Below are 144179 nucleotides of genomic sequence, written 5' to 3' on the forward strand. Positions count from 1 at the left end.
GAAGTGGTTTCATGCTTGCACCCCTTTTTTAGGCAAGAGAAACTGACTTCTGTTTACTGGGAAACATACTTGTCTGTGTTCTGGTTTGCTTGTGCTGTTGGAAGGGTCAACAGAGCTGGAAGCAGGGGAATTTTCAGCTGGCACTGCTCCTGTGAAGGCAGCTCCCCCTTAGCCCTACTGTGGAGAGGGCCTGGCTCGACTAAGCTGCACACAGAGTTCCTCAAGATCAGGGGCTTGCTTCTGCAAATGAAAATGTACTCCAGTCTCCACCTAGACACAGCACAGTACAGATCTGCCTGCAGAACAAAGCGGTTTTGGCCTCACTCAGCATCCACAGGAGTGTGGGGAAGCGAAGGCCCACAACCCTGGTCTGCACGAAAATGGGAAAAGGCCCCGTGACACCAAATTTGAACTGAAAAAAGCAAGAGAGCAGGTAGGCAGCAAGGATCAGCAGATGTCAAAAACGGAAAAAAGCAAACCATTTTCCAAATTCTGGCCCAAGTGTACCTATGCCCTGGTACTTTACATTCAAAACCATGTCGCTAAAAGCAGCTCAGATTTGGCCTTCCTGACAGATCTTGTTCTTTGTGTGATGGATATGTGAAAAAACATAGTACAGAACAGCTGGCTTTCACCTAGCTAGCTTTCACCTTCTAGGTCTCGTTCAGTGACACATAGAGCCTAAGAAATTTAGGGCTGGAAAGGGCTGGAAAGGGCTGAGAAGTGAGGAAACACAGCCTGGATCACTTTGAGGGGAACAAGATTCTAAGCGCAGGAGGGCAGCGCGGTTGGCGCTGTCAGAGCGATGACAAGGACAAGGGGGATGGTACAAGCACTGCTGAATGCAGGAGACAAAGGAAAGAAAACACTACAAGAATAAATACGGGAAACGTGAGTTAGCAATTGATCTAAAGAGACGCCCGGTTCCCCTTAACTTCGGTTATTAACGTGCCAGCCGTAGGAAGGGGGAGCAGGGGGATGCTTCAGAGAGGAGCTAAATCGCACTGCAAACCCAAGCGGAAACACTGCCAAGGAACGGGTAAAAATGAAGCGAGCAAACGCCCCTTTTCTACCCTGCCCTACACGAAACGGCTCGGGGAGACCCCTCGGACGGCCAGCAGGGCCCCGGGGCGGCTTTCCGGGAGCCTCTGCCGATGAGACCCACTTCCTCCCGCAGGAGGAGGCGGCCGCGCAGGGCCGCTGGAGGATCGGCGAACGGCAGCAGCGCCCCACTCGGCTCGGCGCGGCCGGGCTCCCCGGCAGCGGGGAGGGCGGCCCAGAAAAGCGCTGCGGCAGCCCCCGCTCCCCGCGCCGCCGCTCGGGGCATTCCCCGCGCTCCGCCCTGACCCCCCCGCTCCCCGCGCAGCCGCCGGCTCAGCCGGGGCCGCCTCGGCCGCCAGGTGTCGCCGGCGCACGGGCGTCCCCGCGGCCCCTCCTGCGCCCGGAGCCGGCGGGGCTGGCTCAGTGCGAGCGGGCGGAGGCGTCAGCCCGCAGCGGGGACGCGCAGCCCAGCCCGGCTCGCCTCGGCTTGCCCCTTCCTCGCACACCCCCGCGGCCCGGCTCGGCTGACGCTCTCGGCACCGCCAGCGGCCGGCCGGGCGGCTCGCGAGCACGGCCTGCGGCCGCTCTCCGGTGGCGGCGGCGGGGAGCCGCGGCGAGGAGAAAGCTGCTGCTGCGGCGGCGGCGGCGGCGGGGGGAGCAGCCATGTTGGAGCGGGGAATAAAGTGACTTTCCTCGGGGAGGGAGCGCGGCCGGCGGTCCGGCGAAGGCTCTCGGGCGGCGAGGGGAGGGGGGTTCGGCTCCCGGCGGCCGGATACCGCTCCTAGGCGGAGGAGAAGGGGAAGGAGAAGGGGCAAAGGAACCGCCCCCGGACTCGCGAAGCTCCGGCGCTGCTGGTGAGTTGTGGCTGCTCATTGTCTCCTGGCCCAGGGGTGCGGGTCCGGCTCTCGGCGGGGTGTTGGCTCTCGGCCTGCGGTGCGTGGGACGTCGCGGGAGGTGATGTGACAGCGCGGCCCCGGAGCAGGGGGGAAGTGATGGTGGTCGTGGGAGAGCGCCCCGCGAGAGGGCCGGGGGCTGCCCGGAGAGCCCCGGGCGCGGGGAGCGCCGCTCGGCGCCCCCGGGCAGGGTCGGGCCGGGCTGCGGGGGATTTCCGCTGCCCGGTGGCGGCTGGGAGCGGCTCCGCGGGGCCAGGGGGCAGCTCCGAGAGGCTGAGCCCTCTGCGAGGGGAGCCGAGCGAAGCCGGGCCGGAGGGTGAGCCGGGGATGGCAGCCCCTGAGCACTGCCGGATTTTTTGGTGATCCTGCGTTCGTCACCGTCCTTTCCCCACCGCCTCCTCCTCTTCAAGCGAGGCAGCGTTCTCCTGACAGCTCTTCTGCTCGCAGCCTCCGCACGTATGACACATCGCTCCTATTGCAGGTCTCCCCCCACACGCACACCCAAAATATGTAGGTTTCAATGCGTGCCATAAGAGTTCTTCTGCTCTGAGCTTTGAGTTAGAAGGTGACAGGATACGTGAACATTGTCTGACCCTGAACTTCTGTGAACTCCTCCTTCCCCTTCCTCGCTCAGATATGTAATGGCTTGAGACCAGTGAGAGCAAAATGGTTCTCTCGAAAAGACGGGGAAAATCAGGTGGGATCGTGTATATTTTATATTTCTTGCAAATTTATTACGCCCACCCGTGCCAATTCCATGTTCATATGAGTGGATTAGCTGTTGCGCTAGAAGAATGTTGACCTTGATCCCCTTTGTCTCTCCTGCAACAATTTCGGTAGCTGGCTCTAGTTGTTTTAAACTCATTGCTTGTCTTTGGCACTTTGCTAGTGGTTGCTAATAGTGTTACAGTGTTATGAGCAAAATTGACTTATAATACAAACCCAGTAATTAAAAAAGCATCCCTTTATTTTTTTTTTTTTAATTTTGGTGAATAATTTCTGTTCTTTTGTAATTTAACAGAAGATCAATAGCAACATTCTTGTAGGTATCACGGTATAGCTACAAGAGCAAGCCTGGTTTGACGTTCTTCCATTACTTCTCTCTCCCCCGCTTTTTTATTGTATTAATTGAACTGGAAACTATATCTCCAAAGGTTAAATACTGAGAAGAAAACATTTATGAATTTAGACTTACTACCAAATTCGGATTTGTTTTTCATATTAGAATTGGGAAAAAAAGGAAGTAGGTGATCTGGTATTTTATGTGCTTAAGATGTTAAAGAAATTGCCATATTGCTTTGTTATAAGAATTCTGTATATTCACACACAGCTCTTGTTATTTACATCTGCACTTCTGTAAGTGACATGAGAGAGGCTTGTTTTGAATAATTAATGTAGAAGTAACAGATATGAAAACATAAAATCACATGTTTGAATACATGGTGAAAATTTTCCTTTAAAATTGTTTGTGTTTGAAAGAACAAACTGAATTTAATTTTCCAATATAGATAAACCATTATAATGTTGACTTGGCATTAAAAGGGCCACTTAATTTGGAAAGATGAAAGCTTTTTTTTTTTTCCTGGCATAATTTAAATACTGCTTTGACAATAATGAGTCTGACTTAAAAAAAAATCTTTAGGAAGGATAACGCAATGAGGTTCATACCTTTTATTTGCATACTGTGCTGTGTAGCTGTGTGTTTACCCAGGCTGGAGCTCTACACAAATCATGAGGTGGGTTCTGCCTACATCTGTACTGAAGAGTTTGCAAATTAAAGCCCATGTCTGAAGCAAATTATAGTTTGAATGTGGGGAGTCATTTATTTTAGGCTTGGCTAAGAATGTAGTGCATTAATTGATCTTTTTAATATGTAAAATGCCACCAGCGTTTAGTGAAATATCTAATTTATAATTGCAAATATAATTTAAATTGAGAAACAGATCATGGCTATATATTTCCCCTGAATGGCTCTGGCTTCAATTTCTGCCTAACACTGCAATGTGTAAATATGGTATAGCTTATGACAGGGATGTTAAGATGCTCAGTCTGCATGTGTTACTGTTACGATGTGGAGTTCTTACAGTAAAAGGATGCAGAATTTTTTGAATGGCCTAGTAACATACAAATCTTGTAATTTCTTAAATGACTACCTGCTGCTAGGGAAAAAAAAAAGAATGTTATGCTCATCTTATTAAGTTTCTGTCCAGCAGTATATTCGAGTAATTGCATCTAAAAAGTGCATTTGGGAAAGGCTTTGTTGAAATCTGGTTCATTGAACAGTCTACATTAAAATCTTTCCATGAGTTTGCTCTTGACCCTCTTTTCATGTTAAGTGGAAGCTGCTAGTTTTATACTAGTTGTGTATTTATTGAATATATTTTATGTTATAATGTGAAAATGGACAAGATCATGTTTAAAAATCAAGCTCAATTATTATAAAGTGTTTCTAGCATGGGCTAGAAATTCACTAAATGTGGCTTACAGTTCTTAAATTACAAATAACTTTTTAGCTGCATGCTTTCTAATGCTTACTCTATTTCTGCAGCAAGCCTTGTATAACTGTGGAAGACACCACTGTAATCGTAGCAGTTCAGAATTCTATATAATGCACTACAACTTCAGCATGTAAAAATGCTTTTAAAATGCCAAGTGTTTACATGACAGTTATGGTTCACATCCAAAGAACAAACTAAACCAGCGTATTGTTAGCCATCACTGCCTGATTTTGCAATGCCCATAATTATGGCAGTGGCTTTTGTCTTCTGAGTGTAAGAATTGGAATTTGGGGGGTTTTTTTTGGTGCCTGTTCACATACTGATGTAGCAACATGGATGATAGAGGTAAAAGCATTTTATATTTACTTATTTTAATTACTAGACAGCAATTTGCTTTTTAAAAGTAAGTCTAGGCCTAGGGGTCTTTTAAAGCTTCCAGAATATTTTATATCCTGTTATTTATTCCTTTCGGACCCTGGTAGTTTTTTCCCATGAAACAGGGCTTTCTCCAGTAACACCCTCTAGTGATATGGGATGCTTTTTTTTCCTGTATATTTTGTGAAGAGTCATGATGCACTTTTGACAGCTTTTATTTGAAAAAGAATGAAAGTTAATGCTTGTTTGGAAAAATGACTTTTTATAGTTCCGTATTGAATACTAATTCATAGATACTCATTCTTTACTAACTCGATGGATTGGCAATTCTTCCAGACTTGTTGGTTTCCTGAACTTCTTTGAGCAGTGATGTCAACTGTCAAGAGTTTAGTAGAACTGGCTAATTAGAACATGTACAAACAGCAGTTTAAACCACTGATAGTCACAAGGCATAAACAAGACCTGTACTTGAGCTGATTTGCCAACTTGGAACACGAGAACATTGGGAAAGGAAACCAAAAGAGTTCTTTAGTTTTGTGATCACATTATGTGGAAAACAATGAGCATAATAAGTGCATAAATCACGTAATTTGCATTCGACCAGCTTTTGATACATCAGTCTTTGGATAGTAAGACTTCAACCACATCCTTGGAGATCATTATACCCTGTACCTGGCTGTGTTATAAAATACCATGGACACACTGATACTGGAAATGGTTGTAACCGTGCTTTACGGGGTATTTGGGCTTTTGTGGTGTAGTGCTTGCTTTTAAAGGATTAGAAATGTCATTCACTAGGAAACATCAGTTTATCAGGGGTGCTATGCCTAAGCACGAGTGTTGGGAAAAAAAGAAATGTGATAAAGCAGCATTTGTCAATGCAGCAGCAGAAGAAACATCTGTCGAGTCACATTTTAATTTTTCATGTAGTAAGACAGAATTAGGCAAAATGATGTTAAGAAGACTGAAAAATACCAACTTTATAACATTTTTAACTCAATACTGAAAAGCTTCTCTGAATTTCAGGACAATTTTCTCCTTGCTTATTTCAGTAGTACATAGCAAATGCAGTAAGCTGAAGGGCAGTTGTATCTTATGTTTTGATTATGACCTTTTTTTTTTTTTAATTTATAATCTCTGGAACAACTAGTTTTGCATATATTAAGATGATCAGGGCTGTGTTATTATACCAGAACAAAGAAATGACATGCCTTTCAGTTGCACTCCTAGCTACAGTTCTTGCCTATCTTTGATTTTAGGTTGAACTTCCTAGGTATTTTGCCTAAGTGAATGTTACTCTGTGCCCTCTAATCATATTTCATTTCATTATCTGTACCTCGTAATTGTACTCCCTTCTCTGACTGCTGCTGTTTTTAAATGTTTGGTAGAGTTTCACGACATTCTCTGATTTTGAACTCTACGTTTTGTCAGCTTCAGTAAGGATACTTGGATGCTTTCAGTTTGTGTTAAAATTGTCAGAATCTTGAAATTCTCTTCTTTGCTTGGTCGATTAGAGCATTTTGCAGGCATGTAGCTGTACTGAGACAGTAATATCATAGTCAACTGTCATAACCTTTACAGTCTTTCAGAAATGTCTTTTCTCAAGTATTTCTGACTTCCTGTTCTTACAATATGGAGGTGTCTTTGTTTGGATGTTGTTCATGTATGTGCAAGGTGTCTTTATACAGCAGTCATTAAAGTTAACATTTCGTAAGGTTTGCAGTTACTTGGTGTTCTCTGAAATAAGTATCTTTGCAAAATATGGATTACAAAGAGTGATCAAAGGATATTAGTCATCAGCAAAACCATTGTCCTGTAATTGAGAGAAAACTGTTTGGATTAAAAACATATAGTCTGTAGGTTAGTTTACAAAAAATGTAAAGAAGCCAGTTTACAAAAATGTAAAGAAATTGACACTGAGGTCAAGTAATATGATTGATAAGAAAGGCCATTGTCTGTGATGAGGAAAGCCCATGCTGTCACCAAGTATTACAATTAGCTGTATTTTAGGATGAAATTGTATTCTAAGAAAGCCATTAGCCAGTTAGAAAAGCTAAAGAAAATGTAAGCATTTAATATTCTTAGAATAAGTTGATGTTAATGAAATACTGCTATATTCATAAGTAAACCAGCTGGTAGTCATATGTGGTTCTCTGAGACGTTTCCTAAGAGAACCTGAAGGTGTTAAACAGCTGTCACTGAAGTTGTGAGTACAGGTTGGTAGGGCACTTTCTGGAGTGGAAATGCTCACCATATCTCTCAGTATGTCTCAGAACACTGAGAAATTACGTGATTTTAGCACAACTGAGGTTTCTTTCAGTGGTTTTAGGAGCTGGTTATATGCACAGTAATGGATATTGGTAGAGCAGGAGGTTAAGCAAAGAAAACAACTGTTGCTCAGCATATATTTATAGAGGACCAATCTTGTGAGGCCAACGTCTGGTTCTCTTGATAAGATTAAATACTTCACGTGGTATGTTTTGATATTGCATACAGGCGTCACTGAAACTTTTTACTTGGCTCTTACGTGGCATTTTGATTATGGAACTAAAATGATAGATCAAGTGACAATATATGAAATGGTTTAAAACCCAGTGGATAATGTGAATCAAGTGGCTACCTATAAATAGTTGCTGTTATGTAACCATGTGTGATGAGGGCTCCTCATCATCAAAGTGTCAAAGTACGTTGGTGAAGAAGCCCTGGGAAACCTGCTCGGTGTCAGCTGTTGGGCATTGCCACGAATAAAGTGAAAGTCAGTGAAACTTGCCCATTATTTCTGTAACTCCAGAAAAATAGGAAAACAATAGATACTGAAGAAAGGGTCATTACCGCAGGATGGATGCTTGGAAAAGTGGCAGCTTCCTGTTTGTTTGCTTTATGTGGAGTTTTATATCAGGCTTTAAAAGATTGAATACAGTATAATAAATTTTAAAATAAAATAGCTGTATTTGATAACTAAATTAAATATATGCAGCTATTAATATTCGCTTTTAGTTTGGGTATTTTTTCTGTAAAGGTTTGGAATAGTTCCTCATGTATAATACAGAACAGATATTAAGTCTTGATCTGTATTCAGTATGTGGGGTTTAGGGAGAGCTTTTATTTTGAAAATATAGTAATCAATAATATAATTAGTAGTACACAGGAGGAGGAAAAACAGTTATGAAATAATAGATTACGTTATATTTGCATCAGTTTTCTGTGTCTTGAAATGAAGTTGAGTTTCTCAGTGTAGCATTCATAAATCTTCTCTGTAGGCCAGAAAAGATGTGGCTTTATATAATATAACTGGGGAAAATTAAAAGGCATTTTTTTGGTCTGTCATTGGTTTATTGCCAGTGCATCTTCCTCTGTCCTTTCTCTTTGTCAAGATCTGGTTGTCATAAACAGCAGCAGAGTACCTTCATGTGCAGGGGGCTTGTTGCCTGCTTAGCTGCTATTTAGTCTTAAAGCTGTCTCATAAATATCGTACTAAATGGTTCAAGCATCTGCTTGTAAAGCATGTGTCTATTTCATAATTCACCTTATTTATGTTTGCTCTGAAACCCAAATATAAAACTAAAGACTTCCAGTATGACTGTGAGAGACAAAGCTTGGGCTGCTGCTGCCCGTGAATAACTTACTTGCTCCGTAGAAGAGTTCAACCTGGCATAACTCTGGCGCTATCACTCAAAGCTGCAGTGATTTTCCTCTTTGCTGGCTGCAGCTCTCATCCCCACATTCCTGCCTTTGTACCAGTGTGTGTCTTGTGACTCTGTCAGGGAGCTGGTGCAGGTTAGGTTGTGTTTGGCTTCAACTTTACTCTCATGTTTACAGGTAAATAATAGTCACTTTCTGCAGTATCGATGGAAAAACAGCAGTTTGTAATTATTTATTTTTTTAAATATCCTGAGCACATGGGAGGGGAAACTTCCTGTGTACAGAGAGGAAAGGAGGTGCTCAGCTGCTAAATATATCAATCATATATGCTGCATTAAAGTCTTTTAAAAATCATGTTTAAAACAGCAGTTCAGAAACTTAATTTGCTAGTGGGTAATAAGGCAGAGTGTGGAAACAATTACTGATCTATCTTATAAAATATATTCTTAATTTTTAGTATGGGTACATGTTAGAGGTGAGAGTTATGAAATGAAATAGGATTTTTGGTGTGGAAATCATTACTGTTGGACAAAAGACATCTAAGGAAACTAAAAATTACACTTTTTTCTTACAAATAATATTTTAAAACTAAACTTAATAAGCTGACAATGAACTACAGTAGGAGTTTGAAAATATTTGGAAGATGCGACAATAAAAAAATTACTTAACTATAGTATTCATATTTTAAGATGGGCCCAGTAGTGAAGTTATGCAGGGTTCTTGTTTTGTTTCTGAAGATTTGAACCTCGGAAGAGGCGAGATCATTGGCATTGCTGAAGCCACAGTTTGGATTTAAATCACTGAAATTTATAGTGAAATTTACAGACAGAGTGGTCTTGAGGATAATGACCTGTATAATACTCAGTAAAGCAATTTCAGAGGCAATTCTAAAAACGTGAGATGTTCCATAATGTTTCATTACCTCTGTAAATGTGATTCAATAGGTTATGGCAAAGAAGAAAAATATTTTGAAGCTTATGCTATTTACCTTCAGGATTAAACAAGATAAACAGCTTAACAGTGTTCCCATTTGCACAAGTCACAGTATTTTTAAACCTACTGCTTGTAATTCTGGGTTGTTTATCAGAGAATACAGTTAACCTAAATGTCTTTTGGAGGCTTGTTTCTGATACATCTCAGTATAATTCTGCGAAGCAAAATGTTTGATCCATAAGCCAAAAAAGAGCTTTAAAACGAATGTAGTCAGAAGGTGGCCTTTGGTTATTAACCATAGTCTTTTTTTTTTTTTTCTCTTGTGGGCTGCATGGGGGAACAACATAATGGTGTATAGCAATTAGTTTCTTCAGAAGTTATATGCCTTTCTTCTTGAATTGTGCAATTTTAGTATTTTAGAAATGATACAAAGCAGATTATGAGTTCTGAAGATACAGATTTGATATGCTTTGGTAGTCAGCTTAGTTACTAATACTTAGTATTTTAAAATGTGCTTGAGTATGGTTTTTGTATAAAATATAAAGTGTTCAGTGCAGTTAATTAAGTGCTCTAAACCTGCTTTCTTTAAAAGGAACTTTATTTTTAATGGTTCCTGGTGGTCTTACATAATAAGTTTTGACTTCCTGGTATTTGTGAATATTTCTGGTAGTGGAAGAGGTAGACATTAGTTGAAGGATTTAAGTCATTAGATGTTTGTCACTGTTTAAAGTTTAATTTGGGCATGAATGGATAGCTAGTGATCATTTTCACCTGTAGCTGCATCTTAATAAAATACCTATATTCTTCTTAATCATCTGTTTCTAGCAGTGACTAGATAAAACATGACTTTTTTTTCAGTAAATAAATTATTCACATCTAAAATATGAATTATGCCAGATTGACTGATTTGCATTGTGCCTTTTTAAAAAAATGTGTATCTCTGTAACCAATAGAGAGAAATAGGTTCAGAGGGTAATCCAAAGATCTTAATACAGAGCCACCTCTCTTCACATTTACCTTGGAGGCAGCCCATCAGAACCATTGTTTTTGTATTACAGCATTACAGTTTGAGTTGAATTAAGCACTTATTTCCAAATCATTCTCTTGCATCAGTGAACTGAAGAGGTTTTCATACCTGTCTGCATTACAAAGTTGATGGTGAAGAAAGAAGAGAGAGACTGGTTGTGGGATGGAGCCAAGCATTTTCTTACTGGTGCTGGGAATGGGTAAGATGTCTCCAGCACTGGTGTGATTTCTTAAGTGCTCCAGGTGCCTAAAGATGATCAGTGTCAGTTCCCACCCCCTTCCACCTCCCCCACTTATGCATTTAGGTCTTTCACTATGTAAGCACTAAAACATGCAGATTTTTCTTTATTCATCACTCCTGCTTGCAAGTGTTTAGCATTTTAAAATTCTAGTCATGTGAGTAGTAGTGATAGTATATTTTAATATTGAAATAGGTTCCTGAATGAACTGTGTTCATGTTATGTCTTCTGGCAATTTCAGAAACTAGGATTGCAAGGAGAAATAAAAATGATCTGTTTTTTTTGTAGTTGGAGAACCTTCTTCTTTAAATATATGTGCTCTGTGATAAAGTAAGACAAGTGAAGATTTGAGCATATCTTACACCTGCAGTTGATGTTCATTCTTTTTAATGATACTCTACTTCATGAAGTTAACGGTAAATTTACATCTTTACGTGATTGGATTGTCATATCTGCTTTTGGTAATTGGAATTGTATCTTAGTTCAGAGTTTGTTGTGTTTTGTGTTTTTACTTGAAAGATAGGATGTGAAGTTTTCTTCTACTTAAATTTTGAGAATTATTTCCTTCGATTGGTTGACATTATTTGCCAAGTTCTATGCTAGTTTAGATAACTTGCTGAAGATATTTTAAAATGTAACTGCAACAGGTTTTGTGTAGTGACATTAGTCAATTCTCATGAAAAGTGGTGCATCACTAGCTAAAAAAATACATAGGATGGGTTATGTCAATTTTTGGTTGTTTAATTTGAGGCTTCTTTTAAGATACTGATCTTAAGGGTATAGGTGCTGAGAATGCTTTGAAAATCAGACTTTGTGGAGTTGTCTGCAGAGACCTGTCAATAGAAATAATACCCTGGGAGTGTCTGAAAACCTAGTGGCATAGATTTTAGTAAATATTTCTAAGAAAAAACTGCAGGAGAAGCAAAGACAGTGTACGTATAAAATACTGCTAAGCCACCTTTATACTGACAGAATGGCCTAGTTTTTCCTGTTTCTATGGCTAGATGTTATCTTGCTCTCAGTCTGTTTATACCAATGTAAATGAATCTAACCTGGATTATTTCATCTACATCAATGCTTTATGTCTCAGTGTAGTTAATTGCATGGGGCCTCTTCAGTCATATCTCATGCAGAATTAACATAATATGTAACCTCACTCCTTCCAGCCTGATCTGAAACACAGACTTGGAAAACAGTCCCGTTAACTGTCTTATATAGGGAATGTTTCCTCTTAGCTACATTTGATATGCAAGGCTTCCAATAGTAGGCTGTTAAAAAACCCCCCACAAAGGTCTTTGTCACTGAAGGAGGAAAAAAGCCTGAAACGTCTGATAAAGCACAGGAAGCAAAATTGTTGACAGAGAAAATTCCTTTTCAGTATAGTCACTTTTATGAGAAGCACCACTCCCCAAAGGTAATATATTTAACTGTTAGTGGATCCTCATGACATAATAGATTTTTTTTTTCTCTTATAATCAAAGGTTTGAAAGGGATTAAGAAAACTGCGTGGGTTAATTTTCTTCCAAATTTTTTGTGGTGTTTGGCTGTGTTACTTGTGATATGTTCTAGTTTATAAATGTTTGCCTTTCTGTGATCATAAGAGGCTTTGGAAAAATGACATGTTCTGTTTTGTGCAGAAGTGTGAGACATTTATGATGGTCTTTTCATTTGATTCCTATCCAAGCTCCTTCTACAGTGTGCACAAGCCTTGCTTTTTCTGCTAGGTAGTAATATTCCAGTTGGATTGACTTATTGTGGCTCTTTATCAGAAAGTCTAGGAAGCTTTTTGATTAGGCAGTCTGAAATACAGAAAAGCTGCACTATTTTACAGCATAGAGATACATCTTTTTTTTTTTTAAATAATGTCCCTTTGCCCTCTTTGGATGAGTAGCTCTGTTGCATTTTTGAACCAAACCTTAGGGTTAGCAGTGGTTTTGTTGGGTAGCAGAGAGGACAGAAGGTGTCAGAAGTGGGGGAAGGAGCACATAATCAGGACCAAAAGAGAGCTTTTCAGGTAGGGCATGGTGTTCTGTGCACTGATCCAAAATTGGATATTACTGCAGTGTGTTCACCCAGGTTTTCCTTACTCTTTTCTGGGTTTTGGTGCATATGTTGCACCGGAATTTATTTACTGAAATAAATCCATGAGATTAGCCATACAAATTTGTACTGTTACAATAAAGATGGGAACTTGTGTCTTCTGATCAGGGAAAGCTATGTGTGAAATCGGTACATGATTGTCCTGTAGATTTACTTAATTCTGTGTCATTTTGAAGTGCTACTTAGGTACAGTTTATCTGTTACATTGAAGGGGGTTTTATCTTGAATTTTGTTTTTTAAAATGGTGTTCTATCTGTTAATTTCAAAAAGGAGGCAATATTATGTATATGAAGTGTTAATTAAATTAATAGAAAAGAGAAAGGCAAATGGCTAGAAAGGCATTATGACCTTGTAGAAAACAGAAAATATTTAACATTATAGTAAGCATTAGTAGGCCTTTATATGTTTCATGTAAGGAATCTGAAAGTAACTCCAATAAATGTGACCTATTTTTGAATTTTCGACTATTGAAAATCCTATTTATGATGTATTTGGAAGTGTTCTTACTTGAAAGGTGCAATGAAAGTTTCAGGTATTTCCTTAGTTAAACTTTCATGTATATTGAGAGGAGGAGCAATTTTATGCCTGGGTGAAATTTTTATATGGCAAATGAGATGTAAAGAAAGGCAACCACATATTCTTCACACATGCAAGAGCATGTTCTGTCAGCAGTTTCTGCAGTTACTTTTGTTGCACACTTCATGATTAGTTAATGTGTGTTGGGCATGTTATAAATGCATGTCTGGCATATCAGAGTATGATTTATGCTGTGTAAATCATAAATACTTCATTCAGTATTTTCGCTGCTCATTACCCAGAATTGTCTAGCAGCACTTGAGAGAGTAAATTAATTCTCCTAAGACCTAAATGCTGTCATCAGCAATATCTCCATGTTTACATTCTCAGCTGCATGGACCACTCTTTGAAATTACCTGCTCTGTGTATAAAGAATATTAAAGAGTTTGTCATGCTAAAGTAGAAGTTTAATACAATCACTAAATAAATTCAAGATTTTCTGAAAGAGATTGATGTCTTAAATGTAGATATACAGTCTCAAAACAGCAGTATTAACCTTCTCCTTGGGTTAAAAAGAAAGTACTTTTAAACAGCTTTTGGTCATTATTCAAAATTAATTGTTTATTTTAAAGGGGGAAGTGAACTTTCTTTATATGAAATGGTGAACAATGCTAAAATTAACCTCATCTGTAGCATGTCATGTACTGTTTAACAAAATGATGCACCTTAATTCAGTATCGTTTAAGAGAATAACAATGTCTGCTAGGTGTTTTTATTTATACAATCAGATCAACATAAATAATCTGAATTAAAACCCAAGTTTGAGTCTTTGTCTCCAGAGGCTGTGCCTCTCTAGGAGTACAGGTATCTGGGAGTGATATTGCTGTCCTGGAGGATATGAGACTGACTGGGTCAGGGCATGGTGGGCACCAGGCTCTTTATAGCCAGGCTGTGTCACAGAGAGTGATGTGGCCACCATGGCTTCCCTTCTGTCATCTCATTTTATTACAAGTTACTTGCTGCAAAGCTCTTTCCTGTATATGCTCATTGACCTAAGCACTAATGTGCTGTTCATCAGACCTGTACATTCCAAAACAGGGCACATTTTCAATTTGTCCTCCAAGATGCTCTGCAAAGTGCATGTAGTATACTGCAAAACAAAGGGAGATCCTTAGGTCTTTTAGTTGACATGGTGATTAAATTAGGTAGTTCTCACAGAGGATACTTTGGTCATAAATGAAGTGAAAACTTGTTCATTACAAGCCTTATTAATAAGAAACATTTATTCTACCTTTACACCTCATGCATAACCTCATCTTGTTTTAATAAAAGTCAGCTCGTGTAATATATAATTAAACAGTTTTTAACCATTTCTCAATTATCATAATAAATTGTGAAATAAACGATGTCAATCCTTTAAGTCATATCCAAAAAAGCTGGGTTTTGGGCTTATTTTGCTGTCTTAGGGAAATACATTCAATGAGAATTTTTACTGGTGGTTTGTAAAACATGGATTGCACCACAAATTCAGTTTCAGAAGTATATTGAGCTGTAAATAGATTAATACTGGTTTGATAGTAGCAGACTCTGATCCCTATTCTTGCTTTTATTTTATTGTGAAGTACAAGGGGTTCAGCACAGTATTTACAACTGGATTTGTTTGTTACACCTGAGAATGGAAAGTTTTGCTTCAGGTGTCTAGCTAGTGTGTATGACAGGCAGTGTCTGTTTCAATTCTCTGCCACCCCTTGTCTGTGGAGAAAATGTTTATTTCAAAGGGTTGATGCAAGATATTTCAAGTGTTTATAAATCCTCAGGTTTGGCTTACCAAATTTTCTTGCTCTCTGCATATGCCAGCTGCAGCAGCATGCCACACACATAGCTTAGTTTATTAAGCTTTGGATTCGGCGTTTTTATCTCAAAAGTCTTTCACCAAATGAAAGTTTACTACTGCATTTTGATATTTTACATCATCTTGCTGGGATACTCATGATCCTTTATAAGGTTAATTTTCTTTATATTGGGATTTCTAATCAAGTAAAAGTATTTTCTATTTGACTTCTGTACTTGTTTATAACTCTGTCCTATTTCAATAGTAAGCAAGAGCTAATCTAGTGTGGAAATAAGCAGTATACCTGGTTTGTGCTACTCTGTTGTAATAGATTTCCACAGCATGTAGACAGTATGTGTAGCAAGAATAGGCTTAAAGAGAGTTGGTCCCAACTTTACTTTGTAAATCAGATCTGAATATTTAAAATTGAAATTTAATGATAAATACATATTTCAAAAGCAAATCAGTGATACTTGTGTTAACCTTGTAGAATGGAGATTCTTTGATAGAATTATAGGGTTTTTCATTTTAAAGTCTGGTTAGAGTAATAAAGAAGTGTGGAAGGTGGATGTGGGGGAAAGGGCAGCTCGTAGACATCAGTCAGTCTTATTCCTAGGCATCATGGCTCTTTGTCTGTCACTGACATTCAGCAGGTCAACTCTGCCTTTTTCTTCCACTGATGTCTAATTTGAGACAAGTAGCTAATTTCAATTTTTTTTTTTTTTAATTCAAAGCCTAAAGCTTTTTTCTAGCAGATTATCAAGTTGTTGTATGTTTAGGTGCTTTACTTGGGAGGTTAACTATGTGACTTTGTTAATTGTATCTTTTTGAAGGGGGAAGTTGCTGTTCAGGCATAGCTTTATCAGCTGCAGTCTATATAAATGTATATAAATTATATAAATATAAATGCATGAGTGCTGTCCTCTACATGCATCTGAGATGTGAAAGCTGCATGTAGTTAGGTTTGGAGGTTCAGTAATTTTTTTCCTGGTCTCTCATACTTAATGAAGTTCTTCAAGCTTGTTACAGGTACAGATTAATTCTCAGGAAGGTAATTGATCTATACCTACAGAATTTGTTGTATGTGGGAGTCGTACTGTCTTTGTTATAAGAACCTGATTAAAGTTCATGGAAGCATGTAATGGGGAATTAGGTGGTGGGAAAAGAGGTCCCTCTATGCTTGCTTTGTTTCAGATTTACTTTGGTAATGCTTGGCTGTCTTTGCCTTTATGCTGTCAAAAATGTCATTATTTGGATCTTCCCCAATGTTTTTATTCAAGTGATAGGAAACAGAAGGGAAGGAATTAATTGGGATGAGTCTAGGAAACATGCTCTGAATACACGTACAGCATTTGTGCTTTCTTATCCAGACTTCCAGCATGTCAGATGTGTGATGGAAGAGACATCATGGGGAGTCCAAAATGGATTTTCATCCCTACTGCCACTAAAGCAAAGTGTGTGTATTTCTGCTTGGTGAAGTTCTCTCAAATTCTTGCTTTATGAAGAGGAGCTTGTCTTGTTAGTTCATGAGTAATGGCTACATCCTACTATCTCTTTTGTCAGCAGAGGGTAGGATTTCCTCCTACACACAGGGAAAAAAGAGAAAATTAGAAAGTGATAGAAGCTCAAATGAAAATAAATGTGAGAACAAACAGGCCAGATTAATCACTGGTTCTGTAAGACAGCAGTTCTTTTTTTGGGTGAGAAAATCACTGTCTTCTTGAAGTGCTATCTTCAGGGGGCCAGGCAACACCTATGTTGTTGGGCAGAGGGAATGTGCATGTGTTGATGTTACACCTTTGATTAAAGCAGAATGGAAAACTACCTGCAGTCCTGAAGCACCCGATACCTTGGTTGCTTCATTGCAAGAGGCTAAAGCACTTAAAAACTCAGTAAAATCCTAAACTGGGAAAGCTTATAATTCTATTTGTGCCTCAGCATAATTGTGAGGGCAGTGTAGGTGGCAACAATTTAAACAAAAGCACAAGGGGAAATAGTTTGTGGTGGATTGTGGTGATCTTTTCCATTGTTTTCTGTACTGCAGTCACTGCAGCAGTGATACCTGAGCTGGCTATGAGTAATTGGTATGCACATTGCTACTGGCAGAAGCCTTTCATTGGAAATGGTTGCAGAAAATGTTATAAAACTTTCTATGAAGTCTTACAGTTACATGAAGTTTTTTATTCCCTGCAGGTTAAAAACCTTTCACTTTTCACTGTTCCATTTAACTTCAACACTTGGAGACTGGAGTCAGTGGTTTTTTTTTCAACAATTAATCTGTTTCATGGTCTGTGACAGCAAGTAGTCAGTGAATGTTTATTTCCCCCTTACCCCAACAATTTGTTATACCATTTGAAATACAGTCTAAACACACACAATAAAAATAGTGCATGTCATGTTGAAGTTGAGATGTTTGCTGAGGCTGTGCAAAGCAAGGGCTTGTTTGAAAACTGTGTGTTTGTTAGATTGTCAGCACCTGCTATCATATTACAAGTGTTCAAATTTGAAATGAAAGTATTCCATTGTCAGTCCTGAAATATGAGGTATCAAAATGTTACATGGGAAGGAATACTGGACAGTCCTTTTGATATACCTTTCCACTATTGTTACACTAGTAGGGGTTTTTTTCTTGTGGGGGCAGACAGCTTAAAGCATCCTTAATAGGGAAGTGTATGAGCTTAAGTGGTCATGATCTCCATTTGAATCATTGCTAAGAGTTATGTTAGAAAACAGGTAGTGTTGCATGGCTGACACTTTATTCTACTGAATGAGAAAATAGCTGGTGAGCCAAGCCTTTTTAAAATTGTCTTTTCCCCCCCACCCCCAATCTGGAAAGCCAAGTAATTTGTTTTCAGGAAGCTACTTTTGCCTTTTTCTTATTTATTTGTTTGTTAGCTTGGTTATTTTGTTTTTCTCTAGACAACAGTGTCCACAAGCATATTGAGTTTTAGCTTTAGTTGACTTTCATATTGGCAGTCTAATGGCAAGATTTAGATGTAAGTTTATACAGAAAAGACAAATAATACCAAAATAGAGAGGGAAGAAAAAGTACTCCTTTTTGTGTTGTTTTTTTTTTTTTTTTTTTTTTTTGTATTTATTTAGATTCAGAAAACTCATATTTTTAAGGTTAAGGTGAAATATTAACACATTTCTGTTGATTTTTCCAGTCTATATGATAATTATTGATTTGTAGGAATGAGGACTTGGGCTGAACATTTTGTTGGTTGATAAATTGATTCAATATTTCAGATTTGCTAAGTTACAATTTGTTAGATTTGCAAGTTACATAATTTCAACAGAAAAAACAAATGTGATCTTTATCTTTCAAAATATTTTGATTGTGTATATTTTTGCTAGGATCTCTGTTAATTTCTTCAGCTCTTCTTTACAATAACTTACCTGACTCAAGTTTGGGAACTAGAGAAAAATTACATGATTTCTCATGTGTTTCCTACGTATCCTGAAAAGGGTAAGATTTCCTACGTAATTCGCTTAACATCTATCAACGCCAAAAATAGATCTGTGAAATTCTTTCCATTTTTTTGGCAATTTTTCATTTTTAATTGTGCTATTTTTGTTACTTTTATTTCTAATAAAAATGTATAGTTGATGTTTAAACAAACTAGGCTAGCGTGAAAGTGGGATTTTTTAAAATCAAAGCTAAAAGGGGGAAAAAAAGGCTAAAAATATTTGTCAAGATTTAAGCACTAGAGAGAGAGTAGTCAATTTCTGATGCCTTCAGTAAGAGCCTCTCACAAATTAGTACTTTGTTCTTTTTATTTCAAATCTTCATTGTAGCTTTGCTTATTTGACTACATCTATTTCTTTATATTCAGAAAGGTTACCTTCAGCAGTTCAGGAGAACTTAATTCCTTGCCTATCTAGTGCAATCAGAAATAAGCTTTGACACACAAGGAAGAGTAAGCTAAACAGCAGAAATGCATATGAAGGTACTGTTACATAAGGAGGGTATTTTTAAATGATGCTGGCTTAGTTGTGTGGATTTTGTAAAGGCACTCATGGTACTGTAAACACATGCAGTTAAAAAAACAAGACTGTCTTAAGCATGAGAATTTTTCTGTAGAGATCATGGAGGGCTGAGAGACTAAATCCATTTTCAGTGTTCTTCCCCATTTTACTTGAAAGGTTGGAGGGTTATTCACTGGGTTTTTTTGCTGTGGTTTTTACTTCACAGCCAGATTCAACTTGCACGCAAGTTTCAAGAGCGTTCATAAATTTTTTTTTATGCTTTTATTAAAATTAAAAAAAAAAGGAGAGAAAAGGATGAACACAGAAAAACTTCACTACCCCTAAGGCATACTGAAGATTCTGAAAATGCTTTTCTGAGCAGTGTCCATCATAATGGAATCCAGATCAGACTAGGAGCACCTGTAAAATGCATTTGCTTTCTTCCCTTGTTATAATAGCAAGATGTGAGCTTCAGCTGTGTCCTTAGGCTGCATCCAAAGGAGTGTGGCCAGCAGGACAAGGAAGGGGATTCTGCCTCTGCTGTGCTCTGGTGAGACTTCCCCTGCAGGGCTGCATCCAGCTCTGGGCTCCCAGCACAGGAAGGACATGGAGCTGTTGCAGCAAGTCCAGAGGAGGGACACCAGGGTGATCAAAGGGATGGGGCACCTCTCCTATGAGGAAAGGCTGAAAGAATTGGGATTGTTCAGCCTGGAAAAGAGGTTCTGAGGTGATCTTATTGCAGCCTTTCTAGTACCTGAAGGGAGACATCAAGAAAGATGGAGAGATATTTCCAAGGGCATATAGTGACAGGTCAAGGGGGAATGGATTAAAATGGATAATAGTTTTAGGTGAGATATTGGGATGACATTCTTTAATGTGAGGATGGTGAGGTAATGGAACAGGTTGCCCAGAGCAGCTGTGAATGCCCCATTCCTAGAAGCCTTCAAATTCAGGCTGGATGGGCTTTGGGGCTTTGAGCAACCTCGTCTAGTGAAAGGTATCCCTTCCTATGGCAGAGGAGTTGGAACTAGATAGTTTTTAAGGTCTCTTCCAATGCAGACAATCCTAAAATGGCCTGTTCTGTAATTCTAAATATGGCTTTAATATTTGTTGATCCTATCAAAAAGATAAAATGATCATAGATTAGATAATGGGGAAAAGATGGAAAAATTAATTCTAAAAGAACATTCATATTTTATGCTTTGATGTTGGACAAGTAGCTGAATTTATAGCTAGATAAGCAATCCTGAAAATTGTCAGTAAAAATGAGTATGTTTTTGTAGAGTTGACTTACTGACCACTTTATACTGTTCTTTGTTTGATTTTGATGTGTAACTATTTTGAACATGTTTTTGAACGTGTTGCAGTTCCTTGAAAGCTTTGATCCTAGCATTGAATCCCAATACTGGATGACTTAAATGATCCCTACAGGGAGCTGAGAATTGATGCATACATTTATCCAGAGCAAATCCTTCTTTGAAAATTAGCTTATGGATACATTGTTTACATTATTTTCTTTACAGAAGTACTGATTTTGATGGCATATTTTTCAACCATGGGCATCTAAGAACAGAAATTTTTTTCATACTAATGTTTTTCTTGTTAAATTTATCCATTTGTGGCAAAATGGTGATCCACTTCCAGGGATCAAGTACTTGGTTAATTGTCTATACTGCTACATATTTTTCCCATCTATTGTTTAGCCATACCTACTCTTATATATTAGGATCAAATACTGCAAATGTTTTGAGTAACTGTACCTTTAGTAATAATCCATTTATTTCCAAGTAGTCTTGTTCCTTTGCTGAAGTTAAAATAGTTTTATAAAATGTGAAGCATTGCAAAAATAAACAGAAAAATCATTCGTGGTGGCCATACTTTGCTGTAGTGTATTACTTTTTATAGACAAAAATAATCAATCTTGTTTGCAAGAAATGAATTCCAGTATGTATGCTTAAGCAATGTGCTGTTGTACAACTGTTAGTGTATTTATGTGTATATAATACTTTATGGAGTCAAGCAAACAACACTTGCAGATTAGTATCTTATTGTATCAGAAATTTTAGTTGTAGTTGCTTCAAAATCAGTCATAAATACGCATTGAGACAATGATGAAATTAGGTAAAATATCAAATGTTCCTGTCAAATTGGCTGAGTCATATTTCTCTCAACTCTTCTCTTTTTGTTATTTTAAATTAAAGGAACTGTTTTGCAGATACAAGACAATTAGAAATAATAACACATTTCAGTATTTTTACTTTGAGTAGTTTCTACTCCATGAAATTTAAGTTGGCCATCTACGGTAAAGGACTGGACAACAGATGGCAGAGTAATGTCTGGCTAGTGGTCTACTTCATAGTTTAAAGGAGTACAGGCAAGGACATCTAGTTTTAAAAACAGACTAGAAGAATTAAAATTTCAGAGCAAACTATTTAAGAGCAAAAGAATACATGGTATTAAAACTGAATAACTTTCAAGTGCTATGCCTTTGCTTTAAAATATATCTGATTTACCAAAAGCAGTAAATTCATTTGCAGTGCACATGGAAGATTTTACCTAGACAATGTAAGTAAGAGGTTTGCATACTTCTGTGTTTCTTACTCTGTGAAAGAGTTTGCTTTTGGTTTTGTGCTGGCATCCTCATAAATCACAGCTCTGTCTCTGTCTTTTGCTCTTTCTGAAGAAGAAAGAAATTGTTGTTGGTTTACCTGCAGGGGATGAGTTACAATTCTGTTAAAAAACCATTTTGAATATTACCTTATTTCTGAATAAAACAAGATTCCTCTTTGGGTTTTGAAGACTTTTGAGAAATCTTTATAGACCTTATTCTTTACTTCAGTTTCCCAAGGCCTAACTTCCTGTTTCATCACACTTTTGGGTTTCTACCATTTTTGAGGATGGAATAAATTAAGAGCGTACCAAACTGGGGCTTGCTGTATATATTTGTGTCTCTGAGGAATGAGATCAATTTCTGTGGTATCAGTAGTCATCATTCCTTTGAGTAAACGTTTAAATTATTTTTAGAAGATAGTAACACTGCACTGACTTAAGGCTTCCTGTGCACAGTAAAGAAAACCAGAGATCTTTGAAGTACTGGAGATCTTGTGTGGCATTTCCTTTTAAAGATTAAAACCTGATATATGTTTTAATGAACCCTTAAAGGGTTCACTAATTAGATGGGGCAAATCATTAACATATTTTTCAATAGCATGAAGATATAGTATCACCGTTATTCTCTCTTGCATTATTTTTATAAGAAGACTTCACAACTATGAACTAGCCTAGACTTTGTCCTTAAGCCTTTTGTGCCCTTCTCACGATTGGTTTCTGAAGGAACAACCTCTTGAGGCTGGGCACTTCATAGAGCTCTGACTAATTTTGTAAAGTTAAATAAAAAGCAAAAACTATGACCGTGTCAGAGTAAGAAGAAAAATGGTATCTTGACTGAACAATTCTTGTTCCTATGCAAGACACAGACTTAGTTTCAAGATGGTCTTGGTTCTTAAACTTAGAAGGGATTCTTGAACTTTTTTTTTTCTTAAAAACACTTAAGAAATGGGAAGGTAAAGATTTGGAAAACAGTATTTCACAGATGTCCTGGGTTGACAAATTTGCTCTGAACCAGGACAAAATTTTACAATAAAATTTCATGACCTGATAGAAACTTTTAAAAAGTTCCATTTGCAAATTAAATTTAAAGCTTTTAGTCTGAGATGGTTTAGGTTGGTCTAATGGTTCTTAGGGAAGTTGATGGGCATTTTAATGACTTCAGTGGGAGAGTAATTAAGTCAACAATAGAATAAAAAAGAGGAAAAAAATTTACTCAGTGGTGGAGAAGATTCTTAAAAACAAAATACAGAATAAGAACGTTAACCCCTAAGTGGACTTCTTGCAAATCCTTGTTTCTTTGATGTGTGAAATAAGGCTGCTCAGGGAGCCATAGGGTTTTGTGGTTGCTGTTTTACTCTGGAAAGCTGTCAGTACAGCTCTGTCTTTGTGGGCTCCTGTGCCTCAGCTGCCAGCTGCACCTCCAGCAATAGTGGATTTGTTCATTGCTCTCCCTGCAGGATCACCCATCGGTGCAAACTTGATCCAGATCAAGTGTAAACAAATAATAACACTTCTGTTGACTTGATCAGAGCATGCAACAATGCTGCTTTTCAGCTTTGTGGTGGCTGTGGTAGCACAGTTGATCCTCTGTTCAGTGTAGGTTTGAAACAGAGTTATGCTTAGAGTGTTTTGAACAAATACATACAGAAAAGCTGGAAAACTCTAGTGCATTGTGTGAATGTGTGGGCTTTTGATCTAGTAATTAAGCAGCCTAATACCCCGTTTACTGTCTTGAAATGTAGATCAAATCTCTGTAGTTTTCAGTCTTTATTGATGAGAGGACTTTTTGCATAGGAAAGAACTTGCTCTAGTTCTTTCTCACACTGCTTTTCAATACCTTATGAGCCTTCTCTCTACCTCACTTTCTCCTTGCTTATCATTTCAGTTTGCATTTCTCATTCTTTGCCCATTGCAGTTCCTTGCTCAAACTTCATTCTCCAGTGCTGTAGTGGCTTTATCATGGAAGCATCAGTATATGTTTAGCTTTAGAACTTGATTTATTGCAGTTTTTTAAATTGTAGATTCCAGAGTAACTTTCCTAGCAAGAAAAAATTTGTATGTACTGCTTCACAGTCTTTTTTAGTAAATGTTAAATATTGATATGATACCAACAATGAAAATAGGTGAGTCTTTTTTTCTTTTCCCTAAGACTGCAGAGTGATAGGACATAATTTCTCTTCAGTCGCTTATATGGTAGAATGAAATTGGAGATTGATGAGCTGAAGAGACAATTGAAGTAGCTTTTATATAAATTTATAATGTGGACTGCCAAGTACAGGTTGAGCTGTTAAAGTGGACATCACAATGAGGTTAGGATTGTGTTTAGAACATTATAATCTGTGCATTCTTTTATGTTTACTTGGTTGCTTGCCACTTTCAAAGATTTTTGTTTATGATTTTGCTCAATTTCTTTTGTTTGGTTGCTTTCAGTAACAGTATACCAAGATTATACATATATATATTTACTTATTATTTCTCTGGAAATTAAGTGGGTTTTTTTAGCAAGCCCTGTTTAATTTAGCAAATCTGGTCTTGTTTCTTGGGAACTATCTTCTTGGGAACCATCTTTACCATCAAGTTAACTGTCATTAACTTGAGTATGTTCTGTATTTTTTGTATAAAGCAAAGGTGATTATGCTTCTACTGCAATTCGTCAGACAGAAGGAACTTCATGCCTGCCACATGTGCTGCCACCATCAAGTTTCTCCTACTGCTCTTTTCTTAATAAAGCTAATGAATTCAGAAGGGAAATACTTCATAACCACTTAACAATTTGTGTCTATTTTATCATTTGGAACCCTACTTCCAACAGTAGATATAGCTAAGTTGTGAAGATCCAAAGCTCTCTTGATTCTGTAGGATCATATGATGGTTTGGGTTGGGAGGGGACCTTAAGGATCATCTAGTTCCAGCCCATCTGCCATGGGAAGGAACACCTTGTACTGGTCCAGATCGCTCAAGGCCCCATCCCACCTGGCCTTGAACACTTCCAGAGGTGGTCCACAAGTTCTCTAGACAACCAGTTCCACTGCCTCACCACCCTTAAAGAATTTCTTTGGACTGTTTAATCTAAATCTACCCTCCTTCAGCTATAAGGCCATTCACCCTTGTCCTATCAATACATGCCACTGTTAAAAGTCACTCTCAAGCTCTCTTGTAGGTCACTTATATGTACTGGAAGGCACTAAAAGGCCTTTCCAGAGCCTTCTCTTCTCTCAGCCCTTCCTTGTAGGAGAGGTGTTCCAGCCCTCTGGTCATTGGTAAAAATCCCTTCAAGAAGTGTTCCTTGTAACCTGTGCTAGGGACATACTGTGTTCAGAGATGGGCCTTGGAGAAACATTGTTGTAAGTTTCAGCACTGGTGTGGAATAAAAGATAGATAGCCCAATAAATTTAGAATGAGAATTGTAATTTCAAACAATTGTCCCAGTTGTTTGAAATTACAATGATAAGAATGTTTTTTTAAAAGAGTCCAAGAGATTAATCCGGACAACTGATATCTGACTGTAATATTTTTAAGTGAAATTTCTAAATTCAATGAATTTAAAGTAACAAGGTCTGGAAATAGATTAGGTCCCCATCTTCCCTGTGGCAGGGGCCTCAGAACTGGATGCAGCACTCCAGGTGAGGTCTCACCAGAGCAGAGCAGAGAGGGAAAATCCCTTGCTTTGCCTTGCTGGCCACATTGCTTTGGATACATCTCAGAGTACAGTTGGCTTTGTGGGCTGCAAGTGCACATTGACAAGACTCATTGAGTCTCTCATTCACTCACACCCCCAAGTCCTTCCCCTCGTGGCTGCTCTAAAAACAACTTTTCAGAATTTCTGAAAGGATTTTTGTAAACATTCATTATCTTACTGTATTGCAATGTTTTTGTTCTGTGGTGAATTTTATTTCCAACTGAATTAAAAATCTTAAAAGTAGATGTCTTATAATCTGTAGTCACCATAGCATCATAGTGAAAGAAGAATCTGAGCTGTAGAGACAACAACAATCTTTTTGAAGAGCTGGGAACCCCCTAGATTATATCTAAAGGTCATTTAAATACCCTGGTAAAAATCCCTTCAAGAAGTGTTCCTTGTAACCTGTGCTAGGGACATACTGTGTTCAGAGATGGGCCTTGGAGAAACATTGTTGTAAGTTTCAGCACTGGTGTGGAATAAAAGATAGCCCAATAAATTTAGAATGAGAATTGTAATTTCAAACAATTGTCCCAGTTGTTTGAAATTACAATGATAAGAATGTTTTTTTAAAAGAGTCCAAGAGATTAATCCGGACAACTGATACTGACTGTAGTATTTTTAAGTGAAATTTCTAAATTCAATGAATTTAAAGTAACAAGGTCTGGAAATAGAACCTCAGATTTGTGCTCAATTCCAGTAAATTTGGTCAAAGGGTATGGCTTGTTCCTGTGAGTCATTCTGATGCAAGAAATGGTAATGCTTAGAGGATTGTTCTTAGAGATAGTACCTATGTAACATGAACCATGTTGGGAAGAAAAAGTTGAGTTCATTTGCTGTATGAATATACAATATACCTTTAGGTGGCATATTGGTTGGAAATCCAACAGTTTATTTCATGTGATTGAAATCAGAAATGGCAGAAAGGAGAGTGCATGTCAACAGTTCAACAAAAGGAAGCATGCACAGTTCAGTAGACAGAAAATTCAGTTTTTTATTTGCCTGTTGCGTGTTTGCTATGACCCAGCCTTCCTTAAAACCACTCTTTCTTTGTAACTAGCAAGGTTTGCTTACTGTTACTAAATACAAGCATGAAATTTCCTAATTGTGCTTGTGTATCTTGTTTCTCTGTGAAGCAGACCTACAGTTTACCTCAGTAAACAGCTGTAGTGCCTCTACTAATGGAAGCTTCTGCCATTCTGGTTTACCATTCAGCTGGTGAGAAGTTTCATTCTCAAGTCTTGTTACAAAAGTGTATTAAAAAAATTAAGACTCACTTCATGGCAACAACCTGGCAGATTTTTATTCTTAAGTTTTCATCAGAATGTAAGAGTGAAATAATTGCGTAGCTAGAATCTTAAAGGTTTGGGGGTTTTTATTTAAGAAACCTTCTTTAAAAGCAAGTGTAATTAGTATTTCTTAATAAAAACACATCGCTTGCTTTATTTACTTTAAAGGTAGCTGTGGTTATCAGGTATTGTGCTGAAGCTGTATTTAAGATGAACAACTTAAATTTCAGTATGGTAGCACCTGATTATTTTATGCTTTACTAACAAGACAGATGGCTGGTTCTTTTGAAGGTCTTTTCTTGGGTTCCTTTTTATTAAATAGTAATGTAGACTAAGTTTAAAGAGAGTAAAGCTATAAATCTGAATTACAAGTGCTACAAGTGAAAACTAGAAGCTTGGATTGTTGAATTTCGAGCTTATGGATCCTAGTTACCAAAAGGAAATAAACTGCAATGGGAAGATTTCTGGTTACTCTTCAGCATACTTTGGTATGTTGAAAGGCAGCATACCTGGGTGGTAATGCAAATACAAGCTTCCCTTAGAACACATGTAATATTATTTTAAAGAATATTTTGGCAAAAGAATACTGTTTTCCAAAGCTGTTGAATTGTGTAAGTCAAGATCAGCTCAAGTACTGGACATAGAAATAGTTTGGTGAAAGAGTAACGTGTTCCAAACTTTTAAAGCAACAGGCCTTCTGTTATATCAGTCAAAACATGATCTTTTGCTCTATGAGATGACAGATGACGTCAGTTGGACTTTGTATTATATATTTAAGGGTTGAATACAGGGGGAAAACCCAACCAGGGTGTTCCAAAGGAGGCTAAGGAGCAAAGAACCAAGTAGTTTTAAAAAAAATTACTAAGGTAACATCTATTGCTCTTACACTTGGCTTACTTGTGTTGAATGTTAGTGCTGCTGTAGCGTGGATTGTCTTTGTGTCTCTTCTTCCCAGCACATAGATTCCAGAAAGAAAAAAGCATTATGGGAACCAAATTTCTAAAGGAATTTAGTAGGAGAGGGAGGAAGGAATTAGTTATCTCTGTCATTGTAGATTGGTAGTGGTCCAAATTGTCCTTGAGCTTGTTGTGACAGGACAATGGATACCAGTTTTAAATTAAAAGAAAGTAGATTCAGAGTAGATAAAATGAAGATTTTTTTTTTTTATGCTAGGAGTGGTTAAACACTGGAGCAGTTTGCCCTGGAGATGGTAGATGCTCCGTGCCTGGAAATGCACCGTCAGGTTGGTCAGGGTTCTGACAGCTTGGTCCAGTTGAAAATGTCTGTTTTTTGCAGGGATGTTAGACTGGGTGACCTTTGAGTGTCTCTTCCAAGCCAAGCCATTCTGTGGTTCTCGCTCAACTGGACTAGTTTGAGAGTTATGTCATCTACTGACATCATTATAGTAACAGGGTTCTTTTTTCTTGCCATGGAGTTTTACAGCAAAACTCCTTCAGTACTTCTGCAGGTGAAGAATTTATTTTCAGTACTGATCTTTATTAGAGTATAATATTATATGATGCTGAAGTAAGATTCTGTGGGGAATTTGAGTCTGTGTAGAAGCAAAAATTTAAATTTACCTTTTTATAAAACATTTTCTGTTGGTGAGACAAATCTTAGAGTTTGGAAGCTTTATCCAGATCATTGACAATAATAGCAGTATCAGCCTCTGCAACACAGTTAACACCCAGAATGGAAAGTGGTTTGCTGTGCAGTGGTTTGGCTCATTGCTTGTCCTTGCCAGGATGAGACTGGGCTCTGACAGCAGAAGAATGATAATGTTTATAGTTTGGAAGAAATTATTTTGAAGATAAATATGAAATTTCACTTCTTTTTTCTGCCTGAGAAACAAAAGAGGGCAAATGTGTCTGCCCAGGAAAAATATATATTTGGAAACAGTATTCTGTACATCCTGTTTGATTATTTGACTGTTTCTTAACATAAATTTTGTCGTAAAATATACATCTGTCCTTACTCTACCTTTAAAACGTAGCTTGCAGGAAGATCCTAGAGAATTTCTGCTTTTGTTGATGGTATCAGTATTGCTTGCCTGGCATTAGGCACAGCTGTTTTACCGTTTAATAATTCTATTAAAAATAAATTTGCAGACTACTTGTCCTTCAGCTTGTGTTTCCTAATTATTCCTGTTGGGTTTAAGGTTATTGACTGACATTAATACTTGTTGCTTTCCAAGGTTTCCTATATACTAATGCTATCTTACTGGTCTGACATTTACTTGCAGATACACAATTTTCTATTTTAGTGGTTGCTATTTGTCTCCTCTGCTGAGTCAAGATGGAAGTATTGTCACTGACTCACTTCTGTATAACCTTTTGTTGTTGTTTCTTAATCTTCCTCTGGGCTCTGTTCAAGGTCCACAAAACTTGTTTGGATCCCTTCAGGTAGAGAATTGTTTATACTAAAAGGAGGTGATGTGAAGTTTGAGCGAGCATCCTTTGAAGTGCTAGACTGTTTGCTCAGTCTGGGAGGGGAGTGGCCTCTCAAACTGATTAACTGGAGTCACCCAGATTACATAGTGGTAATTTCGTTCTTCTGCTTAGTTTCAGAATCTGGGAACCTTCTTCTGGACTGCCTCAGTTACTTGGAGGAAGAGTAATATGTAAGATTGTGTGTAAAAGACATGCAGAGAAGAATGATCTGCTCAGGCAAAGAAAAGCAATATCAAGTGATACCGAGAGATCTTGAATCTTAGTATCTGTTAGGCTGCATGTAGAGCTCTTGTTCTTGAGCCAACCGTGACAGTTCTGACGGCTTGAGATATGGCAGTTGCCTTTTTTTGTATGTTTAAATAAATTCATACCTTTTTTTTTCTTTTTCCTGGCTTCTTGAACCCTGAAAAATACCTGTTGTGAGGCTGTCATCTATTGAGACTTAATTTGGGAGCAGGATGTTGGTGCAGGAGTAAGACAGAAGAAGAGTCTGCATGTAGTTATTGTGTGGGAATCAGAGTGGCCAGAACTTGTTGCAGTGGAACAAGGCACTTCTGCTTTACTGTATTTTCTATCCATTTGTTATTTTCCCCTGTCATCTTCCCTTAACAGCATTTGCTGCTGTCCTTTATTTTGTTCATAAATTGCTTTTATTTCAGATCCCAGGTTTTATTTAGCTAAGCTAAATAGGCTTTTGGCAGAACTGCAGTTTTTCAGGCTATTTTTCTGGTACACAACAGTTCTATCATAGTGCTCCCTGTAGGGACAATCTTACCTTGGATTTAATGTGCACTAATGGTCAGTACTGTACTTCTGTGGAGGTACTAAATTGGCTTAAGCAGCCTCATGCTTGCCTCTCTTGCTTTGTAGGGCATACTGCCACCACCTTGTTGCCAACACAGCTATTTGCAAAGCTGCTTAGCAAAACATATGTTAAAACTCTTCTTTCTTTCCCAGGTTGTCAGCTAAATAATCAATTACATTAGGAATAGTGTCTTACATGTTTGGTATCCTTGGCAGTGAATACTGAAATGATCCATGTGTGCACATTCGGTTGACCATTAAATGGCAGCATGAACACTTCAGACAGGCATTTGTCTGAATGTTATAACAGAACAAATTGGTGCCACGCTGGGACAATCTTGACTGCCACGTAAAAATTAATAGAGCAGGGAAATGCTGTAATTGACTTACTGTTCAGAGATTTTCTGTTGCTGAGCAATCTCTGAAGCTGTATCGATGACAGGATTGGAGAAAGGAAGAAAAGACAATTCGTAAGGTTTTTTTTAAATACTGAATCAGAGAAGTTTATAGCTTTGGGTAAAAGATGTTCATATACTCAAACAATTTTTGAACCATAGTTCAAAGATTATTTATTGCCAGAATGAGTTTATTTACTGCTCCTTTGAAATTACCTCTGAAATATCTCAGTGCAGCTGTTAGACTTAGTCAGCCGACTATAAGAAACTGTTTAGGCTGTTGTTTCTGTCAGTACTTGCTTTCTTAGTTGTGGTGAAGTTATTCTGTCTCTCTGTTATTTCAGGACTAGTAGTTATATCATTGACAGTATTATTTTCATCAGAAATCTCTAGAAGAACACAGAGTACAGAAGAGACTGAAAAATCTTAGGCATTAAATGTCTCAGAATTGTCCATTTTATCATATTGGTTTTTTTCTTAATGTCTTGTTTTGTGTTTCTATGTAATGCCTTCAGTGTATCAGATCTTCTATGTGGCCTGTTATCTGTTAGAAAAATATGCATATATGTCATCAATACTGTAGAATGTGTTCTGCACCATTATGCTTATTGGTCTCTTAATTCACTAAGTGAAAACTCTTCCTCTGTTGCTATATCATTCTTCCTTATTTTTAAGAAAAAATAATTCAAAACCAAGCAGTGTATTACTGTGAAAGAGGTTGTTTTTCCTAGCTTGTTTTCTTTTTTTTTCTTCTGCATGTACATAGAAATGTAAGAGAAATGCACCCAAAGTCCCAAAGTTGTATGATTTTAAACTGTTAATGGCTCTTTGATATTCTTAGGCACAGAGCTGTACATGCAGTAAATGGAACAGTTTGATTTTACATTTGCCTGATTGGCTTTACTGTCAGGACTTTCTGGGTGGCTTGATGAGGCTTTTTTTGTGTTCATGCTATACAGAACCTGTATAGAAGTTCAGGATGTAATAAACCAAAAATTTGACATTTGGAAGAAAAATTGTGAGCTAGAAAACTAGTTTTTTTATATCGGTCTTCATTTTGTGTGCAGTCTTAACAATTACAAATGTTTTTTCTTACTTGGTGGTTAATTTCTCCTCAGTGCAGTTAATTTCTGTTTTAAGAGTAAAAGGCCAAACTTTTTTTGTCTTGCTTAGAAACTTGTAGCCTTGTCCTTTGTTCATCCAAACAGGTGTGTCTTTAGTATTTATCTCAATTTATATTACTCTGATGTCTTTGTCTCTTAGTGCTTGATTCAAGAACCTCAAAATTAGTTAAAAGCTTTTCATTACCTTAGGTCTTGGGCTGTAAGTAAAACTTTTTTGTTAGCACAATAAGAAGCAAAGGTTGAAGGCTCTGGTGTGGGGGTTCAGATGCTTAGAGGATTGGAGGTTCTGGGCTGAGAGCAACGGGAGTTTGGGAGAAGGTTCTTTGGTGTGAGATTGTTTGATTTCGTGCCTGAACTGTGATGGAAAAAAAAACAAAGCAGCCTTGAAAACTGTGCTTTTTACTGACACAATTGCTCAGGCTCACAAAAGATTGCTGATGCTTTTCAGTCTTAGAACCAGCATTGTCTTCTTGAACCTAGAAGGAATTTTCTGTGCAATGTTCTTCCAAAGACTTGCTTGTTTGTAAGAGTGAGGAGGATTGTCTCAGAAGTGATAGTGCAACGTTGTCAATCTATTGCTAAAATAATCTGAGTATTAGAGAGCAGCAAGCATTGTGTGCACAACTCTTTTTTAAAAATATTTTTTCCTATGCTCTATTAAGGCTTTATGATTATTAATCAAAGCTTAAAAAATTACAGACATTGCTTTTGGTTTCCAGTGCTCATTACATCTTTTGAGATCTGAAGTTCTGTGACTGTCTGGTAGTATTTATGTTACATCCATGTAACCTTTTAGTTTTTACCTTCCCCTTCAATAGAAAAGAGCCTTTCAGTTTATGGGTCTGACAGCAAGTGTGGAAGCTTTGCCAGTCAGCTCATTTGTTTTCTTGGCTTAAATGTCAGCCAATTTAACCAGACTCATACTGTGTTTTTTCACTTGGCAGTTGAGAGAACAGAGCCTTTGATAATTAACAAGGAGTTATTAATCAGTACGACATATCTAATCCAGGGAGATCTATCAAATAGTACATCTCTGTAGATTTTGCTGTTTGATACTGTTTGAATCTAGGTGGGAGTGAATATATCTCTATATTTTAAAGAATGTAAACTTGCTGTGGTTACCTAAGTAAAGCTTTTTGAGTCCAGAGAAAGAAGATAAGCATAGGACTGCAAAATTTGATCTTTTGGGCAAATTTGGTGGTTTTCAGTGTTTTAAATTCACTACCAGTAGCATAGTTAAATTTGTCTGTAGTAACGTTCAATATATATTTTTTACTTAAAAGATTAATTTTCAAAAAACTACAAACCCCTTGTACTAATTTGTGTCCTTCATTATTCTTTAAAGGCAAAGGGATTGGGGGGGAGGGGCTTGAAGATAAGGAAAAGTATTCATATTCAAAATAAAATTAGGACAGGGTAATTTCCCTATATTTCCTCTCTTTGGAGTGGTTCTTCCAGTTGATGATCTAGATCAGGAGCTGAATATAGATGCTCTCATTCACTTAAGGAGGAGCCTGTTTGCCTGTATTAACTAGTATGACTATCCTCAGATAAGAAGTTAACCTTTGTAAATACCTTTGTACCTTCAATTTTGAGTATTTGTTTGGCTGTGATTCTGTAAGTACATAACAAAGGGCTTCACTGGGAAAGTTCAGTTCCATATTGAGTATTGCTCATAAAGGAAAAAGCTGTGAGGGTCCTTTTGCCCTTTTTGCACTGGGGAGGTCAGACTAAGCTGAGGTATTTGACTTCAGTTTTCTTTCATCAGTAATAAAGGCCTTGTTTGTCAGGTGTTACTTATATCCGTACAATGTCAGTTCTTTGACCCAATGCAGCATAAAGCTAGTAATTTTTTTAGTAGCTATGCTCCTGACAAGAGAGTCTAGTTGACCATTCTTGTGTTTTTTCCAAAGGCCAACTGTGGAAAAATGCAGTAGAAAATATTTTTCACTGATGTGAACAAATGCCAGTTGAGACAAATACAAAAAATAGATGCAATGACTAAAATTCCATGTTTGTAATCCATTCTTATAGAGTAGAATTGCGATTGTAAGGAGGTACATCTGTACTATATGTGAATTTTATGAGTGCTCAAACTGGTTTTTCATTATGTTGGATAAATTATCCATATATTTCTCATTAGTGTAACTAATAGTTTTCTCTGTGTTTGATATGCATCATACTGATATCAGTGATTGTGTTTATTTTTTAAATTCGGGGAGATTGAGAACAGTTTAATATAGTGGAAAGCTGGTTTTCTTTTTAGAATAAGGGGACAATATCTTTGGCATGTTTCCTATATTTGTTTGTAATTAATACTGTTTGTAGCACTCTTGAGTTTTTCAGGCCTCTCTTTCTGACACAAGGAGTTCATATATAGTGCTGTTACCTGTTTTCTTTGATGTCTTGTGCCTGGGCTATAGTTTGCTAACCCATCTTTAAGAGCCATGCTGCATCCATGCTGTTGCTCATGCTGTTAAGAGTTTCTGATTTCCTCCCCCTTCTTACAGGTGAGTTTTCCAGAACAAGAACTGCCTTTAGATGTTTTGAAAATACCATCTGCCTTGTAAAACAGCCTGTAAAAACAGTCTGGCTGCAACTTCAGTGTTTATCTAAGTGGAAAAGTAATTTTAAAGTGCTTAATGTCTATGTAGATGGAACTCGATGCAATATAACTTAGGGAAATAGAGGAGTCAGCACTTAGACTGATCCTAAGCTAATTGAAGTTGAAGGACAGGTTCCCTTTGACTTCAAAGGACTTTGAATCCAGCAAAATCATAGTGAGCTTTTGTTATTTGTGACCGTTGTGAAATAAACTGACTAAAATTTAAGGTGTTAAATAGCTTTATCAGTTTTGAAAATTTTAACTGAATTTGTTTAAACTTACAAGGATTGAGGACACATAGTAATTGTGTATGAAGACCTTAATGCCTTACTTTTTTAACTTCCAAGAAACTAAGAGTCTGGGAAATTGAAGAAAGTGGAAGGGCTTTTGAGAATGTTAGCCATTGGCAGTGTAAGACCTCTGAATTTTGGTGACTGTGAGTGCAGTCTAGCTGAGTTACTGTTTTGGAATCAAAGTGCTTTCATGTGTGTCTGCAGTACAGCCTGGGTGTTGTGAACATATGTATGTGTTAAATGAGAAGTGCTGTCCTTCAGGCATCGTGGGAGGGATTGGTGTGAATTAGAGAAAGAGAACCAAAACACACATATTTAAATTTAGTCTTACCTGGATCAGTTTAAAAAATTGATTTTGTTTTCAGAACTGTATTATAAAGATCACTTTTAAAAGATGTTGGGTTCAAGACAGGGGTTTAATACTAGTGAAGTGAACTGAGTTAATGACAGTGAATGTTGGAAAGTAGAAAAGGTAGATTTTTAGCATTGTTTTCAAGGATTAACTTATATTACTTTTAAAGACAAAAAGAACAGTTTTTCAGGGTTAGACTGCAGATTGATTGTAAGAAGCAGCAGTTCCTTTAATACAGTTTTGCTTCTTTTATTTCATATCAGTATAAGGATTGAACAAATATGTCTCTGCCAGCTTTTGTAGGTTGTATCAGATAGTGTCATATCAGATTGCTTGTCCTCATTCTGTCTGCAGGAGACTAGAATTTGCATTAGTTGCATTCAAGTGTATGCCTCTATCTACTGTGACATCTGAAATACTTGATTTGGGTATGACTTACTCAGAGTAGAGAAATTTGCAGAATAGAATAGTCAAGCCTGTGGCCTCTGTTCTAAAGCTAAATGTAGAAATAACTGTATTCTTTTCACAGTCATTAAGAATTTGAGAAAACATTGCTTCTACATGTATATTGCTAATCAAGTAACTCCATTTTGGATTTAAACTAGATTTACTGTTAAAGGGAGATAAGAAGTATGCATCTGCTATTAAGTGGTGAAAATGAGTATCAGACAATTTGGACTTTTCTGTGAAAGCGCTGTCATTTTAGAGAACCAGTGTTAGTTTTGGATTGTATGCATCATATTTTCAAAGCTTTGTTCACTGATGTCTTGTCTTAAACTTCCAAGAATGAGCAGCTTCTGCAGCTGGCCATGAGAATAAAGAAGTTGAAAAGAGGACATTCTAAGTGCTAGATACTAGTCAATGCTTCCTTTTTTTTTTTTTTTTCTTTACAATTCTGAACTAGCAAGAATACTGGTGCCTTAAGGGAGAAAAATTTGTTTTCATATCAGTGAGCATCTTTTCCTTTAAAAATCTGACATACATTTCAGTAGAAGAGAACATTCTGTCACATGTGGATTCCCACTCCTCATTCCGTTTCACTGTTAAATTATTTGAAAATCAAGCCATGAATTAATTCCAAATGTTAGCAAAAATGGTACTTCATTACTCCATGAAACCCTGCCATAACAGGGGAAATGTTGTAATTATAGTAAACAAAGTACTTTGGGATTTTTTTAATTAGCTTGAGATTTAAAATGTTTCCTGGATTTTCTAATCCATATATCTGTTAATTTATATGTAATATTCTTCAGCAGTAGACCTTTTTGATTCAAAAATTGTGTAGGTTTAAGTACTTGCAGGATCAAAAGCCAGGAATAGCGTGTTTCCCTTTAAAGGCACCTGTTTTTTCACTTGCTGCCCAAGTGGAAAATTGGAAAGAAATTGTTGTGCTGTCAAATAGCTTTAGGGCATTACACAGCTAAAAATTGCATGTATCCTTTTTTGAGAATAATACAGATAGGAAGATGCAAGTTTCAAAAAACATCATGGGACAATTGAGTAAAACTACACATAAATGATGTGTCCTTCCAATTTTTTTTACAATATTGGCCTTATTAGAGAAACATGGGCATTTATTTTGAAAAAGTTTGAATGCAGAAATAAAACACTGTCAAGTAAGATCTTTGTAGCCTGGTCCTGAACAGGAAAAATAAATGTTCCCTCTGGATTGCTATCTGAATGCAGTTTCTTAACAATAAGAATATCCTGCTTTTGACTTGAGAGAGTAAAATTATTCATACTTAGGTGTGGCTTTATTGCACATACAGCAGTGCATTAAAGGGGCAGTTAAGAAACTTCTGGCTTAACTGTATCTACAGCAGTATATTTTATTTCCTATGTATCTCTACCTAGTGCCTGAATGATTCTGCTTTATAGTAGCTGTGATTGTCTGAGATGTTAGTTACCCTGTTTTGTAATCCACCTCTTTCCCCTTGGATGCAGCTGTTGCTTTGGCAGTGATTTTACTGTTCGTCTCAGACTTTGGAGCTCATATCCCAATGGTCTTTTATTCACCCCTACTGTGTTCCTTGCTTTCCTAAACAATCTAATATTGTGAAATTCTGCTACCACCAGCAGCCACTTTCAGATTTGTTGTACCAATTTGTTCTTCTTTTTATTATGAAGCAGCTTAAAAAAGAGTAAGTTCGTTGAAATGTGTACACTTAATGGGACGTTGTCAATATAAAATTGTATTCACAATTTGTTATTAAATGTGGATCTTTGGCATACTACTTGTTGCATTTCTCTGTTTAAATGAGAATATTGAGCAAAATTTGATTTTATATGTGAATTATGAATTTTGGAAGGCAAAGAACCTCATGGGAGGGGGGAAAAATATATGAGCATTTCAGACTTCACTATGCTGTGCTTGTGTTGAACACTGCACATGTGATTCTTGGAGTCTATGAGCAGATGAACAAGTTAGAGAGAAATAACATCAAGGGTGAACTGTCCATATGGAGTAAGGAGAGGCAGAACTGTGCCTCTTGTTATGCAAGGGCACACGTATGGCCCACCACAAAGTTCACTTGCCAGCTCAGACTTGTGGCAGCATGTTTATTGACCTGGACCTTTATTATTATGGTTTGTTTGCTTACAGCTTTCTAGGGACAAAGTGCCTTCTGCTTTGTTCCTAGTTCCATCCTACTGCTTGACTCTTAAGGGAAACATCCATCCTAGCCAGAGTTTTGTTACCAGACCCTGGCCATCCTATTTCTCTAGGTGGGATGGTGTTTGAGAACTGCTTTTGTGTTTAAGACTTTCAGCATTGTCCCCTTCTTCTGTTTGTAAAAAGGGTAAAATAGAGAGGAGTTTGGTAAGTTTTCATCATAAAAAATTGGGCTGAAAAAGAGAAAGGGTTACAGTCTCCTTCTCCTTAGTGGGATTAGTGAAAGACACTGTGGAGGAGGCCACAGAGCACACACTGATCTAGTTCTCAGATGACTGTTTCCTTTATTATTGGACTGTAAAATTGGTTATGAAGTTAGCTGTTTTTCCAAAACAAAAATCCAAACAAGTCCAAAGGTTCTTTTTTTTTTCCAAATAGAAATAAAAATTGCAAAAATGTATGGGCATCAACCTCTCAACACATTCATCTTCAGTCCAGTAGAGTAATCTTGCTTAGGGATATTATTTTAAGTATAACTTGCATATTGCCCAAGTTTTCTGTAAGCCTTCCTGCATTTTTATGTCAGTCAATTAAACTTCATTTTCTGATTACCTAATTATTTCTCACTTTTTGTTATTTATTTTTGTTTTCAGGCTTCCTTAAGCCAGACTCAATATCGATAGAATGAAAAAATTTAAGAGAAGACTTTCCTTAACCTTGCGAGGAAGCCAGACCATCGATGAATCGCTGTCTGAGCTAGCAGAACAAATGACAATTGAAGAAAACAGCAGCAAAGATAACGGTAAGCATGTCTTTTACTTTGTAGAAAATGTAAGAATTTTGTCAGGCCCTATTCAAGTGAGCATTGCTGGGGTTTATTTAAATTTTCACAGTTGCAGGGATTTTCTCTCTAACCTTTTTTTTTTTTTCTTATATTCCACTACCCTAGTTCTTTCAACAGGTTGATATGGTATTACATACTGGTTTGGTTTGCTTTGGTATTGAACTGTCATACAGCTATTTATCAAAAGCTACCTAAATTTATCTTTTTATGTTGTGTGCACCAAGGCTTATAGATGCTCTTGCAGTATATTGAAATCCATTGTATGGGTTTAGTGAGTCTCACATCAGCTTCATATGGCTTCAAATTCAGTCTGTTCTCAAAATCATTATTTAGTAATATGATTGACTAATTGCTTAAGCATTCCGTATAAAACTGTTTACCTTACATTGATGATGCAGTGCGGTAGTCTAAATTTTGTCATCTCTTCATGTCTCTCAGAAGTACTTCTCTTCACCACTATGAAGGTGACTAGAAACATTCAGGATAACCAGCTTGTCTCTGTATTCTTACATAAGTCTTTGGCTGATCCCATAGATGTGTTGGCTGCTGTGAAGTCCCCATTAGTGATGATGCCGCTTTTGGATGCAATCTGCAGTAATAATGACTGGAAGAGGTTTTGTTGCTTGTTCTGCTTCCCGGGCTGCAGCATTTAAGTCGTATTTCATCTTCAGTGCTGATTAGTATTATTTTTTGCTTTGCTGATATCTAAGATTTTTTTGTTTATCAAGAGATCTGAATTTTATTTTTGCCCCACTTCACAACAATAAAGGATTCTGAGTTTTCCCATTGAAAACTGACAGGGCCAGGAAATTTGAGTAGAGGTAGAGATGATGGAATTTGCCCTGCAGATTTTTAAAGCTCTGTTCAAGATACATTGCATAACAAGATTTTGAGAGCAGAATTTACCTTTGGCAAAACAAAGCTAATAACGTTTTTCATTTTTACCTTCAATCCCTGGTATACTCATTGCTGTTGTCCTGTTTTTAATATGGGCCATGCCCAGTATTTTGAGAGACAAGGTTTATTACAACTTCTTATATGTTGATATAGCAGGTCTACTCTGCAGCAACAATTGCAGTACTTTTGCACTATCTGTTAAGTCGGTTTTGAGACACTGAGTTTGTCCCACGTGATTTTGCTTGTATTCGCCTTTGTTACTGATGCATATTTTTTCAGACCTGTATATACTTCTGCAAGATTGATTTCGTTATGTAAATAAGTGCAAAGAATGTTACTTTCATGCTGAGAAATGAACATTAAAAAATTGTTACCAGCATCATTGAGTGTACTGAACTGGGTTGCTGAATTGATTCATTGAAACTGAATCCAGGAAGAATAAAAAGATTTTACCTTAAACTGGACCATGTGCTGGGTATCAGCTCGAGGGACAGAGAACACAATTACCTGTTTACAGAAGCATGAGCTTATGCCATCTTAAGCCATCTGTAAAACCATTTGCAGCTTGTAATATTTATCTGAGAATAATCCCAAACAGTAAAACTTGGATGTCTGCATGCTTGTCACCAAACTGTGACAAGCTTATCTTGTCAGTAGATATTTAAAGGGTTAAAATAAGTAAAAAATACAATTCAAGAAAATGTTCCTAATTGCAAATTACTTATCTAGCTTTTAGTGCTCTTTTTATTTTACTTTCCATGGTAATTCATTGGCCAAAGGGAATCTTGCGTATTAAAATTGTAATAATGACATATGCAATGTTTATACCTGGAGAACATTGTTGGTGCCTTAGTACAGTGTTCTTGGATACACTCAAGGTGTTGTAGAACCTCTTAAAAGAAGACATAGAGTATAAACTGTACTTTGCTGTGCCTAATCTTTAACTCATCACTTCATGTCATTAAAAAAAGTTTTACTGACCCTTGCTACCTTTTTTCAGATTCTTCCAGAAAGCAGTTATTAGTACTTGTGCTATCTTTCATCTTGCAGATGTGAACAGGATACTACATTGTGGATTTTTGTTTTCCTTTGTTTTTCCTTTCTGACCCTACTTTTCTTAGAAAGTAGGGTTGGAAAATGCTTGCTGCTCTAGCTAGTCTTGCTTTTCTAAAGGATGCTCTAACTTTCCCACAGATGAAGATATTTTGGAAAGAGTATTTTTCAGACAGACCACAGGGATTGGGCTTTGGGTAACGATTGTTGAAAAAACAGCCAAGAAATTATTTTTCTCTTTTGGTGAAAGACTAATTTAGTAAAGAACATTGCCTGGAAAAAATCCTTCAGTGGGCATTTAAAAAAATTTGCTGACAAAGGAGTGCTTCGATGAGAAAGGTTTTCCTTGGCGTCTTACAAAATCACAGTACTAAAAAGCCTGCACTAATTGTAAATATCCAACTGAGACGCATGAGAGGATGTAGTCTCTTGAAGAATATTTTAAAGTGATAGCTGCACTATGATCTTGAAAGTACGTCCTTTACTGTGGTGGTGCTGATCTCAGGAGGCAGGAGTAACCATCTCCTTAGTTCTGCATTTAAGAACAAACAGCTCCTTTACCCTGTGGAACAGAGAAACAAATGTGCCCAGTTAAAAGGCTTTGAATCTGTTCCTGAAGAAACTTAATGTCTAGTAAATCAAAGGCATGCCAGTATATTAGTCTACAGAGATTTAGAGTCAGGGATACAAATAATCTTCAGAAAGTGATTCTTCATATGTGCTTTATTTTCAAGCATTACATCATGAACTTGGGAAATAAGAGTTGAAGGGGATTGAAACTGTACATTTCAGGTCAGAAGGCAAGACTAGATCCTGAATGCTGAAGGCCTTTACAGCAAAATTTAATTCCATTGTTATTGTCCAATTCTTTTGTTTTAAGTTTTTCTTTCTGGTAAATCGCTCATCTTGTCTCCTGTCCATGCTGATGGCTGTGTTCACTGAGGCTTATAATTTTATACATGCTATTTTTTTTTCCTTCCTGGGAAACAGCTGTGTTACTGGGTTATGGAGATTGTAGAGACTGTGTCCATACAAAACCACATCTGTGCTGACCTAGAATCCAGACTTATCTCCATCTGATTTATATCCTGCAAAATACTTATATATATACATTTTTATACAAATATGTATATAGACATGTAGAGATATATTCTGTAAAAATCCTTGTTATAAGTTGCAGTTCAGCACTGCCATTCCAGATGTAGATCACTTGTACATAGTATTAGGGACCTTTCCTTATGGTCACCTGTTTGCAATAACCTGTGTTATTGCCCCCCTGCCAAATGCTTTTTTCTCCCAAAACAATTGCCTGTGATTTCAAGTTAAATGCAGCTCCCATCCAGAGGCCCACCTTGTCATTTGCTGCAGCTTTGAGTGGGTTGTTTCAAGATTCAAAGAACAGTACTCCTAATGTAGAACAAATTGTCCCATTTGTAGTTCACGGCCACAAAAATAGATCCATAACTTTTGATTTCTTTGCAGTGCATTGGTACCACTGAATCAGCTCCCCTTTTGTATGCAGTCTCATTTAATACACAGCCTCCTTCATCGTGTGGTGTCAGTACAATCTCAGTATGCATCACTCATCCATGAGCAGCAAAATGGGATTAGCAGGGATCAACCCATATTGTTCAATGCAGTAGCGCAGAGCTGTTGCACTGAATATAGAACAACCATTGGGCTTGGGTTTTTTGGAACACCATCAAATTATTTAGTGACCAGAAACCTATATATAATTTAATCTTTCATACAAATTATGTTCATCATAATTGGCTTCTGGGTGAGGAAGCACTGCCAAATCAGGTCATAAACCGTAAAAATAGAGGGACCAGTGAAATACCTAATAATATATCTGAAGCCTTATGAACTGTGGACTGTATGAAGTATACTTCGGGCTAGTCTTTCATCTGAGGACAAAAGCTTTTCTTGGTCTCTGGTGTTTCAACATATAAAACCAATTAGGTGGATTTGTTGTTTATTTTTAATTTTTCATACTAACAATGCTTGCTTTTTTAATTCTAGATTTTACCTTAATATATGTGTTTTGATTAATATTGACAATATAAAATGATAATTTGTAGGAGTTGATAACTAAATTTACCCATTAAATTTTTCTTTGGCAATGACACACTAATGAAATCTGGCTAGAAGTGACATCCAAATCATGCATATTTAATGCCTAATTAAGTGTAAAATTTATGCAAATACTTCAAACACATATGATCTCTAGTGAAAGCAAAAAATGTGGCTGTATTGTCTAACATTATGAAATGCACTGTCACAAACTCCAAGCATGCTTTTAAGAATAATTGCAAGACACATTCCAAAATACAGCCACAGCTCTTGCATTAATTTATAAGTAACTTGGAAAGCCGTCTGTTTTGTTGGGGTTTTTGGTACAGATAAATACACATGTGCATAGTAAACAAAAAAAGGTGTCATTCTGATAGAAATGGCTACATGAATTTGTAAAATAATACTTATCTTCATTTGGTCTCTTTTAGCTCAGTGATGTGATCATAGGATCCAGTCTCATGAACACTTGCATAATTTTTTTGTAATTTTACAGGTGTGAGTAATAATGGAAGGATCAGCTACGGTAAAGTGCGTAAGTGTTTTTTAGGTTTAAGGCATTAATGGCTAGTTAATACTCTTGATAAGAGGGATGAATGTTTTTACAATTTAACACATTGCAATACTGTCTCAGAACATCCAAACGCCTTTGTAGTTTTAATCATTTCATGTCATCTTCAACAGAGCTGAGAAATTTCCATTCCATCTGCTATGTGTAATTCCTTGAGTATGGAAGGAAAACAGTTTGTTGCAACATATTTTCAAGACAGTGTTCTTGAATTGAAAATATGAGCACAGAAATGCTTACTGGTAATAAATTGGTAAAATTTCTCTGTTGATGTTGGAGGAAAGTATCAGTATGAAGATGTGGGTGGGTAGAGGGAGAAGAAATCCCCAGAACTGCTAGAACTCATTCTAGAACTACAGATTACTGTGAGTAATTGGTAGCTGTCACAGCTAAACACTGATCCTTGTACTGTCCCTTACACTGTACTGGCAATGTTTTTATTATAGTCTGTATGTACTCTTCTGTGCTGTGGTTTGCATCCTTTTTTGTTATTACTGTTCAGTACGGTTTCTCCATCCCACGTATGCTGCACAACATAGTGTTCTTTCTTCCCTTCTGTTTTAATTTGCTTCTTCCCACAATACCTAGAGGCTCTGTTCATATGTGGAAGTGCTTATAAAGTGAAATGAGCATGAAAATTCAGTGCCTGAAAGCATGCTGCAGAGACCCATAGTCTTGGAGGGCTGTGTGGGGGCTTTGTCCACTCATTAATGTTTCCTTAGAGGTAGAGTACAAGTTTGGCAGGGAACGTAATGTTTAGATGCAGATGTGGACTGTCTTAATACTCCAGATTTTTGTTAGTGTAGGCTCACTGATGAATATGCAGAGATGCTTTTCAAATGGTATTCAGGTGGAGTCGTTAAGTATAGAAAAGTAAAATGCACATAAGTAGCCAACACTGTTTCTGAAATTAGGACAAAGAGGAGCCAGATCCTCTCTTCTCTGGTTTGGTTGGCAGCCTGGTCTCACAGATGTTTGCACTGGGAGTTGTCTGTGTGAATGCAAGGATAGATGCCAGGGATACTTGTATCTTGGCTGTGGTATTGACATGCATTGAATTAAATTGTAGCTGAAATATTTTTTCTGAAGGTTTTGGTGTAGTGTGATGCCCTTTGCAGTTACAGTTTTAAACTGATGGTGTGTTATGCTTGATATGATTTAAGGTACAGAATTACCATGCTTATGTTCCAGTATAGGTTCTGATGACCAAAAATACTATCTGAGAATTACCTTCTGAGCAATATGAAATAAATAAATCTTAAAGGCAGGGTTTTGGTTTTCAATATATTTCACTTGATTGTGATCTTTATTTTTTTCATACCTCGAAGACAAAACCTCACTCTGCATGAAATAACTTTGAAAGGTTTTCTGTAGTGTTTTTTAGATGTCTTGATCTCATTCTTTGCCTTGTGTATTTGTAGTTTGTTATTGTCGTTAAGACAGAAAAAAATCTGTCCTTTCTGTCCTAAATTTAAAAAAAGGTATATTGGACTTTACACTGCATTTTAATAATTGAGGTACTTCATTTCTTAGAGGAGGGTGACAACTGTGTTTCTTCAGGGTTATATTAGCATATTTTTTTTCAAATGTTCTACTAGTACTTTTTGCCTTGTGTTGTGCAGGTGAGGAACATTTGCTCTGGAACGACTGCTGTACTCAAATGGATTAATTTGAGCAATAGGAGTAATCCCTTGAAGTTTTGCCAAATTTTTAAAATCGGAATATTCAGTAGTTTGAGGATTTCATCTTATTGTTTAATGACAAACATTGGTTTAAATGGTATTGAGTGGTTGTTCTGTTTTTAGAGTGACTCAGTGTTTTCCTGGGTATCACATAACAAAATCCAAGGAAATAAACCCATAAAATAATCTATAAATACCCAGTATTTTGTAGTGTTCCTCATCCAGCTCCTGGAGAGTACATCTATAGCAAGCGTATTGCTGCTTTGGGTTATTTAAATGTATCTTATATGGAGGCTGTCACCTGCAATCAACTAATTTTACTGAGTGGGTCTGACTGCCTTACAGCAGTGTAATTAAAATTTATACAGTGCAGCATGCCAATTCTATAATATCAGAAATTCACTTGCTTACATTCTAGAATTTTTGAAGAAAAATAGGGCTTCTTGACAACAGCTTCTTTAGCAGTTTGTTCAAAATATTTTATATTTCAATTCCAAAAAAATATCAGGTTTTGTTATGTAAAAACTGAATAATCATTAGCAGAGCCTAACATTCAGATCAGGTAAATGAATGTGTAGTAGATGGTGCTGAAATATGAGTAAGTTACATGACAGTAGCATTTGAGAAGCCTACATAAATAGTTCTAAAATGTTGTGATGATGCAGTATAAGCTTCATGAATGCAAAGCTGTTCAGAGAATGAATATTTAATTTCACAAATGTAGATTTTTGACACTTTTCCATTCCCCATAAATTGGAAGTGATAAAAAAACCTTCTAAGTTTTCTGGAGCAAGGGTGAGGTCAAGGTGGTGGAAAAGATACTGCATTGAATCCTGTCCTATAAAATCCAGTAGTGGATTCTTGAGACACTTAGTGAGATTTTCTTACACTTGAGCCAGTCCAAAGTCAAGTTGCAGCTTAAAGTGTCAAGTGAGGTTCTGCCTCCATCCTTCTGTCAGCAGCTGTGCTCTGTATACCCCATAGTCATCTAGTTCAAAAACCTGAATCAAAATTACATTACTTTCTTGTTGGGAGGCAGGGGGAAGAACCTTGAGGCACATTTTTGGTAGAAGCAATGAATTGTGGCAGTCGCAAAGATTCATCCTTACTTAGAGTATGGGCATGCCTGGATTCAATTTCCATTCCATACCCAAATCAGTAATCATATATGCTAAGTCTTCAGTATTTCTTACTTTGATTAGAAAATCTCCACATGTGTATTTTAACTTTATTTTTATGAATTTAAAGTATGTATTTATATGGTTTACATGTCCAGAATGGATAGTGCTTGTGGAATCAAACATTTTTTTGCAGACATACTCGTCTCTGTCAGTGATGTTTGATTTAAGGGAAAATGTCACCTTGTATGGCTGGTGATTTAATTCTTGTTAAAGCTAGTTGAAGAAAATACCATTGCAAAATTTAGGCAGTGAAATCTGAAAAACAGCGTGGTCTCTTTGTCACGTAATAGTGATACTCATGGGACATAAAAAAAGAAAGACTTAGTTGAGTATGTGATAATATATATTCATAAAAAGTGTTTTAAAATGCATTTACATTCCTAATGAAAACACTTTCTCTCTTTAATCCACCAGCTGACTGACATGTGACAGTATGTCAGTTGCTGAGGCTGTGCAAAAAAATGCCAGCAGCTCTGCAGGCTCTCTGGAGCTCAGCTTAAGTAAATCCAGTTAAGTAAATCCAGCACAGGAAAGAAAGTGGTAGTGTGGGTTTTTGTTATCATAGATGGATGAGGAAAAGAAACATTGTGGATTCATTGAAAAATTGCTTAACTCAGGAATAATTTCAGGTCAAGGTTTTTGGTTAATTTAAATTGCAGTTAAAGGAAGAAGACGAAGCCTCTTTATAAAATTGTTGGGTTTATTTAATTCCTTGGACAGGTTTCTTGGTTATATACACTGCTGTTCTACTTGACTCTGCCAGTTTTCATAATTATGAAGTAAAAAAAAAAATCTTGTCCACTTACACAATTGATTTGTCTCAGTGGTTCATTTGAGTTGTTTTATGGTTTTGTATGTTGGTTAGCATTGGTGTTGGCTTTATTTCAAAAGGAAAGCAGTGGTACCTCATTGGGTACAATGTTTTCTTAAAATAGGTGTGTGTATTCCAAAGCATTTCATGATCTAGCAACTCTTCAACCATTATTAAGCCAGACTGATTGTATATTGAGCAGCATTTTCTTTGAACAGTGCTGTTGGATTTATTTTGGGTTATGGCAACAGCGACGGAGGTTTGAACGACAGAATGTGAAAAGTACAAGAAAATGATCCAAATTATATAAAGGGTTACTCAGCACTCACCAAACTTGAACATCAAGTAATACAACAGTGCACAGTCACCATGCATTGCTCAGTTTTAACCCTTGCTGAAGGTGCACACTTAAACAAGATAACATGGACATGGTGTTTAAAATAAGGAGGGTGTGTTTTTATAGATATAAAACTAATGTGCATATGTGGATGTTCTTTTTTAAAGGGTGTCTATTGCAAGAATTGTTCAGGGACAATGAAAACTATGTGGTCATCCTGTACATTAGTATAGTTATAAATATTCTCATTGAGAATGTTTTTTAACTTCTTTCACATTGAAAGACTAGATTTGCATGATAGTTTAGTATGCTGCCTAAGAAATGAAAATGTTGAAATGGCATTGCTTGGAAGATGAGTCTAAGATTACATGATGTTGTAGCCAAAATAAGAAGATAACAATAATAACAACTGATGTTGTTATTATTGTAATAACAACTGATGAAATACAATATAAGAAGAACCACTGAAAAGTCTGTGTTTCAGCTTGTTTTCTATATCAGTTTGTTTTATTGGTTTGGAGCTACAGATTGTAGGGTGAGGAAAGAGAGCTGGAGATAAATGGCTAATAAGACCCTTGCTGGAATGGTTGTGCCAGCAACAGCCAACACAAGTAAATGGCCAGGTGCTGCAGAAGTCTTGTGCTGTAAGGACAGCTGGAGTTCTGCCTGTCTGTTCTCCAGTCTCTGAGGATGACATTTGAGGACAAGTACAAAGTACAGCATCATTTCCCCAGTGTACTGTATCAGTTTCTAGCTCAGAGACTTACTGAACTAGGCAAGTCTCTGTGTGGTTAGTAACCCTGAGCAGATTGCTTGTTCAGTCTCCTTTTGACTCTTGCAAGATTGGGTAGTTTTATCATCCTGTGCAAGGAGTTTCCACAGAAAAATCATTTTGTGTGCAGTATGCAACCTACCATGGCTGGCTTTTTCACTCTTGTGCTGAAGGAGGTGGTGGAACCAGCAGATTCCCAGGTGCCCTCTTCAGCCCTTCAGTGAGTCTGTGGGTTGTGTCGTGCTTGCTGTTGTAATCTACATGAGAGAGGAGTACCAGATGTGGGCATGATCTCAAAATGCAGTAGATCCACACAGTGAATTTTTAGTGGTTTTTTACTGACCTTTTAATTTCCACTATTCATTTAGCCTGTAGCTGAGTATTAAACCAACAGCAGCACATAGCTACTGAGTTATATTTACCAAGTAGAGTGACGCTAAAGTAAGGTATGTTTATGAGTTTTATATAGGGGAAATATTTTTCAAAGACTAATCAAACCAATAATCACAGAAATAAAATTATAAGCAGTTTCTATAGATATATGTAGTAAAGACATATAACTTTTACAGTTTAGACACATTTTATTCAAGGCCAGACACTTGACTAAACTTGCATCTTAGAACTGCTGTGTTGTACTTTAAATATAGTGATTCAACATATTAATAATTATGAAAAAATGGATGTGAATTAAATGAAAATGTAACTTCAAAAGAAGTACTTGTGAGACTTTGGAGAGAGAGGGAGTTGAATAGTTTTTTTTAAAGCACTTTTTAAAATTCTTGTATCTCCTAAATGCATGAAAACTGTAATAAGCGGTCTTGTAAAATAATTTGCGGCAAAGGTTTTCTTGATCATTTTCAATATTTGCTCCAACTCTTGGCTGTTACTGTCACATTTGCAGGGATGAGGTAACATAATGCAGAATTCATGCAACTGTTTTTTCAGAGGCTCCTAGCATAGGGCGGTGCGCACTGAATTGTTTATAACAAATATACTTTCCAAAATTCAAGCCCACGTTATACCATCATATGCTGTACAATCCCTCCTTTTTTGTAAATTAACATGTATCAGGATTTTAAACCCCCACTTATAAACTAGCAGTATTAGTACTTGTCTTAGTCAGAAATACAGTGTCACGTGAGTGTTTCTGTAACCTTCACTTCATTGTCTGCCAGTAGTTGTGCCTGTCCTACTATTTGACCTAAATTATTGTTGCAAAGTTTTATAATGGGCTCCACAATTTAGTACAGTACTTAAGACAGTAAAGTAGTAGTTTCCTATGATGACAAAAGTTATTTCTGTATAATTGGATCTTATCATATCAACCATTTATCATTCATTGTAATATAAATTTATTTGTTAATATGATATGTATTTGTCCCTATATTTGAGCTGATGAACTTTGCATATGTTAGGATATTTTAGGAATTTTGTTTTTAACTGTAAAATACATACAAATTTACCAGTGCCATGAGGAAAACAGATTTTTTCAATTATCTCTGTGCATCACACTGTCATGTTAGTAATGAACATAAAACTCCATCTCTACACAGACATTCAATGTATTCATAAATTCTGGCCTCTTTTGCCTACTGCACAGTTCATGAAGGTAGATTGCTTTTAGCATGAGTAGACAAAAGCCATAGCATACAAGGAACTATTCATTTGTTCACCACTGCATCTAAACTCAGTGTGAGGTGTTTAGACTAGAAACTTAATCAAATTCAAATCAAATTAGCAAGAAAGTTGGAAAGCAAAAAGCTTTTGTTAACTTACCAAAAGCAGTAGTTGTGCTGAATGTGAGCCTGTGTCCTGTCATGGTAGTAATAGATTCTGTTAAAAATTGATGGGGAATTTGCTGCCTGCTGTCCTAGGATAAATCTGCTGTTAAAGGCATGCAACAATGAAGCTGGTATCACACTTAACTCAAAAGGGTGATGCAAGTGATTAGAACAGAAATGAGCATTTGGGACAGAGAAATGCAGGGGTTTGAAGACCCTGATCATGCTTTACAGACGTATACACAGATGTGTGGTGTATTTTTCCTCATCTTCAGCCACTCCAGCACTGTGTTTATGAAGGATGCTAATGAAAGGATGCAGGCAGGTTTGTAACAGTGCTGACATGTCCTTTCTGTTTTTGGTCTGCAGCATATTTTTTCCCCCAGGGGTTTTATTTTTTTCCCTGCAGCAGATGAGTTAGTGTTTTACGATTTTTTTTTGTCTCACTGTGTTGTTCTTGTTTATATGCAAAAATTCCTTGTATAATTATTTCTTAGGGTCGTTGACCTGTCCTTGGGTAATTGTGTTTGTGTACTCCTGTCTCTGCTTTAGACTAATCATAATAATGTATCTAGAAGGTTTTTGTGTATGTGGGGAGAGAGGGTGTTCCCTTCAGGATCCTGTTTTCCATAGGTTATTAGGCATTTGTTGCTCTTCCTTTCCTTTACCATTGAAATTCTGCTTTCCATAAAATACTTCTCCTAGCTATATTATTCTTACTCCCCTTTTTTAGAAGGTAAAGGAAGATTTTGGGATCCCTGCATGTGGGTATATAAGGTGGAGTGATGAAATAGCATCCCAGACTGCTCCCTGTCCCAAGAGGCATGAGTGAAGCTCTGAGCACACCCAGGAGCAGTGGCTCCAGTGGGTGCTGCTCCATTCATTAACTCTCACACTGTGATTGCTCAGTGTGTGGCTGCTGCCTTTTCTGTCTTCTGAGTAGTACCAAACATGAATCTGTAATGTTAAAAACAATCAAATTATGGAAAAACAAAATTACTTGAATCTCAACTGTTCTTTGGGCATAGCTTCTGTTCTTTTTCCTAGTATAGGGAGAGTGCTTGCATGTAGCTGCCAGATGACTCTGATCTCGTTTCTGAAGTGAGAGTATTTCATCTTTATTTTCTTGTATGAATGACTTCATTGGTGGCTCTGCTAAGTCCACTGTCGTGACAGTCAATGCAAGTGGGCATCTGTTCTGCTTCTTTTGGGGGTAAAAAAAACCCTCATGTTTTCAGAGTTAGCCTGTTTCTAGGACCATGTCTATCCTTGAGGGCTACTCCATGTGTGAGGAGTCAGGTTGCTGAGGGAACATGAATACCCAGATACTGCTCACACTCGTAAATGAGCTTTTAAAATTTCTAAGACTTCATTCTTTTAGAAAGTGCTTATCAATGATAATAACTTTTTTTTAAAAAAATCTCTGTGAACCATCTGAAACACAAACCAGTAGAAAGCCAAAATAAATAAAAAATTGAATGCTTAATTTTTTTGATACCCTGGAAGGTAATAACTTTAATTATGGCATGACAACTCTGGGAGGTGTAGACAGGTATGGTTTCTTCTAAAGATCTGCAGTGGCAAGGCTTTGGTATTAGTCACCCACAAGAATTTTGAAGGGGAGAATATTTTTGAAGGCTTATAATTGAATTTGCTCATCATAGTTGTCTCATAACAGCTGTCCTGTTTAAAAGTAAAGATGAAGCATTGTGCAGTAAGACAGAAGAAAATAATTACAGTGGTCTGGTTTTATTGACATTCTAAGACTGTATATTCAGGGCATTTACTTGTCCAGCAGCAGAGTGACAGGATTTAGTAAAATGAAGTTTGGGTAACACTTAATGCCATGTTTTGTACTTGTGTGTCAATAGAGAAATGGCCATAGTATGGTGGTCTGCTGTTAGCATGAAAGATCATTTTACCAGGCTGGTGATTTCCTGTTTACTAACTCTTTTCTTCTTTCTTTTTTTTTTCTTCTGGCATGTTCCTGACAATCCTCCTTACTTGTGGCAATGAATATTTTGATCCTTGTGAACTGTAGAGCCTATTGTGAAGAATGGCAGGCCTCCAACGTCTCACAGCATGCACTCATTTCTCCACCAGTACACGGGGTCTTTCAAGAAGCCCCCTTTGCGGAGACCACACAGCGTCATCGGGGGCAGCCTCGGCTCTTTCATGGCAATGCCCAGAAATGGGAGCAGATTAGGTAATTTCCTGCATTGTTTGTTTCAAATACTTTTTCTGTGAAAAATAGTGTTGGTATTGATTCATAGCAAGAGGTACAGATACTCTTATGGCTTTAATAAATATCAGAGTATGCAGTAATAGTTTCTGGAGTTCGAGAAATTTGTTCTTAAGGCACTGAATGTCTGTTAAGATTTTCAGGAAGAAAGCAATTAGAAGAGCACACAGAAAACACCCATTAATTTTTTACAACTTTAAAAGTTGCAAAAGTAACAAAATATTCTTTCTTAATACTTTGAAAAGAACCCATGTATCCACCTCAGTTAAGCATTGGCAAGAAGTACAATAAATGTACTATGAAAAAAAACAGAGGATAATCATCCTATATGTGGAATTTTAAAAGAACTGCTGTATTACATCTCATTGTTCTGGAGAAAAAAATGGGGTTTTTTTCAGTGACAAATTCAGGCAACTTAGTTATAATTACCTTTTTATTGTTGTCCTGAGCTATTTGTGCTTCTGTGAAGCAAATAAGTTATGATTTTTTTTTCTTCAAGTAATTTGTCAAATTGGTGTCTCCAGACACCATTAATGTTTTATCCTGTTTTTATGTTATTTTAAATTATGCTTAATTAATTGATACTAGAAAATGAGAGCAAGTCACAGCTTCATTAGAGTTTTTATTAATTTGCAATCTCCTGCCCTCCTTTAGAAGTGTGATAAACTGATGTTTGAGATTAAGCTATGAATTTTCAAGATAGTAGTCAAACCCTTTATACCCTCCTTTGGTGTAATACCACTCATCATGTTCAAAAAAATCCCTTTTTACTGCTTGAGTTACCATTCCAACTGAAAAAATATGTATATCCTGTTGACTTTACTCTAGTAGTTGCTGCTATCACACAAGAAAATGGATTTTAGTGTGCATGGTTTGACTACTCTATCAGTTTCTGATTTCAGTCCTGTAAACAGTATTTGCTTTTTCCTTTTTGCCCAACCAGTAATTAAGTTGCCAAGAATTTAACACAGAGAGAGAGTTTTTTAAAAAAATTGTGTAGTTAGAGGAATCTGTTTTTATCTGAATATGAAGTCTTTATGGATTATTTGTCAAACTAGATACATGTAAACTAAGTACAGGAGCAGCAAAGATGTGTTTTAGTACAGAGGCACCTGTACTCTTTCACTTGTGTTGCCCTTAACAAGAATTTCTAATTTTTTTAAAGTAGTATGGAATAGATGTATGTACAGAGTGTATCATGGAATCCCAGAAAGGTTTGGCTTGGAAGGAACCTCAAAGGATCACCTAGTTCCAACCTCTCTGCAATGGACAGGGACACTTTCCACTGGGCCTGGGTGCTCAGTATGTCTATGTTAAAAACATCTTTTTGCTTTGGATATGATAATGCCTTTTTATAAACTCCTTATTAGGTGGAAATACAAGTTAGTTGTGCTTGTTATCTACTGGTAAAAAACAGAGGTACAGGTGTATGCAATCATAATTCCTCTTTCTGCTCCTTTTCACATCTTTCTTTATTTTGTTCCTGCCATATGAGAATGGGTATTACTCATCAGGAATCAGGAAGCTGAGGTTTTCCCTGTTGGGATAATGACATCAGAAACAAAATAGTCAAATATGCTACACTGCATGGGACTTTCCTTTGCTTTCATCAACCCTCTTTTCTTTACAGTTTTTCCTCTATTTTGTAGGTAGAAAAGTGGTATCAGAAAGGTATCCTTGAAATACAAAATCATGTGAGGTAAAGGATGGTTATTTCGTTAAAGAAAACCAGATTAAATTGAGACCTGCCACAAGTGCATCTTCATGTTGCCCATGTTTGAATGAGATTATCACTATAAAAATTGACTGAGAAGCCCAGGAGGATTTTGGAGTTTCATTTGCTTTTTGAGCGTTGAACTTGAGTTTCTGCAGTTGTGATAATGTGTAAAATGCCAAAATACTTTAAAAATAATTTCTACTTGGAAATTCTCTGTTAGCTTTATGTTTTGTAAAATGCTGTGTAAAGGAAAAATTTTTGAGCTATGCCTTTTTAAGAAAATTTTTTTGCAATTTTAAATTTCAGTATTCAGTTACCAGAATGATTTTAAATAATAGAAGTGATTTTCAGACCAGATTGTGAAACTATTCAATGAGGGTTTAGCTGATAGATTTTTTTTTAGTTCAGTTACATCTGTACAGCTTCTACAGTCTTGTACCTCTGGAAACATTTAGCTGCTGCAGTCCATGATGAAGCCAGAGGTAATAAACTTTTTTTGGACCTGACCTGGCTGAATGCAGAAGGAATCCAGCTGTCTTTGTTCCATATTTATATTAACATCACCTCTGGAGAGGCTCCTGGAATGTGCAGAGTTAACTGAAGTTGGCCGTGCTGATGAACTGCAGTAACACCCAGGAGAGAGTTAATCCTTGCTTTTGCCAGTTGTGTTGATACAGTTATGGAGAAGTTTTATTTAATTTTGTCATAAATATTATTTGAAAGGAATGATGTTTCCATACAGCATTCCATAGTTCAGTAATGGTAATGGCAAAGGCAGTTGCTCACTATGGTCTTCCTCAATTTGAATTATCGCTGAAATTAATCGTACAGTGTAGCCACTTCATAGAAAAATAAGCTTTGGAAAAGTGCACCATGGAAGAAATCCGTTATGCAAGTCACACGATTATTTTTGTAATAATTTGAAGTAAGGTGGAAAGATCATGCAGTCTGACTCAGTACTAATTAGTGACTTTGATTATGGCTCACTTGGAGGAGTTCTCATTTGCTGCACCGCAGGTTCCCTGTATTAATTCCTTCTGTAGTGTATTCCTCACAGCAGAAACGAGGACAGCCTTTTCCTTTAAATGTACTTCTGTAGTTTCCCTGTTATACTGTAGTCATCTGCACCTAGCTTTTCATTACATGGCCATTCTAGATATTTAATGAGATATGTGGAGTACATTAAAATAAATAATCTATGTAAGAGAATGGCTTGGTATTTGCAATTAAATAAATTCAATACATTATTGAATGATTAAAACCTCTGAAGACTATGCAAGCAAGCTTTCATGCAGGTAAACTTGTCTATAGAAAGGCTTAGAGAAATTAGAGAAATATTTAAATGGTTTTCATCATTGCTTATTTAAGCATCATTGTGCACCTGTGTAAAAATGATTAAAATGTTTGGGTTAATGCCTTAGTCTGGGGTTTATGCCATTAAAATAATGAACATAAGGCTATACTAATGCCTTTTTAATTGAATCAAATAAAAGGATGCATTTATATCAGCTGACAGCACAGTCAAGTTATTTTTAAAAAGCTTAAAATTATATCTGTTTAGAAAATAATTAAAACATCTGCAAACCCTTATAGATAGGAGTAGTTAGGTATTTAGCCTATTGGAAATGCGTGTGCTTAATGATACGTTTTTGCTTGCTCCAGCCAGTATCCTGCATAAACCTTCTTGGTTCTGGGTATGTAGCTTATCCAGACTTACCAGAATTAATCATATCACAGTGGTATTCAAAGCATCGTCTTAAATAAGTCTGAAATACTGCATTTTTAGACTTGATGGTACAGACCCTCTTTGTCTTCACATTCCTGATTTACAAAGAACAGAATTTCCTTGCAGCTACATTATATGTCCCAAGTATATGGGTTTGTAGTACTAGTTCTTGAAATAGTGCTTAGTTGTGTGTTATTACACAGGTGATCTTCTTAGTAGAAGAAGAATTATCTTTGTCAACTAGGGTGCTCTATGTAGTTCTGAGCATTGCATCTCCAATTCTCTTTTTTTAATTGTAAATTCATAATAAAAATGCTTTTATGAATGAAATGTGACAAATATGATAGTATCCGTCCCATAATTACTTTATTTAAAGTAATTATGTCTCTTTAAAATATAAGTCAGTCTCTTTAAAAAAGAAATTATGTAATTGCACCATGGCTTAAAACACAGTACTACTTTAATTTTGTCAGTTTTTATTTTGTGAGATTGCCAAGATAACTGTGCCTTGCCTAGCTTCCATGAAGACAGTAGACTTTGGGTCCCAACCAGTGGGCTTGTTTTAACATGGGGATAAACAGATTGGGGAACAATTGTCAGTAGCTGTTACACTTCATTTTGCTAACAGAATCTAAAGAGCTGTAATTGCTAAATTGGATTACATGACCTCTCAGAAAAGTATTTTAAAAGAGGGTTTTTATTAAAGAAACAGTATGCTGAGTGTGCTATTATACCAGATATAACAGTGCTGGCATAACAGCTTTGCTGCAAGTATGTTTTAAGTAATGCTTTTATATTAATAAAATTAATTTTCCACAGTTTGTTAGAGATTTTTAAAAAGACAGCTGTCAAGTCACTACAGAGAAAACATTTCTTAGAGGCTTAGCAGAAGAGAGTCACGTTTTTTCTGCTTAGCTTGAAAACTATGGCTGATCTTTAGGAACCACTTTCTGAAACTGTTTTTCTGTGGCTCGAATTGCCATGCTTTTAGAAGCACTGATAAGTATTTAGCTTGTTTGAAATCAGAAGATTGCTCATTGTATAAGGAGTGCAGGTTTGGGGTTTTTTTTTCATTTAGTCCAAATCTGAGCATGACTTGCAGGGAAAATTCTGATTCAGTGTGGATTTTTGATAGAAAAGCAATATAAATGTGCATCACTGCTGGAAAATTTGCTTTGTGCATGAGATGCATGCTTTGTTTGTGTTTAATTACAATATTCTGAGTTAAAATATGTGTTGCTAATAACTTACAAATTAATCTTTCTTTTTATATCCATTCTGTTTTCCATAAAAGGAAATTGTTTGTACTGAGGAAGAATTTGTTCCTTTGAAGTGTGCATGACTCTATGTGAGCCAAGCTAGATAAAAAATATTTTAGAAGATGTGCAGATAATGAAACATAGCCCTAGTGGTGCTTTTTTCCCCAGCAAATCCAATTTTCTTGGTTGTTGATGGTGGTAGAACTTGCAGTTTCTCTTTTTGTTTTTGAGGGCTTTTTCAATTGGCTGTACTGCTTTGCAAATGTTAAATATTTCCAGGTGTGTTGGTGGTAAGGCTGAATTGATCTCTGTGTATTTAGCTAATACTATCATTTTTCAGAGATAGAGTTCTGGGATTTTTAGTTGTTCCTCAGGTTCTTTTACACCTTGTTGAAGATAATGATTTCTAACAAGGATCAGGAGACAGCAGGGAAACTGGTGTCTTTTGAAGCACCTACTTTATATATATAGGTATTTAATTTCTGGAGTAATTTTGCCGTTCAGTTATTTCAAAGTTGATGATGGAGCATTACTCATAGTGAATTACTTGTATGGCCACTTTCCCATGTGTCCTTTTGCAAATCATTTGGCTCTTTATGCTATAATGACACTGCCTTGACTTTCTTTTGTTGATTACAGTGTTTGTCTCCAAAGTCTGAAAAACCCTTTGGTTCTTAAAAGCAATGTATATATGTATGTGTTCATACCATATACATAAGCTTTTATGTGCAGGAATCCTAAGGATTGTGTAAAAATTAACAATTTCAGGTGACATGAAGGTTCTGCATCACATAACTCAAGCAGTTAGGTAAATTCCTCCATAAGGTCACAGATTTCACTTAATGGCTCTTAAAAGTCAGGTCTTCTACTGAATGCACTTGTATGTTGTGGACCTTGATTTAGATGGTTTTAATACATCCCCTGACTCCACACATGGATGCCAGGGGATTTTCTATTTGAAGCTTCTGTATTTGCCATTTCTGAAAATACTACTATACCTCTTGGTAGGAATTTAAAGTTTCTGAAGGTATATTTAGGTTACCAGCATTAGTCAGTCTGATTTGAAAATGTTAATTATTCTCAGCAACATTGTATATGCAAAAGCAGCTAAAGGAGAAGTGATACTGAGGAATTTTAGGAACTGAAGCTGGGAGGGGGTGTTGGCTTTTTGGAATTACAGCTGGAATTGGAATGTCTGTCTTTCGTTTTGGAAAATCGGGTTTTGCTGCAGTTGAAGTAAGTTTGCATAGACTTCCTATAAAGTAATCCTGTTCATTTTGTGGTTATTACTGAGTCATAAAAAGTGTGTATCAAGTCTGCCATGGCTGTGATGAGTCTTTGACTCTGCTGTAACTCAGTGCACAGTAATGATTCCGTTATTTTCCTTCTGTACAAAAGAGCTATTTGAGGCATTGCTGTTTAACTATTTTCAATTATTTGGATTATTTTTAAGATATTGTTCATGAAAATTTGAAAATGGGATCGGATGGGGAAAGTGATCAAGCTTCTGGAACGTCATCTGATGAGGTTCAGTCTCCCACAGGAGTTTGTCTCAGAAACCGGATACACAGACGAATCTCAATGGAGGTAATTCACTTTTCATATAAGGGTCATTTCAACTGACAAGAGAGTTGGGAGTTGCTTTAATTGTTTGTTGTAACTGGATGTCTTTTCAATTAACTTTAACCAACCATTCTGCCATATATTTCATGCAGAGAGCAATATTTTCATACTGTTTAAATTTATCTCCATTTATCACACAGAACAGTGGTTATCTTGCACTGTTTATAAGCTGTTAAATTTGAAAATCTAAATATGTTTTGAAACCTGAATTTTTGGGAGGAATTTCTTAAGTGCAGCATTTGAATAGCTTTTTGTTTCATTGTGTGCAAGCCACTGAATGCATTCAAGAAGATACATGGTTTTGACACTTTTTACTTAACACTGTTTTTCTAGTCTTTGCAAAAGTAATGGTACAGCAGCAGCAATGGTCTTGACTGCTTCAGCCTTTTCCTCTCTTCCTGTTTTTTTTCACGAGCGGAACTTCACAGGATGGTAAACAAAAGGAGGAAAAGTACCTTATGAATAACTGTGCACATAATTTCCTTTATTTATGGCTCTCATTATGAACACTAGCCACCCTTGTGCTTGCTTTGTTGTCATTTCCCTTGGTGAACTAAAACAGAACACTTCCCTTTTTCTGGAGTGTATAAAAGTTGCAGTTATAATGATGTCTTTGTTACAGAAACATGTAGAATTTTGTAGTTGCTGTTTTTGGTATACATTGCAAAAAGCATAGCTGTAAGATTTTGAATCTTCATTCAAGGTTCATATCAAATGCTGGATTGAGAAACTGATTTAGATAAGTTAACCTAGAGTGTCCATGCCAAAAAATTTTTTTTGTGAGGCGTTCTGCTATGCTTGGAATTCCAAGGCTCCAAGCATATAGCGCAGATATGATTTCAAAAATGTGTGAATTAGTTGTATTAATTATTTAGATAGTTTCTTGCACCTGGGAGGTTTTCTATTCAAATTTTTAAATTTCTATGTTATTTGATCTAAGACCTTTGTTTTCCTGGCTTTGCTTGCTGAAGTTTACTTGGGAGAACAAAGGTGGGTTTACTGGTTTATGCAGGATACTTCAATTAAGGAAAAAAGTCATTGTGAAAACCTGCTTATCAGAATGTATGCTGGAGAAGCTAAAAATCAAGGAAATTACTTAAAAGTATTATTTGTTTTTTGTTCATTGTCTGTTTCTTCTCCATTTTGAAATGCATATTTATAACAGGAAAGAAAAAAAGAAATTAATGATTCATACTGAAATTAACAAACTGAAATGGAAATCCATCGGGTCTTCCAGAGAGGGCTAAGAACCATTAAAGGATTCTCTTTTGTACTGGAATTCTAGAACTCCAAAAGAAATTAGTAAAGATCTCAGGAATAGTAAAGGTCAGGAAATTCCTGTATAATTTTTCAGAAGGCTTTTTTTTTTTTTTTTTTTCAAATAAAAGCATCTTTTCATTTGCCTCTTCAATTGTAAAACAATTTTAATATTACTGTTTAAGAGGTTTTAGGAAGCTTTTACCTTTTGTATATGCAATGCTGATTTTCTCACTTTCTACCAAATTCCAAATGCTTGCTTCTGGCTGTTGAAATTAGCATTATTTCTTCATTGGCTTAGTCAATGAGAGAGAGAGAGCAAATGGTTTTTTGGCATCTATTCATATATATTCTGTAAGAATTGTAATGTGCCCTCAAATCACCGTAGTATTGATACAGTGACTTTTCCTGTAAGATTCCATGATAAGTGCAGACAATCTCATTTCTTAATTTTAAGAATAAGAGATGCTTTTGGTGGACTTAAGTTTGCTTTTTAGAAGTACTTTGTAGCAGATTAAGTTGGACTTGTACCTGTTCGTGCATTCCAGATGGAGGAAAATGCAACAATCTCATAGCTTTGGTTGAAATACCTTTCTAGTGATAATCTTTTCAGTCAACTTTCTCATTTCCTAAGTGAAAAGGCTTTAAGTGATTACATTGTCTGCCTGTATTTTCCTCCTTCTATTTATCCCATGGGTCATTTTCTGTCAGTTTTGACAGATTGCTAGAAATCTCAGATTCTAATTCTCTATTAATTTCTGTGAAAAAAGCTTTACATTGGGAGGCATTGCTAATGTATCCACTGCTAGTTAAAAACCAGCAGTTTTTAATATATCCATATATGAGTTCAGTTGCAAGGTATAAATCCACAGAAGACCCAGTTTTACTCATTTTGCTCCTTGTGGAATGGAATCACTTGCTTCCTTGACCTTTGGGGGAACCAAAGCAAGGTTTCTTTCCTCTTGTAAAGAGTTGTGCCCGTATGCCTTGTAGGATTTGTGTGGTGGAGCTGGCTGATTCAGTAGTAGCAATGTGATTATATAAAGAAAAAGAAGCAATCTGTGTTGTGAAGTAAGTTTCTATTATTCAGTTTTATTTTGATGGCTGATCGCGATGTGGTGTCTCTAGACATTGGGTAGCCTGAGGACATCCTCGCTTTATAGAATGAGTTATAGCTGTGTGCTGTACATTACACGTTGGAGTAAATTAGTACATGTGTGACAGAATGTTTTTGCTGCAGTCTGCTGAGGTCATTAGCTCCAGCTGAAATCCATTGTGGAAGGTATTTGATTAAACATACACAGTTGACTAACACGATAAAGCAATATTCCTTGTTCCTCCTCACTAAGATGAATGTGCCTGTCACACTAATACTGTACTCAAAGTGCTAATTAGCAAAAAAAAAAAAAAAAAAAAAAAAAAGATTATTCCTGGCACATTTTGTCCATTAGAATACACATTCTGATTTTTAGTGCCTATCCCCACTGCACTGCCCTTCTTAAATAATGCATAGCTACAAATAAAATGTCAAAGAGCAGATGTATTCTCTGCTGCAGAATATGTGAAATATTCTGTTGGGAAATAAAACTTGATATTTCCAAAATTTTCATATAGAGAAATACAAAATAGACAGTAGAGAGAGAAATGAAAAACATATTTGTTAAGCAGAATCTCCGTAGCAATTGAAAGTGGAAATTTCATAACCTTAACTTGTCCTGCTTTAGATAGGAAATCATTGTACTGCAACGTAACCTAAGTATGAAACATTTTGAATATGAAGTAGTGGTTGTGAAATGAGAAAGAGCCCTGCTCTGCAGTGAAAAGTCTGCTGGGTTGAAAACTTCCCATGCACATTAGCAGCCATGGAAATACCAGTTTTCAGTCTGTTATATCCACCCCCCCATTCCCCCATCAGTTATAATTTAGGCCAGCATGACAGGGAGGTGATAATGTGGTTGCTTCTGAATTCAACAACACTGCAGTTGTGTTTCGAGATTGGGTTTTTAATAATGATTGTTCCTTGTTATCATGTGCTTAGAAGACAAAGAGAAAATACCAGAGTCTCATTGTGTTGCCTAGATAAAGTTTATTTTGCTTGTAATCCACAGACTGCAAATTGTTGGTCAAGCAGCTGCTTTTTCTTTTTCTTTCTCCTTCCTGCCACTCGTTCAGGCAGGAACCATGCTGACAGTAGGTGTGAGGATCTATTGTGTGAAGAGTTTGGCTTCAAACAGCTGTTAGGTTTTAATTAAAATGACTTCTACTCTTCTGCTAATATGAATGATTATGTACTAAGTCGGTAGGACTGTTTATCAAACAAAATGGATGGAATAATTTTTTTGAAGTGTCAGTGGTGTAGCTTAAGAATGTTTACACATGTATCTCTATTTTAAGTGCAGGTGTTTTCATCATGCAATGAGAAACATTTCTCCAGATCATGGAACTATAGCTTAAAGCATTTTCAGTTTGATTTTGCTAGAAAAGATGTGATGCATTAATATAAATAAAGAGATAATGCATTAATATAAATTTATGTTATAAGCTGTAAGTGTTCATTGGGGGCCCTGTGCCTATGCAGTGGACAGGGAGTGCATCATTAAGAGCTGTGGTGGATAAAAAATAAGGAGAAACAGTCCGTGCAAATTGAAACATCTGTTTCCCTTTCCCAGAAGTCCAAGGTCTGTTAGCTGTCTTAGCATGTGAGCTGGCGGAGGGCCATAACCCACTGTTCACCAGCCTGTTTCCCAGATATTTTATCCTGAGAAACAGTTCTTATCCATCTGACTGGCACATTAGTGACAGAAGTGTGTTCCAGATCAGACTGCTCCTACCACATTGCTATAGGGGATAATTCTCCCCTGAGAGGATTAGCTGCACGGTTAGTACTTGTAACTGAACAGAAGGAAATACAAAGGCTACAAATTGGTGCCATAGGCAGGTGTGTGTTGTGATGGTCACCTTCCAAAAGTAAGAATGTAGATGAAAAGCAAGGTTTATTTGAGCTTCACTCTTTACCAGAGTATAACTGCTTTGGGGGCCTTGACACAGTCTGAGTAACTCAATATGCTCTTGGTCCACCTGGGCAAGTGTACCTTCTCCTAAGAAAAATACACAAAATTAAACGGTATTTCAGCTGATAAAAGTGTTAAGAATTTGTTGATAGGCTTCAGATTAGAATGTGGTTTGTAGGTTTCCATTCTCATGTGCAAATGGGGCAGTCTCAGCTCTGTTCAATTGTTTAAATGCTAGAACAGCAAGCTGGATGCAGTACTGACCCAGGCTTTTGGTCATGGGCAGTACAGGATTTTCTTCTGCCCTTAGTTTTGGAAGGAGGAAGCCACTTTATCTAAGATAGCTAGGGCTGAATGCTCAGGCTATCTTGCCATCCAGGTGGCTTCCTTTTATACCAAGGAGACATTACTACTTGTGGCCTTCTCTGAGCAAAGTTTCTTCCTTCCCCCTTCCTTCTGTGCTTGGCAGCTGCAGAACTGTCTGTGCCACATTTACTGGCTTTTGTTGAACTTGCTTCTCTCTGACTCCTGAGAAAGCAGTAGCTTTTCTTCTGATTGTCACTTCTGTGAATCTAAGCACATGAGCACCTACCAGAAGATTTCAGTACTAGACAGAAAAAAAATTGAAGCTGAATACAATCAAGGCTTCTTTTGATTTTCAGTGGTCACTGCACTATCTCCATTCAGTCATGCTTGTATCATTTTTCTCAACCTTTTTCAAGGTTACACTAGAAAATGCATTACCCTTTTTATAAACTCCCACTTTCATATCTCTGTGACCCTTGGTGATTTCAGAAGCTCCCTTCAAAAACCCAAGTGCATATTCTAAATTACTAGTATGGTTTTGATTAAGCTGATGGACCTCCTTTTGATCTATTTGATTGGCAGACTCATTTCTTCTACAGAACACTGTCACTACAACAAGTAAAAGAATTTCAGCTTAGGTAACAGATGACTTCAACATGCCTTTTACAAGACTTTTTAAAGGGTAACTGCCTTTGTTATCAGCAATTAAGACTTTTTTTGACCTTCTGTTAAGAACCTTTGTCATTCTGGTGCTAAAGTTCTTGGATTCCACTTGCAAATACTCCTTTAGAAAAGTTACTGCCCTAAGCAATGTTCTTTCTATAAGGATAGAATACATGCTTTTTTGGTTTTGTGTCTTGATGTCTTGGGTTTCCTTTAAGTTCCATTTAGGAGTAGTCTAGTATGACATTGGATGTGTTCAGTCATCTATAAAACACATCTCTCATAATCACAGAAATGCATCAGAAGAAAAGTCAGTAATGGGGTGCAGTTTCATACTCTGTACTCCAGCCACACTTTAATCCAGGAAGGTCAGATTTCCCATCTTCATATTCAAGATGTTGGTTTATTTTTAACTAGCTACTTTTTCATGGGACTTACCTTTTGGTACTTAAAGCATTGTTGATGATGTAAATGCTAGTGTTAGTAATTAATATTACACAGAACTGTTTTAAAGGTCCAGGTTTAGTGGTTTTGCAGTGGTGTGTTGTCTTTATCCTTCCTCTTGGCCTTGTTTTTCTTACAAGCTGGTAACCTACACTACCTTTTTTTCTTTCGAGGCAGTTTCTCTTGTTACTATATTACAGGAACTAATGAAAACATACAGAAATCCATGTTTAGAAATCAGGAAGGTGTAGTAGTAAGTGAGGCAGAACTTGCTTTATTATCTTGTGTTCCTGCCCAGCACCTAGTGCTGAGTCACACAGCCATAGACCCTGAATTTGAGCGGGGTTTATATTGAGGCTGGTGCTACAGGTGGCAATTTAGCAGGCAAACAAAATCAGACATGGTATCTATATAGTTGTTATTATTTTTTACATTCTTCCATTCTTCCCGACATTCTCTAAGTTCACTTCGTGACAAGCTTTCTGATGCAATAAAATAATAAGAAAACAAAGAATCCCCCCCCGCCAAAGAAAAACAACCCAAAGGAAAAACCAACCAAAAAACCCCCGAAGAATAATTTTCAAGTGTTTCTGGTATAATCTGTCACAAATTTCATGTGTATTTATATACTTGCTGAAAGGAAAGTTAATGTCTCACATTTGATTTTCATTTCTCCTTTCTCATATTTTTCAAAACTGGTTTTCTGACACATGTATTTGTTTTGTTTGGTTTCATTGGATGTGAATAGAAGCTCCTGGAATGCAGTTTGTGAACACTGTATTTGTGCTGAACAGTTTAAACCTTCTCTTTAAAAGTAATGGCGTAATGGGAGATATGAAGTAAATAAAATAGCAGCCTGTGGTTTTTTTTGAAAAATGTGTGAAAGAGCAGGTTTTTTCAGCTAGTTGGTAGCCTAAGCAGCATATCCATGAAATGAAAATTCTCACTTAATGTGAGAAGTACTGTACACTCATATACACTATTACGCAAAATACACTAAAAGTATCTTGAAAAAGAAATTGTTCAGAATTCATATTTTCGCCTGCTTAAAAGAACCTATTGGCCTGTAATTCTAATTATGTGCCTTCAAAAATACTAATTGTTGCAAATACTACTGAAAAAATGCTTAGCACATTTCCCAAGTTTTTCATGGTGCTAAAATAAATAAAAACGAAGATATCTGCTTGCAGTACTAGTTTCTGTGCTTTATATTTTTATATTATTCATATTTATTTAACATTCTTATTTGAGGGCCATAGCTACTGTAGATATTGGCAATAACTTTCTTCAGCTGCTGGTGGTAAAGTCCTTGCTTTGTTGATTGATGATAGTAGATGTGCTGGGAAAATGTGACACCTAGTCCCACAGCAGAGATTTAACCCTAGAATTTGTAATAATAATATTCCACAGATGAGGCTGGGCTCCTTGTCTTTGCCTGGCATGTCAAAATCCAGTCTGACAAGCTGTGTTTATGTTGGGCAGGAGGCAGAGAACATGCATTGTCATTGTGGTCACTGGTATTTCTTCTGAGTCTGAAATGGCCTGTGGGCTCAATCTCATGATAAAGTCCCTGAAAGTGCTTTCTGTACTCGATTAGCATATCTGGAAAAAGACCTTTTGATTTAAATGATGAAGGAATTCCACCGTATTTGGGGTCAATTCTGTCCCAAATGTAAAAGAGCCCCTTGATTCAGTACTCAAAATTTATCCTTTCTTCAATTGTGCTGCATTTCAGCTGACTTGATAAAACCAGTATGGATTTGTGATACGAAATCTAGCAGTGATCCTTTGTAGATGGATTTTAAGATTGTATTTTCATTATTGCTGCTAATAGAAAAATTCTTTGAGGACCCTTTCCTCAAATTTAGCAGAAAAGTAATTGAAAAATTGTGATTTAATGTTTTCAGTAAAATTGTAACTGTAACAACATTCAAGTATAAAGGGAAATCTAATATTCAGATATAAATCATGCTGCTAACGCAGAAAAAAATGCACTTTATGCATCATAATGAAATTATAGCTAAACCTGTCAGTTGTGTGGGGGAATGATGATGGCTTTATATACATATAAGGAAGACCAGTATAGATAACTCATCCCAGCTGTTAAAATAATCTTTTTGGTTACAGTAATTGAAGCCTATTTATGAAGGTATTAAAACAGTGTGCTGCAAGGATGCTATAGGTTTCTTTTGGTGCTTGTGTATGCTGGTGTTTTTCTTAAAGACCTTGAAGGTCTACAGAGCTGTAACAAAATAATAGTTTTTTACAAATATGTTCTCTGGTTTAGGATTGGTTTTTTCTATATTTATTTTTGCCTCTAGCAGTCTTGTTGTATGTCATAATTCTGTAGAGGATCCAGTTGGCTTCAACTGTGCTAACTGTCATTTGACAAAAATGCACTGAAATTTGATAAGGCAACCTTCAGAAAAAACTCCACATGGTATCTGATACTAAAATGATACAGTAAGTACATGCTTAAAAGTTGTATATTAGAATATTTGAATTCTTACTGGCACAAGCTAATGTCTTAAAATCAATTTGTTTGCTTTGTGTATCGTGAGGTAGCACATAATACACATTTTTTGTTAAAGTATGCAAGGAAAAAATAGTGTAAAAATTTGGTTGGTTTTGGAGGTTCTTTTACAGTAAGCATGTAATGAAGTTGAATTGTGTTGCACAGAGGGTTGTATGATGCAGTGTTTTAGATGTCATTAAGCATTCTCCAGTGAACAAAAGCACAATGAGTAACTAGTGAACAGCCCGTGGTTGCAGCTGAGGTGTCTCACTGGCTCTCACTGAAGCTGGTGAGAAGGCCAATTCAGAGCCATGCTTACACAGGAGCATTTTCATTTGATCCATGGTGGATTGTTTGGGTTGTCAGGCTGATGTCTGTAGACTTAGAAGAACAATTCTTTTTTCTTTGTGAGGCTGTAGCAAAATTTCATGGATGAAATTTAGCAGAATCAACTCTTAAACTAAAATTTAAGGGAGAGGTGACCAGCAAATTGTCTGTTACCATATAGTAAGTACATACTTAAATAATGGCTGGTTTGGAAATGTAGCTCACCAATAAATGGAATAGCCAAAGCAGTAAGGATTATAAGGTACATAGTGATGTAGCTTGGCAGTATAGTTTGTGTCACCCACTGACAGAGACAGCATCCTGCTTCCCTTGGCTCCTAACCTTGCATCAGTGGATTATTAGTTCCTTTGTTTGGTTATGAGACTTTCTTACACCCAGCCCTTTCTCCTCCAAAAGCATTGGGAACATCTGGCCACAGGCAATGAAATACTGGCTTTGGAGATACTCAGCTGTTAGGTTTGCTAAATGAAACAGTCAGTAAGAGTAAACTGAGGCTGATGTTTATCAGGATTTTCCCTTCAAGTTTTTCTGACAAATCTTCCTTCTCTTGCTGCAGTTGCAGTTGTGAGTATGGTAACAGTCTGAAATGGCCTGTCAGTTCAAAGACGAGCAGCTCTGGTAGTCCAGTGGGTACCAGAGAGACTGACTTACTGTTGGAGCAAGAAAGGGGCACTCTGCAAATTGGCACATTTGTTACAGGTTAAAAATAAAAGTAGTCTGGTGTTCGTTTTTGCCTTTTGTAGTGTAGGTAAAATTGGAATTGGAAGACCTCAACAAAGCCTTCCCTGGGGCAGTTTTCTGGTTATGTATTTTTTGTGTTTAATGATGTTTTTTCTGTTTCATCATAAATATTAGTGATTTTTTTCTTAATGTGCTGTGTAAGTCAAAGTTAAAATGACTTGACAGAAGACAGACATAAAAAATGTGAATGTTTCAAGTTGCTTCTTTTTAGAGCAGTTTTAATATGTAGAGTTCAAACATTGTCTATCCTGAGTTAGAATCATCTTTATAAACTTCAGTGAATTTAACTGAAGTGTGTAGTGCATCCTGACCAAATCAAATAATGGTGAATTAACAAAATCTGTAAGTTTTTTTGTTATGATACCTGATTTAAAGTGAAAAATGTTAACAGTGCTCTTTCCACCAATAAAAATAGGTTTATTGTTTTGACCGGGTTGAAGAGGAGTGAAAATTACCTGTGGGTCAGGAAGGAGACTTCCTGAAAAGTGTCACAGCGTGGCACTATGTAGTATTAAATGAGCCAAGTCAGGCAATTATAAAAGGGAATAGCTAGTAAGTTTTTATTATGGAAATAGGAGAAAAGGATAGGTGGCTAAGGAAAAAGTTGACAGAGGTCAAAAACAGAATATGGTAACAACATTCTAGTATTAAAGTCTTGTGAATGTTTTACTATGGGTGGCAAGTGAAGAAGCTGATGTTTGCAATAGTATTTTAGGCCATCCAGAAGAGAACCAGAGGTAATGAAAAAAAAAAAAGTAAGGATTTTTGGAATTTACTTATATATGCAAAAACTTGCCAAGTTTGGGGGCAAGGTTGTATTTTGTTTGTTTGTTTGTTTGTTTGTTTTTCATTTAGAAGACAGGTTTGCATACGTAAAATGTCAAATTCCTCAGCTCACAGAACCTGCAGAATTTAAGGTGAAATTCCTGCCTCCTTTTCTTGTCCCCAAGTGTAAGTAGTCAGTGGTAGACAGAACTTCCACATCAAGTTACAGCAACACAGTTGGATGTCGGCCAGATGAAAGAAAAGGCTGGACAAAGTGTAGCTCTTCTTAGAGCACTTGCATTAGAAATAGATGACAAAGATAAACACAAGTTAGGGTCGTTTATCTCCACAGAAAACAAAGTGGTGTTATTGTCACAAGTGCTTACATGTTTATCTGCTATGAAGCAGAGTAGGACAAATGTGAAACTCATTTCAGACAAATTATAAAAATAAATGCATTTCTCTGCCAGTAATACCAGTAGTAAAGCAAAATTGAGGAAAAGCATTGCATATGAGGGTAGAAAATGTGGTTTTAAGTTGTGGAAGGAGGAGGAAAATGCCACAAGCATTCCAATTCCCCTAACAAATCAAATGGTGGCTGACTATATTCTCCAGAGTATAATCTGGAACTGGATCAAAAACCAGCTCATTAAATAACATACAGTTAACCATAGGCATTTGATCATTTAGAGTACCACATTTATTGAATACTGATATATTTTGTTGCAAGTTGACCCTAAAGCTAAGTATAAAAGAATTAACTAGAAAATGCTATGAATTTACAAAAGCTTTTTCATAAATTAATACTCATTTGGGAAAATAAATCTTAAATGAAATACAAGAAAACAATATAGTTTCAATTCTGTAAAAGATTAGCTTTACTTGAAGTACTTTGTTGCCCCTAAAAGCTAAGGTTTGCATTCCAGTAAACTCTTGCTTCTTAAGAGTTATAAGGAATGTACCCAGATTCTCTCTTTGAGTTGAGGGTCTGTGTACACCCCTTACAGATCTGTTACATTTTAAAAAGGGTATATATAAGATAACATAGGGAGTTGCTCTAGTTTACTACCTTCAAAAATTTAGATGATTTATGAAGGGATGCAAAATTTGTGTTAAAAATGGTCATTTAACTTTGTAGTGTTGACAGTCTCAAAGAGCATAGGGAAAATTCAGTCCTGACATTAATTTTACATGTTTCCTTCTGACTTCTTCAAACAGCATTTTAGCAAGATATTTTATACCTTGGTTTAAGTTTCTTAGTTTTTTCTTTTCTATGGGAAATGCTAACATGCCATTATATTCAGTTGGTCATTGAAATACGTGTGAACTAAGTCCTCTGTCCAGAAAGTCTCTCATTTCTTCACTGAATTCCACAGAGATTTAAGACAATTAGAAATTCTTAAAAATCTACTTCCCTACTGTTTTCTGCTGTTGCTGACCCTGCAGCCTGGTGTCACAGCAAGACAGCAGCAAGCCATGTGGTTTAGAAGAGCAGGTTTGCCATAGCAGGGTTGCAGTGGGATGGCTGCAGGGGCAGAGAGGGAGCAGGGATGGCGATTGCATGGAACGGGCAGGTCCAGGCTTCCTGCACCAAGGCCAGACTCGCCCTAAAGGCTGCTCAGCACCACCAGGGACACAGGCTGATTCCCCTGGGCTTGACAGCTGACCCAGCTGGCCAAAGGGCTGTTCTGTGCCATCTGCCATGGCTCTCAGCAGTAAAAGCTGGAGCAGGGGGGAGGAAGGAGGACATTTGTGGCTATGGCATTTGTGTTGCACTTCCTGGGCCATGTGCATGCTAAGCCCAGCTTTCTGGGAAGCCTTGGACACCTGCATGCAGAGAGGAAGCTGTGAATCAGTTCCTTTTCCCATTCTGCTGGGGCACACAGCTTTTGCTTTCCTTGTTAAACTGCTGTTACCCACACTCACAAATCTCCTCACCGTCCTTCAGTCTTCTCTGCATTTTGTGGGAGCAGAAAGTGAGTGCTCCACTGGATGAAGACTTGACTGTTCACCAGAGTCAGCCCCTAGTGGGAGAGCAAGTGTCCTGCTGCCATTAGATGACCAGGCTGCCCGAGTGTCAGCAGACTGCCTGGTCTTGAGCAGTTAAGGCTCAAAATTGGTAGGTCTCTGGTAGGTTCTTGCTTTTCTTTTAACATTTTCTCAGTTAAATTAACTGGGTTTTTCAGCTGTGTCAGACTGATGTAATTTTAGTTTCCAGTTTTTCTATTTAGCCACTAGGAAACATTCTGCTTATTCCTCTCATGCACATCTAATGAATCCCCTTTCATGTTACTGTATAGCATTTAATTATAATTGCTTGCTTTTCCCAAGAGATGGTTGCTTCAATTATTGCAAAAACTGGAAGAAATTAAGGTGGTACAGACAAATACGACATAATAATTTCCTTCTTTCACTTATTTGGGTTTGTAGTCTAAATTACTTTCTTCCATTTTGTCTATTTTAGAGAGTTAGGTAAAGGAAAATTGTAATACAAAGGGGACTTAATATCTATAATTCTATAATCTTTCAAATATTGGTGTCATGGAAGGTTTCTGGCTGCTGGATAGCAATATTTAATTGCTAAAAGGAAATCTTGGCTTCGTTGGCATTCTAACATAGCCAAATAAGCATGAATTTTGGAAGTATTGTAGTGTAAATTGTTAGGAGGAAAAATCTATAAACTACCTACTGCAGTTTCCATGAAGTCATGATGGTTTTCTCACAGAAAAGAACCTTTTTTCAGCTCAAGAATGTTAAGGAGAATAGATACTGTGTTTGACTTTATTTATAATGTGGCAAAAATTTAGGTTTTTGGCACCTAATACTATTTTTTCTTTTTTTTTTTTTTTTTTTTTTTCTGAGGGGAGAAAAAGAGCAATTGCTGTCATGTATTGTCTGCTACATTACAAATGTAGGCCAAGAAATGTTACTAACATCAGGCATTCTAATTTTAAAAAATAGTATCCATTTCTCTTCAGGTTGATCAGGGTTTTTTTTTAAAGAAAGACATTGCAGGGGAGTTGCATTGAGATGAGGGTTGCATGGAGAGGAGGGTTGTTGTTTTATGTAAAAGTGGATTACTGTTTTGGGGGCTTATATAAATTGGAACAGATTTTGGCCTTTGCAGCAGTAAGTACTTAGACTCAGACTGTACTGCCTACTGTGGAGCACCAAATGGAAGTGTACAGCTGAAGGTCTTGGTTTATAACTGAGGATGTCACACAAATCTCTGAAGTAAAGTCATGGGGCCTGTTGCAAAAATGGCGTACGCAGGGGTTTTGAAAATGAAGGATAGGAATTCTGTAATAGAATTGCATCTACCTCACATTATCATATTTTCCGTGTCTATCATATTTTTATCTTGTTTCTGTGATAGCTGGGCTTCAAAGTAAGGGATTCTTTGTACCTGTGTAGAATCTTAGACTTGCTTTGTTTCCCTTGCCCTCCGTGTGAAAAGGTGTGTGTTGAGTGCACAGTGCACACTCAGCGGCATCGTTTTCAAATAGCCATTGCAGCCCTAAAGGCTGCCTTTGCTTCCTTCTTCCTGTATACCCATCAACTTGATATGCTTGGGAATGCTTCTTGGGGGCTGTGGAGGTGGGTTTGAAGCACCACTTCAGCTGTGCCAGCCATGAGTGCTGTGAGGGAAGAGAACATGCACATGGAGAGCTTGGGGTTACAATCAGGTCAGTATTTCTTGAGGCCTTTGAGTTGAGGTCCATAACTTCAATGTCCCTGTAAACATTTTCTGTTAAAGTCTCTGTAAATACACCTGTTAAACAAGCACTGTGGGACGGTGAGAGCACTACAGCAGGTTTCTGTGCCACAAGAGTTAATAGGTAAGAGTAGGAAAAAGCTATTTTGTCACAGAGTTTATAGGATAGTGGTCATATCTGTTGCATTCAGGAAGTGATATTGAAAAACTCAGCTCACTGATACTTTCTTTGTTCTTTTGGTATTTTTTTAATTGTTCTTGAGCCATCAGAAAAAAAGCATAAAGCCACTATATGGGCTCAGTGCTGATCTGGGATTACATTAGAAAGGTGAGGTAGAGACTGATGCTGATCCTTTTCCTGTCGTCCCTGTCTTGTTCCAGCAGTTTCCTGGTTTTACTCTGCAGTGAGATGGCAGAGCTGCTTTCTTCAGGTCAACATGACATGCCTTCCTTTGTGCTCAGCTGTTGTGAACAGCTACCAGAATTTTCTGAGGAATGCAGTAATTATAGGATAGAATATTTTTTTTTTCATAATCTGAAACCCTCTTTAGTGGAAGAGAGGCATTAGCAGAGCCTGGCGAAAAGAAGGAAATTACTGTAGTGGAAAATAGTGTTTTACTCTAGGGAATACTTGCAGGTCCTGTTACAATATGTTAGTTCTATCACTCTCCCAAAAAGTACACAGGCAGTTTTACAATTGCCAATGTTTTAAAAAATTTAAAATATGCAAGTTGAAAATGAATTAATAAACTAGAAAGTATGCCAGACCAGAGCCATACCTTCTGTTTTCTTTTAATTTAGTTTCAAAATGTTGGTCAAAGCTGCCATTCTGTTAACAGCAATTTTTTGTTTAAGGACAGTTTAAAAATTCTGTAGTAGATAAAAAATTGATGCTGATTTTTCCAGTTGTGCAAAGAAGCTCATGTTGAGCAGCAAAGCAGAAGCTAACAGGCTTTGTGCTCTGTACCTAAGGAGATGTGAGAAGCAAAAGGAGAACGAGAGGATCAGCTGCCAGAAATTAGAGCTTTCTGGCCTCTATCCAAACATTTCTGCCAGAATGGGGTGGCCGTAGTGAATAGAATATGTAAATCATCCAGGGGGATATATATTAACACTTCTGTCCTACCTGAGATTGAACTGATTCCCACATTACATAGGTTTTTCAAAGTCTATCTCTTTAACTGGTGTTTTCTGCTTAGCTTTTGCTCCAAGTATGTGTACAGGTCATGTGTATACACGGTTCAAATACATTCCCATCACTGAAAGCTTAGCAGGTTGTTCACCAAGATCTCAAGTCTTGAAAAGTCTGACGATCCAGTTCTTTGTCAGCCTAAGCCAATTTGGCTGCCGGCTTCCCGGGCTTGCCCTGCTGTGCCTCCCTTGCCCTGCGTTCAGGCTGTGAGCTTGTCTGACCTTACACTGAACCTGTTTGGAGCACAAAGCTGGCAGGAAGCTATGCACTTTGCCTGAGAGTTTCTTGATTATTTAGCATGCTGAAATAGTTCAAAGCTGCTGCAGACATGAGTAGAAGCACATGGTCAAGCCTGAGGGGAACCGAACAGGGATGTAGCTGCCAACATTTGGGTTAGCTCGGGATGCCCAGCTGGAGGTGATAGGTAAGGCAGAAAAGAGTAGCTTCAAGAAGGCTTTACTGCCCTCAGGTCAGTATTGATTAAATCTCAGGTCTGCCAACAGAAATACAGAGTTACTTCTTGTGCTGGAGAGAAGTGGGAAAACAGTGGTGCTTCCAGAGATGTCCTCAGCTTCAGGGTGGAATCTCGGGGGGCGGATTGTGCACTTTGATGTTGAGCATGACTTTCTTTACTTGAATAGACTACCTACACTGAAAAACAATTCCTGCTGTTTCAGAAATGACTTACCATTTTTTGTGAGTCTGATTGTGATATCCTTTTATCTCATGAGATGGTGACTGGCCATTTTGAGACAATGTTTAATATTTTTGTTTCTTGGCATGTTTGAGATTAAAGCCAAACTGGAAGATAAAAACAATACAAATGTGCAGAAACAAATCTTCTTTCCCCTCCTCCCATTTGGTAAAAAATAAAGTGATTTTGTTTCCCTCTTGTCTTAAAAATAATGTTTGTTGTTGTTGAAAAAATGTACTGGGGAAAAACAAAATGTGATGCAGAGAAAATGGCTTACATGTAATGAATGGCATTTTCATTTTCAAAAGATCCTGTAATAAAGAGTTAGAAATAAAAGAAATGTAGCAATATTTGTAATAGTTGGCTCTAATAATGAAGTGATTCTGTTTTGTGAGACTGGAAAAAATAGACTAAGTTTGTAGCTTTTTGTAGTTGAGAGAAAGAGAGGGAATTACGGAAATCTCTTCTTATACTAAAGTAACTACTGTATGAAAAGAAGTGCATCCACAAGTCTCTGAATTCTCAGTTTCTGGTATTCCAGGTCTCTATAAGTATTCAAGTAAACTCAATACATTTATCCACAATGTAGTTATTTGCATTTTAAGATTTCATTCCTCTTGTCAGAGTAATAAGTTTGCACAAGTTTTTTTTAAACCTGTTATATACACAAGTTGAGTTATTTTAAGAAGCGAATATGCTTTTAAAACCATTTTTGTGAGATTATTTTTCATTGTGTAAATATTTCAGTTTTATATAGTAACACAGCAGACATTAGAAGATGTTTTAGGAAATTCTGAATTCACCTTGTCCCTTCTTTTTTCCCCATTATTTGCTGCAGGATTTGAACAAGCGCTTGTCGCTGCCCGCTGACATCAGGATCCCCGATGGCTACCTGGAGAAGCTGCAGATCAACAGCCCGCCCTTTGACCAGCCCATGAGTCGGCGTTCTCGTCGGGCGTCCCTGGTAAGTGTGATGCACCTGCCTTTCTAACCAACCCCTCAGCTCTTCAGCTTCCATTGAACACACAGGCCAGTATTCATGGGTATATTTCAGCTTCATTTCCACTTGGGCGTTTTATTCCTGAACATCAGCACGTACTTGTCAAAATCCAATGGACAACTTCACACTTTGTATCATTTTTCTTCTGCTGACTTGGTGCTCTCCTGTTTCTCAGTGAAGGTCTTGACCTATTGAAAGCAGTGGCTAAACTGAATTCCCAAAGTACATACTTAAATCCTTCTGCTTTTTAGAGCAGGGATGATCTGTTTGAGCAAATAGGCCACACAGTCTTAAGTCAGGGCTGGGTCCCCTCGTGATTTAGTAGGAAGGCCCCAAAGCAGCATAATATGAAGGCAGGTCCTCCTCACTGCTCTTTTTGTATTTGATAACATTTTCTTTCTCAGAATTGCTGTGGAGACAATGTTTGTTTTATGTGAGTGTTCTATGGTTTTTTTGATTTTAGTTTTGTTTTCTTTTCTTTTTTAAAGCACGTGTTATTTCCTAAAAGAATGAAGGAATAAATTCACTTAAACCTTTTTGGATTATTAGTTACTTTAAAAAATAATGATTAGTTACTTTAAAAAATTTTCCTTAAAGATGACAGAATGAGTATTCCTACTCTATAATTACAGTATAAGTGCTAGAAAACTTAGATATTTCTACTTATAAATCATACACATCCCTGGAATAATAAAAAACATTATTGTCTTTTTTTTTTAAATATTGTTATGTTTCAGTCATAGTTTCAGCTATTGGTGTTCTTTAGTGTTGGGGTCTTAAGGAATTGCTAGACAGTTACTGACATCCTGAGTAAATTCATTGGTGAGAAATTTGTCACAGAGAAATTCTGAATAGGTTTATGAAGTGTACATCGTTGTTTTCTTGATTTAATTACTTACTTACTGAAAAATAAATAGGAAAGTACCTATACTGAAATAGATTTGTTGACTGTAAAATATCTTTATTTTATTCATTATTAATAAGGTCTATCTATAACAAAGCTAACAAAGCATTGTTTGAGTATTTTTACCCCGAAAGAAAAAAATTATTGTGCTGGCCTAACAAAGCTCTGATCTTCATGCCACCTTTTGCAAAGACAATGTTAAAAAAAAAAAAAAAAAAAAAAAAAAAAAAAAAAAAAAAAAAAAAAACAACAACAACAAAAGAAAATATTTAAGTGAATCTCTGGAAGTAATGATAATGTGTCAGGCTTAAATACTTGTGCAAGAATTTCGTAGCTCATTCACCACATAGTTGCTGCTGTATCGTGGAACTGAGGAACAGATTTCCCCAAACCTCTCTTCAGATGCTGGCAAAGTAACTTTTCAGTAGAACCTTGCCAGTGGAGTTAAGTGTTTGGAATCTGGGAGAATTTTTTGCTCATTTAACAGTGACCCCTGAGAGCAATTGAGGTTCTCTCCTCTTTTCCTCTGAGAAAACTGACAGAAAAACAGTGCCCTCTAATGAATGTGGTGTGTGCCTGGGATCAGCTTCCCATCACAAGGTGGTGTTGTTTTTGCCTTTTAAAATGCTTTCATTTTTAAAGGGCTTTAAAGTCCAAAATGAAACCTGCCAGCCCTGCTGCGGAATGCAGGCATGCATTTGCTGTGATTTCCAGCTAAACTTTCAAAAAAAAGAAACCCAAGGACTCACTGTTCTTAAATTGTTACTGCCTGCTAAGCAGACTTTTACTTACAATAGATAAGTATTGTGCTCTGCATCAAAGGCTTGTCTCTTCTCAAGACTTAATAGGGATCAAAGGGAAAAGGCTGTCAAAAGTACCAGGTGATGACTTGTTATACTTTATATTGGTGTTTTTCTTTGAAATACAAGCAAAAAATTCGTTTTTGCAGTATTGCATTTTGTGTAAACAGTTACAGTATTGTATGCACAGACACTAGAAGTAAAAGACCATAAATACTGTGCATCAGTGTTTCTGGGTAAGACAAGATAGATGCATATTGCAGAAAAAGATGAAACAGTTCAAAAATTATTTTGAACTAAAAATGAAATTGTTCTTAGTTTGAGGGATTTAGAGCTTATTTTTTTTTAGGAGTGACAAGGAACCACAATATGATCAAAAACTAAAACACATTGTAAGGCAGATCTTGAAGAACACCTGTCTTCTGTATGTAGGAAATATTGTATGATTTTTTTGTATTAAACAGATACTAAGTTTATGAATCTCAGTGAAAAACACTGAGGTTTCTTAGAAATCTGGCTTTTAAATTCCAGACTGTCTGGTGGTAGCAAGACCAATGGCTATGAGTTCTTCTTAAGTTTCTCCAGTAAACTAAGCAGCCTGTCTTTTTAATTCTAATGCCATCTAATACTCGCTTCAAGATATGTTTGTTTAACTAGGTCAAAATGCACTTTGGAAACATAATATTTATTTTGCTAATATTGCACCTATATCAGTGGTATGTTTAAAGTCTCACTGGAGCTACAAGGGTAGCAAATACCAACTTTGCTTGTATTTTGAGATAAAGGGTTTGTCTTTGACAATCTTCTAAATGTGCGTGATACTAAAGTCTCCTTATACAGTTCTAAAACATTTCAGTTCTAACACTAGTTTAATAAAGCAGCATTGCTCCTAATGTTATATTAATGTAGTTATACACCCATTTTCCCCCTAGATATATGAAATATGTTTGCAGACATGATCTTACAGTTAGTTCAGATGTATTTTCATACAAGTGTTCTGAAAACTAAGTATTAATCAAACTTTTATTCCCTTCATAATATATTGCTGTCAAATCTTAATACAGTCAACAGTATTTATGTTACCATAAAATAGTAAAAATTTTAAAATCCATCACATTTTTAGGAGCAAATCAGCTTATGAAGTGTGGATCTAGGTGCTGAGGACAGCCTAGGGTCAAAGGATTGTTCCTTGGAAAGAAATAACCAGTGAAGAGCTACGTTTAGAAATGAAAGGAGGGATGGTGCTGGGGAGAAAATCTGGCTCTTTTGTTGCAGTGTGTTCAGTTGTCAGTAAAGCATGACCCTGTGAAGCCGATAAATTTGGGGGCTTGACAGGGTACAGGCTATATGTCTTCTGTAAATTGCTTCAAGAATTCATTCTTTTCATGTTTACTTTTAACATTCAGGAGCAATAGTTTCAGCACTGAAGGAACAATAGGAAGCTTTGGTGTAATTCACAGTGGTCTTAGGAGAAAATAATGGTAAGAGAGAACTGTGTTATATGAGAGTAGCAGTGGATTTGAACAGGAAAAGAGTAATGATCTTACAGTGTTCAGAGGTAAATGTGTTACATAGGCAGGTATACACCCTTCTGACTTGCATTGAAGAGCTGAGTTGGTGACAGAAAAAGAGAAGATGAATAAATAGTTCCAAGTAAAATACACAAAGATTTGGAGCTAAGAGGTATAAAATGTGAACTGCTGAGACAAAGCTGAAGCTTGCTGAGGAATGGTGCTTAGAGATTTTCTTCCTGAAGGCTCAGTCCAAAAGGCATTGAGAATTCAGAATGGAAGAGGATGCTTGGAGCTGAAATCTTGAACACAGCAGACAAATAAGATTACTTTGAAAAAAGCAGCAGCATATGGTTATGCTGAGCTAGAGAAAGGATGGACTAGTTTGAGATTACTTCCATGCTTTAAGCTATAACAACCTCAGTGGTAGTAATCAGATCAGAAGAGTGGAGAAGACCTAAGTAGGAGGTAGGTTAAAGTGAGGTTTTGGTCTAAATGTAACTCAGCTCACAATCCCTCCAGGATACACTGTAAACTGGCCAACAGGCTAAGCACTGGGCTGGGATGCATTTATATCAAAATGTGCTAATTTGTTTTTAAAATACTGGAGTTGTGCAGTGTTAGTCAAGTATTGTCAGGTAATTTTCTGAAATTAATTTAGCTTGTTCACTAAATGATGTACGAATGAAGTGTTTGGTTTTAGTGATCAATTTGCCATTTCTTTTCATTGCAGTCAGAAATTGGATTTGGAAAAATGGAAACCTATATCAAGTTAGAAAAGCTTGGAGAGGTATGTATAGCTTTCTTTTGGAATGATGACAATGTCCTATGTAAAATTTTGCATAAGTTTAACTGAAATTCTCCAAATCCCTGAAAATACCTGTTGAATTTACTTTTTCAGTAAACTACACATATTCAACATGTGTAACAATGTCACAACTACACAAATGTTTATGCATAAATAATAATTTTTTAAAAAGGCAGGAAAACTGTCAGAGCTGAGGAAGAGCAAGACTACATTAGCAAATATGCTGTGACCTTCTGGCTTTTTTTTCAGATAGACAAAATTATTCTGTCGATGGTAACACTATGTTTTTGATGATAACACCAAGTTTGGTGTCCTTTTGCCTTGACTTAGGTGTTGGAATGTTCATGATGGATTAGAGACCAGTGCTTGGAAGGTGCAGGCAATAGCTGTGTGTGTGTTCTGGTAAAGAAGCCTGCACACCTGAGCTGGGCAGCCGGCCAGGTGCTGCCAAGGGAAGTACATAACACACTTGTAGGGGGCAGCAACTTTCCCTCTCCAGTCATCCTCTGACTTCCAGAGAAACAGTTCAGTTCAGGAGCGACAAATTTTCATTCCTGTCCAGTTTGATTGAGGTTGAATAACGGAGTCAAAAATGGACAAGGAGCACTGAAATGGGATGCAATAAACATTGCAGAAAGAAGCAGGGCTGGTCAGCATCTCTGCTGTGAATATTGCAGTCAGTCCTCCATTTAAAACATTTTAATTTCCTGTTATCAAATCTGAGCCTGCCTGATGCAACTTGAAGCCTATTCCTGTTTTTCTGTCACTTGTTACCTGGGAGAAGAGGCTGACACCCACTTGGCTGTAACCTCCTTTCAGGCATTTGTAGAGAGCAGTAAGATCCCCCTGAACATCTTTTGTTCAGGCTAAATGCCCCCAGCTGCCTCAGCTTCTCCTCACAGGACTTGTGCTCCAGACCCTTCACCAGCTCCATTACCCTTCCCTGGACACTCCAGCACCTCAATGTCCTTCTTGCAGTGAGGGGCCCAGAACTGGGCACAGGATTCATTCCAGGTGTCACCTCACAAATACTGAGCACAATCACTTCCCTGGCCTTGCTGGCCACACTGTCATTGACACAGGCCAAGGTGCCATTGACCTTTTTGGCCACCAGGGCAGACACTGCTGGCTCATGTTCAGCTGCTGTCAGCCAGCACCCCCGGATCCTTTTCTTAGGATCATCTTCCCAGTCACTTCCCCAAGCCCACAGCACTGCCTGGGGTTGTTGTGACCCAGGTGCAGAACCTGGTGCTTGGTCTTATTAAACCTCATGAAATTGCTGTCAGCCATGGATCCAACCTGTCCAGATCCTCTGCAGAGTCTTACAGTACTGTAGTGATCTAGGGCATTTTCTGTACCTTTGTTGCTTTTTCGGGCATTTGCCTACTGTTTTGTCAGAATTTTTTTTCTTAATTTAATATGCTTCTAGAGTTTTGTACCTCTTGCTGTCTAAAAATACATAATGAAGACAAGAAGCTATCCAAAGTTACATATTTTCTTTGAGTTTGTGGAAGAGTATGTCTGCAGCCTTTGGAAACATAAATGCAGCATAGTGTGGAGATACCTGAGCTAGATATCTGTAGTCAGACAGAGACTTTGAGGAGTGTAAATGATCCCAGCAGTGAACTTAGTGAACTTAATGCTATCTGATCTGACTTCTTTGGTAGCTCTGTGGTGTTTAGGTTTCCATGCCATTTTCAGAGCTGTTAGGCATATACATCCCTTGTGGCTTCTACGAGTTCAGTCCTGTGCTTAAAAGAATACTCCTGTACTTTTACATGTGTCAAAAGAATATAATGTAAAAACTATTCATATCCAAAATGAAATCTATTAGATCCTGAGACAGAAGTTAGTATTTTCTTATTTAACTAATGTTTTGATAAAGGAACAACTTGTAAAAATTCCCTTCTTTATCCATTTTATAGGGTACCTATGCCACAGTTTATAAGGGGAGAAGTAAATTGACAGAGAATCTGGTAGCTCTGAAAGAAATCCGCCTGGAACACGAGGAGGGAGCACCATGCACAGCCATAAGAGAAGGTGGTAACTTTTTTTTTAGTTCTTAGAATTTCAGATACTTCTGAATTTCTTTTTGACCCAAGCACCATCAGTACTTGGAAATACATAGCCTATGTGGGACATTAGTAAAATTGCTGTTAGTATTGATGAGGAAAATTATAGTCCAGACATATTCAGAGTTTTGTTTCAAATTTATTTGCTTTATTGTGATTTCAAATTCAATTGTGATTGTGATCTCAAATGCAGTATTATAAGTGGATGATTAGATACTGAATTAGACTGCTGTTAATGAGTAACTTTCAGGAACTCAAAAGTACATTTTACAGAATTACTTCTGTCTGAAAACTATAGTTTAAGAAATACAAGCTTGTTACTTAAGTATGTGTTTGTTGTTTTGATTAAATACCTTTGTTATTAACTCAATCTATATGAATATTATGTTCTTAAAAATAGCTTTTTAATTAAAAACCCCAGATAGCTTATATGGATGATCTTAACTAGAAATTGCATTTATTCCTCACGTGTTTTGCACTTATTTTGTTCTTCCTGTTCTCTCTTGCAGTGTCATTGTTAAAAGATCTGAAACATGCAAATATTGTTACATTGCATGATATTGTGCACACAGACAAGTCTTTGACTCTTGTTTTTGAATACCTGGTAAGTGCTTAAACAGTTAGTGAGCTTTACATTTGATTTGTTTCTAAGAAACAGAAACACAACAAAATTCTGTACTCTTTTTTAAAATACTAGGAATATTTGAGTTTTCTCCTGCATTTACAGTCATTCAGCTAAAAATGAGAACAGTGTATTCAGTTCTTAAATGGCTGTAGATCAGTAAACACTGTTGTGGTCATTTCAGAGTTTTATTAATAGCAGTTACTGGTGGTCTGCCTGATCAAACTGTCTACTTGTCTAAAATCATTACCTGTTTAACATGGTAATCACACTATGGTTCCAGTGATATTTTCTGTTCCTATGATATTTTTCTCTTGTGACATAGCTGACTTTCAGTGTAATTGGAGAATATACCAATTGTATAAAATACTGTGCCTCACATAGGTGGAGGAGAAGGCAATGGCAAGTAATGATGCCTGAGACAGTACAGCTTGCTGGGAAAAGGGTATTTCTATCCTCTGGAAAACCATGGATATTTGTGTCCAGGCTTTAGGGGGTTTTATCATTTAGTATCTTATGCAGAAATCTCTTTTTTTTGATGAATCATTTCGGTTCCAACAATAAGTAATATTCATGTGATTTGTTGCACACAATTTTACTGAACCATGATGATGGTGTTTTGCCAGGACAAGGACCTGAAGCAGTACATGGATGACTGTAGTAACATCATGAGTATGCACAATGTAAAGGTGAGTGTTTTTAGTAACAGTGGCCACCTTGCAGCTTTGTCCTAAGAATTTCAGAGAACTTTATAATCAGGAGCTAGGTGGTTTAGTCTCTTTAAAAATAAAATAAAGAAACTTAACTTCCTTTTTGGCCTGACTTAGCTATATTTGACATCAGATGATGTCTTTAAGTGTTTAAAACATTGAAAAGAGGGGATTATATAAGTTTGTGTATTTTCATTCTCTTTGAAGTTACATATCTAAAATTTAAAAATTCCTAAAGAATAATACACTCATAACTCTTTTGACTTCTTGTCCTTCCATTATTTATTCTCATTTACTAAGTCTGTAATTTGATATATCCTCAAATTTATATATGGACACTGAGGAAAATTTGGCCTCAGTTATGAATGTGTTTTGGGTGCTGCTGCCCACCACACAAGTAAGAAATCAAAAATATGTATTTAAGAATGAGTAATTTTCATCTTTACATTAGTAAGAAAATGGAAATAAAATTTTCCTTAGGGCCTAATTTGCTTTTTCTTCTAGTTATGGTTGTGGCCAGGTCAAGTGACTCAGTCTCCAATCTGAGACCTAAGTCAGGGTCAGCTGCTATTTCTCTTGTAAAAACCAGGCTTTAATTGGAAAACTGGCAGAATTCTTAGTGTTCTTTAATACTTAGGGCTTTAGAAACAAGCTTCCAAACAGTACAGAACTGTCGTGAAATGAGTGAAATTATTTGGCACATGGGCGAGATACTGATTTCTGTTTGGTGAGCTTTCCCTTTCATTCTGTTGCCACATTTACTTTACAGTCTCCAGGGAAAGACATCTGCCCATAACCTGCTCTGTTGCTTCCTCTGAGAGACTGCAAAGGGAAATTCTTTCATTTGTTTCTACTTCAGAGAGGCAACCAAAAATCATAATTATGCTTGCATTTTTAATTATCTGCAAGTTCATAAGCAGTGCTTTAAGCTTAAAAAAATAAGGGAAAGCTGTAAGTGGGAACTTGACTCTTATTATTAAGTGCAGTTAGTGAACAAGCCAGAATCTGCTTGTGATAACCTGAGCTAAGCAGAGGAATTGTTTTTCCTTGTTTGCCTATGGTTTAAGCTATGCTCAGAGAGCAAATTTATATGGTCAGTACCTTTGGCACTGGGAAACCAGAACAGCTGTGGTAGCTGTAGGTGCTTACCTTATAATAACTGTGGGGGTTTGAGTCATCATTAACATTTGAGAGACCTCCCTGACATCACTTCCTCACATTCCTTGGCTAATTTTAGGTTTTTGTGTTTTGACAAAATGAGGGTATGTGTGATCTCTGCAGGTATTAGTGTTTTAACCAAAGTTTTGAGCTAATACATGGCATCCTGTGCATTTCCAAAAGGATCCCTGCCAACTGTGGGGAAGCTTCACAATTTCTGTAGAGTAACCTGCTTTGCATTCTTGGCTAATCCTTGCAGTCCCAGTGTACATTAGGGAGGGCCATTCACTTGTATTGAAGTCATGCTAATAAAGCTTGGAACTGACTACCCCTGCAACAGTATGGGCCTGAGTAGGTGGAGCAAGACTTGTTGCTTCTCATTCTGCTCTTCAGAAAGGAAAGTAAGGAGAAAGAAATTAATCCCAATTCCTTTTTTTCTAGCACAGATTAATCCCATGTCAGCACACTGAGAACAGATGGATGTAACTACACCTGCTGTGTATTTGTCCAGTTTATGAAAAAGAATTTGGTAGTGTCACTTGGTGCAAAATAATAGAATATGGTCATATAAAAACATTCTAGTGGTTTTCCTCAGAGGTCCTGTTACATGATCAATTTGTCCCATTGCTTTCTGTAACGCTTCATATTTTCTTGTTGTACATTTGATTACTTATGCTGACTGAGTGCTGCTGTGTGGTAAATGCCAGCAATAGCTACCCAAAAGTCCCATGTTTGAGATCAGACCTTTATACATACAGAAACTGCAAAGTAGTAGTCCTTAATACAGTTATACATTAAACTTGCTTGGCTGCCCACTGCTAAACCTTTCTTTGCCCCATACTACTTTTATGTCTATATATGTGCACCATTGATATGCATGACTGAAGTTGTTTGCTTGGCTTGCTGTTCCAGAGGATTAAAATAAACCTGTGTGTGTCAAGGTGAGAGGATGAATGTAAATACCAGAGGCAGTTGGGCTGCTTTCATAATCCTCATTTACCCATTTCTCCATCTTCCCTAAGCTTGTGAATCTACATGTATTTTTCCAGTAGCATGCCAAGATATTCTTTACGTAGTTCAGCACAGTTGGATGGAAATGCTGCTGAGCTGCATTTCCAGAAGGGGGTCTGTGGCCACAGGCAACTTGAGTATATAGTCAGGGACAGTTATCTTTAAAGACATTAGTGTGGGGAAGTGCAGTGGTAAATGCTCTTTAAAAATAAACAGCCTGTGTTTCTCTTCAGTTAAACAGAACAAATTGCTCTGAAAGTCTTTGTTGTAAAGTGCGGTGTTAAGGCAGTGCATTAGCGTAAAATGATTTTAAATCTTTGAACAATAATGATGCCCAGGATTTGCTCTTAAGGAAAGTAACTCACTTTTTAGAGAAGTCATTTTGTCCTGCTTACAGTACATAACTCTCCAGTGCCCAACTAGTCATGCAATGTGTAGATTACAATTTTTTTTTGTCTAATTTATATGAATGTTCTCTTTTGTAGCTATTTTTATATCAGATTCTTCGTGGTTTGGCCTACTGTCATAGGAGAAAGGTGTTGCATCGAGATTTGAAGCCGCAAAATCTACTAATTAATGAGAAAGGAGAACTGAAGCTTGCAGACTTTGGTATGGCCTGAAATTACTCTGTAATAGCTATTCTTTTCTCTCAGCAAAGGAAAATAATTTTTCCTTAAAAGGAGAAATGAGTACATTGGGTCTGTAGTGAATTTGGGTGTTCTCGAATGGAAAAGGAAAGTCAGCCTTTTACAGGCCGTAAGTAATCAGGATAATACCTCTGTAGGTAACACTGTCTCTCCACTTGCAGTTTGAAAGTAGTCTTACAGCTTCCTGTGAAATTGATACTTAGTCAGATCCTTAAGGTGGAGCTCATGTTGCTTCTCCTACCACTCCACAGTCACTCTAAAGAGGGGTAACCATGACAGGAGAGGGGAAGGGTTTGTTCTGGTGCTGAATTGTCAGATGTTGCACTATCACTGATACACCAAATGCCTTGGGCTTACAGTGGAGTGGGACATCCACATTTCCCTGTTGCCTTCTGTGTCTGGAAGATCCTTTGAAAGTTGTGCTCTGTGCCTCTGATTTTACCCCTTCTGTGTGAATGAAAGTTGCTCAGAAGATTGCATCTAACATGATAGATCTGAATTTTATTGAAGATATTGCTGACAAATTGACAGTGTTAGGATGGAAAACCCTTACTGGTCCAGCACTGGTTTGGTCTGTTTCCACCATTCGGTTAATTGCTTGTTGCCTTCTGCCTTTTGCAATGTAATTTTCCAGAAACAGTGCAGTAGGTTTTCACAACAGGGAGGTGTCATATCAATCTAATGCTATTTAATGAAATTTACAGGATTAGTCCAGGTTTTGATGTGTTTACCTTTCTTCTGTGCTTAAAAATGCTGACCATGAGATTGCCATAAATACTAAAAGGCAATAGAAATCTCTTTATTAGGACCTTAAATAACATTAGGAGATGGCATGTATAATAATGATGGTATTTAGCAAGTATAATAAGGTCCTAAAAATAGTTTGTCAATTTCATACAAAAAGGATTTAAGCAAGCTGTACATGACTCTTCATTTCCCTTTTTATCAAGGATTGGCAAGAGCGAAGTCTGTTCCTACAAAGACTTATTCCAATGAAGTTGTCACATTATGGTACAGACCACCTGATGTTCTCCTTGGATCTTCAGAGTATTCAACTCAAATTGACATGTGGTTTGTATAGCTTTGTCTAATTCAAATTTTTGTTCTGAGTCAAGTTAAAAAATGTCAGCTTGGATGTTAAATAGTAACATTCAAATACACAGCCTTTGAATTTTTGTATTTAGGGAAAAAAGCAAGTCATCTTCTCCTAATGACAGGGTAATGTGGTATTTTACCATGAACTTTAATAAAATTGATTAACTCAACATCTGAAGGAAGAGGATATAATATAGCTATGACACAGGTTTTATTAGTCTTTGACAGCTCTTCTGTTACTACAAATCTTTCTAAATATTTTAATAGTAGTGTGTGGCTAAGAACCAATAATTTGTTTTAATTGAAGAGAAATCCCAGAAGCCTTTACTAGCTGAAATTAAAAGATTATTTCTGCTTCATCTTTTTCTCTGTCTTTATAAAGGGGCGTTGGATGCATATTTTTTGAAATGGCATCAGGAAGGCCTCTTTTTCCTGGTTCAACTGTTGAAGATGAACTGCACTTAATCTTCAGACTTCTTGGTAAATGGATACTTTCAGTAATGTTAAGGTTAATGCACCACATTTGTGTGAGAACTGTGGATCTTTATCTCAGAACAGTAGTATGTATATCATCACCTTTTCATCAAGATGATGAAAAATTATTTAGCTGACTGTACAGCTGAGTTTGGACAACATAGGCATGTTGAATAGTTTTTTCCCTTTCTTCTTTAAATTACAGGATTAAATGCTTTTTTTACATTTTGTTTAAATGTTTGTTTACATTTTTTAAGTTGAATTTGTTACTGCTTCTAAATGCAGGAACTCCATGTCAGGAAACATGGCCAGGCATTTCTTCCAGTGATGAATTTAGAAACTACAACTTTCCTAAGTATAAACCACAACCTCTCATCAACCATGCACCAAGGTACTTTGTTTTATTAATAGAAAATATGCATCCCTGTGGCTTTGCATATTCCTGAGTGGGAATGCATTTCTGAGTACAATCTGCCACTGAATGGTGTAAAACTGTTCAGCAGTTGTGTTAGTGTGGGCAGATGATAATGCAGAGCAGAACCTGGTACCATGGGATTACTTCATGTGGTATCATTCTGGGTACCACAGCTCCTTAATGACCTGTGGAATGATAAACTCTGATAAATAATGTCTCCATAGCCAGAGAATTCACACAGCATTTCCTAAAGACCAGAAATTCTCTTCTGGTTATATACTCGACCCAGACCATTTGTTAAAATGGTTTTCTTGAGCAGTTTCCTCGTAATCGTTTTAAAACCATAATGAGGAAGATGAAGGGTCAGTGCAGTCATTATAAATAAACTTAATAGCAAAGACATTCATTGTCTACCTTGAAGAAGATCTAATACTGTATCCCTCTAGTAAATGAGTAGTATTAATCTTAAAAGAAATATTAAAAATATTTAAATAAATTATTGAGGTCAATCTAGTAAATGACGATCCAAACTAAGGATTTGTGTGTCCCCAGTGTTTTCCAAATAGTCCTGTTCTGAGATATTATTATGTATTCACGTTAACATCAATAAATGTTGTTTAGGTGAAAGCATTTTCATGTTTAGAAATAATTTTCAGGTTTGATATCATTTAATTAAGTCAGTTCCTCTGCAGTTTTACTTTTGTAAATACAATAACTGTTTTAACTTTTAAAAATATCTTTATTTTTAGGCTAGACACGGAAGGAATTGAATTGATAGCGAAGTTCCTTCAAGTAAGATGTGTTTTGTGGCTTTACTTTATAAAAGTGCAAGTTTTGAGTTCTAATACATTACACACAAAACATATTAGAAGTCAAAGTATTTAGCTCTGTCTCAAAGTGGAATGTGTAGCTGAGTCTGTAGTGGATGACAGATGTGAGAAGTCTGTAGAGTGAGAATTTAAAAACTGATGCTTGCTTTTTTTTTCTCCCAGAACTGATTTCTTCTCTTACTACCTTTCGTAAAAATAAAATTATTCTGTATTAGCCCTGAAAAACCTAAATCTCTTGTGAAATGCATTATTAAACCAGAACTTTTTAATACAAATACTAGATTTCTTTAGTGATTAGCTGAGCTTAGTACTAGAGAAGGAGTTAGTAAGGTGTAATATTACTCCTTGATGTTGCAGCTGTATTCAAAAGCTGAGTGGTACGTAGGTTTAGTCTTTGAATCTGTATTAAAAATGAGCTGGAAGCAAGATGGAAGGCCAACTCCTGCATCTTTGAGTAGATGCAACACTGTAACTTATTTGTGTGTGGCTTTTTAAACATCTGCATCCTTGCCTAGAATTGCACAGACGCCAAGGAGGAGGAACCTAATCATTGTACCATCTATAAATAAAGATTAGGTGTAGTTTTACCCTGTATCCATTTGCAGAAATTATTTTTACTATTTTAGCAATCTTGTTACGTGTTGACAGTACAGATTCTGATAAACCATTTGGTAGTCATGTATAAAAAGAAAGTAATGAAAAAAATTGTCCTGGTGAATTATGGGAAATGTTGAGCAGCTAGAGCTCTTTCTCCCTTTGATGAAATCACTTGGTGAAATAAGATTTTTAATGGAAACCAACACACTTGTTTGCTTTTATATTAATAGTATGAATCAAAGAAGAGAATTTCAGCAGAAGAGGCCATGAAACATGCATACTTCAGAAGTCTTGGAACAAGAATACACACTCTGCCTGAAAGTAAGAGGAGTAGTAAAGTAGCAGAATATTGTTAAGATAGTGCACTAAAGCTAAGTACATTGTGAAAGGAAAAACCCTCTAAAGTATTAAAGTGTGTGATATCTAGTAGCTTAAATATTTGTGAATTGGAATTTTTTTTAATCTAAACTATATAATTAAGAATATCATTTTGGTCAATAAAACATAGTTTTACATTTGTATATGAATTAACTTCTTTGTTACATTCCAGGTGTTTCAATATTCAGTCTAAAAGAGATTCAATTGCAAAAAGACCCTGGCTTTCGAAATTCCACTTACCCAGAGACCGGTATGGAAAGCTTTATATTTTCTCATGCTTGCTAAAAGAATGCTGTGCCAGAGGCATTTGGAGTTGAAAAATGCTTTGTTAAATCGCTTTGTGTAAATATACTGAAAAATAAAATCCAGAATGATTTACTGAGATTCCTGTAGAGACACATAAGCTAAGTGCACAGTAAGGTGTGAGTTTTACTAGGGGTGGGCAGAGACTGTGAAGGTGAGAACATTTTGGAGTTTCAAACCAGTACTGTGTAGGGGTTAGAGGTGGCAAAGTGAAAAACCAATGCAGTGAGTGCAGTTGAAAGAAAGATGCTGAAGCTGAGTGAAGCACCAGGGGTGCTGCCTTGAAGAAGGATGAAGATCTGGATAATAACTTAATAATCCATTGTGCAAATGCTTCGGTTTCTTACCATGGTCCGTGTTGTGTTGCAGGACATGGGAAGAACAGAAGGCAGAGCATGCTTTTCTAAAGGGGGCAGTGCAGAGTCAAGCCCAAGCCTATCCTGTCAATCAAGGACTCGGATCCAAAGGCAGTGCTTTCTGTTGGTGGACTTGGAATCGCAGTTTGTCTACACTGTCCTCTTAACAGTGGAGTCTTTTTATTTCCAACCTGCAAATTATGTTTTTATATTTGTTGTCACAGTGTGACAATTTTTTGTACAGTTGGTTTTAAGGTCTCCTCTGCCACTAGAGCCAGTAGGTTACAGCTGTTGATGTAACTGTAGCTGCAATTTTTGTGCAGGACTGAGAAACACAGTGCATTATTTATTGCGGAATCATTGCTGCTAAATAACTACTGTCTGTATAGTTAACACAACAGTTCCATGCCTGAAGAAGTTGCAATGGCTTTATGATATGTGAATGCATCTGTTTCTCTTGATAAAATGTTCTACTGCTGCGGGGTTTTTTTGTATTTCTTAAACTGCAGTGTTTCCTGGAATGTAAACATAGCTTTGCTTGGCTATAGGTGAGCCATCTTTAATGCTCTAAGTTCTTGGCACTTAATTCCTTATTTAACATTGGAAATATGTGTTGAAATAGTTGAAAAATTATAATGCATATTATGTTTTTGAAAAGCACATGGTGTGAAGGTTGATTCAAACAAGTGAAAAGTAACTTTGATTTGCTCTCAGATCCTATGTTAGTTATTGATAAATTAGAGCATGGAGGCTGGACGTTTTGTCAGGCTTACTCCAGCATAACATATTTGCACATTGTTGTGCATATGGGGCCTGCAGAAACAATAACTCTTTTACCTTGTTTTTAACTTAGAAATACAAATAGTAAAAGGACAATTCATATATGTTGGACCCTGGCTTACTTTTCATTACAGAGGAACAGGACAACTAATTACACAAATATGGGAATAATGGCACACTTTTCCCACTTTGTTCCCCTCCCATTTGTGCATTTTTCACTTGAAATCAACTGGAAAGATGCAAGTTTGTACTTGAGAAGAACTCACTATGCTACAGAGCTTTTACAATGGGAACTTAGAGAGTTTTTCAGATCTTAGATGTTACCTGTTTTCCAGAGATAGTAAACATACTACTACTATGCTTATGCATCTCAGTGAGTATCATAAGTACACCCTTGGTGATGGTTACAGTATTTTTAAGCATTTGTGTTCACCTTTATGAACCTATTTGTTTAGTGCATCTTAAAGAGACTGTAAATCTTTATTGGTATATTTTGAAATGGTCATGTAAATCTTTGGCTGGTATATCATGAAAATAGTCATAGGTAACTTAATTTTTCCTGACATTCACTGTAAAACGTTCAGGGGTCCTACCATTTCTGTTCAGGAAATCTTGTAGTTTATTGTTATTTAACAGTATTAAGTGAATTTTTGTATATTTCATTTTAACTTTATTTGTGAATAGTGATTGTGGCATGTTTGGGGGTGTTTTATTAATATTTCATTGATACTAGTAAATTTGAATTGGGATTTTTTTTTAATTTTATTTTCTGGAAGAGAGAATTTCATGTGTAACGGTGACTATTGGACCACTACTGCTTTTCAGCATTTGTAAACCGGTTTTACGTTAAATCTTGTAGACCTAACAAACTGCTGTTATTTCTAACTGACCGACCTGTATTAATATTGTACTTTTGAAAGTATAAATATTATGTGGAATTCTTTGGTTTTGTTTTGAAATTTATAATAACAAAAGCCCTGTGTTGTTAAAAATACAGACTAAGTGAACTTGCGGTTCTTGGGGCATTGTTGGCAGCGTTTAGCGAGGTCCGTGTGTTGTGGGAGCCCCCAGGGTCACCTTTGGCTGCTCCTTTAGTTCCTTCAGGGCAGTGGCAGTGGCATTGATGTGGCTCATCCGTGGCTGAGGCTGCTCAGGACCTTCTCAGTGTTGTGTCCCAGTGTCCCTGCTGGTGAGCCAGCCCCGGGTGTCACCGGCCTGGGAGCGTCACGTGAGGCTCGGACACACGCGGGGCTCCCCTGATCCCAGTGCGAGCGCTATGGCTGTGGCAGAGGCACAGTTGGCACTGATGAAGAACCTTGTCCTGAAATAGTTGTTATATATATTTTTATAGTTGCTATGGATCTGATCTAGATTTTATACCGATGAACTTTGTAGGAAATACGTTGTAGACGTGACGGTGTTGAAGAAAGAAGTGTCAGAAAAACATCTTTTTTTACAGAAGTAGTGAAGATAGACTAAATGTTCACTGTGGATAAATGTGTGATTTAGCATTTCTAGAACAGTAATACTTCATAGGTCATAAAAGAACAAGTAATAATGTGACACTAATGAGTAAAGGACTTAAAGGTTTGCCTGGTAAAATGAAGTGCATTAATAAACTTAGAAAGGGATCAGCCACAGCTAACAAAAGGATGTTCCATTTTAAGTAGGAATTCAGCTTTTTTGTTACAGATGAAAAGATCTTCCATAAAATTAAAACAGTCTGTTTATAAAGAAATTTTTTCTAAGTACCTGCAAGTGAATCTGTGTTCTTCATTAGGAGGTAGCTTTAAAGAACATATTTAAGAAACTTGCCATCTGTTGTCAAACCAGTTTGGGGCTTTTTAAAATTGTCTGTTACTGAAATTCCTGCATCAGCAGAGACAGTTCTGGGGCAGTTGCCTGTTTGGGGCAGTAGTCAGCAAGTCTGAAGTTGCTGGGCATCTCTGACATTCTTTCTGTGGAATTCTGTGCTCTGCCTCCTGTCTGGCAGAGTCAAGTACTACGGACTTGGTTTCACTGTCCCCAAAAACTTAGGAGTGTTGGCCTTTTTGGGAGAAGGCTTCAAGAGTGTCAAAAACTAAGCAGAGAGTTGCTAAAAATGGATGACTTTCAGTGTTTGGTGTGACCACCTTTGCTTGATGATGTGTGATCAGTTAATGAGAAATGGCCTGCATGTCGTAGCTGATTTTAGGTAGTTATTTTTAGGAGATAACTGGTGTGTCCCACCTAGGCCAGGGTAGGGCTGGCCAGGTGTGGGTGTAGGTGTGTGTCAGAGTCAGGTGGGCTGGAAGCCAGGACAGAGGCAGGTGCTGGTGGTGTGGCTGCATTCACGTGCAGGTGAAGGTTGAAGGGGAGAGAGGGTGGGTGGAGGATGGGGATTGACAGGACAGGGTGGGAGATGGAAGGGGCAAACCAACAGCTCAGCAATGCTCTAGTGGAACGTGCTTCTCAACATGGCTGTGTTATTTTTGTGCTGCTTTACCACAGCATTAAGTAGCCAGAGTGTATCCCTGAATTGGGCAATAAAAGTTAAAATAAACAATTATTAAAGAATCAACATACTTTGTATTTGCAAATCATTTGAAAAACTGCAAAGTAGCATTCTTTGGGCTGCTTACTTGTTGTTTGTGCATGAGTTTTTCAGTGTAATAAAGGTACATTTTTTTCTGTTCTGCAATGTTAAAATGGAATTAAGGTTAAGAATACATTCTGTTATTGAGGACAAAATATATGAAAGGTATGTAGTAAATATCCGCAGGCTAAGTATTATAAACCCAGGAAATACTCAGAATTAAGGTCAGACTTTAAAGAAATCCAAACAAATCAGGGTATAGAAATACAGAGCTACAGCACATGATGACGCTGAAGAGAAATCAGAACTTGCCTTGTCTGTGACATGATCATTTTGTCTGATGAGCAGAGTTTAAGTAATTCATGCACCTTTTTAGCATATTTCAGTACCTTATTTACCTTCAGAAATTTTGGCTTTAAAACAAATGTAACATCTCTGTGAAGTGCCTTTATTTTGGGAAGGAACTTGAATGCTTATTTTATGCAGTTTGGGGGTTTTTATATTTGTAGAGATTGGGCTGTTAAAGATTTAATGCTCTCATTTTACCTTTGTGTACATCCATCCATCCATGTACACCAGTATCCATGTCATACCAATGCAGGAGACTGGCAAGATAACAAGTACAATTATGAAAGGAAGTATGTAGAAGTTGGAACATTGTAGGTAAGCTCTGACTGTACAGGTGGGATGATCCTGAAAAGTATAAAAGCCAAGCAGGTACATGGGCTTTGGAATTTCTACCATGCACCTTCTTTCATGACGTGGAGTTCAGCTGCACAAAAATCATAGTCCCGTTCTCAGCCTTAGTGGGAACCTGTTTTCACAACTGGGATTAGAGTTCATATATTCTATATTGGTTTTTTTAATCTCTTGTATGTGACTTTTACTGGGCAGTCCCTCTCTAAGTAACTGAGTAAAATTGATGTCAGAATCAATTCAAGATTTCTGACATCAATTGATGTCAGAAAATTCATGTCAGAAAACGTGAACAGTTTCCGATCATTTTTACATGTTTTCTAAAATCCCTTCACTCCAAGTTCTGTGACTTTAGAGCAAACTTAAACGTTGAATGTACACATACACACATGCTACTGTGGTAAAGAACTGCTTAATTTATTGTGCTGGCTGCATCCTTCAAGCTCACTCAAGAAGCAGGCCTGCCTGAGTGCATCACTTTTATGGTCCTCCTAATGAAATATGAGTCTTCCTTGGCTCAGATGCTCTGCCTTGAATATATTTTTCCCGAGAGAGCTGTGAAGTTCCTTCATTTGTTGCAGTGGGATCTTTCTGCTGATGGAATTACCATGGCTGTGGATTGCTAACCAGGGAAAATGCTCTTCCCTGTCTCTTCTCCAACGTGCTCCTGTAGAGCGCCTCCCTCCAGGCCTTGCTTGGTAGCATCTGTGCTGTCACCCGCCCCTCCTCTTTCACACCCTGAGCTTGTTCAAAGACTCTTTTTTCCTTTCTTTGCTGTCTTGTTATTTGATTTGCAGGAGGGGGTAGCTGGCCTGGAGCCATGTTAGGAATTATTAAGTTTACATTTATGCATTTGCACTTCTTGGAGAGTGAATGTGAACTGATGGGAATCTTTCACAAAAGAACTCCAGCACATCCTAGAATCCTCTCTCCTAGAATGCTTTTGTCAAATACCAGCCCCTACCCAAGGCAGGCCATGATGCTGATTGCTCCAGAGTCCTTGCTTCAGGTTCATTCTGCCTTTTTCATTTAAGTAAATTCATACTGCTTCTCACTCGTGCTGTCAGTCTCTTTGCCCTCAAGAAATAGGTTTGTACTCCATCTGTGCAGAGCACTCACACATTAATTCATAAGAGCAGTTACAGTTCAGGGCTAAAACGGATTTTAAAAGTTGTAGTCTTCTGACTTTGGAGGGTTATGCTTAAACCTGAGGCCTGTGTTTGTTTATCCTACAGGATATACAGACAGTCTGAAGATCAGAAGGGAATAGAAATGCCCTTACATAAAAGACTACCTGTACTTACTGTGCCTTTCCTAAATTCATTTGGGTGTCATGATGGCTTCTGAAGATGTTTCCCATAGGCACGAGATCACACAGCTTTTTAATGCAGAGGGTTGTTCTGTTAGAATTAACCCTATAATCTTGTTGGAAAGGACCAACTTCCCTTTAAACAGAAACCTAATTGACAGTTCTTCACTTCTTTGGTAGCTATTTCCAGATGGAGAATGACCCTGTCTGATGAGACCAGTTTTAGTCAGACAAAACAAATCATTCTTTCTTGACATCATGAATGTGTGTCAGGTCTTTTGCTATAGTTTATCTCCTATCACTGTTTCCCCCACCTTGAAAGTTTTCTTTAGAACTGAAGCTGCTTACATGTGCCAGGGCCACAGGTGTGCACAAGCTCTTGGCAAAGCTGCCCTGTAGCTGTGGCCCTCCTGGAGGATAACTTGCTTTCCTGAAGTAACAAGGTGCAGGTAAGCCAAACATACCCTAATGGTGCACCCACCCTGTATTATATATATATACATATACTGTACCTATACCCAGGTAACTGGGAACTTCTTGTGTTTTGCTGAAGCATACACAATAAATTGCAAATCTTGTAATAAATCCCCCGATTATGATCAAATTGCAATTACCACCAAGAATACTGAAAAGAGAATAACTCCCATTTTCTTCCCAGGATTGTTGGCTTGGAGCTCTCCCTGCCACAGAAATATTGACACTTCCACAGTATTTATTTAAAAACATTTATTTGATTTTTCTCTACAGTTAAAAAGACGCCTGTTAATAAAATTCAGTAGATTACCAATAGAATATTTTCTTCAAAGCATAAGGCATAACAGTCAAGTGTTTCATATAAGTGTTAGACTTGAGGGGCTGGACTCTATTTGTATAAATACTTCCCAATAGCAAAAGCCTTTGTTCCACATTCCTGACTGATTTAGAAGGCAGATTTTGACAGCCTATTTTTTTCAGCTGAAAAGACAACTAGCAGAAGATGTGTTCTCTTGCTATTTTTATTCTCTCAAAGATGAGAAGACAGCACTTCTTCCCACTTTCTGTCTTCCATTGTTTTATTGGATTCTCTCAGATCCTTTCCAGTAATTTTTTCAAATAGGATTTTGTCCCAGAATTTTTGTTCTCTGCTATCTTTAAAAAAAGTACAAAATCATTTAAGGGCTGGAAAATGGGAGGGGAGCTCTGAGTGTGTTGAGCCTTTTGAGAAGAAAAAAATCCGCCTTATTAATAGTAAAACCTTGGAAGAAATAAAGTCATGGGAATCTGGGTACTTCTAAGAATCTCTTCTCTGTCACACACTCCCTCCTCTCATGGTCAGCAGTTTTTTTGCAGTGTAATATTCCATACTAGTATGTCTTCGTCTTTTTAAACTCAGAGTGAGAAACACCATCTCAATGTTGGGTTCTCCTGTTAGCTACAGTGGCACATACAAGTCAAGTCTCTATGCTGCTGTTCATGCCTTATAGGTGTAAGTAGATATTCATGGGTTTTTAAAAATGAGGCAGGAGTCGGCTCTTTAGGTGAAATAATTGCCTCTCTGTTACTTGTTGAAAAATATTCCATGTGTCTGGGAGGAATGCATTGGAAGAGAAATGTTCAGTCTGCAAGCCCTTGTGATTTATCTCCACTAACCTTGTCAATCCCATCAGTTAAACACTGCCCTTTGTTCCAACCTATTCTGATTTTACTTTGTATAAAATTTGCATTTACTCACAAATTTTGCGTAGGTTCATCTTCTCTTTTTGACTCCATGGGGTGGCACATCTTGAGCTCTTGAAACACTTGAGTCGAGCAAATGCCATCCCAAGTGCTTCATTTGTTCTCCTCATGTCTGGCATTCAATTGCTGTCTTTATCAGCTGCTACCTACATGGCTACAGCAGGTTTTTATCTCTGCAAGTGGAACTGTTGAGTAGTTTTTGGTTGTGCAACCCAGGAGCCTGAGGAAAATTTCTGTTATCTTTTGTCAACCACCTCTGCCCCAAAAATGGCTTTTCAACATCAGAACTGCATTAATAAAATGTTTATTTAGCACCTTTCAGGTTGAAGGATCCAAAAGCACTTTACAAATAACTACACACATCATCACTGAAATGCATCCAGGCAGAAAATCAGCAGACAACTCACTGCATACAGTTCAAGAAGAACAGACCCTGGCCAGCTGCTCGGCCAGAAAGCAAAGTTGAGGTTTGAATGACCTGTCACAAAGAGGGATTGGATTTGGGGTTGGCTTTTAAGGTCTCATCTGAAAAACCGACACACTAAAGCTGTATTCAAACCAATTTAGCCACATCAGGAAACTGAAAATTTGCATCAGCCCTGCCAGGATTAGAGTCTGTGGTGCCAGGGAGTCTGGCCTGATCCTAACCTGACATTTAGATGACTAAACCATCCCCTCAAGGTAGAAGACATACCCAGTAAATTCAAGTTGCAAGTATATAGTAACACAGTGGTGTTTTTTCATCCAGAATTCAGCTGTTTATACATAAACATCCCACATGTAGAGTCTCTGCAAGCACCAGGCATCAATTTACAGACCTGCAGCTTCTCCAGCTTTGGGGGAAGGGGAAATGTGACCTTCAGAGCTTGAGTAGCTACAATAGTCTTTCCAGGGAAGTTGTAGAAGGCACTTGGCACAGCTGAACAAAGCACCTGGAAGTTATCGGGAATGATCCTCATTCCTTGGGAGGACAAAGATTACCTGCACTCTTTCCAGACATAATGTTGACAGTTCATAAGAAGTATAGGCCAAATAAATTCTGAGCTCAAATGCTGGAGACGTCTCATGAACATACACAGCCCAGCTCCTCCTTGTTGCAACTTGACAGAAGAACTTGGGCATAAATGTGTAAATGTGGCTTTGTTACTCTGAACTACATCTCCTGGCCGTAACAAGGATTATGTTTTCCACTTCAGCAAAGGAAAATTATAAGGCTATTTTTATACAATTTGAAAGCACTTAATACAAAGTTACATTAATACACTGCATCATATGGCCTATCTGTGGAGAAAATACTGAAATACTAATAGGGCTGTTCAATACTAATTTTTTTTCTTTCAACTTTTTATCTTAATACTAGAAAATATATAAATCATTTACATGACTTTATGCAAAAGAAGGCACAGCCGGTTATAGTTTACACAAGCGCAATGCATAATATGCAGCAAAAGGGATTAAAAAGAAGCTTCACATCCCTAATAGATACATTGTTGCAATCCATTAAGAAAAGTACTTCATCAACAACAGAAGTGTTCAACACTTGAGAGCTATGATATAAAAAAATTATAATTCATTTAATGCATAACAGATTTATATATTTTTTTATATATAAACACTGTTGAAAAATGCTAACATAATAAAAGTAGATTATCCATGTAATGAAAAGTGCAAACCAAAGTAATAAAGGGTTTCACAATGTCCTTCTCATGACACAGGAAAAACTAGCCCATAGGAATGAAGTGTTAAATCCACCAGTACATCCTTGGTGTGATGAGGCATCATCAGGATTTCTGAGCATTTGGAGAAAGCAGTATTGGTGAAGAGGCTCTGTCCAGACTGGGGAGTGGCACTGGTATGTGACCATTTAGCAGAGTTGGAAACTGTAAGAGGCCAAAAGGTAAAAATCAGTCCTTATCTGAAAACATTCAGCCCAAGAAGCACCTGGATTTAGCATTAGCAACTGGCTCCAGATCATTTCAAGAGTTGTGATGCCTATACAATAAGACATCTACCAAATGCCTGCATCAGTCATTAGGAATGCAAGATAGAGGACAAAACCTGAATAATTTGTAAATGCACGAGGATATAAAAACCTGTTATTGGCTATTTTATATATAAATGTTCACATAGTACATTTATCATCACCCTGGAAAAGTGAACACTACAGAGCAATCTTTGCCATCCATTCTGTTTCCAAAAGTATTTTTTCTGTTTACACATTATTAATTACAATACATCCCTTTTGTCTTTCTTTTATGCAGGAAAGAGTTTGGCAAAAGGGAAAGTACAGATGTAGTTTTATAGCAGAAAAAGTATACCTGGGGATACAAAGTTAGGGGAAAATTACTCTCAAGTAATTACAGTTTCTGTGTTCACTCAGAAACTACAAACTAGCTCCACCATTCAGCAGGTGAAGCAGAACGTGTCGTCATTTATTGTGGAGTCATTTATTGTCACCTGCTGCTTCAGAAGTGCTGTGCACAAACCTTATCCAGTACAGAAGCTGTATATTCCTAGTTCACAACAGCATCGTGACTGCACCTTGCCTGCAGGGTGGGTATTGACTAGTTCTTAACATCTGACCTTACAAAAAAATAAAGCAAGTAGGTGGAATAAACTTGCTGCAGCATGAGGCAGGAATTATGCCAGTGGTAGATACTGATCTGGCCTCGAGGCCCAGCTCCATGGGCTGTGCTGCGTTTCTGTTGCCTTGAGGAAGACAGAGCTGAACAACTTCAAGCACCTGGTGTATTTTTACCCCTTATCAGATCAGTCCTTGGACAGCCAATTGTGGTGTAACCATGCCCTCCACCTGCATATAATAACGTGCTCCTAACAAGTTTCCTCTTCCACTCAGATGGTGGTTGGTGATTCCTGTCTTCCACCACTCCATGTAAAGCTGGGCCAGGCAGCACGGTGCTGCAGGGCACCATGCTCCTGGTGTGGCCCAAACTGCCTGATGCCTCTGCTTTAACCACACCAAACCTCAGGAAATGCTTCTATCACTTGTGCCAAGAGTCATTAAAATACAGAAACTGATTACAAGCTCTTCCCTGGGTATGCATGGAGCGTGGGCTGGCCTGTGAGGCAGCCTGAGGAGAGCTTTACCCTGCCGCCTACACTGGCTGACCCATCATGGGCCTGGCCAGAATTCAGCTGTGGTTTTTGCTTCCTATTTGCTGTTAAAATAAGGCTTTGTGCTCTACAGCTTGTCATCGTGGCATCTGCTTGAATCAAGCATCATTTACAAGGCCCTTTGGGTCTCTCAGCAGGGAAAGCCAAGGCCACTCCTCACTTTCAGTTCTCCCAGGGAATGGCCAACATGTGTCTGTACAAACTCATTCCAGGTCTCAGCCCAGGCACTTCTAAGGTGAAATGTCTGGCTGTTTCTAGCCATGTGTGCAAAACCAAGGTCCAGCAGGGACTAATGAGTTTATTGGAAACACAGATAAGGAGGCCTGAGCTCCATGTGCAGCTGGAGGTAGAAAGACTGATAATCCCAGTACCTGAGCAGCTCCTTGAGCTGAAGCCCTGGATTTGGGCAGTCAGCCTTCCTGAAGGTTCAGAGACTAATACAGGGTCCCTGTCTAGCAGTGGCCTTCTCCTCTGTTAGTGCTGGCCCTCCACAGCCCTTGGGGTGTTCATTCCAAGCGTGTCCTTGAACCTTCAGCTGTGCAGATGATCATTGGGTTCCTTGCCAATCAGTAGATCAACATAATTTCTTCTGTGACTTAATGAATCAGCTGTACTGCAGCAACTACAGCTGGAGCTGCAAATACCATGCCCACTGTCTTCTTCCTGAGCCTCAGACAAATGCTGCAGCTGACTGCTGTGGCCATTGTGGGTTATTTAGTAACTTCTGTATTTACCACATCTCTATAAAACTTTGAGAATTTTACTCTACCAATACTCAGGAGAGAGTGGACACAATGCTGCCTTTCTGCTGTTACATATGGCAAGGTCATGCCCAGAGGTGTGCCCTTGGTTGAGGACACATGGATAATTGGCAGCAGAACTGGAAATGGAGCCTCTGGGTTCAGAGAGCCTTGTCTTTCTGAGTGAGAAATAGCTCATTAGGACAAAAGGATAAACCTACACTCACCTCACTGGGTGAGATCCAAACTGTCTTGGTGTTCCCAAGTCTTTGTTCCAGCCCTCTCCTGGCAGGTCACTGGTCTGCACTCTTCCTGCAGCTCTGAGCTGTTACCTGCTCTCTCCAGGGTCCAGCATTTATTTCTCTTTCCTTCACACCATGTATGTGTGCTTTCTGCAGCAGACACTGCCCTGTAGGTTCTGACTGTGCTGCCAAGGACTGGAAGAGGGTACAAGTAAGTAGGCCTCTTTAAAAGTAGGCCTATATTTTCTTGATCTGTTTGAAAAGCTCCAGACTGATGTGAAGAGATGTTCCCACAATGTCTCTTCCATATGTATGCATTTAGCAATGAAACCTGTGCACTGGGAAGGCCTACCTGGAACAGAGTGTTTGGTCCCTGCAGCCTGGCAGGACTCAGAGGAGCAACAGGACTGAGGCTGCTCCAGAAGTGAATGCTGGACAGCAGCGGGCTGGGGGTCAGCAATAATCCATTGGGGGTCTGCAAGACAAAAAGCACACCATGATGCACAGCTCAGAGTTACAGCTCCATGCAGCACTCACCACCCCTAAAGCCTTACACAGCATCTAATGGCTCTATTTTCCAGTGAATTCAGACAAACAGCATGGTCAGCAGCAACTGCCCATCCAGCCCTGCATCCTGTCTCTGGATACCTGCACATTTCACATTCCTACATATGCAAATTGATTTAATTTCTGTTTGCTTAACAAGATGCACAGTTATTGTTTATTTGAACCACACTCATGCAACTGTGTAACATACAGAATAACACCATGTGTGTCCCAGTGCCTGCCTGCACCACCGAGGCTCCTTCAGAAACAGTGGAACCTTTTGAAGGGCAGCAGTTCCTTGACCTGCCTGCAGCTTTTGAGGCATTACTACAGTTGTGTGTGGAGCTGAAAGGGTCACTGCTGGCCTGTGACATTTCCTCCCCTGCTGGCACCTCTCTGTAAAGGAAGAAGGTTCAAGAAGCTGGCAATGCATGGGCTGAGCAGGGAGAGACACGTGTATGGGCTGGTGCCCAGGGGGACAGCAGAGAGCACAGCTGATTGTTTGAAAAGAACCAAAATGGCAAGAACTTGGAATCCAAGGCTTTTCCCAACTCAGAGGTGCCTCCTTCCACTGCCACAATGCACAAGAATTGCTGGGATTGCCCTCAGCATTCTTAAAAGCACAGTTAGAGGGGAGGTAGAGTTAGAGAACATGCAAATCTTCATTCAAATGAAGAATTATGTGAATAATTCTGTATCCAGACTAACTTTTATCATGCCAAAAAAAGAACATGTGACACTTTTGAAAAAAGTATTTGGCATAATGAGTTAATCTCACCAGTAATCTTGATGCCAATTATCAAAATCAGTCCTATTTAGCAAAGCACTTAATGGAATTTGAGTGCACACTTAGCAAGCAAGCATGTGCTTTGCTATGTCAAACAACTGTCTCAGTGTTCTGCTAAACTGGGGCATCCTTTTGTCCAGAGTTTAAAATACATAAAGAGAAGACAGAAGACAGAGAGTACCTGCATCTCCCTGCAGTAACCAGCAGGTCATGTGTTCTGGTGCTCCCCACCAGGCCAGAAATACAAACTCCCATTCAGGGCAGTTCTAGCTAGGGGTGTCCCTTAGCAGCTGCTGACACCAGGGCCATCACACCTGCTCTGTGCCAGCCCCTGCAGCCCCAGGCTCACACAGGCACTGCCATGCTCTCTGCATTTGGAGTGCCAGATTCACCTGCCCAGCAGTGCCCAGGGCATCGGCTGTGGTGTCTGGGGCTCAGGGCAGGCACACGGAACTCAGACCTGCTGTGACAGTTCACAACAGGGTCAGGCAGTTCCTTTGGCACCAGCAGGAGAGGTGGGAAAGACAAGGAGCAGCAGGCATTAGTTATCCTGGTGATTCTGAAAGGCTCTTTAATACAAAGACCTTGGCTGCTCTTGAATGGTTTTGCTGAGGAATCTCAAATGAAGTGAGATTTGTGGAGAAATGTGCAGGGAAAGGACTCTGCCACCTTCACTGTGCTGAAGGTGGATCAAAACACCAAACCCCATGGAAGAAACCATGTTTGTTCCAAGGAGTAATAAACCTGTGCTAGTAAATCAGCAGGTCACAGGAGTACCAGTCAGGGTTGGGATATATCTGCATGCCAACAAAAGGGGCAAAGAGTGGGTGAAAGCCTGGCATGGAGAAGACGTCAGTCTTGATCTCAGTAAGTGACAGCTCTTGTCAAAAAAAAACCAAACCAAAACAAAAAAACCCCAAAAAACTAAACCAAACCAAACAAACAAACAAACAAACAAACAAACAAACAAAAAAAAAAAAACCAAAAAACCACTTAACAAGCAGGCACTTGTCAACAGTTCTTTACAAACACTCCCTTTCCAGGAGCATGGTGCTTTCATGGGGAAGGAAATCAGCAGCACCAGCAAGAGCCCCTCTCCTGTGCCACATTTCAAGCTGATGCTCCACTGGCAGGCGGCTGCTGGTGGAGATTTAAGAGACTGACAACACACTGAATTAGGTCAGGATAAATACTCAGATCTACTTACAGAAGAGCCTACTAACCTTAAAACCAAAGATATAAGTAGCTAGACCAAACAACATTCAACCAAGGACACAGTACTGTGGCACCTGTACCAAGAACTCCCGTGGTTAGCCTCCATTCTTTATTTTTTCTCTAAGAAGCTGCAGATATCCAGAACTCAAAGTGCAGTTCTTGAGGGATCTTCTGAAAATAATGAGGAAGACTTGGAGATGTTTTCTCCTACCTAGATGCAGCCAAAGCAAGTCTTCAGAGAGACCTGAAAAACTGAGTTGCCCTCCATTCATCTCTGGAAGCACACTGACATGCCTAAAACAGTGCTAAGCAAAGGCTCATATCCTTTGATGAGCAGAGCACTCTGCAAGTCTGCAAGTTCTGCCAGAACCAAGAGCCAGCCAAATGAAGTCTCCAAATCTGTTTAATATTTAATGCAGAAAGAGCACAGGGCATCCCAGGCTTGTTCTCAGTATTGTCTCAGCCAAGTATCAAAACCACCAGAGGAAATCTAACTGTAAACAACACCACAGGACAGCCTATCCCTAAATTACATGCAAAAATTGATGTGTCACTTCATTTTCTGCCCACATGCAGCCATGCATCTGGTATTAGATGTAGAACCCATTGGGAAGTTCCTTATGAAACATAAGTGTAATCTAAGCACAGGAACAGTTTAAATAGAAATAATTCATTGCACAGAGAGGATTCTGTTAAGCAATGATGCTCATGCCTCCTGACTTCTGTGACAATGTGTGTAAGTACAATCTTGTCGCTGGCAGCTGTTAGAAAGCAGGCAAGTGCTGTCACACATACATTTCTGTTCTAATATTGATTGTGTGTATCATGTGCCCTTTCACAGCATTCCACCTGAGGGTATTCCTCATGACCAGCAGGTACAGTGGAAAGCCATTTGGAGAATCCTCTCAGGCAGCAGCACCTTCTCAGAACATACATCACTCCTGGAGCAGACATCCTGTTCTGCACCTGCCCCTGGCAGCAGGTGTTCACACTGGGATCTGATAAATCAGAGAACATTTGAGATATGATGCATGTTCTTCCTTGGATAATGGGATGAACAGCAGATTTCCTGTCTAAATTATGGCTTTAGCTATTCTGCCTTGTGATATTACAGTTATCTGAACACAGCTGCTATGTAGTTTTCATTTTGTATTCACTAGGATGAGTGTTTAGGATGCATGGTGCTTCTTATCCACACTAGAAAAAGAAGGCTAAAGGAGAGAATAAAAGCTATGTTGCTGTATAGCCAAAAGTTTAAATAATTAGACCTGGGAACTACCCTACACAGATGCCGTATGCCTCTTCTGTGATAGGACAACCTGCAAGAAAGATTTGTGATGGCTTTAAGTTGGGTAACATTCAGCACAGCCTTAGCTATCCCTCCTGCTAAAGCAGTGCCACAATCCTCAACATAATCCCCTTCTACATCTTTCAGGGCAGTAAGTACACCAGCTCATAGGTGCATGGGAAAGTTAAATATTCAAAGAAATAATTACAAAACCAGGAAACAAATCTCTGTTCATCCTGTGGTTTGGGGGCAGCAACAGATAAAAGTGGGTTTGAAATAACTCATACTGTCATTGTGTCTGGTTGGCATCTGATATTGTCAGATTTGCTCCCTGTGAAAAAAATACTGTGGTGATACCACAGTTAGAGGACGTAAGTTTGTCAATGCATCTCAGTTTTGGTTTGCCACACTTCTGTTCTTCCTGCCAAACATAACTTCACTTAAAGGCTTTGTGATGTCAAGAATGAAGGTGTCAGCTCACAAGTGCTCTTTTTGGTGACACAGCTTTGTATCTTGGTGGCTTACAGGTGTGCCTGAGCTGCACAAACTCACTCTGCAGCCAGCTGACAAGCTCAGGAGAGCAAGTGCTGTGCTGGCTGAGAGCACTTGCCAACACTCCCTCCTGCCAGCCCTTGTGCCGTGCAGCACACAGTGCTGTCCACATCAAACACCTCCAACACCTTCAAACAGGGAAGAGGGGATGGGATTCTGGATACCATGGGTCTTCTAGGCAGCGTGAAGTGAGTGAGGGCATGTAACACACCTTGGTCCTCATTATTTACTGTCCACTTTGCTGCATTCAATGCCAGAATTTGCAACAACTGCTACTTCAGGGCTGGGGATCTTGGGGGATATTCCACATTGGGATAATTTTATTCTTGGATTACTTTTGGTCTAATTTTGAGGTGGTATTGTAAGACAAAACTCACCAATGAACATACTGAGTCATATCTACATGACTTTATCCTTCTGCTCTGAACTCCCAGGCTTTTTTCATAGACTAGCTTGAAAATGAGAACTCACTGTTGACATTACCACAAATATGTTATTAAATAGAACAAAATAACCTTCCGGTTATTCTATAGTTCTGTGCTGAATGGAAGCTCTGGCAAGTACTCTGTGAATCTGTACATTAAACTGACTTCAGAGCCTGTCTTAGAAACCACTTAATTTGCTCTGTGTTCAGAAATTAACAAAAAGTTAATTTCTGTTGAATGGATTGCAACATCTAGCAGAGAAATCTAACCAAGCATCCCACATGCTCAAGTTGTGACCTACAAAACCCCTGTGGTTTTCTTTTTGGCTTTTTCCTGTTTGATTTGTAGATCTGGAGGCTGGTTTAAACTGATAAACAATTAACTAATGGCTGTCCATTTCCTTATTCTTTCAGGCAGTCTGTGAACTGTGATGGATTTCCCACACTCAATTAGGAACAAATCCCAGGAGAAACCTACTTTCCACCCCTTGTTCAGATTTCTGCTGCATTTCCCTCTTTCCCATATGTTGGGGTATTCTCCCACCAGATGATGACAGACCCACAGAACTGACAGTTGGCCACAAGGAGGGAATGCCTGGAGACAGGCAGGTCTTACCTGTGCAGTGAAGAAAGCTGGAGTCAGGGATCCTGAAGGAAGCGCGGGGCTGTTGAGGGCGATGGAACCGATGTCAGTGCTGGAGAGAATCATAGGTGGGGCAGAGATTTCCAAGCCTTTGGGTTTTTTAGCCTTTGGGGGAAGAGATGGGGATTTGGCCTTAGAGCCTGAGGAGAGGTTCAGAGGCTCAAGGGAATCTGAGTCGTGGCAACTGGAGTCAAGGAAGAAGCTCTTGTGTTCTGTAGGGAGGGGTGAGGTGGGAGACAGAGATGGTGACCTGGAGGAGGATGATGATGGAGATGAAATGCTGGCACTGTTGGGTAGCATTAAGGAAGATATTTTAGCTGAAGAGTTGAGGAAAGCAGAGGCAGCTGCTGTTTCAGAAGTAGAAGGCAACGACACCATGGGCCTCGTAACTTGTTTGTCTGTTTTGTTTGTCACAAATCTGATAACAGTTCGGACTTCTTCCACTGGTGTGTTTCCTTCTGACTTCTCCAGTTTTTCTGTTTTGATGGTCTTGTAAGGGTCTGGCTGGTTCTGCAGAGAGTTGATAGTGAAAGAGGAGTAGAGGCCAGAGTGGATATATTCGTTACGGCTTGTGCTTTTCAGTGCTGACAAGCTGTGCTTGTGCTGATCCCTGCTCTCCGGAGGCATCTTACAGTCGCTGTCCTGCAGCAAAAGGCTCTCTCTGCTGATTTCCACAGCATGGGGATCCAATTTTAAAATCTCAGGAAAGGAGACAAACTTGTATACAAACTTTTGTCCGATCACTTTCTTGATGATGTTCTGCAAATACAAAGAAGGTGCTAGAAAGATCAGTGCTTCAGAGGCACCCAGTACTGCGCACACAAGGGCAGGGGGCACTGCCCCTCATAAAGCTATGCAGGTCATTTTGTGGGGCTCCAAATGCTGATCACCCTTGGCTTATTCTAATACCTTTCTCTGCTCAGCCAGGGAGTTCACTCCTGGCTCCTCATGGTTTCCAACAAAACCACCATCACTTGGTGACAAAGACCTACTGGTGGCCTGTTTCACTTCTGCTTCCTCTGAAGCAGCTTGGGAATATTTTCTTTCCAGTAAAAGCAATTCTGCTGCCTTGTGGATTCGAGCCATGCCATCACTTGCGTTCCACAATAAATGCAAACTCCTTCATTCATGCCACCTAAAACTGACACCAACACCTGAGGATGAAGTACTCTCAGAATGTCTGCAAGGGACAAAACCACCTCAGCCTCCTGGCCCCAGTTATTTACCCTCTGTTCCTTACCACATAAGGAAAGGATTGAGCTAAACTTACAGTGACTGTCTTTCTGCCAATGATCGTGAACTTGTGTCTGTGAAAATGCAACCCCTTGCATAGGCTGGAAAAGTAATTGTGTCCTGCAATATCCCCTACACCATCTCCAGACCTGCATTAGGCTCAGGATGCTCACTGGTGCAGGCAGAAGGTTTTCATCAGTCTAAACTGACTATGGAAATTAATTATTGAAAAAGTCCCAGACCTCTCAAATGTTTGTAGAACCATTTATTTTTTTCTTGAAGTGTTCCCTTTATGTAAAGAACTGATTCTTTTGAGACTTTTTATCAGCCTCCTGTTGCTAGTCCTAGTGCTCCTCCTGCAAACCCAGGTTGGCTGCCTGCTCTGACACACTTCCCAAGGGTATGTGTGCTCCTCCACAAAGGCACTTTATGGCACAGGCCTGGCTTAGGGGCTGGAACATTTACCACCCTAAGCCAAGTGCTGCAGAACAAAACAAGAAATGTGTCCTGAGATTTCCGTGCTAATTTCTCTCTTCTTGAAACCCCTGGTGGAGAGTTTGTTAAGTTGCCTCTGAAAAACCCTTTCCAAGAGGCTTCCCTTTAGTCCAGCACATCTGCTGCACCTCCAGCTGGTATTCTGCAGACATCTGCTCTGCGGTACATATGGGAATGTAAATATTTACAAATTTCCTAAAAATCTAATTGGTTTTTCATTCTACCACAGCTTCTGACACCAATAGTGGAAACATTTGTTAAGCTGTCTGAAAATGAAACAGAAAATTAAGGAAAAGGAAAAGAGACATCATCTTTCTCTATATATAGACAACAAGTAGTTCTGGGTGCTTGTACTGCCTGCACTACACCTTGCTCAGTCACAAAAGCAAAGGAGCATTTTGTGAAAGAAGAATCTGCACTTGAGTGTCAGAACCTTTGCTGTCCTTCAGCTGAGCTACTTCACTCTGTAATTCATCTGTCTGAATGTCCTGGCATTTCATTCAGGCACCTTCTTGAATACAAAACTAACCCTACAAAAGAATGAATACAAAAGAGCCCTGGGATGCAGCTTTGCATCACAGGTCAGGGGCTGTGGCACAAATAGAGAATGTTGTTTCCCAAGGTGATAACAGGGATCTGTAGCAAAGAGAATAATTAAATTCAACAAGTTCAGACTAAAGGCACAGACTGCCCTCTTCCTTGCTGAACTGTACACACATCTACTCACCTGGCAGATGCTGCAGTGTCTTTTTTTGCCCTCCAGAGGTTCAGGACAAACAAGTAGCCCACAGAATCTCAGACTGCATGAGCTTTAATTCCCATGGCTTTGAGTTTGGCCTAGACTTTTTTTTTCATTGCTAATTAGGTGCAACATTGGATGATTGCATTTTTTCTGCACTCTCAATATTGCATTCTCTTTCCAAAGAGCAAAATCTCCAAACTACTCACATATGAAAAAAAAAAAAAAATCCCAACTGGATTTTTGTTTTCTTTCTTTTATATATATTTTTTTATATTTTAATGTAAAATAATGCCTCTCCTTTGCTCCTGGTAACTTTGAATCAAGCACTAGCAACTGAGATTCTCCTTGGAAAATGTGACTCCCAGCAGAACAAGATTAAATGTATTTAAGGATTGAACTTTTACACTGATGCAGGCTTGAAACAGGGGAACATTGCTATAAAAAGCAACTGAACGGACTGGTGAGTTTATACTTTCTTTGTTATTATTAAATACAGTTATATTTTAAGAACATTGCAGTGCTGCTCCTCCAACTCTGTCAGCCTGCAGCAAAGGCCCACTTAACGATGGCTGGAGATGAAAAGATTCAAGTGCAGATTCCTCAAGCACTTTGCAGGCTTCTCTTAAATGTGTAGCCTGAGGAAATCTCCACTGGCATGCAAGAGAAAATAAGGACACAAATTAATGAAGTGCCTCGGAAAGGCACTGATTTTTCCATATTCTTTTGACAAATAATTGAAGGTAAAAAGCAGCATATTTTTACCATCACCTCAGTGATCTGTCAGAGTCATTCTGAGCTATGACAGTTCAAACCACAGAAGACAGTGACAGGCACCACAACAAGTTTGAAAGGACAAAGAATTGTGCCTTCTTGCATCTGCAGAAGACTAGACCACTTGCTTGGTAGCAGGACAGTAAGTGTATGTGAACATTTAGCCCTCTTTTGTTGTTGTTCTTTGAATTTTCTATGTAAATTCCCTCATGAACAGGTTTACAATGAGTGCTAGTGGCTGCTGGCCAGGCCTGCAGGGAGCCAGGGTAGGGCTGCTGGGCCCATGCAGCTGCTGCAGAGAAGAAATGAGCAACCAGGACAAGAGCAGGGGCTCCAGACCAACAGCTTAAAAAAAAAATAAATCTTATCAATAGACAGCACTCTGACACTCAGAGAGAGGGCAGGGAGTAAGGAATGCCCCTCTTCTGTTGGCGTCTTGAACACTTTACACTTTCCCTCCTCTGCCCCCAGAGTACAAACCAGTGACTACAGCAAATGTGCCCAGCCCTGTGGAGAGGTGCCTGGGAAGCTGCAGTGCCTGCTGCCTGCTCCAACACATCAGCCCTGCTAGGGAGCTCATTCACAGCCCAGCACTTCAGGAACTTGCTTTATGAGCCCTTCCAAAAGCAGCCTCACCGGAGAGCTCTGAATTTGCTGCAGGGATGGCCCTCCTCTGCCCTGTCCTCCACAGAGCAGCTGCTGAGATGGTTCTCCCTGCAACTTCAACAAGACTATCCTGGGAGGGGTTGTGTCAACTATGCACCACTGAATCCATCATGTGTTTGTGATTTATTTTTATCAGCTCTGACTCCTGCTCCGTGTTTGAGCCATTTAGAGCAAATGTGTAACTATACTACCAGGGTGACTGAAGCATTTTAGTAGCTTGGCCCAAACCTGTTAGCTGGCAAGGTTGCTGGCTGCAGGAACCACTTGGGAGATTGATCTGGGACATGGGATTCACTTCCTAGTCAAACTTCAGACTATCTCAGGAGCAGGAAGACCATTTTTCCCTCTTTCCAGGAAGTGACCTTATAATCAGGATGCCCAAGATCTCACAATTTATGACAGGAAAATGGACTTGTCTGTAGGCACTAAACATCCCTGGTCAGAAAAAAGACCAGAGCTGTAGCGGCTGCTCCTACATCCCACTTGGATGTGTTGCAAGTTCCCTGGCTCTAAGAATACTGAGGGGTGCAACACGTGTAGGAGCACAGGTTATGAATCCCTCCCAGAACTCTATCCAGGCTGCTTCCAGCTACTGGGACCCCTACCCTGACAGGGGGCTGCTCACACTCCAGTGTCTGAAGTACACATGCTGGCAGGAGGTACCTGAGCAGGATGGTCTGCTCTGGAAAATGGGAGTGTGTCCACATCAGCATGTGCAGGCAGGCAGATTCTGCTAGCATCACAGGTTATGCAGTAATGCTTTGTACACTGTGTGTGCAGGAGCCAGATTTTGTAACATTTTTGATGCAGGCACAGGTGCTACTACCCTGTACACCTGTACTGACCTTTGGAAGATCAAGGCTCTCATTTAGCTGGATTTCAGTCTTTCTTCCTTCACCTCCAGCTGGAAGATAAAGGCTATTTCTCTGGCTAGCACCTATGACCAGGTTCTCTGCTCTCCATACTGCAGGTCACTGGACATCCCTTTCCTCTCACATCAAACATGAACTGTTTTATGTGTCTTTTTGAGGCAGGTGTTCTTGGGCTTTCTCCTCTACCCATCACCTCTCACTGAGTGTCAAATCCTTTACTCCCACCTTTCCATATGGATAGCACCATATAATCATTTATGCCACTTCAGCCAAGCACTTTCTTGTCTTCCATAAATCACTCTTGGATGAAGTTCCTTCCAGTTTTCTATAAAGGTAATTTGTCCCTTAAAGTATTTCCTTGTAACACCTCTGACCTGCACCACTACATAATGTATAGCTGGTACTCCAGCACAATCACACTGCTATTGTTTCATTGGAGGATTCTATTTCCCCTGAGATGTCTTAGAGAAGGCCTTCCCAAAAGTAAAATAACATTTTTCATTATCCTGAAGTATATCCTCATTTATATCCTGAAGTTCAGAAAGCACCTAAGCAAGGGACCTGAACCCAAAACAATTCTTTCATGCTTCCACCCACACTTGGACATTAAAAATACAAACTAGTAACCAGGTTATGGGGCTTGACCTGTTATGGGAGGGGAGTGAATGCACTGGCACCTCTGAATCCTGAGAGCACCTGAGAAGCCCTGCACTACAATGAGCACAAAGCAGCCCATGTTATTTTAATGCTATAAATCATGCTGCCAAGCCATCTAAACAAGTGGGCACACAATAACTGAAACTAAAACTGACTGAATACCAGACTGAATAGTACTCACTGAGTAAAGCCTTGGGCTACATGCTGTTCAGAGAACATGCAAAAATATTGAATAGATGTTCATCACAACAGTATGTGACTGGGTAATTAAAGATGCAGCAGAACTCATGCAAACATCAGCGTTATCCAGGGAACTGTGATTCTTTTATTTCCTAACTTCTGAGGACTTGATTTCCACATTCCACAACCTCTACATCTTATTAATGTCAGTATCAGCACGTAATTTCCTGGATTCACCCTCCTTCTCTCAGAAAAAAAACCTCATGGGAAAAATCACTAGCTTCTCTCTTGTGGTGTCATCGTGAAATATTCATAGGGACATTCAGTAGCCTTGAAACCCCTGGTGACTTCCAAAAGATATGTGCCATTACAGCTACCATAAAAACAAAATAACCGGGTAACCTGAGGAAAACAATAAACTTATTAACCCTACTTTTATAGGTATTTTACTTCAAGCTGAAGTGCTCTGTGTGGGAATAGTGCTGAAGTATTTTCTTGCCTGAAAGCATTACAAGGGATTTCTGACTGGCAAAAGTGTGACATGGTGGACACAAGCTGTAGGTAGAGTGCAGGATGCCTTTCCTCAGTGCTATCTGTCATCTGTGCTGCTGCTCTGTTGAGACAATAGGAGAAATGCATTAAATAAAATAAGAGGGTGGGGGAAGAATTTGGGGAACAAATGAAACAGGAAATGGAGTCTTCAGATTATCTACAAACATTTAGCAACTATAATCATGGCAGCAAATTACAATCAAGACATGCCATACTCTATATTTCCTGGGGTGCTTTTTCTGTGAATTTAACATAAATCTAGCCATCAGCCTCAACAGCATGTCATGCTTGCTTTCAAAGCCAGGCTAAGGAACTTGTCCTAATTGTGTTATTTTTCTCCAGTACTGGAATTAATTTACTTTTAAGTTCAGATGAATCAGATGATGAATTTTAACAAGCCAGTGTTCCCCCCAAGCAAAAGGCAGAGCTCATAAACCCCCACTTATCCAGCAATCAGGTTTTATTTCTCCATGGTGAATAATTTCAAAGATAATCCATGAAACATTAGTTAGTTCAGTGTCAACTGTATGCAGTAGGAGCAGAGGGCAGTCCACGAAAGGAAGGTCCAGCCCATGTGCTACCATACTTTCTAAAAAATCACTGACCCTTGTCTCAAACTCACATGCTGCCAGATCACTTAGGTTATAGGAAGAGAAATTCCTGTCAATAATTCCATAGTGCAAATGAAGTCCTGTCCAGAGTTCTGCCTCATCTTTCCTGCTGCCACTCCATCTGCAGCTCAGTGTTTGTCACATTTGTTCAGTGTGCATCCCATTTGTCCCAGCACCCCCAGCTGCCAACACATCCATCATTGCACACCAGCAGGGAGGGGACAAGGATTTCAGAAGGCTCCTTAAGGCTACCTCAAAGTCTAGACTGCTTTTAGGTTTATCTCACAAATTAATGAATGATCTCAAGCATAAGAGCATTACGGTCTGAGAGGGGCTCTTTCACCTCCCCAGTCCTTCCCCTTTTGTTCTGCAGGGGGGAAGGAAGAATGTCAAGGAGCCTTTCCTCCTTTTCTTGGCTTCTTCCCTCCTGTGCTGTGCAGTATAGACTGAACTGAAGGTAGAGGAAGCGTTCAGGACTGAACCCACTGCTGAGCAATTCCCTGCCACTCCACAAGGATTCACTATCTGCTATCTTACACCATTCAAAACCTGCAGCCAGGTTCTCTGTCCCTCTGCACTCTCCCAATAATCCACCTTTCTCCACTGTCTGGGAACCTACACGTCACCAAACACTATACCCACAGAGTGAGAAGCTCCCACTGTTTCATTCCAAAGAGTTACTCTTTCCATTTAAATAGAAATAGCCATAGATTTGGATTGGGGTTCAAACCCTGATTGCAGTACATGGGGAAGAAATAATTTATCCTTCTTTCCATCTAGGAGCTATGACCTCCACTGGACCGCAGAATGCCTGAAAAAATGGCCAAAATCCTTGTGCCACTTAGATAAAACTGTCAGACAGAAGACCATCTCTACAAACAGCAAGCAGTTGCCTCAGCCAGGCAACTGATGAAGAAACTGTACAGCCACTCTGGCAGAGACAAAACAGATGACAAAGGTGTGTGCGTGCTGGGGGCAGGGAACTGAAAACAGAACGGGTTTAAAAAAAAGGTTAAGGGATAAAAGAAGCAAAAGAAGCAAGAGAGTCTCAGGTAAGGAGCCATTATATTCCATTACTTCAAAGAGAACAGAGAGATCTCAAAGCACAAGTGCTACAAATATCTTGTTCCCTGTTTTTAGGCAATGTCTGTTCAGTCACTAACAGCATATTTGGGTTCTGCCTGGCTCTGCTCTTCATGCACCAGCAGGCACTGTGTCTCCATTGATCCCAGTCAAGTTTATAACCAGAGGGGCTGGAGTCATATAATGAAACAAACTTCCCCATGCTGGGCAGAAGCCTTTTCGGCACTTAGTGAAGGGGATGCATCACACCAACTGCCCAGAACAGCCACTGTACTGTCCTCACCAAATCCTTTCATGCCTTCTCCGTCAGGCCACCTTTGAAACGTATTAAGTGGGAAAATCTGACTTCTAGTGGACAAAACACTAACATCCCTAAATCTAAAACTAATTTTTTTTTCCAGGAGAAGGAGCCCCTGTGGGTCATGGAAAGTCTGTTCATCCAATTGTTCATTGTTAATTTGCAGTCAACATGTTTTTTGATCACTGTGTTAGATTGACTGCATAGCACTGTGCCCTGCAAGAATTAGTGCACTACAAATAATACATGACAACAGCACTCTAAGGTCAGTCCAGAAACAGTATCTACTTTCCTCTGCCTTGTGCAGGCAGCAAACATGCCCTAATTGTGCTGAACACCAGCATTACTCACTGTATAATTTCATCTCACCCCTTTTTCTGAAAATCAAGATGAAAACAGGCCAACAAGCACAGCTATGAAGTTCTCCTTTATAATATACAAAATCTATAAGAGTCTTTTTTTTATTAATATTTAATCTTCAAGAATATAGGAAATAGTAAAACCTAATAACTTGGAATTTTTATATCTTATTGAAAAATATCCATTTAAGGAGAACTAATTCTGAAAAGATTTAATATCGATTAGTAAAAACAATATAATATTCATCAAAAAAAGGGTGCAGAAACAGTTTGGAAATTCCTTTAATTTACTGGAGTCTAAAATTGAGAAATGTGAATATGCAAGATTTGTGTTCTACAATATCTGTATATTTTTATTCTACAATCTTTTCCTTCTAGGATCTTGACTAGTTAGAGGAGCTTCTGAATAGCTTACACGGAGAGGAGAAATATTAACTGGTAGCATTTCTATTTTTTTAGTGTGCATGAGAATAACAAAATTTACCTTGTCATAATAGTATCTGAGCGCCCGGCTCAGCTTGTCATAATTCATATTAGTTTTGTTTTTTCTGAGTCCCCACAGCTTAGCCACTTCTTCTGCCTTGAGAAGTTTGAATTCGCCATCATTAGATGTCCAGCAAATGAGGTGCTCGTGTTTCTGGTCTAGCAGCAACTGCAAAAGGAACTGCCACAGTGTGATTGCACTCTCCATACCTAGAAGGGACAAAGGAGAGCAACAGTGAGCAAGTGTTCCACCCAACACTCATTTCAGTAATAAGCTTTATGCAGGAGTCATCCTACATAACTGAGAAAAGGAAGCTACCACATCATTCACAACCAAACATCCACAAGACCTACAGGTCTTCCACTGCTTTTCCAGTATTTTCCCCACTGCTGTTCTCTGAAGGATCACATAAAATAGAGGAAGTATTTAGAAAAGCACTGCCCACAAAGTTCACGTTATACAAGGTCACCCCCGTTGGCATCTTCCATTCGTTGTAAGCAATTGCTCTTCAAAGGAACACATAAGGCAGGGAGAAAAGGACTTAACATGACTATCCACTGAAATGATATTAAAAACCTGCTGTTTACAGTCAGGAGGAGTTTACTGGACTTCAGATACATCACTGTGAAAAAGGGGAGGACAAGGGAACACCAGAGCAATTGCCTTTGATTACAGGACCAGAAGCTACATCTCTTCCCCCTCACACCAGCAGACTGCCTTTGCCTATTTTGTTTTTTTCCAGGGCCTCAAATTACTCTTGATGCTTCTGTTTCCCAATTCAAATAGGTCAGAAGACATTCTTTATTTTTTAGAAAAGCTGGAAGTTCAGTACACTTAAGTACAGTAAAGTAAGTGATGTTTATCCAGAACCTCTCTTTAATGGGGATCTTTTCTTTCATTATCATAGGTACTACTGAGAATGAGGAACATTTTTAACAGTGCCTGAGTCTAACATCTGAGGTTGGTTGAATTTTTTTCTCTGCTAAAGGTTGTTTGAATATCTTTTTCCTCTGCTACTGAGCCCTCCCTAGAACAAACCTTTTGTTCAGGCACTGCAATGAAAGGATAAACTGAAGGCTGGCCACATTCCAACTCAGAACAGGTATATATACAACTAAAAAACTGGGAGCATTATCGCTGCTAACAACTTATCATTTTAATGAAGATGCAGCTAAATCTGACCTTTTAAACCACAGAAATATTAAATGAGATTTTCACCCACTTTCAAAAACATTCTCAGCTTTAGCATGTTAACACTGAATCAAATAAAAATTTTTGGCATCTTCTGATTCTTAACTTGGATATGTTATGTCACAGAGATTTATTGCTGGTATTGATTGATTGACTATGGCGCTGATGGGGCTAATTATTACCTGATTTACTTCTGTGCATGAAACAATGTGTACTTTTGTCTTTATCTGGACAAGCTCAGGATTTGTAGCGCCCTCCTTCATTTTGTTTCCCCATGCAGTGTTGTTTGTGCCCTAGCAGATGCCACGGACAGGATGCCAGGCTGGCTGCCTGCCGCTTCCCTGGATGAGCGTACCACAAGAGGGCACAAAACTTCCAGCTATCCCCGGCAGGGAACAGGAGAGCAGCGGGAACAGCTGCCTCTTCAGGTCTGCCCAGCAGGAAGGACATCACCGTGCTTAAGGCTCATGAGTAAAAAGAAAAACAAATTGCGTGAGCTACTTTACCAGTGTAAAGCAAGTTAATGATACTAGAGAACGTCGTCAATAGTTTTGTGGAAAAACAGGATTTGGAGCTATGTTTTGGATGTTTTGGTCCAAATAATTTTTAAGTAAGCTAGCCAAACAAGGGTTGGCAGAATTGATGATGATTTTATTATCTCTTCAAAATCCTCATTTCTCTAATTAACTGAGAGTCCCGTCTGAATGACAAAGACAAAACCACTGATGCCCAGCTGAGTGACACCATAACAACGCAGCCCTTTCAAAGGTCACTTGAGGCTCCTAGGACTGTCAGGGATCCTGGAAACAGAACAGCCTATACGGAAGCTCTGGCACTTTCAAACATTTGCATTTGCTTCATTGCAATTTTATACAAATCCTTTTCCACATAAAATAAGGCACCAAAACAAAATTCATAGCTAGGATTAAATATACCTGACAGTTACTCGCTTTACAGCCTTTAAAAGTTTCTTTAAACTACACCCTCTTTGCAGACATTAGCATCTTTAACAGATTATTTATCTATAACTTCATTGACAATAAAGTGTCCCTATTAATCTGGCATCATAAATATACAGATACACATCATATATGTATATACTTTCTAATACTTGCAAGTTTTGCAATTGACTTTGCTAAAAACGTGTATTTATATACAATCATATTCCTCCTAAATAATTCTATTTTCTGTACATCACATATTTTGCAGCCATACCCTGCATAATTTTAACTTGCATAATAAAATTCCTCCTAACAAGAAATCACAAACAGAACTTCTGTTGCTCTGGAAAATTTTAAGTGCCATATAAATATCTTTCTTCAAAATTGTACTAAAATGTGTCCTATGCTACAAAGACCTGTCAGCAGAACTTCAGCTGAGGAAACTAAAGAGGGTTGAGAATTATGGAAGAACCAATACAAACTTCACCACCATACCATCACCCAAGACAGTGTAATACCTCAGAGACACAATTCTCTCACCCAGATCTTAAAGTACAAGTTCAGCACTCATGGCTCTGAAGAGAGGTTAGGTGGAACTGAACGCCCAGTGAAGAACATTTTGCTGCAGCCTGCTCCATCCCCATTCACCTCTGCCCATGAAAGCTCACAAGGTAACAAGGTAACTGCAGCTAACTTTGTACTAACTACACTTTCCATGATGAACCTGTTTTCTGATGCTTATCATCTGTAAAATGTAAACAGTTTTGGATTCCATTTTATCTACTGAGTGTGGCACTCAAGGTGACTCAGCCACAGGCATAATGTGAAGTGCATGAACAGCACAAGCCTGGGTGAGAGAATCCCACAGGAACATTCACTCCACAAACCATAGGTCCTGGTGAGCAAGGAGGGGTGATTCCCATCAGGTTATCTCATAAAAGGTTACTGCCACCTTTTTGGAAGTGGCTCAGTTATTCCAGCTGAGATCCATGGATAATCTCTGGGGATCACTCCAGGTGCTGGTGCCAGGGCAGATGGCTGTGGTGGGATTAGATTCAGGCAGCTCCTCACAACCCTATCTTGCCTGACCACAAGCTCTCCCAAGCCTGTGGCTCTGAAGAGGCTTTAAAAAGGACCTGTGTACCTCAGACTTCAGCATCAATGTGCTCAGTTGGTACATGCATAAATCTTCTACTGGTATGACCCAAGTCTGCCCCTACAGAAATGAGATTAAAACAGCTCAATGCTGCACTGTGCTTCATCCCTCCGTCTGCCACTGAGCTCCTGTATAAAGCTTCCCATATTGCTTGTACAGCAACTGTGTGTATGATTCCTACAAGTGGCAAATCATGCTAATTACATTTTCAGCTGATCATTAATTGTATGGTCCTACTCTTCTAACCACCCACCTTGAGGTGTGCAGGTCTGAGTCACACTGACTATTCACAGCTGCAACTACCTATAACAGAAGCCTTGCTCTAAGTATATATGGTGAACTAATATCTCAGATTTCTTGAATTTGGTAAACTGGTGCTAATCTCATTTCCATTCTGTAAAATGTGATTTGCAGAGGAATAGTTGTAGGAGGATCCTCTGCCTGGACTCCTCTCTGAGAAGGAGTTTGGAAAGCAAAGGGGTCCCTTCTGCACCCCATGACTCAGAGGGAAGGCTTCTCTAATAAACTTTGTCTGCAGCTCCCATTCTGCCCATGGCAAATTCCCATTCTGCCCACAACAGAAGAATCTAAGATTCTGCAGTGACAGGATTTTATAACTGATGCAAAATATTTTATTTCCAATCAGGCCAACAGATTTATTAACCTGCCTTTCTCAATGGGAACTGTTTTGAATTCCACAAGGCACTAACTGTCCCCTTGGGAGGACAGAATGGCCACACAGGGCCACACACCTGTGCCCCATTTGAGTGGTCAAGCAAGAGAATCACAAAACAGATGTATTGGATTTATTAGAAGATATGTAATTCAACCAAAAATCTGGTACCTGTATTAAAAGTCATAATAAATTATGACTGTGAGGAGTTGGAGATCTTCAGAAAACATTATATTTCATTTATGTATTTTCCAACTCTTTTGAATTTTTACTGACTCAAAGGGAATTCAGTGTCTTGCCTTACTTTGACAGAAAGGGTTGTTAGGATGTGGCCACTTCTTACAGTGACCACATTTCATTCAACTCTTTATTAACATTAAATAGTAATAATAAATATTCCTCTTACTTCTATGCTCAGTACAAGATTTGAATGCAGAGCAATAAGTAATACATGGAACCACATACTGAATTCCATGGATTAGCAGAAAAAATAGTTTTTAAAAAGCTCTTATTTAGATAGTCACATGTATCAATGGTACAGAATGAGAAACACAACTTATGTTAGAAACATATACCCTGTGTCATGGAAAGCCTAATCAAAATTCATACAGACAAAAGAGTCAGTTTTTTAATCCATTAACTCTGACATATCTGATTTTGCCATCTTACCATTTTTTAAATATTTATACAATGCATTTGACAGTCAAAGATGCTTTCTAAGCCATGAAACAAAATTTGCTAGTTTGACCTGACCAAGATAGCCTAGAAATTTTATTTTGTGATCACTTCCACTACTGCTCATGCAAATAATCACGGGCATAGTTAGAAGAAATTATACTTGGAAATGCTGTGTTAGACAGCAAAATGGTATTTCAGGACTGAGTTTTCTGAAAATCCATTTCTCTGGCAGCTGTGACAGGGAACCACACTGACACCATCTGCATTAGCAATTTACATTCCTTGCAACGTGCTTCCCCCCACACAAACCCTAGCAACTGCATGATCAGTGTGATACACCATGCCCTCCACACACCAAATTTTAAGTTTAGGTCTGATGCCAGAAGGCAGCAAATCAGAGTGTCTGTGCTGATAATTCTGCTCTTGTTTCAACCAAACTGAGGGACTAACAGAAATGCCCAAACTTGGAGCAGCAGTGGAGTCAACACCATAAGCTCTCCCTGAAGAGGATAATGGAAATGGACAGAGACATCCATAGAGCAAAGTGTCCTGTCTGAGAGATGATATTCCTGTAAAGGGTCCACCCAAATTCCTCACTTAGGCAAGGGGCCTACATGCCAAATACTCTCTCCCCCTTTAGTATATGAAGACTGGCTCCAACCAGCATGAAAAAAACACTATGAAAACATTATACAAGTTGCACTAGAAATAGTTAAGATGTGATCATATATGTGCTGATGAGCTGCATAAGCTTTTTCATTTTTTACCAAGACAATACATATGAAATTTCATGTGATAAAATGTCAGTCAGTAAGGTAGCATTAAGATCCAAAAATAAATTTATTAACGTGCTGGGCAAATAAGCAAGGCATCTTTAGGTCAAAGTGGTGGAAAACCAGGAGGCTCAAAGACAAACTGTGAGATAAGCAGGATAATCCTCGAAGCATCAAGTTTTGTAGGACTCTTGCATAGGAAAAGCCACATGTAAAAGGCAAAAAGCTGGAAAGCAGCTCTGTAGAAATTCAGGACTTCTGCAGAGGTCCTTAGCTTTCACACAACTATGTTACAGCTGTAACACAGCTCTGCTCTCCCAAGTAGTCCAGGTTTCCTACTTGGATTTTTTTCTCCATGTTAGCTCCCCTACAGCCTTTTCTGCTGATCCTGGACAATCAACATTGATTGAACAAGTTTTGAAGGCTAAAACTAGGAATCCCTCCAGGCATTAGGATCAAAACCAGTCCCTTTTGCTTTAGAGGGTCTGCAAAGGAACATCTGGGAGCCTGAGCTATAAACCAGGTCGGGGGATTTGGGGCAGAGGAGGGACAGCTGAGTGGGACAGCCTGGCTGGGGTGCCCAGAGGCTGAAAATAACCTGCTGGTGAGCAATTAAATCAGGAAGACATAAAAGGTGTTAGCCAGCATTACGCCATGTAGGTAGTCACAGAGAGATGGTGATCAGACATGTACGTGAAAAGGATTAAGAGGCTGAGTCAGGGCAGGGAAATTAATTTCCCTTAGCATATGAAGAAACTGCTGATTCCTTCTGTAGCCAAAGCAGCTGCAAAAGATCCATCTCCTTTTTGTATGCCCCATCACAGCAGGCACACACCTCCACTTACATTTCCCTTACAGGCACGTGGGTGCTTTTGCAAGCACACAGCATTTCTCAGTAACAGATGCCTTTTTTTTACCATTTCAGCTACTCTGGAAAACGTGTGTACATTTTTTGTGCATCCATTTTCTGGTTTTGTATCCCAATTCTGCCCAGCATGTTTCTCCGAGCAGCGTGACGTGGGGCATTGTTAGTTTCTCATTCACGTTAGCATTTGGCTTCCTTTATTTCTGCAGGTTGCAGCCAGGAAACTGGAAAATGGGCCACAGGAAACCTGGCCTCCTACATCTGTCCCAGTTTGTAATAGCAGCTCTGGTTTTATTTTTCTAAGTGTCTCAGGTTCATTTTAACCCTTGAGAGGACTGCTGCAATACCATGTGCAAGAATGTGACTGTTTTGCCATTATTTTTTAACCACCATTTCTCAACAATAGAAATGGAGATTTTTTCACTTAACTAAATTAATTTTAAAGTCCATTAATACTTAGAAAATAAAAAGTTACAAATTAATTAAAAAAAAAAATTTTGCTGGAAATTGGCAAAAGAATTCCATATATAAATTCCATGCTATATAAAACATCAAAGAGTACAGACAGACAAAAATACAGAACAAGGTAGTGTCTATATATATCCTAAACACAGTTCTAAAGTGAATGTCAATATGAAAAGTTTAAGAGCTTATAAATCCTCTAGAACATTTTTTCTATTTTTCATTTTTTCTATTTTTCTTTTTTTTTTTATTTTTCATTTTTTATCAAAAATTGAAGTACACGTTTTTCTTCTAACTACAGAAGCAAGAGTGTCGGTCAACAAAAGGAACTTTCCTAAAATAATTTAAAAATTAGTCAGTCATAACATTTTTCACTGAAAATTCATCTGTATAACTATGACTATATCATGAGAGGTTAAAGACAATTGCCAAATCTGCCCAAATGTTTGCTCAGAACTATTTGAAAGAAAAAGCTGAGTCAATCCTAACACTTTATTTCTCAACAGAGATGCTTCAAGGGTGATAAATAGGATGTGGTTGGTGAGGAGTTAGTGATTCTGCCAGAAAAGAGAAAAAACAAATATCCATTTGTTTACTCAGAAAGCTTTCATATATTCATCAAAGGAGATTTTACTAGTAATTTAATTTGGCTTGGAAAAATAAGCTCTGAAATAAGTATGTAAATATACCTAGTTTAATTTGAGGCAGAACTTTCTCTATTAAAGGTAATAAATCAAACTAGTGGTGCAATCCATACCCAGGACACTTTAGGGAACCAACTGTGTGTATGATACAGAATGCTGGTAATTTTTCCACATCCAGCAACCAGGACATTTCCTGTCAGAGCATCCTCCAAGTCCTTCCATTGTGATGAAACTGCAAAAACTTTCTAAATCAGGACTTCCTCCTATTATATTTTAGAGGCGTCTTTCTGGGAAATGCAGATTCAAGCGAGAAAAAAAAAAAAAAAAAAAAAGGAATTCCTGCAGCACCACCCAGTGGAAACATTAGAGAAAGCCACAGGGGTGCCCCAGCGCATACGTTCCAATTTACTGCAAAACTACAGTAATATTGCCACACAAACACAGACTGGTTTAAGGATGTGCCAAAAAAACACAGAGGGTTTTGCAGGACGATCTACTCAACAGAGTCATACAAGGTATGACTACTCTGCTACTCCAGCGTAACAGTCATCTTTTTACTTTAAATTGTAATTACAAAGATTATTTACAGTAAAAATTTACAAGGTCTCCTTCTCAAGCAAGAATACCCACTATTATGGCCCAGCACGTTTAAAAAAAAATAAACAGACTCCTGTGGTTAAAAGCAACACAAAAGAGACAGCAGCAAAATCTCGCAAAACATTAAGGGATAACATCAAGTTCCACCACAGAGAGGAAAGTACTCACACATATGTCCAGTAATGCTTCAAGTAGGTACATTTGGTAATACAGTGTTTGCAGTTTTTAATTTTTTTACCTAAGTCAAAGAAAAGCGGAGGCAGATGTCCAAAGGAAGAAAGTTCTGCACTCTCCAACCTAATAAAACAAAGGACTGGTTGCCTGCCAAGCAGAGGTGTGATGACACCGCCTCTACAACACCAGTGTTTGCACGTTTTCTGTAAGGATGCAGTTCAAGAAACAGTTTTAATCCCACTGGAGTAAAAGCCCTTAGCAGGAGGGAACATGGCTAGTTGCTTCCCCGTGAAGGCTTAAAAAATAACCTGCTCAATTATTTCTAAAGCTAGCCATAAACAAAACTACATAAATCTGTAATGGCTCCAACCCTTCACCTTGGGACAGCCACAAAATGAGTGCAGACTCCTCACACTGCTTTCTGTCTGCTCATGTGGTGCACATCTGTGGCACGCTGGCAGCATGCTACACTGCAATCTGAGGGACTCCTGCTTTCAAAACCAATCCTATATGTTTATTTTTCCCATATGACTTCCTCTTATATTTTTGTCGGCATCAGTAGGACACGGATCATGATTACTTGAGCGTCCTATATAAAATTTCTGATGTTTCCATCAAGTTGGAAACATCAGAAAGTTTACTTAATATATCAAGACATGATTACTCCCAAATACAAATGCTTTATCTGTGCTCCCTTCTTTAAACGAAGTATTAAAATTTTCAATTTCGCAACAACAGACCAAATTCTTTGTAATTATTCAGTGGCTCGAATATGTTAAATTGTGTACTATTACTATCTGCTGTCTCAAATGCTGCCTTAATACATTTCATATTCAGATGTTTAAACTAATCTTCCCCTTACCACTGATTTTTCCTAGACTGAAACTCAGATAAAAAAGCAGGTCTTTTTCATGCTGTGAGCAGAGAGGAAACTGGCCAAAAGGACAGGAAACAGCCCTTGGAGTTCTGTTAAGGCAAACCAAGGTGGCTGGCAATTTTCATGAAACCTGAAGCACAGCAAGATCATTGCAGCATAGACTGGTAGTCAGACTTGCCTTACCATGCAAACTGGATTTTCAGAATTTGCTGAATTAGCAAAATGAGCCATTGAACTATTAAATAACATTCAGGCTTACCTGCATATTGTCATGTTGCAAGGGGAGTCAGTTATAGCATTATACCAAAAATGGTGTAAACAATTCAGCAGATGGCAACCTACAAATATGGAATCATTTTACTCAGACAGTCTCTTCCCAAAACATTAGCTCTATTGCAGTAGGTTTTGGAGCACAAGCCAATGTAAGTTCCTTAGCCATAAAAAAAATGAGCAACAAGTCACAGCACTAGTCAAGGTCTGTACTTTTATTATCTCATAGTAAAAACATAAATTAATAATTATTCCTACACATAAAAATCTCAAAGATCTGCTATTCTTCTCAGTGCTAATCAAAGTTCTGCGTGTTTATCATGCACTAAGTTAAACCAAAACCCAACTAAAATATTTTAATCTCCTGACATTATTCACTCGCCTACTACACCAAGCTACATGTTTCACCTAACTTCATTTGTTAAACACTGGGATATACCCCACAGAATGCATTGTGGAATACATGAGATCTCAGCCAGGGGAAGAGCTGTTTGTCACTGTACTGTGACCTGTGTGCTTAAACTAATTCCCACAGCTGCTGCAAACTATGAATGAGAGAGAAATGAGAGAGTATTCCAATGACTACAGCAAACTTTGCTGTATGCAGAGTGCTCAGATTGCACGTTTAGAAGTGACACCGATGCACCAAGTGGTTTGTCAATGTCTCTGCTGCTCAGGATGCATAACAGCCACTGTTTTGACTTGTATCCTGTCCTATTGAATCCTATTGAATTCTGTATAAAATTACATATTTAAGTAAAATGCAAAGACTCTATTCCCTCTTCTCAACTTGGATGAGACTGCACAGTCAGCATTGTTGCGCCCTGCTCCCAGGGAATCCAACTGCCCTGTTCTGTGAGGGTTTTTATCACTGAAGTGGCAGTCCTGAAGTGCTGCAGCCATACTTTCTATGCCAGCCCTATTCCACACTCACAGTTTGCTGAACTGACCACACACGCCACTTGCTCTGAGTCTGCTCTGAGTCACCAGACTTCACAGAGGTCTATATCCAGAATCCAAACCCACATTCCCATCTCAGCTATGTTAGTGTAGCATGGAAGAAATTCTCTGAAGGTAGTCAGCTTTCTCCAGATTTAACTAACTGAGATGCAAAAGGAATTTGTTCTTATTTTCTAAATGCTTTTTAAAGATTGCTTCTTCACATGAATTACTGTTAATTGCTGGGAAGAGATAATGGTGGTACTTCAGTCTATGAATATTTTTGTTTATGCTGTATTGTGACTTGATACAGCAAAGGCCACTCAACACTACCACAACATAAACATTTAAAAACAACAACACACATTAGCTTCCTTCTCAAAAAGCCTAAACTGAAACACGTCTGATCAATTTTCATTAAAAAAAACAACAACAAAAAGGAGAAATATACAGAGGCAGTAAAGAAGTGCTGTCACCACATTAGAGGCAAATGGATGTGAAATAGAAATCTGTTTTCCAGATGAACTGTCAGCTGTGTTGCAAAATAAGGATGGGAAACTTATAGAAGGACATTTGATTGAAAACATTTAGATCCTTTAGATGAAGGATATAATCCAAGTCTACCCTTTTGTGTACAACTGCAAAAGCATCTTCTACACAAACATTTTTGCCCATTCACTAATATTTTCAGAAAAAGAGCCATCGTCTAAAATAGTATTAATGGGACTTTGGACTTAATACTTAGGTTAGAGCCTAGAAAATTTTTACCAATTTTACATTATTAGTAATATTCATAAAAATTCTGTATTATTCATTACATAATATAATAACTTTGAAAAATAAAAGACAATGTGTAAGACATTAGTTTTCCCCTTATGGTACTTCAAGTGATCTTCATGTTAGGAGCCACAAGATAAGAAAATTGTATACTTTAAAGCTCAAAAAACTAAGACAGTACTGCTTGCACAAGAGCCAAAACACATTAACATGTAGTAAACATGGTATTTGCAAAGATCATCCAAGTTACATTCTGAATCTTCAAATATTGGGTAGTAAATGGGAAAGCAGAGACACAGACATGACTGAAGTGACTCTCTGAAATAGGTCAGGGGGAAGCCATGGAATGGGCAGTATCACTCACACAGTACATCCTGACACTGCAAAATTTAGAGCTACGGAAGACTAGGAGGACCCTTCACAGAGCAAGCAAGAGCCACTGCAGTACCTTAGTTACATTTAACATGCACCTTGTCTCAGTGCATTAACAGAAGTGCTGGCACACTCAAAAGTAAATACATGCCTAAGTGCTTTAAAAGATCAAAACAAAGTAAGTTTAGAAGTAAGTTCTTCCTACAGAGACTCTTGTCCTGAAGATCCTGAGCTGTATCTAACTGCTCAGATGTGGACAGACCACACGCTGTAGTCTTCAAAAACCTTTCTTTACACAGTTGACTGATATTTATCTCCAAAGTCCATAGGTGTCCTGTCTATAACTGCCATCACACACTTGAACAGTTTTCAACACTCGGCCCATGCATGTGGGGTCAGCGGACCTTCCTCCTGACACTGAGGCAGAAGCACTGCAGCACCACCACTGTGGGCACAACTGCTCAGAAACAATTATGGATCCACAGACACAAGAAGGACAAACCCCACTGCTGTAGACAATCACAGCAATGCCACTTGAGCAAGCAGCCAAAAATCAGACACGGTGTTGAGAACTCCATAACAGTAAAAAAATCCCCCATCATTTTCAGCTGAGTTGTACCTGCCTAGGGCATGGCAAAATTGGCCTCCTATATTCTTAGCTGCCATATAACTTTAAAATATTACTTAAATATTTAGTTTTCTGGTATAATATGAGATACTGCCCAGGAATCACACCTATCAAGCAGATCAACAGCTCCAGGGTACATTTTGATAGTGCAAAAAAAAAACCACAGTATTCATAAAAAATAAAAATGCAGAACTGACTATACAGTTGGTAACTGGCATTGAATTAGCTGCCAAGAAGTCTCTTTGTGATATTTTTGTACCCATGCTCATTGGCAGGTGTTTTCTTTAGTTCTTGCTTTTGGAAAAGCTGAAAGTCTCCTTCAAAGAGCTTTTAAATTAAAATCCACTCTTAACAACAAACCCGTAAGAACCTGAAATGCAATACAATTGCTGGCACATAAAATCACAATGCATTAAAGACAGTTTTAAGGGCAAAGATGAATTTATTTTTCTGAAGTGCACAGCTGAGAGGCACTTTGTACTTCATCTTTATTTCCATCCATGCAGCCTTGTATTTTGTGGTGCAGTGAGATGGACTTCCTGTGCCTACACCTTGACATTCTCCTCATAATCATGACTAAATCTTTAATCATTCATTCTTCAACATGAGAATGAATGTATTTGGTCATTCAAGAACTCTTAACAGCCTCCAGAATCCTCATTGATTCATTTAACAAGCCACAGATGAAGTAAACATCTGTCTAATGATTCAAGACGATGAGATTCCCCATTGTGGGGAACACCGAGGAGAATGCCAGGGTGAATCAATCCAAGGAGACGAGGCGACTTCCACAGGCCCGTCAGGACAGCCTGTGGCACGAGCCACTGGGTGTGGTCCCCAAGCACAGACAGCAGCTCCAAACCAACAGCGCTCTGAAACTGGCCCAGGATAACCGTCCTGTAATCAGTGCACAGCTCCAAAATGGATTCCAGCAGCAGCACCCAGGCGTGCCATGCACGGGAGCCATCTCCACCAGAAGAAAGCCATGGACTGATAAATCACCTCACTGCACAAAGGAGCTCAACCTGGCATATCTTTATAGGAAGTACTAGCTCATTTTTCAGTTCTTTATTATCTTAGATTATTTAGCATTATGACAGAGAACCACTCAGAGAGATAATGGTAACTACATGAACTTACAAATTTTAAATGATGTCACCAACTCACTAGTTAAAATCCTTTTTAATAAATACATGCATCACAAGTAACTATGTGTTGGTGCTCCCACCCTTATCCTGCACTCCCTTATCTTTAGTAGCCAAATGTCTGTTTATTTTGATACCTATTTCTGTCTTCTGAAGCAACATTGTTGTGATGTGACTGCATTCCCAAGGCTAAAATTTGTATTTTCTGTACAGCTCAAGGACCTCCATGTCTGTGTTGCACACAGCTACCTTCCTACATGCAAATATATGAGCCTCAGAGCATGCAACAAGCTCTGTGCACCTTGGTGAACCTGAAAATTTATTTTCATTCTGTGCTAAGTCTTTCAGAACCAATTTTTGACCAATATTTGTGTTCACTTGACCAATAATAGCTGCCCCTAAGAATAACTCTGTCATGAATACCTCCATCCCATGAAGGGCACTACAAGAAGAAGGCAAAGTTTACATAATTAGATTTTATGCACAGCAAATGGGAAATACTTCAGTCTTTGGAGTGATATACTTGATTTCTTCCTATGGCTTAAGTTTAATGAAATAACATTAAGTAGCAGGAGCAAAGAACCACTGTGAATCAGTAAGCACTGAGAACCACTAATGAATAAAACAAAATACACTTTTGTTTCTACATATGGAAGTGTCCATGTGTGTGGTGTTATAAACAGTTACAAGGAAGGCTGAAAGTGAGTTTCTCCCGAGACTGAGTTGCTTATTTCAGCTGTTGCATCTAGGTGGATGGAGTCGGTGATATCAGAAAGGATATAAAACAGTGGGTTTTTTCTTTTTAGGACCAACTCACAGAGTTGATTAGGAAAAATCAAGCTGTAAGCAATGATTGTAATACTGAGCAGACAATATATACTCCTAACACATTTTTAGACAGGTGAAGAATAAAATTATATTTATAATAAAAGCACCTTTAATACTTTTTTTATTATTTGAGTGGAAACTATCATGCATTACATGACATCTGGATATTTTTTTTCTATTCCATTCAGAATTGTTGTATTTTTAACACATCTATAGATTACTTCTCATTCAACCTTTCAAATTCACAGAACACACAACATGAAGTAAACTACATCTGTTTTCCTGAGGACATCAAAATGTTTTACACTTATCTCAAACAAACACAACACACAAAACATATATAGTGTGGATAAACTACATATATATATATATGTGAGTAAGTATGTATGAATGTGTGTGCTTCATCTACTCTGATTCAGCAGACAGCACACGAAATTCCAGCAATATTTAACACAATAAGTGAACAATTTATTGTCCATATTTCAGAGAGAGATAGTGAGAGCCAGGAAACACTCCTCAGTAAGTTTTGGTGCTGTACACCACACCAACTGCTCCATAACATATTCAACAGGTTTTTGAACACTATGTCCAGTATTGCACTTCCTTCTCTAAAACTGAGAAATTTACAAAAGAAATAAACCTCCAAAACTGAAAAATAATCCCTTGCTTCCTGATGGCTGCATTTGATTGAGACAGAGATTAGGCATTGTCTGGTTTGTACACTATTCTAAAAATTCTTCACTGCCCCGCTAGAAAATCAAGAGACATCTGTGTCTGGAGATTGTGTCACTAATCCACTAATAGAAGTCCTCTGTGAAATGATGTTAATGAAGAACTTTTCTGTGCCACTTGGACATAGGAAGTGCAGGAAACACTGCAGATCTTCTGAGGTAAACACGTGATATACTGCAAGCACTATTTTTTTTCATAATATTTGCAAATTAGTTTAATGCTATCACATGATAATTCAAGTAAGTAGCTTGGTGTTACATCCTAATGCATACAATTTTATTCTCATTTATTGACATTTCCTTCAGCTAAAATCCACTTGCAAGCAAGAATCCATTTTCTTTGTTTGCCCCAGACTTTTTTTTTTCCGCAAAAAGTTGTTGCTTCTAATTTAAAGATTGGTGGGGCAGGCAAAAATCTTTGTAATTCCAAACATAGGCTTCTTTCATGACCATTATGAAAGCAAATCATCATAAAGTAATTACACAAACCACTAAATCAAAACTGGTATGTATAAAATCACTTGAAAACAACACACGTAAAGCACCACCACAGGAAAGCTATGTGGGTGAATATATTTTTCATACATGGCCATCACCTCAGTATCTTGGCTCAAAATTTTTTGACTTTGCAATTACATGCAATTGTCAGACATGCACAGAACATGTTTATCATAACAGAGACATCTGGCTACCCCATTTCCATATTTCCTATGGAAATATTTATGCATAAATTAATCAGAAATAATTGAAAAGTCTGTATGAGCAAAATACAAGATGAATCACGGCTTTCGGCTTGAAATGAAATGCAACGATTGACTTTTGGAGTCCTCATGACCTAAAAGATGCTACATTATATAAAATTGTCATAGCACTATACTCCTAAGTAAATAAAGATGTAACTTGTCTCCCTTTCAACTGCAACGTTAGAAAGGCTGACAGGGCTTCACAAAACCCTCCTGTGTTAGGGAACGGAAACTCCTAATGAGATTAGTTGGTGTGTGTGCAGACATTACTTAGCCATGACTAAATGGGCTCTCTTCCTGCAGCCAGTGGAAAATTCAGGGAACTTTTTCCCCCTGCAGCATCAGAGTCCCTCTAACCTTCAGCAAAGCCAGATCCAACAACAACTCTCCACTTTCTCTCCCTTTCTCCCTCTCTCTTTTTTTTTTTTTTTTCCTTCCCTTACAAACATTTTTTGTGTTTTTCTTTTTTTCAGTCGGTGGTGGAAACTATCCACGTCGGCCAAAGGGGTCGGGGGGCAGGGGGTGGCTAAGAAAAGAGGGTGGGGGGAGGTCCGGGGAAAAGGCAGAAGACTACAAAGGAAACTGTAAAAAGGAGCAAATACATAAACCTGAGAGGGAGAAAACCACAGAGTTTCTTTGTGAGCTGCAGTGACTCATTTTCAAGATGTTGTCTGCTGCCAGTTTCAAACCGGAAGCGCATGGCAATTAGTCTTGCTGTTTCCAGACAAGCCAGAAACTCTCCCGACACTTTTTTTTTTTTTTTCCTTTTTTTAAAGCCCCTTCTGCAGTTTCTGCAGGAGCCTTCCCTTCCCTCCCCCCGCGCCCTCCGCGGCCACGCTCGGCCTCGCAGCGCCGCCGGGGACCCCGCGGCGCCCCCGCCGCCCTGACAGGCACCGGGCGGCCCCCGAGCGCCGTAACCGGGATAACGCTGGGAGGGGGCGGCCCCCGGCACCGCCAGCCGGCTCCGCGCCGCGGGGAGCGGGACGTGGAACGCCCCGGCACCGCCGAGGGGCTGCGGGCGGAGCGGGGTCCCGGGGCTCCCCGCGACCCCCGGCGCCTCCTTCCCGGCCCTGCCGCTCCTCACCCTCCGGCATCAGCCCCCCACACAAACACACACGGTCCGTGCCCTCACCTGCACCCGCAGCTCCCGGGGGGCGGCGGGGCCCCCGGGGAAACCCTCACCGGGGCGGGGGCCCCTGCGGCGGCGGGAGCCCCCTCGGGCATCCCGGCCTGCGACTGCCGCCCCCCGCCCCGCTACCGCCGCGCTGCCCGGGCCCGACCCCGGGGCAGGACCCCTGGGCTCCCCGGCCCCGTGCGGGGCTCCGAGCCCCCTCCCGCGGTGCCCGGCAGCCTCACCTCCCTCCCGCGGGCTGTCCCCGCGGCTGCCACCCCACCAGCGGCCTCCCCTTCTCCTGCCCGCAGCCCCCCAAAGTTTGCGGGAGCCGGGGCGGGCGCAGCAGCACTTGTACCTACCCAGCGGCTGAGGGACTTTTCCGCTCTCTCCTGGTAGTCTAGAGGGAGCTGAGTAAAATTCCCTGTTTCTCCATGCTGACAGTCTTCTGCAGGCTCTCTGTAGAAGAGAGCTCTAGTAGTAGAGAGCTCTAGTAATGAGATCCTGATTTTGTTTTCCCTTTTTCCTTTTTTTCCCCCCCTCGGGCCAGTGTGTGTGTGTGTGTGTGTGTGTGTGTGAGAGCGCTGCCCGTGAGAGGCAGCGAGCAGGAAGCCGGGGCAGGCAGACAGCGGCCCGGCTCACTTCCTCTCCCGCACTATTCCCCGGGCGGTTTGCAGTCTGTGTAAACAGCCTTTTCCTCCCCGCGCCCCTCGCTCTGGCCGCCGATGTGCAGCATGGCTGTAACACAAGACACACGCATAGTACAGCGGGCAGCGCCGACTCCGCCGGCTCGCCGGGAGCTCCGCGACTCCCCCGACCGCCACCCCTTCCTGTGCTACACCCCCAGGGAGGAGCTTCCCACCGGCCGCCCCAGCTGCTCGGGCCAAAATGCACCCGCGTTTCCCCGGGGAGCACCGGGGAGATGCTTATGAACCCCTTGGCCATCCCGGAGGATGGTGGCGGCTTTGGCCCGGCAGAGACGGCCGCCTTGGTCCCACCGTGCTGGGGTTGAGGTCACCGTGGAGGGGAGCGTTGGGCACCTGTGGTGGGGTCCCTGCGGGCTGAGGGGCTGGTGGGATGCAGTGCCTCGCTGGACACTCGCTGGCCACCCTCCCAAGCTGGACGTCGCAGGGACAGAAAAGTACAGAAGCCGTGCAACATGGTACAGCAACTTAAATCGAGGGAAATGCTATGTTAAAAATCAAGGAGCACTCAAATCATAGCATCACAGAATAAGAGTTTTATTTGGTTCGGAAGGGACCATTGACAGTTGTCCTGTCCAATTCCCTAGCAATGAGCAGGGACATAATCAGCTTGATCGGGTTGTTCAGAGCTACTGCTTCAACCTGACCTTGAATGTTTCCAGGAATGCAGCACCTCCACATCTTTGGAAAACCTGTGCCAGTGCCTTACCACTGTTATTGTAAAAATATCTTCCTTATATCCAGTCTGAACCTATGCTCTTAGTTTAAAATTATTTCCCCTTTTCCTATTGCAAATTATCAAACACAAGCACGAGGATCTTGCAGCTCCACATCATATCTCAAGAGTCAGATCTGTGGCAGCTGATTGAGGTTTAGGTTTTGACCTTCAAGCTGTAGACCTCAGATATAAACTGTTGGGTTGGATTTATTAAAAGGGACACATTTCCAGTATTGGGAGTTTACATAAATTTTGTGTATTCTTGTGTCTCATATATCAGCATTTATAACTTTATTTGGAAATTTTCAGAGTGAGTGACATTATCTTCTGTCTGCCTAGAACATCAGTGATGTTCAAGGCATAATACTTCAAAACCAATACTACTATTTCTTTTAATAGTAATGAGGTTTATCATTCCAGCACTGTAACTTCTATTCAGACTGTTTTTCATGAGCACTGACATAGAAGCTGTGATTATTTTTTATCACTCTATTGGTTTGTTGCTTGCAATGTCATTGGGAACACAAGTATGTTTGGATGGAGTTAAAGAGATTGTCACAGCAGCAACATCAGTCAATAGCATCTGAACAGAGGTATGGGATCAAATTCAGTCTCTTGAGGAAGTCCATCAGATTTCTTCCTTCTTGTCTTCTAACATGCCACAGAGGAGCAAGAATAGCTGGGTACCAGCACACCAAATAATGGAACTTGGTTATTTTTCTTAAATTATTCCTTTTTGGAAGCCATTCTGAATTTCAGAATAGAGATATGAGGTCTGATAAAGCCTTATTTTGTGAATTGTAAATAAAGAAGCATTGAAATCTTTAATTTCGGATAGTATATTTCCTAGATTAAATGCACAGTGGATAAAGTCCTTGCTGCTAGCACTAGTTTAAGTTGTGAGGATTATTAGGGAACTACAGCTGAAGACAGAGTTTTGCAAACAGGGCAGTCAGAGAAATTTTTATGGTATCAAAATGAAACGCTGGACTGACAGCTGGGAGTACCAGTATTCATCTTCTACATTTATCTTTTATTGTCTTTCTGACCAAGAGGTGAAGCAGATATATCACAGTTGCCTTGACCAGCTATTGGTGTGGAGATCTGAGAGAAAAAACTCTCAAAAACAGTACAAATTCTTTTCTTCTACAAATCACACTATGCCTCTGAAATATATTTAAAACCTTTTTTTCCTCCAATTTCCTATGCTGTACCTGTTTGCAGCACCATTTTTTGTGTGTGTGTTTTTTTGCAACACCAAACCTCTTTTAATCTAGTGAGGTAAGAAACCTAAATAAGGCTGCCATGGTGGAGGTAAGGTGACTACAGGATGAGGGCTTTTCATAATTACCCTGCAAAATCTGGAGTAAAAAGTGCAGAACTCGTTTAACAGAATGAAGACACCAGGATGTGTTGGAAACACAAGCAATTCAGAAAGCTCTGCAGGAAGTGGAAGAAAATGGGAGCTTTTGGCCAGGGCTACTGATCATAGCACTATGGATGTCATAGGAAAAGTATTTTTGGAAGCTACATCTATGTCTTGATAAAAACACTGTGCTTTCCAGAATGATTGCTGAAATCTCCTCTGCAATATCTGCCTGACTTGATTAATCTACACTTCGAGTTAACCTTAAGAATTATCTGATGTAAAAATACAAGATGATGAATGAGGAAAACAGTATGTGTTGTGTAGGAGCTTTCTTCTTCTTTGTTTCAAAAAACTTGTCAGTTGACATAGTTATTAAAATGGTGGTTATATTTTTAGCAGAGTCACTAGTCAGCTTCTGTGTCTCATTTCGCATCCATTCATCAGCACATGATATCATTACAACTCTTAACTGTGAAGCCTTAGTTCTGTCCTCAAGCTATGAAGGTCTGAGGGTTTAGCTTTGGAAATTGTTGTTCCTTGCTCAGATTTGGTCCAGACAACAGCTGTTGTACTCCCAAAGGACTAAGTTTAACTGAGACAGCTCCCTTCAACCAGTAAGGCAGGTTACTGCTGCTGAAAATCCTAATCTGATGGGTTCAGGCAATCCTTGAACAAACATATGCACCCAGGATGTCTCTGTTTACCTAGAGACAGTGTGATTTGTAGGAGAGCCTGTATTTATAAACCACTCCTGCTGAAAAAATTGCCCCAAAGCATTCCTAAGAATAGTGACTATAATTCTGCCTCATTTTATTAGATTACATCAATTAAGAAACCAGGCTTTGTCTGTCTTTTCAGATTGTTTCTCCTGCATTTTTAAACTGTTCATAAATCTCATGTGCTGCTGTAATTAAACAATCTGAGAGAAGGAAACAAAAAAGTAAAGCTAGATTTGCTGTCCTCTAGATCTCTGTTTAAAGCTCTTCAGGCTGAGACTCATAAAGGGATTGGTCTAGGTTTTAGTCTAATTTCACTCTGAGCCTTGAATCCCTCCGTAATAAATTATTAAATTAAATTATATAATTGTTATGTCACTTTGTGGTATACAATTTTCCTTAAGTGTACATAGATGCTTATAATCACATGCAATTATCAAGAACAAAGTTGAAAGCAGTTAGAAATAATTGTTGTTTCATTTAATATTTTAAGTGCTAATATATGTAATGAATGTATACATTGTTTCATCTTCTCTATGATTTTTTAATTTCTTTCTAGATTACAGACTCTGCAGTGAAGATGCTTCAGATTTGTGTCTGCCTTTAGGACAACAAACACAATTGTTCTGTGGGAGAAAGGCTCCTAACCATTCTCCTCTCTTATTTTCTAGCAATTCTAACTTGGATAACCACCTGACAGGTTACAGGAGGATTTCCAGGGAATTTTGGAAACTGGGTAAATAAAAACAAATTGCCTGTGCTGAAATGACAGTCTAATTTCATGTAAGACTCTTGGCTGCCGTTCACAACATATTATTTAAATGTTTTGCAAATGTTTCATCAATACTGATGAATGTTGCTCTAGGAGGTTTGGCTTTTCTCTTTCACACTCTCCTGTAGCTGAACCAGCACAGGCTTTAGAGCCAACAACTTCATTATTGCAAAAAGCCCTGGGGGATCCACGCTGCTCACAAAGTGGTCAGACCCTCAGTTTTATCTCATCTCACTGGCAGCTTCACTGGCAAGAAAAGTGCTGTGTGCAATACTGTAGCTGCAGCATATAACACTGGCTCTAAATCCACGGAAACTCAAGGGACGAAGTTGCACAGTGTTTCCCACAAGCATTTCTTCCTGGGCTTTTTGCTGAGCTATCTAGAGTAAAATTGTGGGCTTTAGAAGAGGTGATGGCAGACATCAACAGAACTGTGCTTCTTCTTGAGAAACTTCTTGTTCAAAGTTAGTTCAGATTAGTGGGAAAAAATTTGCATGTTGCCATCAAAAGCTTCAAAACTTAACGTCACGTTTTCTGAAACAAAGAAATCCTGCAAGTTTTAACCTAAAATATTTCCTGTCAGAGTCAGGAAAAGGGCTAAGTGCTTCTTTACACTGTGAAACAAGTATACTGTACAGATGGTAGGACTTTGGCAGGGAAGCGGGAGCCTCTTCTGTCTTCCCAGGGATTTCTTTTTCCCTTAGGGAGCATGGTCTAGTCCCTCGTGACTGTCTGTGAATGAGAGTTGTTGTTAGGTTGCAGTTAGAGATCTGCCTTCAGTCTTAAGAGAGTGATGTTTTAGAGACCCCAAGGTTTTCCTCTTCTCCCCTGTCCACCCCCGGAAGGCTGTGGTGCTTGATCAGGAAGGAGTGTTTGAGGGAAATGACTGCTTTTACACTCCTCTTCTTCTGGCACATTTTGCTTTCCTGAATGCTTTGCTTTCCCTGTGTGCTGTGGAAGAAAGCACATGACCCAACATGTTTCAAGTGAAAGCATCATTGCATGTGCAATTTCATTAGGTTTGCCTTCTTAATGAAAGGTTTATAAGGAATTACATCCTGTGTGCAGTGTAATTGCCTATGATTTTTGTTGTCATTTAAGGAATGTGGTGTCATTCTATATTGAAGGAGCCTAGAGCATCTAATGAGCAACCCATGAAAACAAGGAAAGAGGATTCCATGAATCTCTGACTAACCATGAAGTCTAATCTAACTGCAAAGATTAACTATTTCAGGTTTCTCTTAAATCTTCCAATCTTTTCTACAGCAATTTCTTTTCCAAGCTAATTAATTAATAGTTCCAGTCTGAGCTGGAACTATTGCTGCATTTTACTGGTCTCTTCCCCCACCATTTTCCATCTGTCTATTTTATCCTAACCTAATCTCTAAATATAAGGGATCCAAGGTAATTCTACTGATAAATATCACCATAGCATCTGAACATAATTAAACTGCTTTTACTGCTCTCAAATGCTTTTGGTCAACCGGAGCACAACTCACTGCCACTTCTGGTCAGCCCACACTAATTCTAAAATTTTTAAATGGTGAATGAAAATGAACATATTTTACCTTCAATATGTGACCTTACAGTTTTATGTTTCCCACTATGACACACACTTTGGGACACAGGTCTACTTAAAAATTTCAGAGAGGTGAAAATTACAACAACTAAACAGTTTGTTTATCTTCTAATTATTGTGTATTTTATGATAATGTTCCAATTAATGTGTTTTTTTATTTTATAGTTACAAAGTTAATTATGCATGTTCTTGGTGATGTGCATCTTCTAATATAATAACTGATGTTTTCTTAAAGCCCTTCCTGTTCTCATACTCCATAGCCATAATTGTAAACCTCATATAAAAGACACTTTGGAAAAGCAAAGTCTTCAAAAATGTTCGGTTTTTAGAAGTCAAAACTAATCCTTTAACCAGTCATTGTTGCAGACCATAAAGTACACAGATTATGTGTTTCTTATGGGAAATGACGGCTATTAGCATAATTGTAGCTCCATTGTTCTTGCTAGAAAATCCTTTTTTCTGTCATGTTACACAAAAAAGTGTTTAAAATTTAATGTGTCTTAATACCTTTGCTTTGCATGTTCATGTGCACTCCTTTTTCTTGAATGGTAATGGAGAAAGATTTTGGCAAATTATTCAAGGCATGTAATTTATGACCCTGATATGAATGCTCCCAATGTGCCTTCTTTTCCTGCTGACCATGCAGGGATCCTGGAAAGCTTCTCTAGATAACTCAGCCCCCCTAACTATGTGCTTAGGGTGAGAAGACATTGGTAAATCTTTGTTTCATATTCTGTCTTCTGTACAGCTGAAATGTGGAATCACTTTTCAGCTGCTAATTAGGAGATTTTATTTGCTATACACTTTAACTACAAGTATGAAAGGTTTTCAGTGTAGACAAACTCACATCTAAGTAATTTTAAAGTGACAGCATTTTGATCCTTCTAAAAACTCAGGTAATGTAGGTTTGCAATGCAAACTTGATCTTGTTCCTCAAAAAAATTCCCAGTTTATACATCTTTCATATACTCCCTTGCTCTGCAATAGACCATGACTACTGTCCTACCTGTACCTGAAACAGGCACACTGAAAAGCTGATACCCATTATCCCAGCTAGTACCCTATCATCACATGCTTGTGGTAGTTGCAGTTCTAAGAGAATTGAGGATGTGCAGCCAAATCTACAGTGGTATGAATATTGCCTTGGCTCTTTTGTGCTCCTGACTGGATGCTGTCAAAAGACGCCACATTTATATGGCAGGCTCTTTTGATGCAAACCATAGACTCCTTCCTAGCCAGACTTAGCAAAAAGCCATAAACACAAGCCAAAGTCCATAATTACTAAACAAATTCTTAGGAGCTAACCATGTGCTCTGTGTTTTGCTTAACACAAAATGTATTCAAGCAACAACATGTTGAGGAATGCATTTAATGCAGGTGGCTCAGGGTGCAGCTGCAGTAGAGCTGTGGGCTGAGCTCTGGGTGGCTGGAGCCCCAGGCAGGGCCCTCTGAAGTGCATTACAGAGGGACTGGACACTCAGAGGTGCCGCAGGAGCCGATGACCCTCAGGCTTCCCAGTGCTTAGGCATGGGGGATGAAGGGGGGATGAGGGGATGTAGGCAAAGGGGCTCCTTTTTCGGGGTCCCTCCTCAGAGACGCCAGCTCGAGTTGGTGCTTTGTTAATTAGCTATTGCACCAAGACTAAATTATTTTAAGAATCATCTGAGACTCTGCTGAAGGAAACGTGGCGTCGAGCTGGTGTGCGTGTGGAGAGTGCGGCCGGGAAGGGGCTTCAGTCCCAGCTCAGGAGGTGCAAGCGTCACAGCCAGGGTGGCTCCTGGATGCTCAGACAGGGACATTCCTGTAGATACAAGCCCGTGGGAACAGCTAACATGCGTGTATCCCACCAATGGCACCATCCCACCTTGGCTGCTCCAGGTGATAGGACAGGTCTTTGTCTAAACCCTCTCATACATATTTCAGCTGCCTGCAACGCTAGATTGAGGCATGCTCTTAAAGTTTGCTGAAGCAAGATCTTCCATGCTGCTGGAGAAGGTGCTGAAGTTATGTTAGGTTTCTTTTGACTGTGATGGATTTCAGTCAGGGGTCTATTGAGGAAGTGGTCTTCAGGGGGACTTTGGTTAAACACCCAGTTTCTTCAAAGTTCTGCATAGATTGTAGTATAGACTTGTTAGTCTGACATGAATTCTCAAACAATTCATGTCCATCTTAACTTGCTCATTCTGTTAAAAAGAGGATGCTGTCTCCCAAAAAGATTATTGCATATGTTACTCTTATAAAGCTTTCACAATTCATCTTAAAAATTGCTTTGAGATATTATCGCAATTAATATTATCAGAGAAATTGTAAAAATACTTACACATACAAATGTGTAGTAAACAATGCTGTAATGTAACTGTCCTAAAACATTTTAAAAGAAAAAGGAAATGTTATAAAGTGTTGGTAAATTTTTTGGATACTGTTTATGTTTGAACTTTTCTCTTTTTTCCTGTAGAAACTTCCGTATCCTCTTCCTGTGTCCCTACAAAGTTTCGTACAATGCAGAACAAGAAATGCTACAGGGATTGTGCTCCACCTTTCTCCTTCCTGCTGGGATATCCTTTCTGTAGAGAAATGTAAAGTATGTAATATTCAAGTAAAAATGTTATGTAATTCTTTATCTCAGTAACTTTCTGTAATCTACAACACATCAAGCTGAGTGGCAGAAGTGCACCGCTATTTTTATGTTTTTATGACATATGAATTTGTCAGCCAAAGGTAGCTAAAATCTATTACAAAGTTTCTTGTTTTCCAGAGTCTTATCAAGGGTTCATGTCTAAGCCAAACAAGACAAGGGTGGGTTGGGTTTTTCTCTTCATTGTTTCGACTGAATTAACAGGAAGGGGGGAGTGCTTTACCTGTCTGACACTGGAGCAATATTCATTAGCTCTCACTTTGCACTTGTCTGTCTGTCCAGACTGCATCCTTGTGGGAATTGTAGGGGAATTTCCTAACTCACAGTAATAAATAAAGAAATTAGCAAAGGCCTTTATCCAAGTTCCACTTTTAATTCATTCTAAAAGTTAATACTTGCAGTAAAATAGAGGAACAGGACTTTAGAAGTGTAGGCAATGCTAATGGATAATGTTCCTGAGTAGTCAACGTAGGCCTTAACCATTGTACTCTTCCTCTGTATTTTGGAAACCTGTTTTATAACCCTACACACATATAAATGCAGATGTATATATTTATATTTCTCATTTGGATCATTCAGCAGTTCCTTCCTAGCCATAGCAATAAGGCATGATGCTGGCTATGATGGAAGAGAATTTTTCCATCATCTGGTAGACAGGGAAGATCAGAAAACAAACATTTTAACTGAAGTACATTTATGTTAAATAATAAAAGATCCATGGGGCTGCCAAGCTAAAAACAATGTAAAAAGGCATAAAAATATGTGAAGGTTTCAGACAATTTGTTGAAACACATAGCAAACAGTAAGTAGATGGTTTGCAATTTACTTTTAAAATAATACAAAACTCCTACCTCTTCATGCATAAGATCTGCTGAGTTACGTTCCCTATAGTTATCAGTCTTTTATTTTCCCTCCATCTTTTCCGATAATGTTTATATTTTATTGGGGTGCTTATCTTTCTTTTTATGCTAAATACAAAAACCAAACAGAAAAAAGGGAAATGTTTTGACTTGCAGGAAATAATTTGCATGAAGAGCAAAATAACGATGTAACCAGCAAAATTCATTATTTCGTGTTTGTGTCCTTGCTTATTACCATATGATTAAGAAGTATACATCAATTTAACCTTTATTTTATTTACCATACCTGTTTATATGATAATGTTCTTGTCTGGTCTTTACTTCTATAAAAATTATGCCTTTAATAATAAGCAATTTAGCACAAGGATAATGCACGGCAAGGAATGGTCTCTAAAAACCCTTGTGCTTAAAACTGATAAAATGCCACTGTAAATTAGGGAGTGGGTTTTTTTTCTAATCAAATCACAAGATCACAGTTAGCAGTGGGAAGTGTAGTTTTGCATGTGGCAAATATTTATGATTGTGTTAGAGCATTCTGCTTCTGTGGATAATGGATTTGATTCCAACTCCTGTTTTGCCCAGGCTCCCTCATGTCTAAATTAACAGAACACTACTAAAATCATTGGTGTTACTCTGAATTTTCATGGGGCTAATTACAAACAATTTCAGAGCTCTGTTGATGTTTCAGAAATAAATACTGGCTTCCCAGTCCCAAAGAGACTGAAATAACTGTAACCCATTTTTTTAAATGAGTCTTCTCTGAACACAGACCATGTGAGTGCAAGTTAGAGAACCAACGTGTGTGTGACTGATTTGCACACTTTGAGGAGTCTGCATGGTGTCTGTCAGTTCTCCCACTAGCAGCTAACCCAGGCGTCCCACTTCAGCCAACCTGACCAACATTAGATTTATAGAATCATAGAATGGTTTGGGCTGGAAGGGACCTAGAGATCATGTAGTTCCAGTCCCTTTCAAAGACAGGGACACCTCCCACTAGACCACGTTGCTCCAAGTCCCATCCAACCTGGCCTTGAACCCTCCCAGGGACAGAGCATCCACAGCTTCTCTGGGCAACCTGTGCCAGTGCCTTACTGCCCTCACAGTAAATTCTTAATAAAGAATCTTTTCCTAACATCTAATCTAAAGCTACTCTCAGTTTGAAGCCATGCCCCCTTGTCCTGTCACTACAACTCCTGATAAAGATTCCCTCTCTACCTTCCCCACAGGCCCCCTTCAGATCCTGGAAGGCTGCTATGAGCTCTCCACTCAATCTTCTCTTCTCCAGACTGCACAGCCCCAAATTTCTCAGCCTCTCTTCATAGGGAAGGTGTTCTGGTCCCCTGATCATCTTCGTTCCTTCATCTGGACTTTCTCCAACAGTTCATGTCCTGCTTATGTTAGGGGCCCAGAGGTGCATGCAGCACTCCAGGTGAGGTCTCACCAGAGTGGAGCAGAGGGGCAGAATCCCCTTCCTTGACCTGCTGCCCATGCTCCTTTTGATGCAGTCCAGGATTCCATTGGCTTTCTGGGCTGCAAGCTCACAATGCCCAGTCATGCTGAGTTTTTTGGCAGCCATTACCACAAGTCCTCTGCAGGGCTGCTCTCAATCATTTCTCCATCCAGCCTACAGGTTTTTCTGGGATTGTCCCAACACACCTACAGGTTGGGCAGAGATGAACATTACTTTAAACTCCATCAAAAATCTGTGAAACTTAGTTCTTAGGAAGAAGACCCTGTTAGTGTTACAATCAGGAGGAAATGTAACTGAACTCAACAAGTCACAGACACCAATGAGTCCACATGATGATAAGGTATAAATGCCTTCATCATGTGATTAGAGTCAATTGGAGTTGCACTTATTAGGCAACAAAGAACCCCAGTCAGAAAAGGTAAAGCCATATGAGGCCAGACATCACTTTCTCTTCCTTTCTGGAACAACTTGTTTTTTGCACAGCTCCACAGAGATATAAATTCCTCTCTTCTTGTCTAACCCACACAAGAGGCTACTAGGGAAGAGCAGACTGTCCTCAGGACCAGTGTTACGCCAGTTAAACATAGACAGTCTTTAACCACCTTCTTCTTTGGTCTTTCTGGTTGTCTTGATGATCTTGGTTTGCCTATCAGAGCCTCAGGAAACCTCATAACAGAGGGTGCAGATAAGGTCTGCTCTCTGAATTAAGCCTAAAACCAATGCAAATTGTTCAATACCTTCCCCTAGAGATTGCAGGCATCTTTTTTCCTTGAGAGCACCAGAGTAAAATCCCATATGTGATTCTAACAAGAAAAAGTTTTATTAAAAAAAGGTGAAAACTCAGAGAAATGTGTATTTTACCCTAATTTATTAGTTACATTTCTGATCAGCTTTATTAGGTAAGACAGATAAGACCTGGGCTCCATGGAAATAGAAAGGGGCTGCTCTAGTGAAAGACTTAGTAAAGGTAAAGAACACTGTCTTGAATGTTTAACAGCTATTTCAGAGCCTGCATTTTCAGGTATATTTGTTTGTTTGAACCTCATTATAAGCAATTCTGAACAATTATTTCTTCACCCCAGAAAAACTGTTTCATCATTTGATTCAATTAAACAAAAAGGTGTGTGTTTCTATGAGGAGCTTATTGAGGTAAAGACACAAAGGAAAGATGAGTGCTATGTGTAATTCTGGAAACTGTGAAGTCAGAATCATGACCTGTGTCTCCTGTGCAAGGTATCAAAATTGGGCATTTACCACGATGCTAAAAGTCTTTCTTTCCCCTTCCCTGTGCTTTCCCAATTAGTATGGTCAGCAAGACCTCCATGCACTCAAGTGCCACATCATTAAATCATGGCTCTAAGTCATATTTAGAGCAGGGCTGCCTCTGCCCCTTCAAGTTCCACAGTCTTCCCTTCTCTCCCACAGCAAAAACCTTCCTCTAAGTCCTGATACTTTCCCTACTTGAGCAGAACAGCTGCCAAGAGAGTTTATGTTTGTGAAAAAACAAAAATGAGTCACAGGCAGAAGATTAATTTAATAATCCAGAAACAGATGCCCTCAAGGATGTGTGGTATGGAAGAGGAAACAGCAACTTCCATGATGCCTGTCTTTCTCCCAGCAAGAATCACCTCTGTCTTTCCTCGTTGCAGCTTTGCCAGCTACTTTTAAGGTAGGACTTGTAGCTTAGAGATGTCTACACACAAAGCAAATCTGGAATTGCAGAATTTTGGCCCATCTTAATGATTTTTTTCCTCTCACAAGACTGCTTCATTTCCATGGAACTGTATGGAAATAGAGGTGGTGTCTTTTTCCAAGGTGCTTGTTGTTTCATTGCCTCTCTTCAAAGTTCTGCATAACGTTTGAGTGGGTTGAAACAGGAAACTGAGATGTTCTGGGTCTCTTGGCCAGGGTTCCAGGACGTGATGAACAGTTATTGATAATGGTCC

General features: G+C 38.7%; 2 protein-coding genes across 10 annotated transcripts; one reads left to right on the top strand and one right to left on the bottom strand.

The window, feature by feature from the left end:
- The first annotated feature begins 849 nt into the window (after nucleotides 1-849).
- Nucleotides 850-90901, top strand: CDK17 (cyclin dependent kinase 17). 6 transcript variants are annotated; one of them, XM_058805906.1, is made up of 18 exons: nucleotides 1672-1895; nucleotides 37929-38077; nucleotides 42639-42677; nucleotides 51316-51480; nucleotides 57672-57805; nucleotides 74331-74456; nucleotides 78441-78497; nucleotides 80441-80555; nucleotides 81097-81191; nucleotides 81836-81898; nucleotides 84574-84697; nucleotides 85686-85806; nucleotides 86213-86310; nucleotides 86590-86695; nucleotides 87469-87511; nucleotides 88377-88467; nucleotides 88697-88774; nucleotides 89197-90901. In XM_058805906.1, exons 2-18 carry the CDS (start codon nucleotides 37960-37962, stop codon nucleotides 89232-89234), a joined length of 1611 nt encoding a protein of 536 aa, XP_058661889.1. In that variant the 5' UTR covers nucleotides 1672-1895; nucleotides 37929-37959; the 3' UTR covers nucleotides 89235-90901. The 6 variants fall into 6 exon arrangements, with proteins under 6 accessions (XP_058661893.1, XP_058661889.1, XP_058661891.1 ...); XM_058805907.1 differs by lacking the exon at nucleotides 1672-1895 and adding an exon at nucleotides 2463-2631; XM_058805910.1 differs by lacking the exons at nucleotides 1672-1895; nucleotides 42639-42677 and adding an exon at nucleotides 850-891.
- Nucleotides 90902-95290: 4389 nt separating this feature from the next.
- Nucleotides 95291-132160, bottom strand: ELK3 (ETS transcription factor ELK3). Of its 4 annotated transcripts, XM_058804764.1 has the most exons (6): nucleotides 131772-132160; nucleotides 124125-124203; nucleotides 114835-115043; nucleotides 105805-106590; nucleotides 100729-100851; nucleotides 95291-98139 (listed from the first exon to the last, which is right to left on the bottom strand). In XM_058804764.1, exons 3-6 carry the CDS (start codon nucleotides 115039-115041, stop codon nucleotides 98041-98043), a joined length of 1215 nt encoding a protein of 404 aa, XP_058660747.1. In that variant the 5' UTR covers nucleotides 115042-115043; nucleotides 124125-124203; nucleotides 131772-132160; the 3' UTR covers nucleotides 95291-98040. The 4 variants fall into 4 exon arrangements, with proteins under 4 accessions (XP_058660747.1, XP_058660749.1, XP_058660746.1 ...); XM_058804766.1 differs by lacking the exon at nucleotides 124125-124203 and having other exon boundaries at nucleotides 105805-105936; XM_058804763.1 differs by lacking the exon at nucleotides 124125-124203.
- Nucleotides 132161-144179: the final 12019 nt, after the last annotated feature.

Source organism: Ammospiza caudacuta, chromosome 5, assembly GCF_027887145.1.
Source record: "Ammospiza caudacuta isolate bAmmCau1 chromosome 5, bAmmCau1.pri, whole genome shotgun sequence".
NCBI classification, from domain to species: Eukaryota; Metazoa; Chordata; class Aves; order Passeriformes; family Passerellidae; genus Ammospiza; species Ammospiza caudacuta.

Coding starts and splice junctions, on each gene's coding strand:
- CDK17 (XM_058805906.1), top strand. CDS start 37,960: ATGAAAAAATTTAAGAGAAGACTTTCCTTAACCTTGCGAGGAAGCCAG. Junction 84,698..85,685: donor ACTGAAGCTTGCAGACTTTG/GTATGGCCTGAA, acceptor CTTTTTATCAAG/GATTGGCAAGAGCGAAGTCT. Junction 88,775..89,196: donor TTCCACTTACCCAGAGACCG/GTATGGAAAGCT, acceptor GTTGTGTTGCAG/GACATGGGAAGAACAGAAGG.
- ELK3 (XM_058804763.1), bottom strand. CDS start 115,041: ATGGAGAGTGCAATCACACTGTGGCAGTTCCTTTTGCAGTTGCTGCTA. Junction 100,852..105,804: donor CAGCTTTCTTCACTGCACAG/GTAAGACCTGCC, acceptor TTTGTCTTGCAG/ACCCCCAATGGATTATTGCT. Junction 98,140..100,728: donor GACCAAACACTCTGTTCCAG/GTAGGCCTTCCC, acceptor GGCCTCTTACAG/TTTCCAACTCTGCTAAATGG.